General features: G+C 43.9%; 1 protein-coding gene and 1 long non-coding RNA gene across 4 annotated transcripts; both read right to left on the bottom strand.

Moving 5' to 3' along the window:
* Positions 1 to 6,771: 6,771 nt before the first annotated feature.
* Positions 6,772 to 87,000, bottom strand: EP300 (EP300 lysine acetyltransferase). Of its 2 annotated transcripts, none has more exons than XM_074227009.1 (31): positions 86,680 to 87,000; positions 54,820 to 55,481; positions 49,384 to 49,560; positions 47,437 to 47,698; positions 42,493 to 42,606; positions 41,101 to 41,337; positions 37,095 to 37,188; positions 36,497 to 36,634; positions 35,957 to 36,074; positions 35,022 to 35,190; positions 31,796 to 31,873; positions 31,410 to 31,519; positions 30,163 to 30,321; positions 29,534 to 29,971; positions 28,309 to 28,488; positions 28,045 to 28,201; positions 26,006 to 26,124; positions 25,223 to 25,462; positions 24,467 to 24,555; positions 22,583 to 22,663; positions 20,925 to 20,981; positions 20,137 to 20,214; positions 17,929 to 17,996; positions 15,895 to 16,045; positions 15,630 to 15,776; positions 14,809 to 14,922; positions 13,830 to 13,995; positions 13,272 to 13,436; positions 12,528 to 12,689; positions 10,274 to 10,555; positions 6,772 to 10,171 (listed from the first exon to the last, which is right to left on the bottom strand). In XM_074227009.1, exons 1-31 carry the CDS (start codon positions 86,771 to 86,773, stop codon positions 7,970 to 7,972), a joined length of 7,308 nt encoding a protein of 2,435 aa, XP_074083110.1. In that variant the 5' UTR covers positions 86,774 to 87,000; the 3' UTR covers positions 6,772 to 7,969. The 2 variants fall into 2 exon arrangements, with proteins under 2 accessions (XP_074083110.1, XP_074083111.1); XM_074227010.1 differs by having other exon boundaries at positions 47,437 to 47,554.
* Positions 87,001 to 88,110: 1,110 nt separating this feature from the next.
* LOC141511804 (uncharacterized) lies at positions 88,111 to 95,930 on the bottom strand. 2 transcript variants are annotated; one of them, XR_012475416.1, is made up of 3 exons: positions 95,479 to 95,930; positions 94,978 to 95,177; positions 88,111 to 88,499 (listed from the first exon to the last, which is right to left on the bottom strand). It is a non-coding gene; the product is annotated as an uncharacterized LOC141511804 (long non-coding RNA). The 2 variants fall into 2 exon arrangements; XR_012475417.1 differs by having other exon boundaries at positions 94,978 to 95,123.
* Between the last annotated feature and the right edge of the window lie 13,042 nt (positions 95,931 to 108,972).

The raw sequence follows: 108,972 nt of genomic DNA, 5'->3' as shown, positions 1-108,972 counted from the left end.
GAGCCTGGAGGGCTTTCTCGATCACCCTCATTATTGGTATTCTCCCAAGGGAGCCACTGTGCTCTGGTGACCCAAGTGGGGAGTATATTTAAACCTGGGAGAGCCTGGCCTCTAAGAAGGGGCCTTTCTTGCATTTTTGTGGTTTGTTACATCCTCCCATGCATTGGGGAAAATGATTTTAAACTTAAATATTCATGCCTAGGTTCATGCCCAGGGGAGGGGACATGAAGATCTCAAAAAAATAGAAGTAGAAAGTGATCCAGTGTGCCATATGAATCATGTATGGGACTGCTATTATTTCCTTCACAAAAAAGTACTAAAACCAAAATACTCCCAATACAGAATTGCATTGACAGTAATAAAAAGAATTTTGTCAAAAACTCTAGCTACTCTCTCTCTCTCTCTCTTTCTCTCTCCTCCCCTCCCCTCCCCTCCTCTACTCTCTTCTCTCCCTCCCAGGCTTGACAATATCATACCAAAACACGACTTCCTTCTATAACTTAGCTATGCTCCATGCCTAGAAGCAGGCTATTTGTTAGGACTAGAGTCCAGTCCCACTCCACTGGAAGGTTTGGTTGGGGCAAAATTACGGTGGAACCAGAATGACAAGCGAAGCAGATTCAGTAGGTGCGAGAGCCACTGAAGGCATCTGAGCTCTAACTGGGGCTCTCCTGTTAGCCACCTAGCAGTTACTAATCACATACTTTGCTTTAGGCATTGGATGGATTGAAGAGAGGAGTGAATAGGCCTGAGAGAACCTGGTAGCCATCCACCTCAACGGTCCAACCTTGAGCCTGGCAAGAGTGGCCATCCTGGGGGGTGGGGAGGAGCAGATTGATCCAAGTGAGATGGTAAAAACACTCACTAAGGACCAGGTGAGTGAACTGAAAGGGAAGAGGAGAGCAGGGTTCCAGTTGATGTTGAGATTTGCAATCCTGGGTAACAGGAGGAATAGTGGGGGTCCATAACAATGAGTGTGGTACATAAATAGGGCAGGTGCACGGTGAGGGAGGGTAATAGAAAAATATGGCACTCAGAAGCTTACAAAGAGATGAAGCTTGAAGACTATCTTTGCGTGTAATGGGAAAAAATAAAAGATCAGTAAAAAAAAAGAAATAGGGCAGGTAAAGGAAGTAAGGGAAAGATGACAGGTTTAAGCTTGGATTTGCAGAGTTTGCCATCCCAGTCACCAGAACTTCCCTCTAACAAGTATTTGGAAATCAGCAAATGGAGCCCTGGGGAAGAGATTGGGGCTTAAGATAGAGATTTGAGAGTCATCTGCCTAGAAGTGATAACTGAAGACATGGGAATGGATGAGATAGAAGACAGAGGCGAGGAGAGGAAGCAGCAGCCAAGGATGGAGCCTTGGGGAACAATTACCTTCAATTTAGTCCAACCAACGTTTATTCAGCTTCTCTAACAGGCAAAGCCTTAGGCAAAAATGACTTTAAGCTTTCCTCCCCCTCCCTAAACTCATTCCTGTCCTCCCTTCCATCTTCCCATAATTCAAGCTCTCTTCTGTTATCCAACAGGGTGAAGGTCAAGCAAGTTAAGGTCAGGGAATACTGAGTGCTCATTGGTCCTAGGGAAGGAAGACATCCCTCCAAGCTCCGTCCTGTCCTACCTTCCTTCTCTCCCCTCAGCCTCTCCAGGCTGAGTCCAACCTCATTGGTCCAGAAGGGAGGAGGCAGCACAGAGAGGCCTGGAGCCCATTAAGCACTGGTGTTTCTTTGAAGCTGTAGGTGCAAAAGGCCTCCTGTTTCCATAGCAACTGCTTGACCAGAGGAACCCTTCCTGTGGGCCTCACAAGAATTTTTCCAGTCCTTTATAAAACTCATCAGGATAACACAGACCCCCCCCCCCCCAGCAGCAGCAATAGCAGCAGCAGCGGCAGCAGCAGCAGAATATTCAGGGTGGCCAAATCACAGAATGTCAGAGCTGAGAGAGATGGCTTAGACTAGTCCAACCTGCCCATTTCCTTTCCTATATCTTGGATTCAAATCCAAGCTCTGTAGCTTACTCCCTGTGTGGCTCAGTTTCCTCATCTGTAAAATGAGGAGACTGGACTGGTTCAAGGTCCCTTTCTAACTCCAGATGCTATGGTCTTCTTCTTCCTTTTAATGATTAATTGGCTCAAAAAAGAGGATGGGCTGGAACCAGAAAGGTTCATCATGCCTCAGAGGAGGGGTCCTATATGTATTCTCTAATGTCCATTGATTTAACAAGCATTTTGTTAGGCAAAGAACAGAGGATACAAAGAATAGCAAGAGTCCCTGTCCTCAAGGAGCTCCCAGTGTAAAGGAGGAGACCACCAGCCACTGACAGATGGCTGACAGGCAAAGCACTAGAATTCAGGGGGATTGGGGTAAGGCTTCTTCTAGAAGGTTGATTTTTCATTGGAACTTGAAAGAAGCCTGGGAAGCCAGGAGGCCAATAGGCAACAGCCAGAGAAAAAGCATGGATATAAGGGGAGCATATCAATAGACATCTGGGAGGAGAAAGTCTGTGAGCCAGACTCATGGAAGAAAAGAAAGTGTTCTGGAAGTCAGTAGACAATAGCTACCAGAATCCTGTTTGGTGATAAATTTCGATGGTATGAATCTCAAAAAACCAACTCAGTGATGGCAGTAGAGGTGAAATCTGGGTGTGGCCATGGGGAGCTAAGAGATTCTTAATTGCCCATCTTTGGGAATGAATGAAAAAATGCAGCTGGTCCTTAAAAGGTAGCCAGAGAGGCTGGGTCATCAAGAGAAAGGGAGTACAAGAGGATGGATGGAAGGAGCTAGAAAGGAAAAGGTTCGAGATAAAAGTTAGTTTGATACCTTATGGAGGAGGCATTCCAGAGGGCACATTGGAAAGGGTGTGTAGCTCTGGAATGGGATGTGGTACAGTGATTCATAGAAATGGAAATAAGGGAAGACAGTGATAGGGTTCAGGATTTCTGGGATAGGGAGAATATGTATTCATCACTGAAGAATGAGTTTAGGAAAGAGACAGATAAAAACAGAGGTAATAGAAATAGAAGGGAGGAGAGAGAGAGAGAGAGAGAGAGAGAGAGAGAGAGAGAGAGAGAGACAGAGACAGAGAGAGAGAGAGAGAGAGAGAATGCTGGATTTGGAAATGAAGGACCAGTGTTCAAATCCTGCCTCTGAATTTTAGTAGTTGAATGACCTTGGATCAATCAATTAACTTTCTGAGTCTCATCCATAAAATGAAGGAAGGGGTTGCAGGAAAAAAGTTTCTGCTGTTGCCACGAATCTGCTGCTTGTAGGGACTGGAAGCATCACTTCACCTCTCCGAGTCTTGTTTTGTCATCTATAAAATGAGGACGTCACTACCTGCTGTAGTAGTATGGACTACTCCTTCCTTGGAGGGCTATGCGGAACGCGCCAACTACTATTACTTGTTATAGAGGGAACAGAGCACTAGGCGGGTCCATCGTATCTCTGCTCCCCCATTTACCAGCTGTTTGACAGTGAACAAGAAACTTGCTTCTGCACTCTGTGGATAAGACTAGTGATTTTCCATTCAAGTCTTTCTCCAATGAGTCCTCAGCGCACCAGTGGCCCTGGACTCTTGGAAAACTTGTCCGCGAAGCAGAAGACTCTGCCCTTCAAGCCCTATCAAGTTGGAAAGTGTTCAAGGACAGACCTGGCAACAATCCGAGAGGCTCATCTTGGGGAAGCAGACTGGGGGACGAGGCCAGGGTGGGCTGCTTGACTGAGCAGAACAAATGGTTCTACTTTAGTGAATATACTTTTTAGAACATAGCGTTATTGAGGTGGCTTGGGAAGCCGATCAGCAAGGGCTTCATCAAGAACATTTCCGGGTTATTTCAGAAAACTCATTCTCATTCATCCAGGGTTTCCTAGACTGGTAGGTACATCAGAGGAGTAGACTATAGATGTCAGCAAATCATTTAAGAACATCTAGAAGTCTCTCTAGGTTTCTGTGACACTGCTCTTTGATGGTTCTCTGGGGGCTCATCCGGTCACTCTTCAGGCTGCTTTGATGGGTCTCTAGCCAGGTCACCTCCATAAACCCTGAGCGTACCTCAAGGCAGCCCAGTACCTTCTCTTTTTGCTCTGTCTAGCTCGGTGATCTCAATTTGAGATCACGAGTTCAGTTATTGTCTATGCAGACGATTGGTTTATCGATCCAGTTTTCTTCTCTTGTACTAAATGTCAACTATCCTGGACATCTCAAATAGGTCCAAGCTCATAGCGTCCAAAAGAGAATTCTCTTTCCCTCCACACCCTCCCCTCTGCCCAGCTTTTCTGTTAGCATCACAGACACCAAACCCAATTATCCACGATCTCAATCTCAGTAGCTTCCTTGATGCCTCAACTCACATCACACAACCAATCTCTTGCCAAATCTCATTTCTACCTTCACATGTCAGACTTTTACTTCTCTCCATTCAGACTCTTCTTACTTGGTTCTACTTACTGCAATAGTCTTCTGATCTCCCCAACCCATGGGAGGCTAGGTGACACCATAGTGCATAGAACTCTTGGAATCAGGAAGACTCGCCTTCTTGAATTCAAATCTGGTCTATGACCCTGGGCAACTCAGTTAATCCCATTTGCTTCAGTTCTTCACCTGTAAAATGGGCTGGAGAAGGAAATGGTAAACTACACTATCTTTGCCAAGAAGAGCCCAGATGGGGTCACAAAGCGTGGGACATAACCAAGCAACTCCCCATTCCAATTCATTCTCCCCTCAGCTCTGTAGCTATTGTACTATCTCTCCTACTAAAATTATGAAGTTGGGGGCAGGGATCCTGATTTTTGCCTTTCTTTGAATCCCCAACATTTGGTACAATATCTGGCTTAATGTTGACAGACTTGACAAGATGGTTGGATGATGGCACCATCAAGGGATTCAAGGATAGTTGAATGACCTAAGCCATAGGATTGTCACCCTGAAAAAAGTTTTTGGTACCAACAAATCTGTGCTTTTTTAATCAGTGAAAATCCGAATTTTGGCTGAGGCGAGTTTGGTGACCATCCATGGTCCTGTTGCACCGAGTGCTTCTTCATCTGTAAATACCAAACTCTCATGTTCTTTGAGGTCTTTATTCAAACTGTAAAGGAGTGAGTTTTGGACTTGGTGCCAGAAAGACCAGGTTTAAAACTACTCCCCATTACTTTACTAGCTATGTGACCTTGGACATGACCTGATCAAGGCTGTGGATGACACAGAATTGGGCTAGCTAACCCAAGATATCCAAGTTGGGATCCAAAAAATCCGGACAGGAAAAACCATCAGACTGAATCTAACAAGATGAAATGTAAATAAACATCAATAAATGCTATAGGTGGATTCAAAAAGTCAATGACAGAAGTGGGACCTCAAAGCTCTGCAAGGCCACACAGCTAGGTCATTATTAAGTGTCTGAGGCCAGATTTGAACTCAGGTACTCCTGAGTCCAGGGCTGGTGCTCTATCCACGTGCCATCTAGCTGCCCCTTCGTATTTCTTTTGAACTACTGAAAAAATAATTGAAGACCATCACTACCAGAGATGCCAGAATGATCTCTCAAAACTCATCCTGGATTACAATCCCCAACCCCCAAAGGAACTCTAATGGTGTCTTTAGCAGTTTCTGAAATGAGGGAGGAAGCCAGGTCACCCTTGGTTCCAGAAATTTAATTCTAGGCACTGCATTTTCTGCAGGGTGCTGATGAACAAACTCACCTAGGGGGGCAATCATTTGAAGATGCCATTTTCCTATGAACATTTCATTCTGGAAAATGGGGGAAAGAGACACCAAAATTTGGACTCACATCTCATATTTCTAACTACTAGCATAGAATCATTTTTCACTCCCTTTATGGGATCCAAATTTTGGCTGAGGCGAGTTTGGTGACCATCCGTGGTCCTGTTAGAATACCAGGCTCTCATGTTCTTTGAGGTCTTTATTCAAACTGTGAAGGAGTGAGTTTTGCACTTGTTGCCGGCAAGACCAGGTTTAAAACTACTCCCCATTACTTTACTAGCTATGTGACCTTGGACAAGTCATCCTTCCCATAAGGTCTCTAACTCAAAAATCTGCAATCTCATTCAATTCTGTAGAAATAGCCTAATTTTATTAGTCTGGAGAATGTAGGGTATGTAAAGCACATGTTAACGACCACAGTAAATCCTGGTGGGAAATATGAATGCTACTATTAAACACTTAAGTACTTGCTATATACACAGATCCTGGGCTATGTTTTAGGGATAAAGGATTTCTGTGGGAATGATGGCTTTTAAAACCCAGGAAGTGTTTTATTAATTCATGTTTATGTCTGGTCTTCACAACTATGTGGGAGGACCTAGAAGAGGATCTTTGTCTCAGACAGGTGTGCCATCTAATCTAACTTTTGGACCGAAATCTTTTCTACTAGCTGTGACTCTACCTTAGCATCATCTCCTCTGGTTGACACTGAGCTCCAGAGAGTAAAGTCCAGATAACTAGAGTCTATTCCAAGCTATCAAAATCACTTGAGGAAAAAAAATGAAATCGAATCGGGCTCAGGTCTTTCTTCTTCAGTGACTCCATCATGGCCCAACCACCTAGAGCTGACTCCTAAAAAAGGGAGGCGGTCCTATGGCCCTGGCACCTGGCAGGTGAAGAAGGTGTGGGGTCAGCTTTGGACAGAACCGCTGACCACACGATCTGCATTTAGTTTTCTAGATGGTCAACATGGTGACACAGCACATTTTTCTAAAACACAACCAGCACTGACCAGTGTTCGAGGGGAAGCAAACTCTGAAAAAGCAGGCAGTCTGTCTCACACAGTTTATTTAACAATAGGTAATAAGAAATCAATTTTAACAGTCTATACAGTGATCGAAAGTTCATATTTATAAGTGTAATCAACTTTAATTGCATGATTTACAACATTTGAGGGTTTTTTTTGCTTTCTATTTTCAAGTTTTACAGAAAGTGGAAGAGGGAGGGAAAGAGAGGGGAAAAGAAAGCAAGCGTAAAGAAGAAACCCCAGGGACATCTTTGCGTGTTAAAATCATCCCCTTGGAATTCTTACCCTCTTTTTTTAATTTTTTCCTTTGTTAGATGTAAAAATAACGAAAAAAATTCTTTCAAGAAACAAAACCACAATATATATCCTACATCCATGTGGCAGCTGCCCTTGGATAGTCGTGAGTCTGAAAAAGTCCTTGTTGTTCTCTCTACATGTACAAATTATTTTAATACTTGAAGTTTTACGCTCAGCCTCTTATATAGAAAATGTCTGGTGGACAAAAGTGGACTCGAAGGGGACTGGACTATTTCATCTTTTTTCTTTTTAAACATTTTTAAAAGAATGAACATTTTTGCACCCAAAGAGGAAAAATTGGTAATTTTAATATATATTTATATATATATGTATATATATATAATATGTATTTTTTTAAAGCAACATTAACCCCTTTTGTCCTCTGGTTTAAGAAATGTTCACGTGTTAACTCTTCTGCCAGGGTGTCATGAGGAAAAAGAATCGGGAGAAATGTCAACCATCTGCACCAGTAAATAATAACTATCAATATTACATATTTTCATTAATTTAAAAAAAATAATAAACTGTATTGGAGAGGCAAGGAAGAAGCATGTGGCCTTGACCCTGCACTGCACACACAGGAGAGATGGGAAGGGAAGCGAAGCACAGAAGGAGAAGAGAAGGGGGCAAAGGCGAGAGCAGGGAAGAGGAAGAAGAGGAGGAGGAGGAGGAGGAGGAGGGTGGGAAGGAGGACTGGTGGGGACCAGCCATAACAAAAATAGATTCTTTATATTCTGTCATCCCTCAGGTTCAAAGTTGGCTTTTAGTTTTTAACCACAAGCTTTTGTAGCCCAGTTCAGATGTGTTCCGGGGGGGAATTGTCTTTTAGGCTAAGAAAGATTCAAAAAAATTTTGTCTTCAGTACAAAAAGTCTTAAGAGAAAATAAGTTTTTTTTTTTGCTCCCAAAATGCTACAAGGTATCTCTAGTGTATGTCTAGTGTACTCTGTGAAAGGTTTGAATTCAAGTCTGAGCTCTCGGCACTCAGCCCCAGGTCCGAGGCGCCTGCCCCGTGGAGGCTCGCCATGCCGGGGTTGCTCGCCAGCTGGGAAAGCATGGCACTCTGGTCCGGGCTGGCAAAGTGCCCTTGATCCATGGCGTTCGCCTGGGCAGCCACCAGTCCCAGGTGTGGGGAGCTGGTCTGTGGGGAGACGTGGTGTGGGGAGGGCTGCGGCTGCATCCGGGGGGAGGGGCTGGAGTGGGGAGGCTGGGACTGGGGTCGGGGGGAGGGGACAGGCTGCGGGGAGCGCACCTGGCTGGTGAGCGACGGAGGGATCTGCTGGCCCTGCAGGTGGGGGGACTGGGCCTGGCTCGGCAGCATGTGCTGCTGGGGGCTCATGGGGTTTGGGGGGGCCGGGGAGCCCATCTGCTGCTGGAGCAGCCGCTGCTGGTAGGCCTGCTGCAGGCTGGCGCCTGGTTCTGCCCCCAGCGCCTGTGGGAGCTGGCTCATCTGTCCCATGCCTCCTTGCTGCATCTGCTGCATGTGGTGCTGCATCCGCTGCTGCTGCTGCTGTTGCTGTTGGGGGTAGCCCAGGCCCTGGGGCTGCTGGAACTGCCCGTGGCCACCCATGGCTGGGCCCACGCCCTGCTGCTGCTGCCGTTGCTGGTCCAGCAGCTGCTGCTGCTGCTGCTGCTGGCGCCTCATGAGGAGCTCCCGAAACTGCGCAGACATGCCTCCGTGGTTCATGTTCATCTGCTGGGCCTGGGGACTCACCCCGCCCATGGCCGGGGGAGGCTGTGGCTGGGGCGGGGGCTGCGGCTGGGGCAGACTGGCCCGCTGCACGCCAGCTTGCATGGGGTTCATGGACTGCATGGCCGCGTTGGGGTGCACGCCTTGCTGGCCTGGCATGGTGGGCTGGCCCTGTGCCAGGCCCTGGGGGTTCTGGACATACTTGGCGGCCCGCTGTTTGATGAAGGCGGCCAGCAGCTGGGGGTTGGCGTGGAGGATGTTGAGCACCTGCTGCTGCTGCATGGGCGAGCTGGGGGACCGCAGAGTCCTCAGCAGGTTCTGCAGCGCCGCCTGTGGCAGGGAGCCTTGCTTGGGCTGTGCCACTGCAGACACCTGGCCCAGGCCTGGCTGGGGGGCCATGTTCATTGGCTGCCCGGGCTGGTTCCCTGGCATCATCGCGGGCCTCTGCATGCCAGGCTGGAATTGCTGTGGTTGTGGCAAGCCGCTCTGGGCCCAGGGGGACTGCTGCTGGATCCCTGCTGGCCCCAGTCCCTGGTCCATGTGGCCTCCGGGCCCCCGGGCCATCGGGGGTGGGTTCATGCCCATGGGGGCCATCTGAGTCATCTGCGGCATCTGATGCTGGATGGGCCGCTGGAAAATCTGCACGTGGGCCATCTGGCGCTGCGTCTCCGCAGCCCTCTGGATCTGCATGGCCATCTCCACAGCTGCTGGCGGGGGGCCCTGCACGGGGGGCTGAGAGGTCTGAGGTGGAGTTGGTGGGGTCACCTGGCCACCTGCCTTGCCCTGGGACACAGCCCCAGGAGGCTGTGCTCTGGGCAGGCTGTAGGGCGGCATGTTGTTGGGAGGCGCGGGTTGGGGCTGTGGGGCGGGCTGCGGTGGGGGCTGCGGTTGGGGTGTCTGGGGCGTAGGGGGCTGTGGGCCAGTGGGTGTGGTAGGTGTAGCTGGTGTGGGCGAGGGTAGACCCTGCTGCTGCCCTGCCACTCCAGTGCGCTGCATGCTGGCCATCCTGCGTCGCAGCATCTGGGCCTGCTGAAGGCGGTGCTGCAGCTGCTGCTGGCGGAGCTTGTGCTTGATGTTGAGGCAGAAGGGCACGGGGCACTTGTTCTCCTGGCAGTGCTTGGCATGATAGCAGCAGAGGGCAATGAGCTGCTTGCAGATGGGGCAACCGCCATTGGTTTTGCGCTTGCAGCCCTTGGTGTGCTGGACGACCCGCTTCATTTTCTGGCAGGAAGGCAGCGAGCAGTTGGCATTGCGGCACTGGCAGGCATGGACCAGTGACTGGATGCAGCGCTGGATGCTCAGCCGCCGTGAGTCTCCCGGGCTCTGGGTTGCCGCCGCCTGCTGGTTGTTGCTCTCATCATCCAGCCCCAGGCCCAGTTTCTCCATCTTGTGGTCGTGGTTCTTAGTGTTATAACAGGTGATGCACAAATCATAGTCCTGGAGAAAAGGAGGCAGTTGGTCAGTCTCTCCACAAAGCACAGATCCCCATCTCCCATCCCAGGGCAACCCCCCCACCCCAGTCCGGGTCCCCCAGGTCACCTCGCAGACAGTGCAGTGCCAGCGAGTCTCCACATGATGTTTGCACTCATTGCAGGTATAGACGAAACGATCTTGGCTCTGAGTATGCAGTTCCACTAACATGCACATGGTTGACCACTGGGCCCTGCGCAGCGAGGAAAACTCCAGGTGCTTGTCTCTCGCCAGGGTGAGAAAGGCATCGCGGCCATCCATCAGGTCACAGGGGATGAGTGGGTCAGGTTCCGCAATGGGGGGCAGGGAGTTGGCGGCTGGGCCAGCAATGAGGCGTATCACAAAGAAGACCTGCAACAAAGGGTATCCCACTGTAACCCAGGAAATGATGGACAGGCAGCCCTCCAGAAGGATGGAGTGGTGAGACCTCAGGGCACCCCCCAGCCCCTCAGTGTGGGGCAGCCTCCCGCTCTGACCCAACTAGAGATGGGAGATGGAGCCAAGGTTCTTCCCTCTAGCCAACAGTAGTCCGGGGACTGCCTCCATCACGTTCAAAGGGAAAACATGCTATCTGTTGCCTCTCAATGTCCGACCAAGCCCCAACCCCACCATTTGTTCCCTTGCTGTTCCACAACGTACAGGCTGTTCTCCATTCACAGATGTTCGGTGTTTCAAATGAAGGTGTGTGTGCTGTTGGAGGATGCTAACAAGCAGAGATGAGCCATCCTTCTCCAAACGAGTGGAGTGACACGCAACAACTCTATCAAGCCTCATGGCTTGTTTAGGGACAAACTTCTGGAGTTCCAGTCATTGCCTCCTTAGGTCAAATTTCCTGTAGGTAAACTCCAAAGGCCTTTCTGAATTGTACCAAAACTTTGACAAAGAAAGCAATGCTCTAAAGAAATTAATTCTAAAACAGAGCTTGAATATGGTGGGTAAATACTTTATCACAATGGTTTCAGGACTGGCTGAACTGACTCCCAGACCAATGTCTCCCTTTTATCTTAGTAAGTTTTGAAGAAGTTGCTTATATTGTCTTCAAATGGCTCCAGTTTAGAAAAAATGATGCAAGTGGTGCCAAGATATCTTGGAAGTAATCCTGAATTTACAGCCATCAGAGCTGACTTGAGCCTCTGTTCTTACTTATTCCTAGTAATTTGGGTCTGTCACTAAAACTCAGCTTCCCCTTAAATCAAACCTGGGGGACTACGACAAGGTCCTGTCCCGTCAGGTCCCAATGGCACCAAAGGAATTCGGAGCAAGAAGGAAACGTTGGGGAAAAAAACAAAACAAAACCAAAACCCGTTCCCATGCCCCTGTGAATTCTGCAACATGCACGCGTGCGCACACACACACACATATACACACACGCGCGCGCGCAACACATGCAATGAAATGCTACTCCATGAAGAAAAATAGGTTCCTGAATGATGAATGCCAAAATACTTTACAGAACAAAGCTGTTTCCTCAAGTCAGAAAATGGTCCTTAAAGATCAGGCCAAACTAATTTTGTTTGAACAAATGATTCTGAAAAACAATGCATTTTCTTTGCTACCTGTCCCTGTTCAACCGGCACTTCCTAGAGGGGGTTTTTTGATTATGGGCAGTATTCATTGTAGACAAAGATCTCAAGAATCAATTAGTCCTTGGTTTCCATCATCCCAATCATTCTGAAAACACTATACAAGTCACTGAAATTCCTCCAATACCATAGTAACATGTGCAAACATGGAGAAACTCAGAAAAGGAAATGAGGGCCTGTGGGTAGGATTCGACAACACTAGTTTTGTCCACATACTAATTCATTATGGAAAAGCTGATCCCTGATTTCTGAGGGCTGTCTCTAACAAATTCATTATCAACATTTGAAGGTAAAGAAGTAGAGAAGTGGCAGGGGCCAATAGAGTTGTCTTTCTTACACCAAACACATTTTGACTGTTCACACAAACTGGAGAGTACAAGTTGGGATGCCAGTGAAGAGCGAATCACCCATGTCCCATCCATCAAACAACCAAAATGAAAGCTAGCTCAATAGCTACAAATCACTGAAGCTAAAGGGGAAAACATTTCAACATCAAGAGTAAGAAACAGGGATGAGAGGTGTCTCTCTGTCCCCTCCCAACAAGTAATCAGGATCCATTCAAGCAAGTAAGAAGCCAGAGACTGAGCCCTGAAAACTGTACAGGTGAGTGTTTTTCAATGAAGGAGATCTGGTAGTTCTTTGAAGCCAAGGTCAACACATCTCCCCAGTGCTGACAGTGGGGGGAGGGGGGGGCAGAGGGGGACAAAGATGGAGTCATTTAGCCAGAGGGCTCCCCTCACCTCTTTGTGCTTCTCCATGGTGGCATATAGCTTCTGGGAGAGATCATTGGAGACATTGGGCATGCCCGGCTTCTTCTTGTTTCCCCGGCTCAGACTGCTTTTGTTTTTGCTTGTTTTCTTATTATTCTTCTTTTTGGCATTCTTACTATCTCCCTTCGTCACCTGCAGGAAGCGTGAGACAAATGTCAATAGCTTATGCCCAGAGACAAAGTGGAAAAGGTGCTATTCTGAAGACCTGCTTGCTCAGTGACTACAACCCTTTGAAGCACCCCAGGGTCAGGACTGACTCCTCCTGGAGAGATGCAGGGTTCTTGCCTTTGTTTACTCCCCCTCAATAGAGCCCAACAGATAAAAAACAAACCACACTTAGGGATTTCCCCAAAGCAGTCCAGGTAATCAGTGACATGGTAGAGATTAGATGTGAGTTTCCTTAGTCCTCAGAGAATCCTGGCCCCCCCCCCCATCTATTTCTCCCAGACCTCTTGGGGCTCAGGTGCCAGCCTTTGTGTCTGCTAGCACCAGGCTAGCCACAGCTCCCATGGATAATGGTGAGATCTGAGGGGAACAAAACCCATTTCCATTTCTTGACAGGGTGGGAGCTACTTTGTCTATCTCATTTCCAATGGGTATGAATCTCCTCTAATAACTGCAGACCCCAAATGAAAGCTCCCTTTGGAGAGACACCAGCTCTCCTATCACTTAATGAGAGCAATGGATGGGAGCAGAGGGGTGCAAGGGGCTTACATCTGTGCTCTCATTGCTTGTGTTCTCTTCTCTCTTTCTCTCTTCTTCTTCCTGCTCCAACTCCTTGATGCTCTCCTCTAGCACATTTGGCCAAAAATCCCCTTCAAAGTAAGGAAGCTCCTTTGCACTTGTTAAACGATCTTCTGTGGCTTGTTTAAAAATATCCTACAAAAATGCACAAGCAGTTAATTATCACACCCAATGGCCTTCCTTGGGGCAACCTGCCCAGGTGAGCACTTGGCAGAGAGGAAGGAGGAGTCCCCAGGTCTGTTGGCTACTGCTGCTCCAGTGGCTTTCTCCTCCTTTCAAAATACTTTCTGATAAGGGAAGGTTCCTTGGGAGGTGATCTATTCATTTTTTTTTTTTTTTTTTTTTTTTTGCTTCACCTAGTATCCAAGGTGTGAAACACACATCAAAATACCACAGAACCTAGACAAGATCAACAAGGGCCAGGCAGGAATGTTCAATCTACTTGAGTGTGTGAACTCATCAGGCCAGGAGCCAAGAGGATATGGAGAGTATTTTAAGCAGAGAATTAGCATACACAAGAGAACCCACCTTGTAATCATGGACAATGCGCTCGGACACAGACTTGTCCAACATTTTTTTGTACCATTCCTGAAGTCGCTTGGGTTTGGGGATCTTCTGATCGGGAGGATGGCAGTGGAAGATGTAGTCATCACCTTCACTTGGGGGGCAGGCCCAGATGTGCCCCGTGGTGTATCTGACCAAAAAAGGTTTTCATTGAGAATCAATAATCTGCTATTTTTTTCTCCATAAAAAATCAACATAATCTAACAAGTCAAGGGGGAGAAGGGAGGGAAAGAGGACCAGAGAATCCTGAGACGAACAGTGCCCCTGATCCCATGCCCAACTTCTGAGGGGCTGCTAGGTGGCAGAGTTGGCAGAAGAGGCATGCACATCCTTTGGTCACTGAGGAATGACTTCATCCTGCTGCTGAGTTCTACTGATGCTGATTGACAGCCATAAATTGGTCAGCAGAAGAGATCCCATGTGGGGAGAGCATGGGAGAGGAGACAGCACAGGAGAGGAGACAGCAGAATGGGAGCTAAGGACAGAGAGCTTATGGGTCAGAAGCAGCCCAGGACAAAGCTGGTGATTGCTGGAGTAGGGTTAGCCCACACTCAGGTGGAGAAACAGACCCAAATCAAGAGGATGGTTCTGTTCTTGGAGGGTAGGGGTGGAGTTGAAAATATTTTGTTCTACCATTGTTCTACCCTCAGAAGGAGGTCAGCTAAAGAGATGAATGCTTAAGACAGTCTAGAATACTCTCAGGTACAGGTACAAATGGAGACATCACCTAGGCTACTTCTAGCAGAAGAGATCCAAGGGGAATTAACAAACACCATGACATGTTATTTATAGGCGCACCCAAAGCACAATTCTATGATATTAGAAAATAAAGGCATCCTTCATGTATTTAAGGCTCTAAGGTATGCTAACACTTCTATCTACTCCCCATTATTATTATTATACCACACTGCCATTTAAAAAATAGGACTGTTGACATACTTACCCTAATTTCTTGACATATTCTAAATAGCCAATTAAAATTTCATGATAGACTGCAGTCCTGAAGCATTTGGGACGGAAAAAATGAACACTGTCGAGGTAAGATATATATACTCTCCTAAAAAGACAGGAAGGAAAAAGAACAAATCAAATATTGCTGAATTGGTCATTTCTACATGTTTTAGACACTTCAGCCGGCATTGTCCTGAAGAAGAGAAATTCTGAAGTAGATATTTTCAGGCTCAACCTTGACTAATATAAGGTCAGTCTCTCATGTCTATCTATGTCACAGAACTTTTCCACTTTGCCACCCTGACCAGGTATGTTCCATGGCCCAGGATGACATTCCTTTTCTTGCCAGAAAAGGATCTATTTTATTTTAATGTTGGGTTAACTGCTCCCAGGCCGATTCCTCGACAAATTCTAGACCATGTCTCCTCAAGTAACATAGAAGATGCCAAAAAAGGTTAAAAAAAAAACGGACAGTTCTGATTTCTGTATTAAAATGGATATACTTTATTGCAGAATTTTACAGCTAGAAAGAAGGGTTCTAGCCCTGCATTTTTACTGAAACATCTTCAAGGAGAAGTTCTCTACCCTCCCAAGGCAGCCTCTTTATTTCTGGAAAGTTCTCCATATCAAACTTACACTCTGGGACTAGACAGGACAAGGCTATAACTAAGCTCACTAATACAATCAGAGCTTTGTATGCACTTTAAAACAGGTGATACATGCATGACCTGTCCTCCCTTCCTCTCTAGACAGATGTAGAAAACATTTTTCATTACTAATTGTGCATCCCACCATGTGAAAGGTGCTGCTTACCTTTGATTGGGTGGAGGGCAGTCAGACCCATACTCTTGAACGTGCATGCCAAAAAAGCACAAGTCAACGCCGTCTATTTCCTCAAAGGCAAAGAGGGCCTTCGTTCGGTAAGGGAAGGATTCTGCCATCTCGCCACTATCGACAAATCTATAGGATTCAGAAAAACATATGGCTGGTCAGGTGGAGGACATGAAGATACAGAGCAAGACAGCACAATGGTCAGGACCTCCCGTCAAAGCGGACCACTGGACTAGCAGAAACTTACCTCGCTTTCATGCCTGGCTTCACTTCAACGGTTTTGTCTGAAGCATGAACAACCCGAACTGTGACCTCTCCTGATTCTGGATGATTCTGCCGTCTCAGAAAGTCATTTACTCGATTTTCTAGGAAGGTTCCAAGCCTGGTAGATGGTAATCCTAGATAAACCGAAATAATGTTCAAAAATAGAAACATTTCTTACTGTTATCCAGAGAAAGGCACCACTGGTCAATGTGTGAATTTCTTCCTTTTTGTTTGTTTTTGTAAGGCAATGGAATTAAGTGACTTGTCCAAGGTCCCAAACCTAGGTAATTATTATGATGATGATGATGATGATGATGATGTTTTTGTAAGACATTGGGGTTAAGTGGCTTGCCCAAGGTCACACAGTTAGTTATTAAGTGTCTGAGGCCGGATTTGAACTCAGGTCCTCCTGACTACAGGGCTGGTGCTCTATCCACTGCACCACCTAGCTGCCTCCTAAAGCTAGGTAATTATTAAGTGTTTGAGGCCAGATTTGAACTCATGACCTCCCAACACCAGGGCTCAATCCAGTGTACCACTTTGATGCCCCTACATGTGACATTCTTAAGACTGTCAAAAGATCTTATTAGTACTCCATTCTCCCCTGACCCCTTTTCATTCCTATAAAATATTTCAAAACTAAATTTTTGTTGTTATCTGTTGCTTGCACATCATCTTCATTTCTAAATCTATCCCTCCATCTGGGTAATGGGTCATGCCCAGTAACAAAGATTGGAAAAGAGATTCAAAGTGTTCCACAAACCAGAACATCAACTCTGTTTGACAGCCTATGGAACATGCCACAGCCACAGTCCTTCACCTCTACAAAGGGGGGAGAGAGTGAAATCTTCTCATGCTTCTCGGAATTCTCCCGAGTTATTTTTTTCTAAGGGCACTGTTAATATTCTATTACATTGGGGTGGCTAGGTGGCATAGTGGATAGAGCACCAGCCCTGGAGCCCTGAGTTCAAATCTGGCTTCAGACACTTAATAATTACCTAGCCCTGTGGCCTTGGGCAAGCCACTTAACCCCATTGCCTTGCAAAAAACTTAAAATTCTATTACATCCATGAACAAAAACTGGGGTCAACCATTCTTAAAATGTTTTTGACTGACACTAAAAGCTATTATGGAAATTTTTTTTAATTATGGAAATTTTAATCAACAGACTCTTTCTGAAGAGTCTCTTGAAGCATATGCCATTAAACAGGATCTTGGGATAAAATAGTTTAGCCATTAAAAAAAAAGGAAGCATAAATGAGAAATGGCTGGACTGATAGCTCTGAGCTTCAAGAGGGGAAAAAACTGCATCTGCTCCTGCAGTCCCACCAATATTGACCATTCAGATCTATTTTTGAGTGATCTTTGCCAACATGCTAGATGTGAAAGAAAACATCACTTCTAAAAAGTTCTGTAGATTGTTTTCAATTTCTCATTTGTAAAGCCTCATCAAATTGTTTGTGAAGAAAATTCTCTTTAATGAAATGATCATCTTTGAGGAAACACAGTTAACTAATAGAAATCTTTGACCATATGATAGAGAAAAAAATTACCAAAATGTTGACAAAATAATGCATCAATTTCCGATCACAATTTCTGAGTCAACAGCAATTTGGTGGAGGATGCAGTGTCAATGTGAGGGAAAGAGAAACTGTAGACAAGACACACTCACAGTTTACTTGTCTGCTCCTCTTTAAAATGGTTGAATTTTAGCAAAGTATTTGCAATTGCTATCTGCTATATTTTAGTTAAAACAAATTTAAAGATTTTGATCTAACAATTCCTCAATTTTCACTAGTCAAATGACACTAACTTTCTGAGGTTGTCTTTGCCTCAGGAAGTCCTGGTCTTTAGCTGTCCCTTGTAAACAAAGTGCTCAGAGTAATTCCCCATCAGTAAAACCCCAAGTCTGGACCCAGTCCATCAGGAGGGTGGAGCTATCATGGCATCCTTTGTTAGTTTTCACTGACACTTTGCCAGGACTAGATTAAATTCAGTTACCAAGAAGATGACATACTTTTAGCTGAAAACTTGTTTTCTTTCCGGGTTCGTCCAGTTTTCTTCAGACAGCCATCACAGACAAATCTACCAAAAAAAAGAACATGTGCTTTTAAACAAAAAACAAGAGTAGGCAGACGTTCCAACCACCGAAAAGAAAAGGTTGAACCTTCCTATTCTACTGGGATAAAAAATGGGACACTTTGAAATTAGTCACTGGGATGGAAGGGATCATCAAGTCCAAGCTGTCCTGAGAGGCAATGAGGGTGGACGGCCAACAATGGGGAAGCTCCCTCAACCCTGCACAAGAGTGCAGGCATACCTTTAGGATGTCAGTGGGCAAAGCACATGACAGACCCATCAGAGGCCTACTGTCATCAGAGTAATATGGGATTCAGGACAGGGAGCTCCCCTTCCAGGAGGAGACTAAAATCCTTATGACACCAAAGCTTTTAATCAATGTGACAATGAGGGCAGCTAGGTGGAGCAGTGGATTGAGCACCGGCCCTGGAGTCAGGAGTACGTGAGTTCAAATCTGGCCTCAGATTGTGTGGCCTTGGGCAAGCCACTTAACCCCATTGCCTTGCAAAAATAGAAATAAATAAAAAAATGTGACAATGAAAGCCAACCACCCAGGAAGCAAGTCTTCATTATGGAAATAAAGAACACTGATTATCTAAACAAAGAGTCCCAGGGATGAGCCTGGGTCAGCACATCATTGAGGAGGATTGCCTGCCTTCTCAGAATGTGGAGGGAGACCTGGTACAGGTGATCACCCAATCAAAGTCTGAAGAAGAAGAGGGGCCCCTATGCTGAGCGGTGTGTCCCCAAGATTTAACTGAAATCCTCCCCAGTCTTGTCTGATTGAGTTGCATGACTGCAGCTTCTGGTGCCTTCAGCCCAGGCTCACAGATCCCAGGGGCAGGGAAGCGCATCTGGGCACGTCAGGTGTCTCAACCTCACCAGACCTAATGAAAAGAATCTCTGAGTGGAGGGCGACCCAGGAGTGAAAACAATGGATGACAAGGCCTGTTGAATCATGCTGAGGGAGAGCGCTTGGACAGAGAGCGAAGGCAGAGCCAGTTAGGAGCTAAAGGAAGGTGCCATTTAGCAGGAGAGGTCAATGAGGATTCATGGAAGCGATGCTGGCCTAAACAATGGCACTGTTGTCTTCAGGCCTTTTTCTAGGTTTGTTCTCTGCAGATGAGACTTGGGCACCACATCAATCCTGGGACCACAGACCCAGAAAAGAAGGCCTTGAAACCAAAGTCCTTTGCACTATCAAAATGATTCAGTCAGAGATGAATGAGATTTTCAGAAGAAATGATAAGTTAATTCACCCACTGCGTTTTAGCGCTGTATGAAAAGGCAAACGTATCAAAATCTTGTTATGCTCATAGACAATGGGGAGAGAAAAAGATGTGGGCTAGAAGTGGGAACATGCTGAATGGCCAGGTCTACAGAGAATTCATTGGATAGTGTCCCTGGGGAAGCCTGTGCCCAGGGACTTCAGCTTTAACTCAGAGGGTCAGAGAGAATGTCCTTGTGCAAACGTCACATGGCTGGGAGAGGGTGAGCTAACATATTCTATGAGCCAGGTCCAAACAAGATGAAACCTAAGTGAGGACACATGCCAAAGCTTGGAGCTGATATTTAAAAACTGTTTTCCTTGGTGGAAGATGGGGGGAAGTGTGAAATAGAGCCAAGAGATCTGGGAGATGCCATGCACTGGGAGAAGAAAGCCCAGAAAAGACTGGGTATCTACTTGTCAAGGATTTGGGGTGAGGGGTGGCAGGCTGTGAGAAGAATCAGATGTCTGCAGAGGTCATGTTAAACTCTGGAAGTCTGTGATCAGATCCATCTTTGCCACAACTACCTAGGTAAAAATCACCCAACATCTCCAGGCCTCAGTGTCACTTGTACCAATGAAGGAGGTGAAGCTGGAGTCTCTTCCAGGTCTAAAGTTATGACCAAATTCTCCAGAAAAATTTCAGAAAATGAACAGATAGTCCTTCTCGTTCCTATCTTACAAGTCTGAAGAACGTGTGGATTCTATTTGCTACTCAGACCCCTATGTGGGCCACTTGCATGTCTATGGGACTTGGTCATGTTGGACCACTGGTTATAATGGACAGGACAATGGTTTCCCATGGGCACCTCAAGTGCCAGGAGAGGCCATGAGAGGACAGAGGTATGGACAGATAAGGAGAGTAGCATCACTGCTTACCCAGAGGGCCAGATGACCTCGTTGTGAAGAACGCAGATCTGATGCATTTTCCGGCCACATTCTATACATTCAACAAACCTGGAAAACACAAGTAGCCACCAGTCAAGACTCAGAAACCATCCAGAAAAGCAAGCCACGTCTAGGTTCATTAGTGTGCACTGCCAAGCTCCTGCCATTCACAAGTCATTTAATCTTTTACATTCTGGTTTCCTGATGAAAAACAGTACCTTGGTTATCTATATCCAAAGGCAAGTGTGCTCTGTCAAATGTCAAGCTAGAGAAAAAGAAATGACTCCTTCCCACCCAATGACCAAAGAAGGGAGGTCACATTGACCAATCCCCAAAGAGCAGAGAACACTCCTCTTCTGAAATTCTTGGGGTGGCCTAGAATATCTACTTATTTCAATACCCTTGCTTCTCACAGACACATTACAAACCAACAAGGGAATTACCTAAACTCTCACCCTAGGAGAAGGCTGGCAGAGTTGATGATAGGATCTGAAACGTGCTCCAAGGAAGTGGTCCCCTAAGCTGGTGCCATTAAGACAGGCTGGTTTCGATAAACTACCAAAATACCAAGTCGTGCAAATGGGAGAAAGCCACGCTGTCTATTCACTAGTCCACTGAGTGTCCTGGCCCCACCTAGTGACCTGCCACTCCAGGACAACCCCAGACCAGCTGATTTAAAGCAACATCAATTACTGTCTAAAGAAAAAAGAGGCAGGGGAAGATTTTAAAGGGTTTCTGGAAAGAGAATGAAAATAATGGCCCCCCCACATTCAACTTACAGTTCAGGATCCAGTGTATCGTTCTTTCTTTTGGAAAACTGTTCCTTATTTATGGTACTATGGAAAGAAAAAAGGGGCAATATTAGGAAAACACCCTTCAGAAGAAATAACATTCTAGTTCACAATCTCCCATCCAAAATAAATAGCATCAATAGTACTGGAGGTGGTCTGCTTACTTCCCATCAATTGCCTCAGTTTATAGTGTTTAGAAATGGGTTTTTCCATGGTTTTTAAAAATGCCATTGAAGGACAGCAGAAATCAAGCTAAAGATAACTCTATTTTAAGGTGAAATTCAAGTTCAACTATAAAGATCTTCCATTAAATAAACTGTACACGTACTGCCCCATCACTAATGCTCCTAATGCTACTATTAAAGGATGACTACTCTGTCACAGGAGTAGGCCAGTAATAAATGCTTATGAACACATAAGACCATACTAATAAATAACAAAATGGACCGCACATGGCAAGAAGATGCTTTGGGCCTGTAAAACCACTTCTCAATGACTTAATACTCAAGCCTCATCCTGTCAGGTACCCTCTTCCAATCTTGGGGACCAATCTCTCAAAGCAAAGTAACAGATTCCCCTCTTCCTACCATGAAGTGGTTGGGCTCAGTATGGCATTTCCAGAAGTACAGGAATTGCTTCAAATTTATAGCCCTGCATCACTCTAAAGTCCATGGTTACAGATTTTTTTTGCCTTTGACTGGTAAAATTAGTACCTTGTTCCTTTTCAGTTCCTGCTGTGGCCTAATCTGATGCCTGTATCATAGCTACTAACACCTGCTAGAAATATTAGGATATGTGATGCTGACAACCATCATGTATGAATTGATGATTTTCCTTTTTCTTTTATGTAACTTAAAGAAGCTGCTTTTTATCAGAGACTGTAGACAAGAATTACAGACTCAGATCAAACCTCTAACATGATCAGTGACACCTACCTAAAAAGTCATCCTCTTTCCCCAGAATTTTAGTCTATGTCTGAGAGAAATTACTTTTCTGATCTCTAGTTGGCGATTACAAGAGATAGGCTGGGCTACATTTGTTTCCAAGAGAAGTTTCCATCCAGACCATGTGACCTTGGGGATGGTGGGGCACAAGCGTTTCTTCTAGATGGGCCAGAGACAAGGAAAGTGAAATCCATCTAAAGAGCTTCTGACTCCCCCAAAATGAGATGTACTCTAGCACTTTCTGATAGCAAAGGTTCAACTCTTTGTCCAGATATTTCAGAATTTACAAGTGCATTGAGGCCCCTTATCTCCCCAAGCCTCCATTTCTCTACTTGTAAATGGGGAGGAGTCAAACTGTCTGAGCATGTTACTTCTATCTTGGAGCAATCAGAGATGGGGAGCTGCTGGTGGGTATTAATTAAGTTCTGTCTGGCAGGCAGAATGACTAAAGGGGGTTCTGCTGCAATACTCTGCCAACCAGAAAAACTAGAGAAGGGGAAAAACAGCAGAAGCCACATTTGTAATCTGAAGCATCTGAGAGCCATTTTAAGAGAATAACTGGATAGCCTTTTAGGAAAGTAACTCGTATAACTCACTGATTGGTCTCAACACAGACTGATGATATGGAGAAGACTCAAGGGGACTATCATTTTAGAATTACCTGGTTGAGAAGACCCCCGACCACGAGCCCCAAGTACTTACGTTTGAGGCTGGGATGGATCATCCCCAAGAGAAACGCTCTCGCCTTGGATTTCATTGAAACACTTCTCACAGAAATGATACCTGTCGGCAAGAAGGCCATACTGGGGTGAACTGTTCCGGTCACCCAACACAGCCCCAGCCACGCAACGACGCCACCAATCACAGCAGGCCAAGGAAGGGGACAGGAGCAGAGAGCAGGTCATCAACGGCGACAAGGACAGTCAATGATGGAGGTACATGGGCACCCACAGTTTGGGTTTGGGTTTGGGTTTGGGTTGGTTTTTGCAATCAGAGCCAAGTGCAGACAACGACAAGCATGAGGGAGAAAAAAAAATACACATACACGTACACACATACTCGAAACAAAAGGAAGAAATGGGGTATCGCGGGACAACAGACAACACAGCCAGACAAGACAACACAGAGCAGAAAGCCAAGGCAAAGCACAGATTAGCGTTCAGTCTCTCAAATGGGATCACAAGCAGCAAATCAAACCAAAGTATATTCCAATGAAATCACCCCACACCCCCCCTGTCTTAATAAACCAGGCCACCTTAAGCTCAGAGTTCAAAAGAGGAAAGGGAAGAGAGGCTCCCTCTAACAGTCACTTAAGAAGAACAGGCCTTTCCTCAAAAGCTCCTGTGACTGGAGCTGAGAGACAGGGTCAGCAGTCAGAAGTGAGATGAGCACACTCTGACTCTGACCGAGTTGGGGTGGGGGCTGGCTAGTGGGAACATCCTTTGAAATGGGGTGAAGGCCGAGCCAGGGTCAGTCGTGCGCCTGCATGCACAGACTCACACACACTGTTACATAGGGGGACCAACAAATATTGTGGGGTGGGAATTTAGAAGTCAAAATGGTACATCAAGACAACAACATATTGGGGGTGGGAAGAACAGAACAAGGGGGAATGCTTCATGCCAACTATGATGTGATATTCATAAGGACTTTTACTCCATCCTTAAATATCTCACTAAATGGACCCTCAATTAACACCAAAATGTTAATGAGAATGCACCTAATTTTAAAAAACACTAAAAAAATGGACAACACTAAACAAGCATTTTTCAAGTCAGGAAGGCCATGGTTCCAAGGAGGTCTCACTAAAGATATGGTCTTTCATTGGGTTTTCTAGCCTTATCATCTTAGCATGCCACCATGAGCACAGTGAGGCCACATCAGCTACTGGAAATGAAGACTCCAAGGCAGCAATGTAGACATATACCGAATGCTGATGCCTTCCCAAGGCAAGGGGCCAATCTTTCTCCACACAAACAGATTATCCTCTGAAGATAAAGATTCCATCATGGATCTCACTGCACTAAATCTCTCTGTGAACAGAGAAGGACTGGACCCTACCTGGCTTCTTGTGAGCTAGTAACAATGAAAAATATCAAAAACAGGGATGAACTCAAAAGTACAAGGGAGAAGTAACATCAGTAAGTTTCCAGTGTATTTAAAGGTGTGTGTGGGGGAATCTGGCTGGCTGGTTAAGGAGAGTTCAGGAAACAATCTGCTTTGAAGCAGGATTTTCATTGAATCTCAGAAGTTCAATGCTGAATACCAATGTAGAACTAGGGAAGCCCCAGAGTGACACAAGGAAGTGAGTAAGTACTGGACCTCCCAGAACACAGGAGGAGAACAGGGGTTCTAGCTCTAGCATCACTTGACTGCTAAATTCATCCTTTTTGGGCCTCAACCAAGAAAGAAATATTGAAGGCCAGGCCCAAAGATCTCCCTCCTCCATTCTTCCAGGCTCTGAGTTCTACAACACAGGAGGGGGCAATTCTTTCCTAACAGAAAAAGAGGACTGTGGGCTGCCTGGGGGGTGGGGGTGAGGTCTCTCTGGGGGACAGGTGTAGATTGCTTCAAGGTTAGGCTTACCTGTTTTGGTAACTGTAGTAAGTGGCATCTCGAGGGATGGTGCACAACTGTTTGCCATAGCAACAAAGTGTTTGGGGCGAGAATTCCAACTGCAAGATAATTTGTAAGTATTGCAAAGGTTTGAATGACAAGTCAAAAGAAAAGCCAATTAAATGACAAAAATTCTTTTTTTTTTTTTAGGTTTTTGCAAGGAAATGGGGTTAAGTGGCTTGCTCAAGGCCACACAGCTAGGTAATTAAGTGTCTGAGGCCAGATTTGAACCCAGGTACTCCTGACTCCAGGGCTGGTGCTTTATCCACTGCACCACCTAGCCGCCCCTGACAAAAATTCCTTTAAAGGAACATCTACTTGCCAATCTCATATATTTGCTGATATTCTACCACTCAAAATCTAAGATGAAACTAAAAAGCTTTTAGTAAGCAAAAACTGAATACACCACAGAGCAAATTTCTGATTTAGTCACGCTTTCTAATGGGCATCGTCTCTTCTAAAGTACAGGGATGGGAAGAAGTTTTTCCTTTACAAAGAAGTAATAATAACAATAACCCTGCTAGCATGATTACAGTCCTAACCTCAGCTTGACTTCCCTGTCAAGTAGGCCCCATTTTCATTTCCAGTTGAGAGAATGGAGGCGAGGCACAGAGGCCTCCAGATGATTGCTCAGGCTTCCCCAGCTCAGCTCCCCAACCTGGATGGTCCCTTTGACAGTGGCTAGAAAACAATCTCTGTGGGATTACCCCCCCCCCCAATTCCTACCTTTCTGCCACAGCAATAGCCAAGGCTCTGCATGACAGGGTCGATTTCTTGTTCGAACACCTCGGCCAGCTTGGAGCAGTATTTGTACACTCGTGATGTCTTTCGGTTATAGAGCCAGGCATTGTTGAACATGAGCCATATATCATCCACATACTGCCAGGGCTCTTGGTATTGACCAGTGTCTAATTTCCTCTTAATGGTAGAGAGATCCATAGGGCTCTTCACTATATCAAAATAATCCTAGGAAGACAGAACAGATTGTGAAGCAGCTTTACTTCAGAGTCTTCTACAACAAGTCCAAGGAACAAGCGACGGTGAGTCATTTATCTGTCCTTATTCAAGAGAATAAAATTCCAAAGAAGTAAAGGGATCAGAGAAATAATTTTACTCTATAGTTAGATGAAGCTTTCCAGGCAGGAGCCAGGTGCTCTGCCTTGTTCTAGGTGGAGCCAAGTCTGGCACAGAAACAATCCTGAGTTGGAAGGAATGGATCCCAACCTCCCAGGTAAACAAAACATGACTCAACTAGCTTATTTTTTGGGGGGGATTGTCCCTTTCAGTATCTCCTTTTACTATCTAATGCTCGCTGGCCAAATGCATGGATTTCAAAGCTACAGGAAAAAATTTAAAGCACAGAATGTAATTTTCAATACTCATTTATTGATTAATCTTTCAAATCATGATGGGTTTCTTATTAACCAATCAAAAGAAAAATATCTTATAGTAGTGCCACGATTCAGGGGTAAGAGAGTGGTGAGTAGGAGGTCACAGTCATATACATACCGGGATTCCTAGAAGCTGAGGGTCAACAGGCTGCCGGAAGGGAAGGGATTCGGGATCCTGACGGTAAAGGGCCTCCAGTGTTGGCATAAGTGCCTGACGTAATTCTTCTGGCTTGAAAACTTAAAAGAAATTTTTTAAAAATAAAATAAATTAGTGCAAATATGCACATATGGACCCCAGTGTAGGTTGGAGAACTTAAAAAATATCCATGATCCAAAAATCAACCTCCTCACGTCCCTCTTCCCCGACATCCCTCCAAACTCAACCTAAGGAAACACAGGCACTACAGAAATCTCTGCAGAGGAACAGGTCAGTTTTAGGCAACCTTAGCTAGAGAACTTCCTATCAAGGCTTGAATTAGGTCAATCCTCTCTGTCCAGTTATTAAAACATTATGAACTAATTAGAATTGATCAGAATCAAGAGATGTGTCTGCAGGGGGAGAATATATGAAAGCAACTCCCAAAGCATTCAAATAATACTTCTAATATCAGACATTACAACAAGCTAGACCAGGTCCTAGGACCTTCCTATTACAAATACAGCATCATTAAAATACCAACGGAGGGAGCAGCAGGCTACTGGTCTCCAATTTGATACTGTCAGTTGGACGCTCAAGAAATCCCACATCTGAAAACTGGGATGGACACCAATGCATTGCTGGTGGAGTTGCAATTTGGAATTACATCCAAAGGAGAATCAAACTGCTCACACATTTTGATCCAGCCACATCACTACTGGATCTGTAATCTGAAGGGATCATGAAAAAGGGGAAAAATTCCACAGGTACAAAAATATCCATTGCTTTTTGGTTGTGGCAAAGAACTAGAAACTGAGGGGATGCCCATCAATAGGGGAATGGCTGAACAAGTTGTGGTATATCTATGTGATGGCACACTTGTTCCATAAGAAATCATGAGGGATGGGACTTCAGAAAAGCCTGGAAAGACTTGCCTGAACTGATGCTGAGTGAGCTGAGCAGAACCAGAACACTGTATGCACTAAAAGTAACATTGGGTGATCAACCACGACAGACTTGTTCATTTCAGCAGTTCAGTAAGTGAACAATTTTAAAAGACTTGTGATAGAAAATAACAATTTAAATGAGACCAAAGCTTATTATCTTTGATTTTTAAAAGTTGTTTTAATGTATTATGTCATTTTTCCCTAAGGTTTTCTTTTGTCCATTTGAATTTGATTTAATATGGATCTACATGTAGCATGGTTATAAATGTAGAGCCTTTATCAGATTGTTTTTAGTCAGGGGGAGGAGGAGGAAAGAAGAAAAATGTAAAACTCAAAACCTTGCAAAAAAAAAAAAATTGGCAAAAAGTACTGTTGCATTACATTGGAAAAGCAAATAAATACAATTATTTTTAAAAATTCCAAACGGATGGAAATGGTCAGAAATATAAATTCTCAAAATTAATTTAACATTACTAGGGGGAAAAAAAAGAAAAAGAAATCCAACATCTTGGCAGTGCCTATTAGCCCATAGTCAAGAGGAGCCCTGCTGTGGCTTTTTCTTTTTTAGATTTTTCAAGGCAATGGGGTTAAGTGACTTGCCCAAGGCCACATGGCTAGGTAATTATTAAGCATCTGATGCTGGATTTGAACTCAGGTACTCCTGACTCCAAGGCCAGTGCTCTATCCACTGTGCCACCTAGCTGCCCCTCTCACTGTGTTTTAATGGCACCAGTGCCAATGGATAACATGGAGCTCATGGCCACTCTGGAGTTTTGAGACCCTTGAGCTCAAGAACTGAAAGTGAGAAGAGGAATTAGCCATATGTAAGAAGGAAACCTGAAACCTCTGGACCAACTTAGAAACCTACTTAAAATATGACAAAAGTCATCAGAATCCTCAAAGATCCCTTCAGAGGAACTGGGCCAATGAAAGGTGTTGACAGGACCAAGCCAGTGGAACAAAAGGACCTACGCACCCAAGCCCCACGGAGCCTGTAAGCAGAACAGCATACCCCTCCGGACTGGTCTGTCCTTCCCCACCATGTTCCACGAAGGGACGCTGACCTAGACTTACTTTTTTTCTTTGACTGTCCTGGGGCTGGAGAAGACTGAGTGGCTGGAGTGCTGGGCTGCTCCTCCTCCTCTTTGGGTTCTGCCTTCACTTCTCTTGGTTTCTCTTCTGTGTCCATGGGCTCCAGTTTAGCCTCTTCTGGCCCTGCCGCAGCTTTGACCTGAAAGACAAGGAGGAATGTTCAGGAGGAGATCTCCTTAAGGAATACATTTAAGAGATGCAAATGATCATCAGCATGGGACCCCAAGGCAGGATTCCTTCTCTCACCTCTGGCTTCTCCTCTGGTTGGGCATCACCTGGTTCAGATGGCTCCTCATCTGGTTTGGGGCCAATCTTCATGTCCTGTGAAGGCTGCTGCTCAGGAGCAGTTTGGGAATTTACCTCGGTGCTGCTGGTAGATGGAGGGTTTGATACTTGTCCTTCAATGCTCACAGCAGGCTGGGAAAGCTAGGGAGAAAGCAAAGGGTTCAAATGATAAAGAAAACGGACACGTGAGAACAAGTCTTTGGGGTCATTTTCCCTTGGTGGAAATTCCATTTTAATTTCAACTTCTCTCACTAAGTGACAGAATTTTCAATTATTTTTATTATTATTATTTTTAATGGAAACCTCCAAAACCTTATTAATTCTTTCTCCAACAAGTTGTGAGTATCAAGTACACTTTTACAACAATGTACAAAGGTGCCCTTGGAAGAGTCAAGAGATAAAGCACCTGAAGGAGACTCTAAATCTATTTGGGAAAAAAGGCAGCACCCAAAAAATCCAATCTGTCCCCAATGAAATGGCTGGTCCGGGGAGGTGCTGAGCTAATGGCCAGTCTTCTTCAAGCCCAGACCCAAGTATGCTGGAAAGCCCTTCCTCTCCCTTTTGGAGATGAAGGCATCTTGCACACACACTCTTAGAGCCATGCACACAAACACAGACACACACATACACAGTTTTACTAGTCATCAAAGCCTATGAACTGGTCTGTCTTCTCCCCTTTCTTTGGCTCAGGCTGCTAGTCTTCCTTAAGAACAGGAATGCTAAATTGCTCTGGGTCCATGAAACATGGGATCTTACCAACAATCCATGGAGGTGTTATTATACCCACTTTACAGATGAGGAAACCAAGGCAGATCAAGGTTACTTGTCTGACAAACCAAAGGGATATGTCCAGCATTTCACAAGTTAGTAAATTCCTGAAGCTGGATTTGAATTCAGATCTGCCTGATTCCTGGCTTCTTTGCTGCCTCCATTTGGCAGCTCTAGGCCTTCCTAGTCAAGTGTCCTTATTGCCACCCCCCCAGACTCTCCGGGGAAGCTCCTGGGGCAAGGGAGGCACAGAAGGGACTTTTCCTTCAGCATCAGGACTCCCATCCCACCCCTGACTTTCTCTCAGCTAAACACCCAATGTGCTGAATATCCACTGGGCTCCTGTCAGCCTGTGGCATCACCAACAGCACCCATGGGGTCCAGGCTGGCCGAGAGGAGAGAAAAGGCAGTGACGTACGGGAGTTGTCGGCTGCTGAGGCGGCAGGGGGCCCGTCGGGGTGGGCACCGAGGCTGTGTTGCTCTGCTGAGAGAGGGGCTGCTGCTGGGGCGGCTCTACCGAAGGGACACCAGGAACTGGAGGTGGCACTTGAGGAGGAAGCTGTGCCTGAGGAGGTGTGGGCGTCTGTCTTGGAGTTGGGTGGAGAGTGGGGGGTTGTGGTCCAGAGGTCATTGCTGGGGGTGTTGGAGCAGGGGCTGAAGCTACTGGAGCTGGAGGCTGCTGGGTCCCCATGCCTGGGGGGGTATGGTGTGGGGTGGGAGTCCGACTGGGGACTGGAGAAGGGGAATTCCGATGCAGAGAAGGTTGAGGGAGAGGGGGGCAGTGAATGTGGTTCCCCTGAGAGCCTGGAGTCATTGCAGGAGAATTCACAGGACAGGAAGAACTGGACATCTGTGCCTATTAAAAATATTTGTTTTGTAAGTTCACAAGGAATTGAACAAGTCTAAGTTCTGTTATAAATCTAAGTAAAAGTGACCAAGTGGGGAACAAACATCTCCATGACATATGTGCTTCCCATCCAATTAGCAAAAAGCAGCACAGCTAAGTCACTGACAGCTCCCCTCCAAGTAAGCGAGCCTTAGACATACTTGCGACACTGGGGCCTGGCTGCTGGGCTGAGCCAGGGGGAGATTTGCAGCATTCAGTCCTTGAGAGGAAGCAGAAAACTGATTCTGTTGAAGGAATTGGTTCTGGCTGGAAGGCTGACCAACTCCTGGTTGTTGCATCCGGGAAGCAAATGCAAGAGACTGCAAAAGAGCACATTGCCCCAGAACAACTTGAGATCTGCCATAAGGGTCAGTACTAAGGTGAGAACTAAGGAGGCTTAGCTTAGGAAAACTATGAGCATGACAGGCATGAGAGCTGGCCTGGAATTTTCCTGCTTGGGCACAAAGGGCAGAAGGGATAGAAGTTGCAAAGATTTACATTTTATGAAAGAAAAACCTCCTAGTGAATAAATACAACTCTTTAAGAATGGAGTGAGCTGCCCCATTTCCACTCACTAAAAAGGGTGATCAAGGAAAGGACAAATGTCAATCACTGTAGACACTGACCAGTTCTACTAAATGTAGAGTTAAGAGAAAGGAGGACAGTCAAGGGGAAAGCAATAGTGATAAAGAGGACCCGCCCCCAACTTTCAACCCCAAGGCCTAACAAGAGGTTCCTTACTCCCAATGGTCTAGGCCCAATAATCATTCGTCATCAATATATGATACATGTATTGGCATGCAGAAGAGTTGTCAAGGGAAGAAGGTAGGAAATACCTCCTTGAACGTCAGAACTGATTAATGGATGGGAGAGCAAATCAGCTGAAGATTCAGCAGCATTGGATGTTGGCATCACAATTTTCCCCACCTAACAACACAAATACTCACTACTACACTAGGTAGGGTCAATAGATTAAATCTCAGATGACCTTTCTGTTCAAAAGGCAGAATCAAAGACTATATTCATTTTAACTAGACTCTTATGCATGCATTATATCATGTGAATACCTCCTTTTCTTATCAATTGCCCCAGCTCAACAGATCCCCTCACTATGGCTGATGCAGTTTCCACCCCTCACCCCCACCCCACCCCCACCTCCATTTGTGAATCCACAAGGCCCCAGTATATTTCTCATCTAAATTATTATATGGCACCACCCTCCCTTTAACTTAATATAAGTCTGACCTCACTTCCACTCTAGCCTTTCTATAGAGAAAAGAAAGAACAGAAGCAGGAAGGACTCATTTCCCCTTTTGGAAACCATGTTTTATATCACCACCAATACTAAAAAAGGGAGGGGAGGGGAAGAGGACTCAAGTTGCCAATGGAAAATGGATAAAATTCTGACCTGATTCATGGGCCCAGCCTGGGTTAGCTGTCCAGGGTGCTGAAGAGGAGGGGTCTGCCTGGGTCCAATGGATGGCAGCTGCATGTTCATCTGGCCAAACTGACTCATTCCTATTTAAAATACACAGACATAGCTCTCATGTGGATGCATGAGGAACCTAACCACATACCATGGGGTTACTTTTCAAGGCACAAATATTCTTTCTTCCTTTCAAATCTCAGAATTTTTCAATAGTCATTTAAATGGCACTTTGGTTTTGCTTTCCTTAAGACTTTGAAAGCTCTTCAGCTAATCCTGAGTTTCTACAGGAAACCTCTGTACAGGTAGCTCCTGCCAGGATCAGAACTTTGATCCTTAAGGTTATGTTGCAGTTTGTTTGGACCTACCTGCCTGTGGAGGCATCCGAGTCATCATCTGGTTTGGAACATTGGTACGGATGATAGTTGGGTCTGGTAAAGGACCATCTAGGGAGAAGAAATCCAATGTTAGACAAACATCTTCCTTCAAAAAAGAAAAAAAAAATATAAACCAGTAACATCTGAACCAAGAGGAGATGGGCTCTCAGGGCACTGTGGTCTTGGGCGATGTACTGCTGAACATTTTGATTCGATGACCAGCTGTTCCCTGAAACTGGCCCGGCCACGTCCTCCAATAGATGTATATTCATTAGATTGTAAATTAGCTTTTATTTTTCAATTGGTGGGCCACTAGCTCAGTGGTTTTGGCCCATCAGACTCCATGACCCCATTTGGAGTTTTTGTGGTAGAGACACTGGAGTGGTCTGCCACGTCCTTCTCTGGCTCATTTTACAGATAAGGAAACAGAGACACACAGGGTGAAGTGACTTGCCCAGACACGTAGCCAGAAAAGTGTCTGTTTGAGTCCAGATTTGAACTCAAGAAGATGAGTCCTCCAACGCAAACCAAAAGACATAAATGAAATTAAAAAGAAGAAAAAAAAGAACTATACATCCATTTATTCAATTAACACCCCCCTCCCCAATAAAGAAAACCTTCACTAAGTGTCTGGTTTGAAGATGGAAGCAAATTTTCACTGTTCTCATTTTCCCCTTGGACACTGTTCAGACTCTCTCCTCTCTTCTGCAGGGATCAGACCCTCCAATATCAGAAAAAAGCTAGTGGTTTTGACTCTTTCCAGGTCACCAACCTCAAGATTCTGGCATGGCTTGTTTTCCCCCTCCAGTTTTCAAAATATTTTCTTTAAAATGAGATGATATGAACTAAAGAATACAATATGAGTGCGGAATACAGTGGTATCGTCACCTCTCTGGACCTGGTTGCTATATTAGGGTATTGGAAACTGACTTTATAATTTGGGGGATGGGGGAAGGAGGTGATTTCAAAAAGGATTTCCCAGATGGTTTTTTTTTCAAAGTTACTAAGTCTGATTTGAAACTGCTAGTAAGCTAGTAAGTCTTAAGCAGCATCATGTTTTAAGAAAGAGATTGGGGGTGGCTAGGTGGCACAGTGGATAAAGCACCAGCCCTGGAGTCAGGAGTACCTGGGTTCAAATCTGGTCTCAGACACTTAATAATTACCTAGCTGTGTGGCCTTGCCACTTAACCCCATTTGCCTGGCAAAAACCTAAAAAAAAAAAAAAAAAAAAGAAAAAAAGGGACAAATTTTTGCATGTGGAACTAAGAAAGGTGTTACGTGTTTTAAAATAAAGTTGTACTCCAATATGTAAAAAAATATTTATGGCTTGTGGGTCAGACAAAAACTAGGTGGCTGTTTGCCCTAGTTTGCTGATAAATGCTAAATCCACATTTTCATTCATCCATTAATTTCAACCCATCATCTCTAGCTGTTGAGAATCAAAATTTAAAAAGATTTTATCGTAGTAGCTAGCTTTCCTTTGGGGCCATATTTTCTTTGTCTTTAGTCCAAGAGACCTGGAGAAAGTCATTCCAGACTCTCTTACATGGTGACATCAATCTATTACCTGGCATTTTGATTTTTTAACATTATAGTCAAAGTTAATTTCATCCTAAATTTTCCCTCATTTTTTCCACAAAACTATCTGATCCTATTCAAATGGCAAAACCATAACTGTCAAATATAACAAGTACTAGCCTTCCATTTCTCATCCATTTCCATTCTCCACCTCTACCTTAACTTCTTACAGAGCTTCCAAGCTGACACCGGACAACATAGCCAATCTCGGTGATGAACCCAGTGATTGTCAATCCCAAGTGGATTGAAACTCACACCCCGACTGGGGCCCCCATCGCCATTTCCCTTAACCTCCTGTGTGCCTAATAGAACCCTTTACATCGTGACCCTGGCATTGCCGTCTCCCTGGCTGACAAACTTCCTTTTGTGTTTTCCATTGCCTCCATTTACCCTTCTATTTTGTCCCTTTCCTGTCCTCCAACCTTTCACCCCTGCATTTCCATCATCACTCTCCTAACCACCTTGACTGTTGGGTGATCCAATGCCATCCCAATCCTCTAAGTCAAGGTCTTTGCCTGAAGAGGTTTGGTCCCTCAAAGGATTCCATGACATCCCATCTCTTTCAGTGAAGTGAGAACTGCCCTCATGCCTATTCTCTCCTTGCTTCTCACTCACATCTGTCCAACCATGCTGCTTATCATCTGATAACACCATCCTTTCAAGGGTAAACTACCTGAATGTCAACATATATAGTGGTTGCCTCCATTTCCCTTCCTTTTACTCATTTTGCCACCTGCGATCTGGCTTTCTCTAAAGCTATTGACAATGTCCAATCTAATGATGTTTTTCTAAGGCTTCATCCTTCTTGACCTCTCTGCAGTTTCTGATGCCATGAATCACTCTCTTCTCCTTGTTCCTTTCTTGTCTCCTCCTTGCCAGACCCTTCTATCTCAGATTCCTTTGGTGGATCTTCATCTGGGCCATGTCTGCTAATGCCAGGTCCTCTTCTCATTTCCCTCTAGATTATCTCCCTTGGTGATTTCATCAGCTCTCATGGATGAAATTACTATCTCAATGCCAGTGATTCCCAGGTTGACTTATGAAGTCTCCAAATGTTGATTATAAAACTTAAATTCAGCATGTCCAAAAGTGAACTCATTCTCTTGCTCCCAACCTTCTACCTTTCCTAATTTCTCTACTGGGAGGACAAGGGGGGGATGCATGCACACCACCCAACTCCACTGCACTAGTCACCAGGCAGACCACTTAGACGTCAGCCTTGATTCCTGCTCACCCTTCTTTCAAATGCTCAATGGGTTGTCAAAGTCTGTTGATTTTACCCAAGTCATGTCTTGTCCCCATGTCCCTTTTTACACTCTGATCACTTGATCTGGCCATCACCTTTCTGCTGACCTCTGGTGGTGCAGCTTCAATTGCAAAGGGGACATTATCTTGAGCTGGATGTGGCCCAGATGTGTTACCATTCCCATCCCTTTCCTTCTCTGATCCCAGATTACTCTACTGCAGAAGTCTATCACACGTGCCCAGAAGGTGCAGCCACAGCTATGGACTACTATATCACTGAATGCTTACTTGTAGCTGTGTAGTGAAAGTAATGGGCAGCCTCCAAACTCAAGGATATACAGTCTTTAGGGCCTGACCACCACAAAACCAAACATGCCCCCAGAGCAACACTCACTGGCAGCCATCGGTGGGGGTGCCAGGCTGGGTCCCTGATTCATGGAAGGTGGTGCTAGGCCTGGACCAGTAGGCATCAGGTTCTGTTTTTGGAGCCTGGTCCGGCGTTTCTCCTCTAGTTCTTTTTGGATCTTGTAGATCTTTTCCGCAAGGAGATGGTAGTACTCGCCCTTTTCATCATTTGAGAAAGAGAAAGAGAAAAGTTATTTGTAGGAAAACTGAAAAATAGACAGAACAGAGAATTATTAGATCTGTCTAGACAGGCTAACACAGACTGAGGTGAGAGTTTTACCCACATTCCTTTAGTGCAATGGGTGAGTGAGGTCTTCCCAGCAAAATGGTGATACATTGATTTTTAATTCATAAAAACTTAGTTTAATTGGTTTTACAATGTGGATATTGGTAAATCTGGAGCCTTGGAAAGTAGAGCTATCTTCTATTTGGAATTAGAGGACCTAAAAATAAAGCAAACCACTAACAGGAGATGCAACAAGATGCAGCCCCTCTCAGCAGTTCAGTGATCAAGGACAATCCTGAGAGACCTGTGATGGATCATGCCATCCACATCCAGAGAGAAAACTATGGAGTCTGAATGCAGAGCAAAACAGACTGTGTTCACTTTCTAAAACTTCTTTTATGTTGTTTCTTTTCCTCTGATCTTTTTCTCTCCCTTAGTTCTAATTCTTTTTTCACAACACGCCTAAAATGGAAATATGTTAAACATGATTTTAGAACAGGGAACTCAAAAGCTTGCAAAAGGATCAATGTTGAAAACTGACTTTGCAAGCACTTTAAAAAAGAGGGTTTAAATAAAAGATGCATGTGTCTTGAATGATGTGTCTATTCAATACAGGGAGATAGCTGCTCCACCACAGACAGACCCTACAAGCTGCCCCCACAGATCCCAGGAGGAAGGGGAGAAGGTAGGAGACTCACTCGACTATTTGCAGACTCATACATGTCCCCCTCCACTTTCCGAGCATATGCAACCAGGTTCTCCATCCTCCTGTCTTTCAGAGCAGCAGGATCCGGTGTTGGGAATATGGCTTGGACTCTGATGGCAGAAATAACAAAGCAGTCATTTCAGTTGTGTCTGATTCTGAGTGACCTCTTTTGGTCTTTTCTAGTCAGATACTAGACTGATTTGCCTTCCAGTTCATTTTGCAGATGAAGAAACTGAGACAAAACAGGGTCAAGGGACTTGTCTGAGGTCACAAAACTAGGAGTGGGCTGGATTTTAAACTCAAAAGCTCCTGCCTCTGGGGCTGGCTAGGGTTATCAGAAATAACACCTTCCCCTTTGTTCTTCTGGTAGGAAAGGGGAAGAGATGAGGATGTACATCAAGAGAATTTTTTTGAGTCCCAAAGAGGTAGGAATATATTACAAAAGCTGGTGAGCAACATGAGACAACACAATAGAAGAAAGTAAAGACCAAGAGAGAGGCAAGGGGCAGGTAGTCCCTGTAAAGCAACTTACAATTTGTGAACAAGATGATTTCGGAGATCCTGAGTGATATCTTCATGCCATTGCTTCCGAATTCCAGCACTGGCCGGTTGGTTGGCTGCTGGCAGAGCACCCAGGTTGGCAACACCGGCATTTTCATTTATCATTGGACTTTAAAAAAAAGAATCAATAAAATAGTTTACACTAAGGAAAAGGAATAGGAGAAGACACTATTTAAGACAAAGAGCTCTGGTGATTGGCGAGATTTACAGAGAATCCATTAATTGGACCTTTTCTTCTATATAAAAAAGAAAAAATCAAAACACTTCTGAAATTTTGAGACAGAAAGCCGGGTCTTCCTCTAGTTTAACAAATAAGTGACCCCAGGCTCAGGATCTGACTGCTGATATTTTCCAGCAAAACAGAGGCACCCCCCACCAGCAGCAAGCAGCAAACTTTGGCATCCCAATTCTTTATGGCCTGGCTTGAAATGGAGATTTAAACAACTGCTAATCTAGTTCCTTGTCTCAAAAGGTACCAAGTCTCCAAATCCAAGGAATTCCTCAGGGGAATGAATAAAAGTAATCAATAAACAAATGTAAGAAACAGATCATTAACTCAAATTACTTACTTTTGAGAATTCATAGTTGAATGCATCAGAGTATCAGAGAGCAAACTAGATGGCTGAACCCCTACACCTCCATTGACTCCCATAGGACTGGCACCTGATTAAGAAGAACAGAATAATTTAAATAACACTCCAGGAATCCCCACATTTAGCTATCTTTCCTGTAGTTAAAAACATCTTATACTCAAAATATCAGAGTAGTATAACTATAAAAATATTTCACTCCAATTCAATCTGTCCAATTTTCATTGGGTTTCTGGTGAGGCAACTACATTGCTCCTTACCTTTTCTCTATTTGGTCTTCTAGTCCTTTTCTAAATGCTCAGGCAAAGCTTTTGTACAGGCAATTTCTCTGCACCCCGTCAAAGGACATGCTTGCCCCCAACCCAATAGGACTCACTGGAAATAGCTACCAAGGCAAAGGTCTTCCTATCCCTGCCGGCCTTGGTGGAAGCTCAGAGTTGACTTTCCAAAGCTAGAAAACCACTCAAATGAACAAGGCAAGTGACCGATTATTGGTTCTACTTGTATACAATTGACATGCAAACCAAAAAACCCAGCAGCCAAAAAGGAATCACTAGCTCCAAGGAAGACTCTAGAAGGACAGAGTTTAGAATACACTCTTTCTGAGAGAACTGGAGAAAAAGGACCAAGGAGTAAAAGCCTTGTGGTGACAGTGATTCCAAGTCTTACTTGGGAAGGAACCTCTGAAAGTTAAGCCTTTGCTTAACTACAATCACTTTGTGGCCATGCACAGGTATTACAGACAAGGAAATCAAGGCCTTAATTCAGAATTGAGAGTTAAGGTAGGTGTGCCCCTGGTGACCCAGTCAGACATGTTCTTGATCTAGACATAGTCTCACAGTCTAAAGTAGAAAGCTTTAGCTTTCTGGTTTCTTTCCTGTGTGAGGTGGGTCCCTTGATGGGTCCAGATGTTCTACCAAGCTGTTAGAAGTAGCTTAGGAAAGGTCTCTGTAATTACTACTCGCAAAGAGCTTACTTTATAGTAGAGGAAGTATGAGTCCACATGGAAACATTTATCTGAAGTACAACATATGGAGGAAAAGGTATTTGATGGCAGTTGGGGAAGGGCACCAGGAAGGGCTCCACACAGAAGGCAATGTCACAGGGGAAAAGAAGCAGAGCACTCCAGGAAAGGGGGAGGGAGGGAGGGAGGGAGAGAGAGAGAGAGAGAGAGACAGAGTCATGGTGAGGGGGGGCAAAGTATAGCCAAGACTCTTATCTACAGAACTAGGGCCAGTCTGGCTAAGGAAGCTGTAAAGGCTAAACACAGACTAGCTCATCTTTGTCCTAGAGGTAACCAGAAGTCACTACAGTTGGCCGAGCAAGTTATAGAGACGTCAAGAGCTGGTCTCCTGCCACAACTCTCATTAGCAATCAGCAGTGTCAGAAGAGAAGGTGGTATGTAGAGAGGAAACCTCCAGAGAGATGGGAAGCAGACCTGCATCAGGTGGTAGATATGAATGGAGATGAAAAGGGGGCAGAGGAAAGAGCAATGGCCCTGGAGTCAGGAGGACTTGAGTTAAAGTCCAAACTCAGATACTTGACACTGTGTGACCCTGGGCAAGTCACTCAACCTCAATTACCTAGCAAAAAAACCCAGGCAAAATAAAATATCCCTCCCCCAGCAACCCCAAAAAGATATGGCTCAACTGGATGCTTGGAGTGAGGCAGAGTGAGTAGGATGAGGCTACCAATTAATTACCAAATAATGAAGCTGAGACTCTGGAAGGATGAAAGAGCAGAATTTGGGCAAAGAGAATGAATTCAGTTTTAGATGTTAAGAGGTCAATTAAAATGTCTAACTGGCCACTGATAACATGGGATTGAAGCTAGGATTACATAGAAAAACTACCTATGGGAGCTGATAAACATAGAAGAAATGAACAACTACAATTCAAGAGGCAATTCAAGCAGCAAAGGAGAGTGGGAAGAGAAGTAAGATCAGTAAGAGGAGAAACAGAAGAGTAGGGTCACAAAAAACTAACAAGGAGGAAAGGATGGTCAATGTCAAATGTAGGACAAGGTTGGATGGATGGTGATACCGTGTGAAGTACAAGTATGTCGGTATGGAGGTAGAGAAATCAAGGGAATCAATATTTCAACACGATTAATAAACATGCCATTAACATGGCAAGGGATGGGGTGGCCAAGAACTGACTTAGGGGCTTATGTCATCATGGATCCAGTAAGAGGAGAAGATAGCAATGAGGATGGGGAAGGTAATGTAATAACTGGACACAATGGGCAAAGTAGAAATGGGTATTAAGGACCATAGGTGTAAGAATGGTCTGGAAAAGACAGTGAGGTAAGTATTAGGTATTCCTTGGTCATTATGAATTAGAGGAATGGGAAAGAATAGTTTCCAATGTAGAAGTCCCATGGGACGATGATCTCATTTAAGACCATTTTAAAGTAAAGAGGCAGACAGAATGATGGTTTTAACATTCAAGGGTGTTAAGAGAATAGAGCAGGAATGCCCAAAGGCAAAGTGGGGTCAATCATGAGAATGCTGAACTAAGATGGAACAGCTTAGGGAAGAAGGGTGAAAGAGGACTTTTTAAAAAAGAACAGGTCTGGAGAAGGAGGATGAGTGTTTGGATCTACGTTCTATTGCTTACAATCTCCATGACTTAAGCCAAGTCCAGTAAAGGGATTTGTCTTTAGTTTTCTCATTCATCAAATGGGAAAGACAACTTCTGAGGTTCCTCCTAGATTAAAATCAACAGAGCTGTAAAGAGATGAAAATGCAGAAATCAAGTGACTTCTCCATCAAGCAGCAAGCACAGAGGGGCACAAAGGTCAGAGCAGGCTGTCTAGAAAGAAGGTCTTGGAACTAGCCATGCTGCACCCTTAGGGGCCATTCAAATATGAGAATGGACAACACGAGTAAGTGAAGGGTTTCTTTGCCTCTTCTGTGTCCTGGAATCCTTGGGCCATCTGTAGAATCCTTTTTATCTCTGAGTCAGGTTTTCAAATGCAAAAACCCAACTACCAAGGGCTGTTCAGAGAGAAAATCAAGGGCCCAAGGCTCCAGGTTAAATTCTCCAGAATTACAGAGGGTTTCAGAGCTGGTCTCTAGGCTGAGCTGGGACAATTGGAGAGTCAGGGCCTCCAAGGGGCAGAATGTTTTTGCCCTTTCCAGTAGGGAGGGACATACAGTAAAAATGAAAAGAGGACCTAAGGGCCCATCAGAGAAACTTCAGAAAATTACTATTTCCATAGTTAAACTAAACCCAACTCATCTTATTAGAATAAAGAGAATGAGAACAAGTTTGTCCAGCAGCATAGCTAAGCATGTTCAGCCGTTTGTTCACAAAGGGCAAGACAATGTAAGAGGGGAGAGGCGGCCATGGAGCCGAGCTAATTGTCTGGTTAACTGCTCCCTGGGGATGGCCCGCTGAACATTTGTTAAGCTGCCTGGAGGCAGCAAGATCTTTAAACCAATCATAAAGGAACACGAGGAAGACATTTTTCAGTGTCTATTAAAAAAAAAAAATCAACCCTAGTCCGATCACAAAGAACAAGCCTGGCTCCAAAGAAGAGATGTGAGAAGAGAAGCCCACTCTCCTTCTTGGAGCGGTGGAAAGACCAAGACCAAGACAAAACACTTACTTTTACAAGAATTTTTTGACATAATTTTTTGCTGTTCTTTTTCTCTTTTCCTTTTTATTCCCTTTTAACTCTCTAGTTAGAGAATGGAAGAAGGGTAATAAAAAGGTAGAGTTGGAGGTTACAAAAATATCAATAAAAACTAATTTAAAATTATTCCATCAATCATCTTAATCCCCCAAGCCCCCAGCCTGCCCAAATGTTCAAATGAGATATGAGATCACCTAGTGTTTCATTCTCTGACACAACAGGATATATAGATACAAGCATTCCAACAATTATCTGAATTGACTTAGCTATAACAAACTTGACCATGACTGAAGGGCTTCCAAGCATCTGAAAAGCCCAGTAGCTGCAGTAAGGGGCAACAACTTACTCAAGGCGTTCATGGGACGCATGGCCTGGGCTGGCTGCCCCGGTTGCTGAGTCTTCACGGGAGCTTGGGGCTGGGTCTGCATCTGGTTTCCTTGATAGGTCAGGCCAAGTGCTGCATATGCCCGCTCTATGGAGCTGGGATCAATCTGACTGGGAGGGTTCAGGCTGGGAGCACTCTGCTGACCCACCCCTACAGAACCTGCATTTCCAAGACCCACTGAAGCGCCAGTCAGTATTGCTAAGGAAGAAGCAGAACATGTTAAAATAGCAAAGGGAAGCAATACCTAGGACCATTTTCAACTCTCAAAAATACAACAAAACAAACTCCCAATCTTCTACCTCTAGACTACACCTTCCCTCCCAAAATAGGATTAAGAGAGACTGGGGTCTAAGGTACTGATAAAGGATACAAAAGAAAATCAGCCTCTGGTTTATTGGCATATCAAATGAGTTTTAGCAGCAGAAGACATTTAACAAGTAAGCGGTTGGGACTTTGATGTTTTATGGTTTCCAAATGAGGGAGGGATTGAGTGTGTGTGTGTGTGTGTGTGTGTGTGTGTGTGTGTGTGTGTGTGTGTCTGTGTGTGTTTAGGTGAGCGTGTATCTTCATCAATTCTCAGAGGGACTTAAGCACCATCAAGTATTAGTGGTCAAAGAGAACACTGAAGCTCCCTAGGGCTTCTGTGACCTGGGGTTGAGTGTTAAAGGAAGGATTTGAACTCAGGATTTTCTGGCTCTAAGGCCAGTTTTCTATCTTCTCTGGCATGGTGCCTCACAGGTTAAAAAGTGACAACAAAAATAAGCCTCTTCCATTTGATCATAATTTTAAAATGGTAGAAGGTCTTCAAAAACCTATCCTCTTATGAATGAATGATATATTTAAGTGGATATAACAAACAATATTAGGAGCTCCCATGTGGGGATTTGTAAATCTACTCAGTAATTGTCAAAGTTTTCTCTTTAGAACCTTAATTGAACCAAAAATGTATGTAACCCTAACATAGATTTACAGTGATCTTGACACACTGCAGCAGCAGAGCAGGAAGCAAACACCCCCTTGGTGAACATACAATTAAATGTTCAAAAAGAAAGGCATCCCATTGTTCTATCAATATCTTTCAACACCCTCTCCTACATTTTCCAATTTTGCAAAACAATATTAGATTTGAGAACTAAACACATTATATTTAACCCTGAATTGTGTTTATCCTCGTGCCAATCAGAATGATCTGCTTCACAGAGCTCAAAAATATGAAAAGGACAGCGGAAATTCCTTTCTTTAACTGTGCCCAAGATTTCACCGTTTACACGCCTGTCCTTCGGAATCCCACAGTGAGATCTCATGAACAATTGTAGACAATAATAAACAAAAGTAGTGAGAAGGATGGCTTACATTGTTGATTTCTTTTATCCCCAGCATTTTTGAGGGGCAAACAGACAGGACAGTCGTGCCTTGTGCAATTCTTCCAGTGTGAGATGATTTGTCTTGAAGAAGCACAATGTGCCACTAAAGGGAAGAAGTGGGAAGAAAGAAAGGAAGAGTTCTTTAGATAACAAATGCCTGCTGATTCTTTTGGGTAGTAAGCAATGATCAAGTGATATAGAAACTCTTCAGGGTATCTGTGATCTACTCTACAAACATCCAAAACATGTTACTGATCTAGGCAATCATAGAGATTTCAAACAACCCTGACTCAACCATTTCCCAAGGGACTTGGTCTCACTTGAGGGACCCTGATCATTTGTTTCAAAAAAATATGATGTAGGACCAGAAAAAGGAGGGACACTGTCTACACACATACAGGCCCAGACTACCCACAAGGACAGTTACAAGAGACACCCAATAGCTACTAAATAGTTACTAAAGATAACAAACTTTCTTTTTGATAAACGAAGGTCTAATGGTCAATGCCAATGGAAGTCAAATTTTCATTTCATCAGGATAGGCAATGAGAATTACCATACTCTGGCTACCTGTCTCTTGATAAGCTATTAATATGTATGTATAAAAAACTTTACTCTGAGAACATGAAATTTTTCCAGAGGTGGTCATAGACATCATTGAAACATCTGTACCAAATAAGTATCCAGATTGCTGTTGCTTCCCCAATTTATTCTCCAAAGGGCAGAAGAAGAGATGAAAAGAACTGTTATTCTGAACTTGATTTGATCAGCAAGAAAGAATGATTACTGACAAATCTTAAAAAACCAAGTTATCATGACACACTGAGTCATGATGCTTAAGAGAAGGGGCACAACCGATGAAACCTGATGCAGCCTTGGATTTTCTAAGAGTTCAGAAAAAGGATAGAGAAGACTCCTATGCCTTAAATATGACTGCAATGATGAGGGAAAAAGGAGCTCTGGTTAACAATAAAGATGCAGCTGTCTTGGAAACTCAAAGGCCCAAAACTGTGCATGAAGCAGAATCACAATCCCAGAATGAGGAGGGTGACAAGAGGCTGAGCAGTTCCCAACTGATCAAAAAACCAAAACCAAACCTGCAAACACAACCCCCTGTGGAGCACAATCTACACCTCCACTAATGGTAGAAGGACTATCAGTCTATTATCTCAAGGGAGAAATGGAATCTTGTGGAGCTTTCAAAAACAAAGTGAATTTGAAACATCCAAGGAAACCCATACAAGTTTAAGTGACCAGAGAGGGTGTGAAAGCTCAAGGAAGTCCACACTGACCACACCCTCAGGAGGGGCTGAGGGAAAAGGAAGAAAGAGGTGAGAACCTGAGGCACAAACAGTGAAGGTCAAAGCTCATCTGGGGAGATGTCAGCCTCAGCTGGGCAAAGCCCCACTGGCTCTCTCTGTTTGTACATGAGGAGTGGTCAGTGAGTTTTTACAAGCTTTAAAGTATGGAGCCTGAGCCCCATGAAGATGCACCAGTAATGCTCAAGGACAATCTAGAAAGCCCATGGCTGCTCTCAAGATTCTTGCTGATGGTTCTTGTCCCTAGTGTGACCCTCAGCAGGCATGAGGCAAACTGGGGCACAAAAACAGCAGTTGTCCCCATGCTGCAGCTGGACTAGGGAACAGACAACTCAGAATTTCACAATCCCAAGGAAAACTCAAACTCAGAAATACTTCATTGCTCTGCCCCCAAGCCCAATTACTTGCACTGTGGGGCCCTTTCTCCAGAGACACAGGTCTGGGGGCCCTCACTTCTCATCTCCTCTGGAGTTCTGTCAAATTCTTCTGTCAGACCTTCAGAGTCTGCTTCTACAAAAAGCCTTGTCATCCCACCCAATGAACAATCCTGTTTTCCCCTCACTTTGCTTTCAACTCTTAACCTCTGATAACCTCTACTTTCTCTCTTTGTAATAATGTCATTTCTATTCCATTGTCATGAAAGCACTGAAATCCAAGTAAATGCATATGAACTTTTTTCTTCAGAAAGCTCAAGGAAAACTGGAAGATTTTATTGAGCAGGAATCATAGGCCAAGAACTATGTAGAAGGAAGGCAGTGCAAAGGACATATTAGAAGGACTAGTAGGCAGGTGTCAGAGGCCTTGGCAATGGCTGAGCCAGACAAAAATGAGGGCTTTTACAAGGGAGTTGGTCACAGGAACAGAGAAGGACAAGAAAGGAGAGGTGGGTGATGATCTGAAGTCAGCAAGAGCCAAATGACGTGGATAGCCTTCTTCTCTCTCTCTCTCTCTCTCTCTCTCTCTCTCTCTCTCTCTCTCCCCAAGGCAATGGGGTTAAGTGGCTTGCCCAAGGCCACATAGCTAGGTAATTATTAAGTGTCTGAGACCAGATTTGAACCCAGGTACTCCTGACTCCAGGGCCGGTGCTTTAACCATTGCACCACCTAGCTGTCCCCTCCCCTTGCTTTCAACCTGGGTCTGACCACCTGCTCTGTGCTCTTTCCTCTATATGGGGGGAGGGGGGAGGTGTTGGGGTCTCATTGCCATGAATGGATGGATAGCCAGGGTCCCAAGTTCTCATTAAGTTAAGTCCATATGGCTCACTAGCTACAGGTTGGTCATGAATATGTGGATAGCCCACACAATTGGATCTTTGCAGACCCAAAAGGAGGCTTAGTGTCTCCTTCTCCTAACTAAAGTTGACCATCTAACTCTGCCCTCTTGGCCTCGGCCCACATCACACCTCCTCCTAGGCTCCTAAACTTGCCCCTGGGCTTCAGGGCTCAAGGGACATTTCCAGAAAGATAGCCTATAGGCATCTCAGATTCTTCACTTCCTCCCAGCCATCCTCAACTCCTCACTCGAACTCAGCCCCCTCCCCTCTGACTTCTACATGTCCATCCCAACACCTCTACTCACCCATCCGCAGGGGCTCCCTTAGCTTCTCTGTCTGGCATTCAAGGACCAGTTCCTTATGCCCTACTCCAGTCTGTGCTGCCGATCAAAGTCAACGCTCTGCCTATGCCAACCACGGCGCCCCTCTCATGACCACCACCCTCCGGCCCTGGACAGCACTTGGGTTACAGTCCTGCAGACCATCTCCGACGTCACATGGCTTATCTGAGTTGTCTTGAGTCTTTTTCTCCTTTTGTATCTTCCTCCATCTGCCACAGACAGTACCCATGGGGCACACAGGAACTGAATAAATGCTGAGTGAATTAAAGGGATACTTTGGGTGCCCTCAGAAAGTACAGTTAGTCAAGAAGAACCAAGCACAAGTCATGCCTGCCGGACTAACCTCATCTCTTCCCCGCCCCGGGTATGAGCCCAGAAGAGCAGAAGGTCCTATTTCCAAAATCTCTCAATATCTTTGTGGACAAGAGAAGTGGGTTAGAAGAATTCAGGAGAAGCGGAACAATCCAACTCAAGAGTGGTAGTTGACGGACCAGTGACCACTGGTGTAAGGTCTCTGATGGAGGACCATGACGGTCATTTCAACATGTTTATCAATGATGTGGCTGAAAGAATGGATCAAATACATTATAGATTTTCAGGTGAAACAGATGAGCAATTCACTGAATGACAGAACTGGGACCCAAAAAAAGAAGAGATGGCGATTAACAGCCAAACCTGCAGGAAATAGTCATTATCTATGAAGCAACAAACTTAAGAATATGCCATAATCTAGTCCCCATGGAGACTCCGGAAACAAATGACCAATGCAGGAGGATTGATGGCTAGGCATACAACAGATGAACAAAAGAAAGCTTATGACTTTTTTCCCAGCAATTGAAATGAAAATTCATAAAGAACAGCAACATGCAAACAGACTTAAAGATTAAGAACTAGATTTGGAGACGGTAGGTAGGTTACTCATGTGAAAAATAATTAAGGGGGTTTCTTGCAAATGGAAAGCTAATACTAACATAGGCAATTGTAAAAATGGAAGGATCTTCCTTAGGGAACCACAGACAGAATAGGGAGAGAAAGCTATTCAGGCCAAACCTCACATACTACAGAAGAAGGGACATGACCTGGAGTTATGGGGTCCACATCAGCCTGGTCTCTGATTCTGGGAACTAGATGGAAGGACATGAATGAGATGCAGAGAATCTAGGACTGCAACCAGGTTGGTGATGTGAGCTACAATTAAGCCTTAGAATAAGTTCTCAGACACAAAGTCCCCCCCACTTCAAGGGTTTCAGCCAACAATTCTTACCTTGAGAGTGCGCCCAAAAAGACAAGTTTGCATTTTGAAAATTCTCACTTCCACTCGGGAGAGAGGCTCTCAATGAGAACTAGAATCAGCTGGATGCAAACCAAAGCCCAGCCCGGAGCCTCCCAACATCTTAGAGCAAGTGAGGGTATATAGGAGAATCCCCCTCAGCCAGATGCCCATCAGGAGTCCAAGCACGGACTCTGCCCCAATGCAGGACCCAGACCATCTTCTACTGATTTTTGGTGTGCCCGCTAACAAACAATTATAGCAACACACACTCTTGCTCCCTGGAGAAGAGGGGCACTGGTCCCTTGCCAAAGTAGGAGTCAACATGAAGTAATGTATGCTATATTTAGATATCAGAGATTACGGAAAGGATAGCCAACCTCTGCACCAGAGTGAAGCAGAAGCCTACTCTGCTTTCTCCCAGGTCACCACTGACCCTTCACTCCCCCCACCTCAAATGCTGCCATTTCTCACCCTATCCCTACTCCCTTCTCTCCCTGGCACACACAGGAAAGTGATGTCCCCAACATCCCCTCCCCACCATGATTATCTTTGGATCTAGGCTCCCCTTCTCCAAGGAGCTCCAAGAGACCACCAAGACAGCAGGAGCAGCAAGTTTGGGGACATGGCTAGCTATAGTGGGGCCTTCAAAGGGCCCTTGACCCACATCTTTGCCCCGCTCTAATGGATTGATTCCTTTGGCTAGTGCCTGAGTGCCCAGTCTACTTACCCTGGCAGGACTTGCCAGCCTGGCAATGTGTCATGTGGTTGAGGACATTCTTCATTGTGCGACAGTGGGGAAGGTTGCATTGGCGCACTTCCCCGTTGGCTTGCTCGCGCCGTTGACACTTGTGGGCATGCAAGAGAAGAACAAGTTGCTGTTGAATGAGCTTCCTCTTCTCAGGATCAGCTGTGGGGGGTCCAGACCCCATCCCCTGGGGTGCAGAGGGCACCATGCCAGGTGGCTGAACTTGAGGGGCCTGCTGCTGGCCCTTAGAGAGACAAGAGCAGGAGCCGAGTTAGTGTCCATCACTTGTATCATCCCCCTCACTTCTCTAACACTACTGGGGCACTGCAGAGGTGGGGGATGGTTTCTGTAAAACCCCTTCTTGGCCCTTCTTCAATCCAACAAGTGAAGCAAGTCCTATATCCCAACAATCCCAAGCTATATCCCAACAATGGGGGCTTAACCCTTTATTTTAAAATGGAAGAGGATTTCTAAGGTGTTAGAGATGAAAAAATATGATAAAGCTCCTCAAAAACGCTGTTTCCCCCTAAGACTTTCCAGAACAAGTTCAATAAAATGGGATTCTCAGAAGCTAGGGTCAATTATAGGAATAAGAGAGTGAAAGTGAGCAGAAGGGTTTCTTTTTTTTAAATCCTGCAAAATTAATTCAAGGTGTGGTTTCCAAAAACATCTTTGCTCTCCTATGGAGAGCAAACTCCCCTACATTTCTTTGGACATGGTGAGTTTTGTGAAGTAGGTACATGTGAAAAGGTTAACGGGGGGAAAGACCAAGAAAGGTGCGCAAGGGTTGTTGGAGAAGTGGAAAAATCAGAGTTCTCCTTAATTTACACAAGGATGGACTTGGCTAGATCCTAGATCAGCCCACCCTCATTCATTTCTTTAGCACCCAATGAGAGCAGGCTGTCTCTGCTCTCAAGAAGCTCACAAGCTAACGAGGAGACAGACATAACCAGACAAAGCTGGCAGGGTGAAGAAAAGCTTCCTGAAGAAGGTCAGCCCTAAGGCCAAACATTGAGTTAGCTAGCAAAGCCAGAACCGACCCCTCAGGCTCCCGATGGCAGTCCAGTCCCACTTCTTTCCATAAGTGTCTCTTGGTCCTAACAGACAGACTTCTAAGTGACATGCTTGGAGAAAATGGAGGTAGAAGGAAGGAAGAATACTCTCCCATCTGAGCCCTAACACACTTACACAGGCACAAAGAGCAACAAGAGAGTCAAAACAAAACAAAAAACCATGGGCAGACATTCAAAGTGGGGAGCTCTTACTTAGACCAGCTTCTCCCATAAGAAAAGGGGGACAGACACGTCCCTGGAAGAGAGGGAAGGGCATGGCAGCCGCACAGCCCATCACTGGACCCATGGTCTGGCAGGCCCAAGTTATTAGCAAAGTCTTCAATACTGTCAAGTCTGGAGAGCCAGTGGGGGTGGGGGTGGGGGTGGCAAAGAGATGTGGGGCCAAAGCCTATACTCCCCAGTAGGTGTCAACAGGGGGAGTTTGTGGGAAAGGGGAGAGGAGGCATCATGGAAGGAGATCTTTTATGAGCCTTAAAGTACTATATAAAATGGCCATTTCTCACCCCATCCCTAACTTTTTCTTATTTGGGTACATTTTAAAGTCTATATACCAAGGCAAGACCTTAAGGAGACCTTCCTAATCCCATCCACCACCCCCAGCCCTAGTTTGGGACACAGCACCATGCTCGACTTTAAAGAAAGGATGAAAAGGCAGAGAAAGGCAAGTGATGCCTGTGTATGCACAATTCAATTTCTTCATATATTGTAGACTAAGAATGATGGGGCTGGGATGGAGGACAACAGGGCCCCTTGGGGACAAGAAGAGTGTCAGTTCCCTCCCTCAACCACAAAGTTGCAATTTATGGAGAGATAAGGCAAAAACCTTAATCCCAACTTATCAGAGAACATTACCTACCATGTTAGGTATGCCTGCTCCAGGAACAGGTTTTTTGTCCATTGAAAACTGGGGTAAGCTGTTGGGTATTCCAGCTTTGTTTTGCATCTGAGGTCCCAGTCCACCGGCTCCAATCTGTTGAGCAGAGTTTTGACTATATGGCGGACCATAAGGATTGGGATTGTTCATTATTCCCATCTAGTAATGACAAAGAGAGGCAGAATTTAAATTATTATGTCAATTAAATAACCATTCATCTTTTATAGATAATCTGAGTAATGAAGGCATTTTTTTAAAGGAAACGCACTTCTGAACCACCTAAGTGGCCGTGATAGACATCAACAGAATCCTATGCTCTTAAAAGAGAAAAGGTTCGAAGTACTTCTGAATTACATACTAAGGATTTGAAAACTAAATACTATTAGGCAGAAAATGTTTGGGGGAAGAAATTTATTAAGTCATGTGTGTTTACATTCTATATAAAGCTAATGGTTAATCATCTATAAGCCCACAAATAATTTTCAAAGCACCTCCTTTTAACAATACATTAATTAGATTTAACAAATTTTCCCCAAATGTATTTTGGTAGACATGTAGGCTTCATAAATAACAATGGATTTTTCCAGGGGCTTCTTCCTCTTCCTCTGGTTTCCCACTTTATGCTTGGCATTCTGACAGGGCATCCCCATTTGACTCGGGCCTCAAACCCAGACAATCCTAAAGTCTCAGTTGGAGTCTCACCAAGGTTCGGCTAAAATCTGAGATCTACTTAAAGGGCAATAGGCCACAGGTCTGTGTGCTCTCCTAGTCTACTACCTCCCCCAAGGAAGGCAAAGCCACCTAAAATAGAAAGGACCACTCCCATGAGTGGGTCTCCCTAAATAAGAACCAAGGCCTTCGCCAAGCAATGGACTGCTCGGGCAGGGCTGAGGATCCCTTCTGATCAAGTGTAAGTGTAAGGAGGCAAGTATATTTCAACTATATCAAGAAAGGTCAGGGAGTCAGGGGAGAAATGGCCTAAGCAATGAAAAACAAACCATATCAACAAGTATCTATTTAAAGAATAAAGCTTAACTCCCATGCCAGGACCACTGAGAACCCAAACCAGTCAAAAACAACTTGGGAAAGAGAACAAAGTAGTAAGGGAGAAGATTGGCTCTCCAGCACATGAAACATTTTTAAGGTTAATCTGAATTATTAGCATTTCTTTCGATAGTATTCTTAAGTCTACAATGAAAAACCATTTGTAAATATTCACACTCAGAAATGAACAATTACCCTGAGCCGTTTTGAGTGGGCACCCAACACACCTCTTGAAATTGGCCCGATTTAAGCTGGATTAAGCTTCCCCTTCCATTTCTGCTGCTACCTACTGGTGTCATACAAATGATTGTTGGAAAATCCCCTAACAAATAATGAAGAAATTCCACCTCAATCACAGGAAGCCGGGAGTGGAGCTTCTAGGGAAATAATTACTCCAAATAGAATTTTATTGTGCAATAGATGCAAGGAATTAAGAAGCCCAAACTGATGCAGAGTAAAATCAGCAGAACCCCAACCAAGTGACAATGATTTCAATGAAAAATGACCAAACTTTCAAAATCTGAAAAACTAAAAGTTGGACCGGAGATTAGTCAATCAAAGGTGAGGGTTACTCCAGACTCATCATCCACACTAGCAGAGGGAAGCTTTTCCAGGGGGAGGTGCCAGCCAACATGCAGAATCTAAGAGCCCGTTTCAGCCCTTCTCCCAAGGGGACCAAGGGTGCTGCAGAACTAAGTATGGGAAGTTGGACGCAGAGCACAGCCCCGGTGTGCGCTCACTTGGTTCCTTACTATGAAACTAGCTGGCATCATAGACTGACAAGGGAGCTTTCACAGCTGTATTACAGATTAAAACTATATATCCCAGGAATGGCATGCTCTTTTTCACTTAGTACAGAAGGAATGAAAGACAGAGATTTTCAATGCAAAAACAGTTTTCTCTAAAGGATTTCTGGTTCTGGAGACCTGCACAACTGAAAAATTACTTCCCAAAAGAGAGTACAGTATTTACAGCACAAGGAGGCAACTGGAAGATTTAACTACCTTCAAGCTCAAGGTGAACAGAGTCCTGGAAACTGGACAATTGATTAGTTCTTCTTTAGGATCTCTTGCTATTAAAGGGAAATTCTTCGACTATTTGTGTTAGAATTATGGGCTCCCCAGGCTTTCAGCAAACTGCTTTTCCTTATCAGAGGTGGGTTGGGACCCACTGCTTCTGACCAGGAATGGTAATAATTGATAGCCTTTACGGAAACTAGAGTTGTTTCTGAGGGCTTCTGAAAGGCTAAAGAGACCTGATCGTGAACAAAAACACCCCAGAAGTCCTTCACAGTTGCTATTTTTTATTTTAAAAACCCTTCATTTCAAAATTTAGAACTGGTACTCAGCAAACTATCTTGGTATCCCAGGGAAAAGAACGTCCACTCCACAGTGAGTGTGAGTCTGTTAGAATATTCTATGTAGGGACAAGGATGCATGTTTTCCTCTCTTTGAGGCTAAGACTGATCACTGAAATTACAGAGCATTTCAGGTTTGGTTTAGTTTCTTCCCATGTCTGTGGTCACTGAAGACATATTTCCTGTGTCTGTCATCAGTGCTTTGTACTAAAATTCAATTACATCCACGTCCTCCAATTTGCTTAGCCATCTTAACACTCAGGGTCATAGCCTATCTGGCCTGGATCATTCAGAATGGATGGCTTCCAGCCCTACCAACAGCACCTCTCCAACATCACCTACTCCTCATTTTTAATCATCTTGGACAATTTGGGGATTGTGTAGAGCTGAAATTTTCTCATGATTGGTGATATGGAACAATCTTCCAAATGGTTGCTCACAGTTCTTTGATCACTTATGCATGGATGAAAAGATCTGCTGTAGAGATTTCATGTCTTTTTCAAATTGCTTCAAATACTGGATTTTAAAGATCTCGCCCAATTCCCACCCTGTCTCCTTAGCCTTGTTGTAAGACTTAAAATTTCAAGTAAAGCAATCTATTTATTGTTTTCTCTTGTAACTGAGCAGCTGGTTGGGACAACATCCAGTCCCCTCCCTGCTCTATCTTCTTTCTTTCCCAATTTTGTAAAGCCCAACTGGGGGCAGCTCTTGCCCAGGGCTCATAATCAGTGGTGGATTCTTTCTTATCTAATCTGTACAGCCACCAATGAGAGTGAAAAACCCAATCACTGGCACAAAATACTTCTACTGACTATACTTTGGGACCACAAATGAAAGACACCTTAGGAATCCAGAATTAAATGCTCCCAACAAGTTTCAGTGAAGGTTCATTTTAATACCTATGTATGTGTTTCCTTTTTTAACCTATTTTGAGTTTAATAAGCATTTAATGCAAAATTGCATTGTGTTATTGTTACTGGAAAAAGCTAAGAAGAGAGGAGGTCTTCAAAATCACCTTGCAGTGATGTATCATCCCCAGTTCCTTAATTCAGAATTAACTTTCTATCTTCACAGAATTCGACAGATTCTGCAGAGTACTTTTGTGACAATAGTATTGAGAGGCAAACAATTAATGAATGTAGGAAGGTACTTTAAAAATGAAGAAAAGGGGTTTGGGGAGGTTGTGCCATAAAGTCAAACTAGAATTGCCAAACCATTTCTAAGCTCAGAGCCTGTCCTATTAAGTTTATCAGTGTTAAGATATCACCTCTCCAGCCCAATGTTAACTGAACCAGCTCTGGAGTCACAAGGATCTGAGTTCAAATTTGATCTTAGAGATGCTTGCTATGTGACCCTGGGCAAGTCGCTTAACTCTTATTTGCCTTTGTTTCCTCAATAGTAAAATGAATTGGAGAAGGAAATGGCTAACCCCACTCCAATATCTGTCAAGAAAACCCTAATTGGGTCAACAAAGAATTGAGACATGATTGAAAAAACCCACTGAACATCAACAAGAAAGTTTGTGAGACTTAGGTGAACAGAACCAGTCAAGAGGGTGATCACAACAATGTAAATGGGACAATGCACCACAGAACAATTCCATGGGAATGTGACAGAATAAGCAAAGACAGGTTTGGTCTATTTAAAAAAGTTGTGAGAAAGATACCTCTTGGCCACCTCTTTGCAGAGGGGGAAGAGGTCCACGAGTGTAGGATATTCAAACAATCAATAAGCATTCTTAGAATGCACATTAAAAAAAATTTTTTGGATGTATTGTCCAGTTCTGCTTTTTCCACAAAAATATTCTTTATTAAAAATAACTGGTATAAGGGGGTGGCTAGGTGGCCCAGTGGATAGAGCACCAGCCTTGGAGTCAGGAATTCAAATCTGGCCTCAGACACTTGATAATTACCTAGCCATTGTGGCCTTGGACAAGTCACTCAAACCCATTGCCTTGGAAAACCTAAATAAATAAATAAATAAATAAACAAACAAACAAACAAACAAACAAATAAATAAATGGCTGGTATATCAAATGGCTCTCCGAGAGGAGGTATAACAGGCCCTGATCCAATAAATCTTTGTTGTTCATGGGTTTTTCCCCTGAAAATCTGTAAAGGCCATCGATTATTGCCATTGCTGGTCAGAAGCAGTGGGTTCCAACCCACCTCTGATAAAGAAAAGCAGTTTGTTGAAACTCCCATCAGCTCATTTTAAAGATGAGGTAATTGGGGCAGAGTTAAATGACTTGCCCAGGGTCATACAGATAGCAAGTGGACTCTTAGTCATTTTGGCCTACTGTGTTCTTATCTTCAAGAACCTTCCATTATATTGGGAAAAACCACAATTACCCTTCCATATTAGTAACAGATGTGTTACCCAGAGTAGGGTGATTCATGGAGACTGTGAGCAAATTAAACTAGGAAGGGAAGGGAAGTTAAAGATTCCAGCTACAGTGGTGAGATGGGGTGCATTCCAGATGTGAGGAATGTTCTATGTATAAGAATGGAGATGGGAAACAGGGGTCAAGGGGGTCAATTTTGTCAGACATAAATTACATGAGAGCACACAACGGACAAGGCTCTAAGTCTGCCAAGGCTGAGGGTGTGAATATCAAGAGGAGCCATGGAGTTTGTAGGGCAGCAGAGTGACTAGTTAAGACCCAGGGGTTATCATTTTGGCATCTGAAAGAAGGATTAGAGAGATGAGAGACCAATGAGTAGATATGACCTGGACTTGACTTCAATCAAGTAGTGCTAACTATTGACCTTTACTTGTCCAAACTTAAGGGTCTCTGAAAAGGCTCTTTCCCCTATCACCAAATAATGAAATTATCAACATAATTTTAAAAAACCATCCATGCAAGGAAAAGTCATCTACATCTTATTGCTAGTCTCAAAATGCACAACATGGAGTTACTTTTCAAGGCGTCTGGGGTCTTGGTGAACAAAACGAGAAGAAATGCTAACAAGAAATGTGCAAGGAGGAATCAGAAATCCTGTTACCCACATTCTTACCTTGCTCAAAGCTCCTCCAGGCTGTGGACCCCTGAGTCCAGCTTGTCCTCCCATCTGGGGAGACCCTTGTGGCAGCGGCTCGGGCAGTAAATTGCCTGCATTTCCCATGCCTTGGTTTGGATAGGGCATGTTGGGCCGCCCCCTGCCTGCTCCAATGGAACCGTTCATGACTTGACTTGGCATCATCCCCTGTCCATTGCCTGTGGCTAACATGCCAGGATTCAGGCTGGCACCCATGCCTGTGTTCATTCCTAGTCCAGGCTGATTCACTGGACTGTTCACTCCTGGGATCATACCAGCAGCAGACTGTGCAGAAGGACCTTGATTTGGTCCACTGGCACCCACTCCCATGTTAGGAGAAGTCAAGCCAGCCTGGCCCATGGGGCTTTTGACCATGCTATTCAATATTCCCATTCCAGGACTGTTCTGCTGGGCTTGAGTAGCCATGCCCTGGCCAGGACCACCAACTCCCATATTGAGATTCGGAGAACTGCCAGCCCGTAACAATTCAGAAAGCTGTTTATGTTTCGAGGCAGCGTCTTGTGCTATGCTAAGACTTGTCTGGAGCTGACTAATGTCACCACCATTGGTAAGTCCCAAATCTGATGAGTTGATTAATTCATCTGGTAAATCGTGTTCTAAGTCAAACAAGGATCCAAAATCTAGAAAAGAAAAAGAAAAAGGAAAAAGAAAAAATTAAGGCTTAGCAAACAAGGAGGCCCAGAGCTCAAGCAGCAACTTTCAGAGTCTGAAACCATGGAAAACGTTTTCACACTTCATCTCATGGAACCCCAAGTCAAGTAAGTCTTAAGGGGCCAAATGGCAGGAACGACTCTACTCTGTGGGGGAGCCACCTAACAATGTACAACAAGTGGCACCAGACTCACTTCCTGATCAGTGAACCTACAAGGAATATATATAATACAGAGACTTGAAGTACACAACTACTTGTAGTTAGTTATGCTATTTATAACACACAGAAAAGGGGAATTTACATCTTTTAATGGTGAAATAGCCAAAGAAATAGCAACGTAATGGAATATTGGACCACAGAAGATGACAATAAAATATAAAGAAATAGACAAAAAATGCCAATAATATATACCCCATAAACTGACAGTTCTCCATGAGTGGCCAAGGAGTAAGCCAAAATCAGAATAAGACTTCTAGGTCTTCTGGGGGTGTATATGGGTGTCTGTTTGGCTGGATTGTGCATATATGTTGAAGGAAAAGTGTGGGAGACAATAAAGCTCAAAAAATTAATCTTAAAAATTATGATAAACAAAAATCAAGTAGAGAGAAAGATTATAGGCAAATGTATTGTTTTTGAAAGTCTACAGTATTTTCCCCATTAAATGAAAAAGCTAGATTTTATGTTTTTATTGGAGGGGGAAGGTCATAACTCATCTTACAGCATTTGGTAAGGAAAAATGAAAATGCCAATATGAGTTTAGTTTGTTCTATAACCTGCTGCTCAATAAACATCTTATGGACTCACAGGAACAGATACCAACATTTGTATTAAAGATGGTCTTGGTACTATCTCATTATAAGAACTAGACACTGCTCTAATTCACAGTACTAAAGCACTGTCATATATACCCTTCACATAAGACACAAGCTGGCTCCAGTGGCCCACCCCCACATTGGCTTTAAATCTGTATACAGGGCTTGCCCCACTTCCTCTTAAGATGACTGGATGAGACAGTGTGAAGAGAACAAGAACTGGTCTCTTAAAGTTGGCCAATCATTTTGACTTCCTCCATTTTACTTTCTCACAAACTATACCTACTAGGGTCATACATTCACTATGTCATGACCTGAGAAATACAATTCTAACCTGAAAAGAAATTGTTTCTAAATAGAAGCAATTAAAACCCATTACAACAAATTCTACCTGGGAACATTAATTTTTTCATTATGAGGAGATTTCACTGTAATTATAAATAAGGGAAGGTCATAGAATCATGAGCGTCTGCCATCACCGCCCAAGGCAATAAGTGTAAGGAGGCTCTGTAGCTCCCTATCTGTGTGTCCCACTGCCACTTCTCAATCTGGGATGTGAACTACAAGATGAAATGATACCCACTGACCATCAGATCTAGAGGCAATGAATAACCAAGATGCTTAGGAGTTGATTAAATGAAGACCTCAAAACTCAAGGCTTCAGGAGCTGTTAAGAGGGTGAGGAAAAACCACAGGGAAGGCTACAGTAGAAGACAGGAAAATGGATAAGGGTGCCTGTGATGGACAGCTGTCCATGCTCAGTAGTGGCATAATGGTATCATGACAGTGCTGGGCAGAGCTGCACTCTACTACTACTACTACTACTACTACTACTACTGGGGGACTTGCAGCTATTCATTTTCTCTTGGGCCCTCAATTTTTAAAAATCTGCAAGAGAAGGGACTGGAATAGATCATTTTCATATCCCCCCATCTCCAGATCTTATGAAATTTATTATAGTACTGTATTCTAAGAGGAGTCTCCAACTGGAAATATGTAAACTTTCGTTTAATTTCCTACATTGTCTCATACCAAATATCAGTTCTTCATGGCCCTGCATTCTCATGCTAAAGAAGCCACCCTGAAAAGATCTGGAAGAGGGCATCTGTAGCTTCCTGCATGCCAGGTGCCACCAAAAATCAAGCCAGTAAATTCGGGGGGGTGGGGATGATCTAGCACACACTCCAGCAAAGTGGGCCATTGCCTGCTACCACATATGAAGGCAGGTGGCTGAGGTGGGTGTTTGTGGGAGAAGGACCGTAAAGACAAAGATGCGGGCTTCATGAAGCTGTTGGATTGCGTGAGCATAAGAATAAGGATATTGTCCACCGCCACAGGGCCACACAAATGGTTCAGGTCCTGGTATTCCTTACTTCAAAGCATGAAAAAGAAGAGCTTTGGAGAAGTTGGAGGAGGCAGAAAAGCTCAGTCTGTGTCAGAGCATCTCCAGGTGGGCCCAGTCACTACATTGGGAAACCCAAGAAGGCTGGAAGAGAATCACCAAGTGCCCACCCTCCATGCCAGTCCAGGCAAGGAGCCGACTTGCTGATTTAAAGCAGACCAGACTTCCCACCCAATTAATTGGCACCTATTATCTTCTCTCTAATCAAACTCTATAGAGATTACTGAGTTGGGGGAAGAGGGGAGGAGGAACCTAGGTATATAGGGGTGGGGTGGGGTGTGAGGTGATGTCCTAATGTACATGAGAAATATTGGACTGTGGTCTTCTCACCCACCAGGGGCTGTGCCTAGGCACTTGAGACATGAGAAAGTTAAATTTCTAAGTTCTGATATTCAAGTCACTCTAATTGAAGGGGGCAGACACATTTTAGAAAGCTGTGATTTGTAATAAAAGGCCAAGTTTAGTTGTCAGAAAAGTCCACTTTAGCATTGATGATTTTCTCCTCCAGTCCTTGACCACCAAGCTCTCAATGGAGCAGGGTAGGCAGGCCAAACAAGCCAGAGGAGCATTAGATCCAAGGCAGCCAGTGCCACAGGAGAGAACGAGCCTCATGTGTAATTAAGCTACTACACACTAAATGGACAAGGAGCTTTAGAAGGTTAGGAGAACAGCAGAGAACACAAACCTAGGAGACTGAGTTCTTCTTGTACTAGAACTAGTTCTCTACTATGAGTGGAAACTATTCCTCCTAGCAGATCTGACATCAGTCCCAAAATCGAAATTATGAAGGCTAAGTGGCACAGAGGATCAAGCACCAGGCCTGGAGTCAAAGACTCATCTTTCTGAATTCAAATCTGGCCTCAGACACTTCCAAGCTGTGAGACCCTGGGCAAGGCATTTCACTCTGCTTGCCTCAGTTTCCTCTTCTGTAAAATGAGCCAGAGAGGGAAATGGCAAACCGCTTCAGTATCTTTGCCAAGAACAAAAGGGGTCACAGTTAAAACAATTGAATAGCAATTATTAAAGAAGAGTTTCAGATGGTAGTTAGCTAAGGAAGGCAAAATGCCAATGCCTAGCTGAAGGCAGGGAGACCCTGGGCAAGTTACTTATCTCACTCAGATTAAGTTTCCTTGTCTATAAAATGGAGATAACAACAGGATCTAACCTAACTCTCAGAATCATTCCAAGAATCAGATGAGAGGTTGGAAAGGCACTGTTAGCATAGTACCTGTCACTCTGTATAAATGGTAGATAAAGATAAGGAAAAAAAAAAGAAATTAATTCTTAACTTCTTGTCTTTCTTATCCAGAACTCTATCTGTACATTTACAGATTTTCTAACTGGTTTAAAAAAATCTCCCTATGACTTAAGTATCAGGGGCATTTCAACCCACTTTTTTAAAAAGCTACAAAGTCATACAAATTAGGAGATCAAGTTCCACGTCCTGTTTTAGGTGGGGATCTAGACCAAATGAAATAATCCTGCCATTATGAAGGAGCTGACAGCACGTCCACAGTCAAGTCAAAGTTGTAGGGGAAGGTTCTAGCAGAGAGGGTGCCTAGAGAGTCTACATGAACAAAGAAGAGCTTCCAGGAAGCAAGTAACCTGGCAAAGGAACAATTTCGATAGAAAAATCAGTATCGCTAGCAATGAAAAATGCATGGAGGAAAACCATTAAGAAGGTTGGAAATAATGAAAGGATTAGGAAAATCACTCTGGCAGTCATTTGGAAGGTATACTGGAGTGAGGAGAGATAGGAGGCTACTGAAATAGTCCAGGCAAGAGATGATGAAGGTCTGATCTAGGTGGTAGTGATAAGTAGAAGGGACTACCTAGAGATGTGATAGAAATAGCAATCGTTTACAATTTACGAAAATGAGAAGGCTACTCATTAGACTTGCTGAATTTGAGATGAGTTCAGAGGAGCAAAACAAGAATGGACATTGAAATAACCGAAACCATAGGTGTTGACGGATAAGGTAATCTAGGGAGAAAATTGAGAGAGGACCCCGGACAGAGGTTTGTGGCGAGTCCTGGTTAGAGGAATGTGACATGGATGATGATCTGGCAAAGAAATGGTCAATAATAAAGACAGGCAATATGTATTTATCTCTTTAGGTTTTAAAAAAAATTATTCGAGCTATGGACCTCACTTGAGACAAAGGAGATAAGAGAGAAAGCGGTGTCTTTAGCACCGATGCTACCCTCTTCCTGCCAGGTGTGACAGGTCCAAACTGCAGGATGAAACATACAATTTGGGAATATGACAAAGTGTTGCTTATTATCTGTTAAAGGGGCACTAGATCTGGAGCTGCAAAAGCCGAGTTCAAATCTGGTCTCAGATATTTATTAGTTGTATAGCTCTGGGAAAGTCATTTAACCTGTTTGCCTGTTTCCTCCTGTTGTAAAATAGGCAGAGTAACAATATTTGTGAGGTGCTTAGCATATATGCCAAAAATATGTATGTACTTTGGCTAGAGGCAGACTATACAAAATAAAAGTGTGACATGAAAGTGTGACACAGAAAGAGCTTGGTTCCATTAATTCCAGTTCAATTAATGTGCAATTCAATTTAGTGCCTATTATAAAGTGATAAAGGTTGAATGTAATGAGTCAAAACTTGATTAATGGGAGGGCTGGCTGGAAGTCTATGTCACACCTGTGGATGAGGCAAACGTTGGGTAAGAAAATGAACAAAAAGACCAATAGTGCAGATGGACGCACCGCCGGCACCAAAAAGAAAAAAAAAACTTGTCCTTATTACATTAGAATAAAAATGTGACATAATAAAATGATATTAACATGCTATTAGTCATTTTTGAAGAGGACAGAGTGAAAGGAGAGAGAAAATATAATAGATGGTAGTGGGGAGGAATGGATGGAGGGAATTACAATCAGCAACAGCAACTGTGGAACAATATGGAAGCAACTTCTATGATGGATTTATGATAAAGAATGTGACTCACCTGAGATAGAGCTGATGGTATCAGAACACAGACTGAAACACATTTTTTTCCTCTTTCTTTTACTTTATTTCTCATGAGGTTTTATATTTTTTGTGGGGGAGGGGTATTATATTTACTTTTAAAAAAGAATATTTTAGTATTGTGTAAATGAAATCTTTAAAAAACAAAAAAAAATCCATGCTATTTATTAGTAACTAAAAGAGAAAGAGATGTTGGCATGCCTGAATCAAAGTTATTTAAAGTATTCCTGATCTTAGACAGCGCCATGGGTCATCCAATTGCATTGGTTCATTGTGATGGTAACACAGGCAAATTCAGAAAAGGAAAAGGCCTACTCAAGGAAGCAGATTCTGAGAAAGGAGACTGGCCAATGGACCCAACTAGAATACCATGTAGGTCATATAATAACTTGATTTTCAGGGCAGTTCGGTGATGCAGTGGATAAAGCCTTGGAGTCAGGAGGACCCTGAGTTCAAATCTGGCCTCAAGCATTTAATTAATTGCACAGACCTAACTGTGTGACCATGGGCAGGTCACTGAACCCCACTGCCTTGCAAAAAAAAAAAAAGTAACTAGATTTTCATCTTATCATTAGTGTTGATATTCAAGTTTTTTTTTTAAAATTTAGCTTTCTTATACTATTACTTTGTGATAAGCTTGAATATAAAGCTTTTCTTATCCTTTGTTGTTATATTAATAAACAGATGAACTTTTCTTAAGATGTATTTCCATTGAGCTGGAATTATGTTTTGCAACTTGGAATTGTGTCATAACAAAATCATTGTGCTCAGTTGAAATTCTCTTTTCCCGTTCTACTTTGTCCATGGAAGTGTTCTTTAAATTTGGAATTAAGAGATCACTGGTAAGTTGAACATTTCTCCAAAGAACTGCTATCAACTTTTGCTATTAAACTATCAATAACCAGGGGCAGCTAGGTGGTGCAGTGAATAGAGCACTAGCCATGGAGTCAGGAGTTCCAAAGTTCAAATCTGGCCTCAGATATTTACTAATTATCTAGCTGTGTGACCTTGAGCAAGTCACTTTACCCCAGTGCCTTGCCAAAAAAACCCCCCAAAAACCCCAACAACACCTCAACGATTCATAACCATTTGAAAAAAAAAAGTCCTCAAATCAAATCAAAACAACTCTGAGCCTAACTCTTTCAGTAAACTGAAGGGTCAATGTTTGAAGGGTTGTACAAAGAGGCATTATTCTAGAGCTCTGAAATAATATACTTATTCTGGAAAGTAATCTGAAATTATGTCGAGTGACTCAAGTGTCCAGATCCTTAGCACCTAGAAATTTCAATGGAAGACATCTTCTTCTCTTTCAGGGGTCAACGATAAAAACAAATATATTCCAAAACATTTATAGCAACCCTTTTTTTGATAGTAGTAAAGAAATGGAAACAAAGTAAACACCAACCAACTGGGAAATGTTTAGACAAACTGTGGTAAATGTAAATGAATACTGCTACACTGTAAATAAAGATGAATAGGATGGCCATGAGAAGATGCAATGTAAATTGAACAGAGTCAGGAGAAAAGGAGAGATTTGCAGAGAAGGAACTTAAGAAATGGGAGGCGTGAGTGTAAGTAGCAGGAAAAGAAGTCAGTAAAGAGGGAGAAATTAATGAAAGGGGCAGAGGAGAGTGGAGAAGATAGGTTTATAGAGGGGCTGGCCTTGGCAAGGACCCCGAGGATGACAGTCACTCAGCGGAAACTGAATGGCACAAGGGAAGGGTAATTTCTACTTGGGTAGCTATGTAACAGTAATACATGTATTTAGAACTTAGAAATAAACATATCGGGGTACATGCTCACCAATGTTCACTGCTGGGGTGCCCAGGGCAAAAAAAGTTTGGCAACCCCAGTCTAGATAATTGAAAGGACCATGTAAACAACTGTGCAGGCTAACCAATTTAATGTATTAAAAAAGGCATCTTCTCTGCTCATTTTTAGGACTATCCACGAATAAATGTAATCAATTCATTCAATGCCACATTCACAAAGGGTCTCAAATCTCAAGTTAAATAGCAGTTAACCTTCAGATGAAAAAAATCATTTTGCCCAAATAGTTGCCCATTTCAGCAGAAGACGGCACTGAAGAGATTGGTGCTCTCATAGATCAACTTATGACTCTAGGACTTGCTCACAAATGTGGAGTAGGAAGAGAGTGATCTAGTCAAGCCCCCCATTTAAAGAATGGGTTCTCGAGTTTAATAAACAAGAACCCCCCCATCCTAGACCATCTCATCCTACTTTAACACAAGAAAAAAAAAATCTTCTCCAGTAGAAGGAACTGTATGGCTTCTTTGTCCTGCCAGCTGGGGTAACTGTAAGTGCTGGCTGCTTCAATACTTCATTTTCTTCACTGGCCTGGTTTCTATAGATAATTATTGATCAAACCAGGACAATTTAAGCAATGTTAAAAACTCTTATTTAGTCTGGACTGGGAAGCAGGGTTTTCACCACTGATGGGTGAAATCTTTTGTCAAGGAAATGGACCCAATTTTAAGAGAATTTCTAGTAAATCCCACCCAGAAATCATACTAAATAGTAAACATAATTCTTATACAGGCTCAGGTTTGTTTTGAGCAGTTTCACTTCTAGGAACAATATTTTCATCTGTTCCAGGCTGTCATCTATGGTTCTTTTCTCTTAAATTTAGTAGGAAATCACTGCTACAACAAGGTATCCCAGTTCAGTCGATGATTCAATAAGCATTGATTACTAAGAGCCGTTGCTGTGCTAACACAAAGAGACAATCTGAGAGATAGGAGACAACATGCAAGCAAACTAGGCCCAGACATGCTCCAGAAAGGACAAAGGGAAGGCAATAGAATGAATCAAAACTGGGAAAGGCTTCCTGGAAGATGTGGGAGCAACAGCCCAGGGGCCAGTGTCACCCCCCCCCCCCCCCCCCCCCGCAATGGGGAAGAGGAAGAAGAGGGTGTAATTAGACTAGAAACAAGAGTTGGGAGGAGAAAGACTGTTAAAGACTTTTAACATCAGTAGACTATATTGCTGGAGGTGATGGGGAAAACTGAAGTTTAGCTGGGGGGGTAGTAGCAAATGAAGGATGAACTGGAACAGGGCAAGACTAGCTTTTTTTTTGTTTTGTTTTTTAAATTTTTTTTAGGTTTTTGCAAGGCAAATGGGGTTAAGTGGCTTGCCCAAGGCCACACAGCTGGGTAATTATTAAGTGTCTGAGACTGGATTTGAACCCAGGTACTCCTGACTCCAAGGCTGGTGCTTTATCCACTATGCCACCTAGCCGCCCCAAGAGACTAGTTTTTGAGGAAATAAGGCTTGCACCAGGGTGGTTGTAGTCATAGGAGAAAAGGGGCATATTTATATGATACTGCAAAGGTCTTGGCAACAAATATTCTATGACAAGTCAGAAAAAGTGAGATGTCAAAGGGGACCAGATTATAAGCTGAGGGGGAAATGTGGAAGGGGGAAGAGTTTGGGGAAAAATAACGAGTTTGAGTTTTGACATGTTGGATTTGAGATAGATGGCCTATGGGACAGTGATGATGGGGGTTGGAGGGGACCTAGAAATGTAATGAATGAAAATGGGAATGGGTCAAAGTACAGCCAGAGGTCCATGGGACATCAAATCTACTCAGCTGGAGGCCAACAGAGAAATAGATCTGAGAATCTTCAGCATCTGAGGAAAGAGATGTCATCACCAAGTGAAGTAGTACAAAAGGAAAGGCAGGTTCAGGATAGAGTCCTACGGGATACCCCCAGTTAGATGAGATTGACCCTGGGTTGGAATTGGGTTGGGGCCTGTGGCTATCTCTGCCCCAACAGTTGGGCCAAACCCAAGCAGACCCCCCTCACTCAGGACCAGCCAGTCTCCTCATTGTTCAAGTTCTAACAGACTAATCAGGACTTCTCAAGGAATTTGGCCCCAAAAGGTAGGAGATGGGATGACAATCAACAGGAATGGAAGGATCAAATGAAAGTGTCTTGAGGAAAGGGAAGGCCTGGGCCATTTGTAGGGAAGCAACCAGCAGACAACATCAGGTGGGAGGAGACTGGATGGAATCAGACCCCTCCTTGCTGTAGAGGGGCTGGCCTTAGTAAGGAGACTCATGAGGCCTGGGCAAACACCAAGCTAATAGCATCTGGATGATGTGACAAAAGGAGAAGAGGCTGAATGTAAAAGCAGCAGAGGTTCTCAGTTGAGAGGGTGGGGGCAGGGGGAGCTGTGAGAGATCTGAAGGGGGAAGGTTGGGAAGAATGGCTGGGGACAGAGCTCATTAAGGAAGTTGAGCAGTGAGGACCCAGCTGGGGTTGGATAACAAACTTGTGGTGGATCTCGTCCAGATGTTGATGTTTCTCCAGCTTCATTTAGCAGCACGTGTGCAGGAGAGGTTTGAGCAGTGTGAAAGGGGGAGGGGACCCCATGATAGGGCAAGTGAGCCAAACGGGGCAAGAGTGCTAATATAAGAAGCCAAGGGGAAGAGAAGACAATGTAAAATGGAACTGATTTGCTAGGGGATCAAGATAGGGAAAAGAGGCATATAGGAGAAAGGGAGGGGGGGGAGAGAGGGGGGGAGGGGGGAGAGGGGGGGGGGGAGAGAGAGAGAGAGAGAGAGAGAGAGAGAGAGCGAGAGCGCGAGCGCACACACAGAGATCTGTGATCAGACAAGGGAATGTCAGATTTCATGAACGTGAAAGAGTCTCTCTGTAGGGGGTGTCATGACAAAGGATAGGAATGACCATACCTACCTGTGAAGGTCCCTGAAGTAGGGTGGAAGAGCAGGAAAATCAGGGAACTGGGAAACCAGGAGGTGTTTGAGGGATCATCAGGATGTATGCTGAGGGGTGGGGGGGCGCGAGTCAGGTATTGAGGAAGTAGCAACTCAGGGAGGAAGGAAGTGTCTTGAGGTTTGCAGCAACAGCTACCAGGATTTTGATTAGGTGGGTGGGTGTGGGTTGAATGGTCTTCAAAGAAGAGTTTACTAAGCAATGATGGGAGAGGCCATGAGTCAAAGTGGGAATGTGCAACCAGTGCTGGAAAGGGGAGCCAAGGAGACAGTCATCAGTAATCTCAGTGAGAACCAAAGGTTGGAAGAAGCAGGAAAGAAAGATTGACAAGCAAGTTTTGTGATCTAAGGTGAGTGGCATTTGTTTAGGAGTTTGGAGAATGGGGAAAAGGACTGGGGTTTGGATGATCATTGTGACCAGGTGAAAGTCCATTAATTATTTAGTGAAAATTGCAGAGATACTTTTCAAATCATAATATTAAGACCATGGATGAAGGTTCTTTCAGAGCCTTGGATTCCAAGTTCAAGCAAGTTTGAGCAGAAGGCTTGCTGATATTCTCCATCCCCAAGATAGGAAACCTGATGGAACGGCACAGGGAAGAAGCCCTGGATAGTCAGACAGGACACTGAACAGAACTGGAAGGTCTGTCCACCTTTGCTCTTCTCATTGTTATCTGTGGCTGAAGATCAGGCAGGAGGGGCCACCTTACTTTGACTGAATCCTTGACCTATATAGCATGATCAGGTCTCTACAGTCCTAAAAACTGCTTTTACTAAACCCTCTATCATCTTTCCTTTCTCAATATCGAAGCTTATTGTCCATACCACCCCAGTTATACCACCTTTTACAATGTGGATTCAATCTAGTCCCAAATCTTATAACTCTACTGGAATTATTCTCTCAGTGATTACTGTTAATCATTGAGATGCCAAATCATAGAATCTGTCGGCTAATCTAGTCCAACAGATAGCTGAACAAGGATCTCTTTTATCCTGACAATTTGGATATTACACGACTGTTGCTTCTTAGACCCCCCCCACCCACCCCACCCCCCCCGGATCACAAAACCTCTACTTCTGGAGAGAGAGTGTCAAATCTACCTCTGGATAGTTCTAACTTTCCCTACTAGAGTCAAACTTACTCATTCCTCCTAGGGCTGAGGTCTTTAACCTGGAGCTGGTGAACCTGTTTACTATTTTGATGACTTTTCAATATAATAGGTTTCCACAGTAATCCCAAGAAAAACTTCACCAGACTGTCAGAGAGGTCCTAACACAAAAAAAGATTAAGAAAGTCCTTCAAATATTTGAAGGCAAATAAACTTACTAGAGGTTACACATTCTTATCATAGGTACTAACATCTGTATCCTACTCCACCCTACTTCACCCCCCTTCATTTCCACGCATACTTTTTAGTTACAATCTCTTTAGACTTGTAAGGGAGTTGTGTTCCAAGGTCCCTACCCGAATCAAAAAGTGAACTCTATGAGACTTTCAGGCCATTGATCAAATATGCTGACTACATCCTAGGACCAGCAGAGAGTCAATGTACGCTTAACCACTTGCTCACCTGGATATTCCTAATGACTCTTTAGGTCTGATTCTTCAACCAGTTCCAAATCCATTTGATCTAGTCCATATTTCTCATCTTTTACATCAGGATAGCATGGAGACTGTTAAATAATTTACTGGAATCCATATGCTTCCTTTATTACACTTTGAACTATTTTAGAAATTTTGTCCTAAAAAATAATGAAGTTAATCTGGCATATCACCATTGTCAAACCCATGTTGTATTTTAGTGGCTCCTATTTTTCTTTCTAAATACACACACTACATCTCTTTTAAAACATTTTAGAATCAAATCAAGTTCACTAACAGAAGATTGAAGATTCCTCTTCTGTCTCCCTTTGTGACCTTATGTATCAACATCTGAATGGTATCGTTTGGGAGGAATGGAAAAAAAGAAAATGCTCACTTTAAGTTCCTTAATCGATGCAAGGGGTCTGGCACTTTTTGCTTCAAAACAGACAAGTCTGCCCTTGAAATGAGGGGAGGAGGAAAAAGAGCTGAGCAAGGTTCGGCATGGTCAAGCAAACTCTAGAAAGAAAAGATCACCCACAACATAGAGTCCCAGGAGAGGCAGGGAGTGTCTACCCTTAAGTGACTTAATTTGTATAAGGCAAAAAAAATGGGTACAGAGAAAGAAAGATAAAAAAGAAAAGATAATTTTGGGGGGGAGAGACAGTAAATGGTGCTAGAACTGAGCTCCTGAGGGAAATTAAGAGTTTCAATAATATATTTTTATATTCTTTCCCTCCCACTGTCCTCCCCCCTGCCCCCAAAAAAGGAAGAGAGGGAGAAAAAAGAAGGTCCTCAACACTGATACACATAACCTAGCAAAATAACTTTCACACTGGCCATGGCTTAGAAGGCATAACTGCACTATCACTCTGCCACCGCTGGCTAGAGGTAGGTGATGTGACTCACCTTCAAGCTTCTGGACTTGTGGTTTATCAATGCAGCAATTAAAGTTCTGATCATCTTTCAAAGTCATTTTTCTCTATAATGTTTAATTGTATAAATTGCTCTTCTGGTTATACTCACTTTACTCTTCATCAATTCCTAAGTCTTTCCCAGAAAGTCCAAATTCTAAAAGGTACAATGAGAAGGGAATGCATCCTTTAGGGGAGGGCTGTCCAGTCTTACTTTTAAAAGTCTTTATTGAGACGATATTTTGATTTGCCATTTTATCGAGAGCTCTTGTGGCAGCCTGGTCCAGTTTGGTTTGGATTGTGGATATTGAGTAAGTGAAGGGAGAAGCAAAATATAAATATATAAAGCTAGAGAAAGAGGCTGGAGTCAGATTTGAAAAGGAGGTAAGAGGAAGCTGCTAGAGTGACTGAATAGAGGTCAGGTCTGTAGTTTAGGAATGGATGGATTGGAGAGTAGACCAATCAGTAGGCTTGTTCAGAGAAGGTAAGAAATGACAAGGTTCTAACTAGAGTGGGAAAAGGGACTTTTTGAAGGTGTGTGTCCTGGGTTACCTAGGTTCTATCTTTGTTCATTGGATTTTGTTCATAAATTAAGTTTGGTGAAGCAGACCCCTCTTTTCTTCATTAGAGAAGAGAAAAGGTACTTTTTTTCCCCCTTAAAGAATTCCATTTAAGGGGCAGCTAGGTGGTGCAGTGGATAGAGCACCAGCCCTGGAGTCTGGTGTACCTGGGTTCAAATCCAGTCTCAGGCACTTCATTAATAACCTAGCTGTGTGGCCTTGGGCAAGCCACTTAACCCCGTTCGCCTTGCAATTCCATTCAAGAGCTATTCCCTAGCCTAGTTTTGGATCAACAAGTCCTACACCTTAGGCCTTCTCTTCTCTCAGAATATGCTCTTCTACAATTGAGGAAGTATGTGTGTGCCCATTTGCCTTGTGGGTACCTCTCTAGCACAGGCTCGCATCATACTAGGTCTAGTTTAATACAAACTGTTCTTTCTGCCTTGTCATCCCTTCCTCCATCTTTGATGCCCATTCACTCAGAGGTCTTTGTAGTTCTGGTCCTCCGGTGTTAATCTCCCTCCCTCCTACCATGTTTTGGAGCCTATTGGCTTCTGGTTCTCAACCACCTCATGATGGATCACCTAGGTCCACCAGTGTAAAAATATGTCTTAAGAACAAGTCCCTCCTCTCTCCACAATCTCTCCCTTAATAATAATAAATACCCTTTGTTCTCACAGCTTCAGCATTTTGTTAGAAGACCAACACAAACGAATGATCAGTCTTCCTGGCTGCAAGGCCACCAACCTGCTCCCATCACTTTCCTATTTGTCCTTCTTCTCAATCATCAGAGACTTGCAAGAACAACCATCCACATAGCATGAGCTACTTTAATGGGGCCTCTGCCTCCACCCTCCCTTTCTTTCTTATCACTGCCAGATTGACTTATTTATTCAGATCTATAAACCTGGTTCTTCTCCTATTTCATCCTGCTTACAAATATTTCATTTGTTCCCTGGTGCTCGAACTCAGAACCTCCACAAAGAGATACCCCACTTGTTTCTTTCTGGCCTGATTTCCCACTCTGCATGATCTAGGCCCCAAAGGGGCTGTTCCTTATGCTCAAATTAATATTTTTTCCTTTGCCCCCACTAGTGTGCATGCTACTGAACTTTCTAAGACTTTAGAGGCTAAAACCAAAGCCCCCTCTCCCAGGAAACTGCCCAGGCCATGCCTCTTCCAGACACACCCAAGGTAGTTTGTTTACACTTGTACATATACCATCCAAACTATTATCACTGCAAGAGGAAGAACTTGTCTTGCCTAAACCTTTTATCTAGCTTGGTTTTTCAATGTCCTACATGTAATAATGCTACACAGAATGGCAAGAGAAAGTGAATGTTTTCCTTGAAATGCTGTTCTATGAAGACTCAGAATTCAGTATTGGGTCTACTGGGGACAGCAAAGTGTGCCATATGAAACTTCCTGAGAAACTGAGCCTCACAGCCCACCTCTTCTAGCATCGGGGGATGTCAGCCCAGTAACAGCCTGGTGACCAGATAGAAGTAAGGAGCTTCTGGAGCCCCCATCCTCAGTGTGGATGGCAGGTTCAGAAGGGCCTTCAAGGTCTTCTAGTCGATCCTTACTTGATAGGGAAAGAAAGACAAAGCCAACGTACTCTGTACTGAGCCACAAGAGAAACAGATGTCAACGTCAATTATTGATGCATCATCAATCACTGTTTTAAGGGCTCCAATGCAAAAAAAAAATTCTGCAGGATACTTTGCAAATCCTTTGTAATATAACTGGGGGAAAGGAAGACAGGAAGTGGAGTCTATTGGTTGACATACCCCTGGCTCCCTTTGCTAAGCACCTCAGGTCATGGAACCATCTTAGCTCCTGTATCCCCTGGCTAGTAGGGAACACCAATCTATTTCTTCTTATACATATGCTGAAGACAAAGTTGTAGAATACTATTAATCCCGTTTTCTTCAAACCTGAGCATTTAGAAAGCAGAGAATACCTCCGTGCCTAAGGAGCAAAACAGATTTCCTTTTTGGCAGTTGTAGAGAGCTCATGGGAGTCATGAGAATTGTTTCATTTTTGCATCCATTTTTAAGCTTTTTGCACTGTCTGATGGGATCTGCTGAGACAGAGGAAGAATTCGAGTACTAGAAAGCCAGCTCTTAACTAGTCCAATAATGAAGACAAGGAGATCTCAGAAAACAGAAACAGACAATTCATTGGGAAATGTCCATCTGTTCCCACTAAATATTTTGCCAACATGCTGGGAAAATGAAGGAGAGGCTGAGATCCTCTCAGACCCCCCACAGTGCTGCCCAAGTGCCCACCTCCAGGTCCAACCCAACCCAAGTGGGAGCTAAAGAATAAATACAAAGGTGAGCTTTTGCTTTTCATTTTTCCCACCTGGAGGGAAGGGAAGGCTTCCAAAAAGAAAAGGACCACGGAAAAGTATATTCAAAGTGCACAGAAGAAAATAGAAGGCCAGAAAGAAGGAAGCAGAGACAAAGGGCAGCTTTGAAATTCCTCCTGAATATATTCTAAACCTAACAGAAGCAAGTTGGTCATAACAATATTTGCAGTTTCATATGCAATCCTCTGAGCTCTACTGTGCATAAGGAAGGGGTAGCTTTGGTTGATGAAAGAATGAAATACAAACCCAAAAATGTGGATGTCTGAAAAGATCAAGCATTAACATCTCTCCCCTTCCCTTTCTCAACAGATGAGCTTTGGACGCAAAATCTTTCATACCTGGGTGGGGGGGGAGACACACCCAGACCTGGGGCATAGGGTATAGGTAGGGACAGTTCTCACCCAATGAGTGGTAAGCACAAAGGATAAATTACATGAGATTGAAAAGTCCTTCTCCAGACACTGCCCAGCCTAGTGTGCAGGTCATACCTGGATGAGCTAGGCTATACCTCCATTCAGTGTGATACTGCTAAAGATCAGCTTTAACGGTGTCATCCTTCTGAGTCAGCCAATTCCAGTCACCAGGATCAAATCCTACAATCTTCCAGAGTCTGGCTCCTCCCTCCCTCCCCTGCCACCCTGACAATGGCCTCCTGACTATCTCTGATGTCTACCTCATTCTCCCTCCTCTTAGCTAAAATCCCCACCTAGCTTCTACAAGAAGTCTTTACCCAACCTCCTGAACACTGATGTCTTCTCTGGTGAGTTAGTTTGTACCTGATTGCTTGCCTGTTGCCCTGAATTTCCCAGTAGGTTCTAAGCTTCCATAGAAGCTTAGATCGTTTTTGACCTTTCTTTGTATCCCACAGTGCCTAGTCATATGGCAAGTGACATAGGCTCATTGTTGAATAAAAATAATCAACACAACAAAAATAAGGAGAGATACAGTACTAATTTTCTTTTTTGGTTTACAATGTTATCTGCACAAAGGGTTGGGGGTACAAGACTCCAGCAGGGAATGCCAAAAGAATACCAATCAACAAGAATAAGAATCATTCCCCAATGGATAGGCAGAGAAGGGACATGACCAGAAAGTTCTCTAAGAGGGACTGCAACCACATGAAAGATCACTCCAAATTGCTGAGAAGTGCAAACCAACCCAAGGGAGGGGGTCACAGATGACAAAAGATGCATCCGTGTGGGGGAAGCCAGGACATAAGAACTTCCTAGTGCAGCTGTGAAATGATAGGCAGGCAGGCCTCTACTCCAAGGAGGTCAAAGCTGAAAGACCTAGCCATAAAAACGCAAGAATTGTAATCAGAGTAGATGTCCATAGACTGAGGAATGTGCCTGTAATTGTGACTATCACCACACAGTGTGACAAGGTGAATGGGAAGAATTCAGAAAAGCACAGGAAGAGCATAAGCTGACACTGGAAGAAGAATCAGGAAAACACAACAGTAAGTGACAAGAACAATAGTAACTGAGAGTTGTGCAATTTATATATAATAACCAAGGCTGACCCCAGAAAAGATACAAAAAGTGGAGGCCCATAAATGAGCTATCCTTCAAGCTGTACCAGACATCATCCTAGTCATGCTCTAGCTAGTTTTGCTGACTTATTCTTCCTTTTCCATCTTTTGGTGCATAGCTTAGACTTTTCAGAAGAAGGATAGCAGACTATGAGCAGTATCACTTCACTGAAAAATGAGAAGCCGCAGAGGAAAAAACAAGCTTTAAGAGAGCGTCACGAGAAGCCCAACTGAACTCAGATCATCCCAAAAGCCATTGAAGAATAAAAGCAGAAGACAAAAGCCAGACTTATCAAAACTTCTGAAATACATTATTTTTTTCTTCTATCACAAGACATCTATCAGATTTGGACAAAAAACTACAAGCAGAAATAATACAGGAACAATTCTGATGAATCAATTCAAAAGGGGGTAGTAACACAACCACAGTTGTTCTAACTCCCAAGAAAGAGATCAAGAAAATACCTACAACTACAAATGTGCTTAGGCTTAAAATTTGTATTAATATGAAGGAATTGAGGACAAGCAGGCTTTCAAAAAATAACATTTTACATAGAGTATACTACAGTTTACAGTTACACCATTAACTAAAGAAAAACATTAACTATAAAACCTCTGTGTTGCTCTTGTGACTGGCAACAAAAGGCTGCTTTAAAAACTTTAAAGTGTCTCCTGGGCATTAGCAAAAACCCTTAAGGATTCCTTCACAGAAGAGATATGGTAACATCCATTCACTGACCCTCTGATTATTACTATCCAGTGAGATACAAAACAGAGGTTAGCCCCCCCCCCCCCGGACTGCTCGACACCCATAGATGATGTTCCCATGTTCCAGTGGAAAAAAGGCCTCCCTCCCCCACCAGCCCTCCCTGTTTAACAGAGGACATTCCCCCTCCCCTTCCTCATACTGAATGCACTAGTTCCACTGTTGCGCATCTCCTAGAAGAGATCCATAATCAAGCAAGTAGACTCCAACTTCACCAGCAAACACACAGGAGAAACGAATGGACGAAGGTCTCCTTTGCAGACCAAGCTATCCAGTTGAGGGGACATCCCAGAGTTAGTCAACCAAGCACTCAAGAAAGTGATCTGAGCCCGGAATTAAATAAGCAGGTAAAAGAATGGACTGTCCAGTATTCTGCTGTAGCACCATCTGAAAAGCTTGAGATCCCACTAGCTTCCAAAGAACAAAGTCACCAAAAAGCAAGGGAGACTTCTGGGTAGACAGAAGCTACTACTTATTTCCAAGAAACAAATAAGCACCTATAAATGGTATAAAAGGTTTGCTAATTATGTCTGACCTGGAAAAATGAGCTACAGCCAAGCCTAGAAGAAAATCCCACCAGGACTGTCTTGAAGAAAGGTCCCCACACACTTTGAGGAAGAGGCCCGAGAGGCCTAAGTGGACAGGCTATGATCACTGTGGCTGGTCCTCTATCAAGGAGCTCTTGGATCAAAACTATCAACCTTGGCTTAAGAAATCAGCATTGACTGCAATTCTGCAGGCCTCCATCAGGACACCAGGACCTAAACTCCAGGGAGTACTTAAACATTTACAATTAGAATAAATCAGGGTTATGGGATATTAGAAATTCAAGAAACAAGTTGTTTTTAACTTAAAGGGAGGAACTAAAGGAGAATCTTTTAAATTTGACTAGTTTGATTTAAATTGCTTAAAGTTATTGTGAACATTTCCCTCAATGTATACGAAGCAGGAGACAAGAAACTTGTCCAAATCGTTAATCCAATACAATCTTCCTGCAAGTGCCTTGGTTTGACAGATGTAAACGTGGATTCTCAAAGACCAGACCCAAGCTCAGCCTGCTCCTATTAAGTTTAACAAGTTTCAGATATAGATAAGAAGCCAGTTCTCTCCAGACCAACCTAAGGAGTGAGCTGAAGCAAAAAAGCCATAGCTTTTAGCTTCAATGTTCTGCTGCTGTTGATAGATGGCTCTGATATTGGAATTCTGAACCAATCAAAATGGCAGCTGCCCTAAGGAGGAATGCAGAGAAGTCATGGTGACCAACCTAAACACAAGAAGCAACATTAAGCGTGATGATCCAGGATATGTCTAAAGAAGATGGGTCAGACAAGCAGTGAGAGATCCAAGGTGAGCCCCCTCCAAACATTGCACAGATGGACTGAAACTGCAATAAACCAAGACTTGAGATCTCTGGAAGACTCGTGGTAGAACACACACAAAACACGGGGAGAGGAGGGATATAATGATCTTCTTACCAAACAGTAATAATATCCACAATTAATGAGCTCAATCAATCCAGGAGTATGCAAGTTTCCTCTAAGTAGAAGAGTCACGGTGAAGACAATGACCCAAGCCTTAAAGATTCTTATCTTGTTAGTTTTAAGATCTGATTACCAATTAAAGTATTAGCAACACATATGCAAACACAGGGATTTTATATTAATATACTTACTGAGCATCATGGATAGAGAAATACTTAACTCCCTCTATTTTTACAAAATTGTTTTTAAGCAATAAGAATTTTTCTATACATACTAAATATTCTAAATACAGTCAACTAAATTATTTGGAAATTGGCCAGTTGTCTTCCATGCTTTCATTACAATGTTAAAGAAGAAAAGAAACATTAATCTACTTTACAAGAAATCTGATGCCTTGGGAACAAAGATTGAAAGGGGGTACACCAAAATAATGGTTCAGTATTGGCTATTTTCACTTTTCCCCTAGATGACCATATTTCAAATAAAAATACATATGAAATTAACTGTCCAAAACTTTAAAACATCTTTCTTAAAACCTTGGCAGAAGAGGGGCAGTGTTGTGGTCAAGCAGACTGGATGAGTGCAATCCATGAAGATCCCCCCGCCCCATTCTCTCATCCATGTAAGGAGCTTGAAGAGGGGATTTTCTCCCCTCAACAACTTAGTAGGCTGATGAAATCACGCTCATCTACCTTTTCCTCCCTCAACCAAACATGTACAGAATCTTCATATTATCCCTATGAAGGAATGACATTTTATATGTGTGAGGGGTGAGATGGAAAGGAAATCAGGAAGAAATGACATTTTATATGTGTGAGGGGTGAGATGGAAAGGAAATCAGGAAACGGATATCTAGAGAAGGCAAGTGACCAAAATTAAATCCAGCTCTCTACACTTCTAGTCTAATAGCCACTAAATCATTTTGGCTTGAAAGAAAAAAAACTGCAAAGATAACCCACATATTTGGTCAGGTAAACCAAAAACACTAATTTGGAAACCATAAACATTAAATTGTAGAAAACAGGAAAGAAAACATATAGAAATTACTGTGAGGGGGTTTCAAAGCAGTGAGGTGGCACAGTGGATAATGCTGGGCACAGGAAGTCAGGAAGACAGGAATTCAAATCCTGCCTCAGACACTAAGATGTAGCTGAACTCAATAAACTTTCAGCCTCAGTGTTCTCTGTAAAATAGGGAATACTCCAATCTCACAGAATTGTTGTAAGGAGTAAATAAGTTAATATTTAAAAAGAATGTTGCTATTATTAAATGCTAGCTATTATTAAGGTAGCTAGCAGCGAAGTAGAATTCATGCTATGGAAGATATAAGATGTGAAGGCAATAGTTGAAATACATCAAATATTTACACACTGTGGCAGCTAAAGTTATAAGTGAAGCATTATGTACTTACAAAGAAAAAAAATCACAGACTAATGGATTCCAATTTTTTAATATGAGAAAGAGCCCATACGTTTTACCCAATGAGCATGAAATGCAAGCTTGACTGTGAAGATTCCAGTTAGCCAGAGCAAGGTGCTGGATGGTCCTGGATGCTGGGGGCTGTCAGCTGATCCCACACATCTCTTGTGACAAGGGTCTGGCTCCTGGGGGAGCATGAAACTGGCTGTGGGAGTCTTTTTTATTGCATAGTCTCCAAACCCAGGAAAAATTCAAGACTTCAGAGTAAGCCCCAACTAGGAGCTGAGATGATAGTCTTGCCATGGCAGTTTCAAAAAGCACCCATTTAACACTCCACCAAAGCTCTTTCGTCTTCATCTATGCCCTACAGGTCATAGGGTTCAATGTATCTATTCCCATTACTGGCTAAAACTTGAACAGCATCTCCCAAAACTTGTTTATTCATGAATACTAACTTCCTTACACTGGGTGGAAAGGGAAAATAATTTCTTACCAGTTTTCATTTTGGGGGAAGACTGGGCATTTGAAAAAATGAGTGACTCCATACAATGCTGAAGACCAATGAAAAGGGAGGAGATAAGACTGTATTGTTTCTGTGGGTCAGCAGAGGGCAAAGTCATAAGGCTTAAGAATCCTACTGGCAAAACTAGGATAGCTATGGTCATTAGCAAGACTGTTTACATTTCCTAGAAATAACTAGCTTCATAGGAAAAAATTCAGACAGGCAAAAATCACGTAATTTGGCTTTACTGATCTAACAATACTTTCCAAACTTTCAAACAAAATTACTTAAAACTATTTCAGAAGATGCTAAAAATATAAACATACAAACTACTTCCAGCACCCAAAATATTTATCAGATAACTAAACAAATCAATATGGCAAGTATTTTGTAGGATGCCATGAGCTCCAGTGGGCTCGAACCCAATTCCACTGCTCTAGGTCAAACTCCCATTTTCCCAACTCTCTTCTTAACACAAGATCACAAAAACTTTAAAACCCAACCAAGGACATAACCCAAGTTAAGAAAAAACAATTCAACCTTTAAACCCCAGGAACTGCTAGGCTGAGACACACTCTTGATCTCGCTTATGGAAATCATAATACCACCCAAGTTTTTAGTAACATTTCCTTCTTTTGAATAGAAGAAAATGAATTTGAGACTTATTTCTACTTCCATTCCCTATTTTATTCTCGCCATGTTTATCTACTGCTCTTTTCTCTCCCACCTCCTGTTTCCATGAGGGGAATCAGTACCATGTCTTCTATGACCTAACCTTAGCTATAAGGATGTTGTATTCTCTCCCTCCTCAAATTCCTCTCATTTTACTTATTCACTTTGCCTGCATACTTAGCTGTTCAGATTACCAGGTGAGTCAAAGCTCAGTTAGCACAATTATTGTGCTTAACTTTTTATTGTTAAATTTTGATTTTACATCATCTCCATTTTCCACAATGTCCTTCCACATCCCTAAGAGCCAAAGAATGAAAAAGTGCTTGAGGGGCAACTAGGTGGCATAGTGGATAGAGCACCAGCCTCTGGAGTCAGGAGGACCCGAGTTCAAGAAAGCTTCACTTAATAATTACTTAGGCGTATGAGCTTGGGCAAGTCACAACCCCATTGCCTTGCAAAACTTGAAAGAAAAAAAGCAGTTGAGCAAAACCAACTTAATCTAACATTCCTGGCAATATTTCATACCCTAGGTTCGCCAGAGCTCCTGAGCTGGAAAGGACCCTTGAGGAAATGGAAGGGACTGACCTGCCCAAGGCAGCCAATACTCAGCCTGTATGCTAGTCGGTCCTGCCACTTCCTAGCTCTTCTTTGAAGCTGACCCGGGCCTCCATGTTTTCAGGATATTGTTTTCCTTTCTGATGTCCTAGTTCTTGTATCGCTGCTTGTATTAGTTGTTGTATCTGACTGTACTTAAGTGGGCAGGGGTGGGCCTTGATGTAGCAGGTGTTTGGGAGTGCCTAGCCTAGAGCCAGGTCTGGGCTTTGATGAGTGTATTGGGTTTTTGATTTATTTTAAAAGAAGGAACTGTAAACTGTAGAAAGGGAGAATTTCCACAAATGACTGATACATGAAGGACTCACTGAACTTTAAAGCTAGAAAGGGCTTTATAAGGGTCAGCTAGGTGGTACGGTAGATAGAGCACCAGTTCTGGAATCAGGAAGGAAGACAGGAGTTCAAATCTCATCTCAAGACGCTTCATACTAGCTGTGATGCTGAGCAAGTCACCTAATCCCAATCGTTTAATCAAAAAATAAAAAAGTTTAAATTAAAAAAAAAAGTGCCCAGGAAAGAGACTAATAATTCGATTCACAGCTGGGTGACTGAACAAATCATCTGCCTTCTCAGGATCTCTTTGTTTCCTCAAGAGAAAAACAAGTGATGATCTGATCCTTTCTCAAGTCAGACCAGTGGTGACTTTCTAAACCACAGCCAGGGGCCATGTAATGATCTGTCCCTGCCCCCTCTTGAGTTTTCAGCTGCTGCCCACTCCTCTTCCTTTGCTTCCCACAGCTAACATTGCTGCCAAGGGGCCAGATTAGGTCCCCTCCTCTCCTTTGGACACTGCCAGCCCCCTGATCTGGGGGCTTACTCTCTTTAATGCAGTGTCCCTGGCCTTCAGGGCTCCTTTAAGTATTAGTCTCTGTCTCTAGGCTCTCAATTAAAATCCCACCTTCGAGAGGAACTCTTCCCCAGTCCCTGTGAATTCCAGAGCTCTCCCTCTATTTAATATTTCTTACTTCTGCATATTGCGGGCTTGGCATGTTTGCTTGCATGGTGGTGGTGGTGGTGGGAACCAACCCACATTAATCTATAAACTCCTGAAGGGCAGAGGTATATAGTAAGGCCCTTAATAAATGCTGACTGATTGGCTGATGGAGGTGGAACTTTTCTGAAGACAGCTCCTGTCTTCGGGATCACCTTCAATTCCTCTTTTCCTTTTAGTCAGAACTAAGAAGGGGCAGCACCTACCTCCTCCTGGAAAGGATCGAATTCAAGCACTGTAGAAAGCAATCTACAAACCTTCAAGTGTTGGGGGATGTCAAACATTTTGAGTGTGCTCAGAATGAAGGGAGTGGATAGAGACCAGGTCTCAAAATCAGGAAGCCCTAGGTTCAAGTGCTGCCACTGCTATGTGATTCAGGCTGGGCAATCTTCTCAGTGCTCTGGAAAAACTACAAGTATAGAAAAGTACACCTTGCACAGGAACAGGCTCCTCTGCCAAGGAAGTCACAGCCCCAGATGATGCCCTCGCCCACTCCACCTGGTGTCTCAACAGCAGGCCCACAACCCTGCAGATGCTTTTCGAGATGCAGTCATGGCTTCCTTACCAGCTTCAATCAGATCTCAGTCTTGGATACCTCTTGTCTGGATTTCCAGCCTAACTCCTATTTCCCTGTGCCAACCTACTTTACACCAAACTGTCAGACTACTAACCTTCTCTAAATATACATCACCACCACCTCATTGTTTTCCAGTTCAGAATTTGACAATGCTTTTCCCACTACCTATCCTATTATCACAAAATCATCAAAATGGACAAAACCACCACTTCCTACGGAGCCTTCTTGCTAGACAACCTCTGAGATCTCCCAGGTAAGGCCAATGGCCTTACAGACAGTTCAGTTTTGAGCTGGGCTGGGCACTCTTAGCATTCCTTAAAACTCATTCTGCTATTTCTTCCACCCAGCCCTTAATCCCCCAATCTACATCTATTACATTCTTTAAAACTTAATCAAAATGGCACCTCCTTTTTATGAGAATTTTTCAAAATTAGACAGTAAGAATCAGAAAAAGTCAGTGTGGGGGCGGCTAGGTGGAGTACTGGATAAAGCACCGGCCCTGGAGTCAGGAGTACCTGGGTTCAAATCCGGCCTCAGACACTTAATAATGACCTAGCTGTGTGGCCTTGGGCAAGCCACTTAACCCCATTTGCCTTGCAAAAAAAAAAAAAAAACACCTAAAAAAAAGTCAATGTGGGAAGACAGAATTCACTGCTGTTGGTAAAGCTGTGAACTGTCGTACAATGACAAACAAGTTGAAAAATCATTTCAAATTATTAGAGAAAAGGCCCTCTGTGGTCCACCCTTTGAACCAGCGATTCTGTTATTGTCCAGACCTCTCTAGGACCTGGCACCCTGCAGTCCTAAAAGCCCCTCATCACCAGATTCCCCATTTCTCAATGAGAAAGGTGCCATAAACCAAAAACGATCATAGCAAGGCTTTTTTGTGACTGCCAAAAAATTGGAGCCGGGGCAGCTAGGTGGCACAGTGGATAGAGTACCAGCCCTGGAGTCAGGAGGACCTGAGTTCAAATTTGATCTCAGACACTTAATAATTACCTAGCTGTGTGGCCTTGGGCAAGCCAACAACCCCATTTGCCTTGCAAAAAAAAAAAAAAAAAACCACCCATAAAAAAACCCCAAAACTGGAGCCAAAGAGAACTAGAAAACAAAATGCAATTTCTATATTAGAACAAAATACAATTTAAAGCTATAAAAGAATATTAACACATCATAAGAAAAGTGGTTGAAGAATTAAAAAATATGGAAAGCCTTGAACTGAATAAATAGATCAGACTAATATTCACAATGTAAATGAAAGGCCGGGGAGCTCAGATGAAAGTCAATGGTCAATACTGTCCAAGAAGACAGTTAATGGTTTCCCTCTTCTAGAGTGGGGGAGGAGGTCCAGAAGGGACTCTTGAGGTAGCCAAGACTTTTCCGTTTTTACAAAGGATCAGACTAAGAGGGTTAGGGGAAGATATCAATAAAACTTACCTTCTACAATTCAAGTCTTTCCTGATGAATATTCCCAATCCATCAGCTGCTTTTCTTCCTACCCCCCCTTCATTTTTGCCACGTCAGCAATAATTCACTCTTCCCCCCACCCCAATCTGCCACATAGAGTCAAAGTATTGGCTCCATTTACAGATGAAACAACTGAGTCTTGAGAAGTTGATCACACAACTTCAATGAGCTCCAGACTCAATCCAGGTCCTTCCAGTCCCCAAGCCTGCGTCTGTCTGTCTGTGGGTCTCTCTCTCTCTCTCCCTCCCTTCCTCCGCCCCTCCCTCCCTCCCTCCCACCGTCCCTCCCTTCCTCTCTCCCTCCTCTCACTGTACTAGTACATTCCTGGATACTTTATTGGCACTCAGAGACCAGCCTGATTTGATTGGAATTTCTCATTCCAGGGACATATTTGTTTCAATCCCCACCGTTATCTGCAAGGACAAGGACACTCACTACCTGTCCCAGAGCCATCTGGTATACAAAGTATCGGGCTTGTTGCTTTCAAGGCTGGGAGGCAGCCTTCATCACTTGCTTCCTCCCCCTACAACAGCAGCGACGTGCACGAGTGAAGCTGCCCAGTCCACCCTGCATGCATCTCCTCTTCATTTCCAACCTTTCTGTTTGGCTCCATCTGCCTCCCTCCCTCCCTTTCTCCCTCTCCCCCACCCCACTGCTATACTCCCATGACTGCCATTTGTAACCTTGCTGGCCCCAGTGGCAGTCCAGTGGTCAGAGGTGGGGGGAAAAAAGGCAAATGAAAGGCAAAATTACTTCCCAGATCAAATCTTCATTTTTTTTTGGCCAAATTTCAAATTTTCGAAGTCTTCTTAAGTATGAAACCCCAAAATCTCGATGCCACTTGAATAAAATAAGTATCATTGAATTTTCGGTCCCTGTTGGGTATAAAACTGTCAGAACCACTCCAAACTGTTTTTATAGACATACTGCAAATGGGCATTTTACCCACCCATTAGGAGCACTGGCGTGTCTCTGCCTTCCCACAGAGCGCTCCTGTCTCCCTTGGGTGAGCCACTCACAAGTTCCCTTCCAAAGGCCCTCAGTCTCCTGGCTGACAGAGTCAGGCAGCCAAGGCACTGGGACCTCCAACTTCACCTAACAGGGAGCAGCACGCACCACTCACGGGATGAGAACTGTCCCTCCACATAATTCCTGAGGTGCCTACTAGAGCCAGGAGCCGGTCATCTTCCAGTGATGCCACTTCTAGACTTCCGCCTAACTAGAGATGCTTTCTGAATATTGGCCTAGATGCAGAATTACAGTGACCTTAATGGCATCTATGACAACCTCACAGTCAATCATTTTAAAGCCCAGTGAATTATTTGTACTTTGCAGAATATTTCAAGGAAAAGAGGAGGCTACAGAGCCCCAGGAAATGGGCGAAACACCTCGAAATGTAACATTTGTGGTCAGGTGAGTCTGAATGGATTAGACTGGGTGTTCAAAACACTTCCAGAGCTCTCCAGAATCCCTTTCATTATAAAAAACACACACACACACACACACACACACACACACACACAATTCCACCTAAATTAAATTTCTGAATATAAAAGTTGAGGATACTAGATATTCCACACCAGCAAAGAACAAAAGACACCCTTGGATAATTTGTTAATATACTAAAGATCTTAAGGCATCAGGAAGAGGTTTTATCCTGAGGAAGCCTGGTGGAGCAGTGGATAGAGACCTAGACTTGAAAGTCAAGAAGCCCTCAAAGCACTCCCTAACTATGTGACCCTGGGCAAATCCCTTAACCTCTCAGTCTCATTTTCCTCATCTGTAAAATGGGGATAGAAATAGCGCCTACCTCCCGGGGTTGTTGTGAGGATCAAATGAGATCACATTTGTAAAATGCTTCCAAAACCTTAAAGAGTTCTTCCAATACTACCTATTATTAGTTGCCCAAGTCACCAAGAAATGTTTCCTCTGCTTCTCTGGTCCTTCTGTTATCCCTTGCATCCCACTGAGCTCCAGTTTCTCCCTAAGTGCTGATTGCCCCGATACTGCCTAGAAGCCCATAAAAGATCTCCCATCTGAAGCTCTGTCCTCACTTGGAACCATCCATTCCATAGTTCAAGAGACTTAACTGTGAACCTCTGGACAAGGCCACGTTCCCTGATCCCTGACTCTACTTTGCTCAAATGAAACTGTTCTATGCAAAATCTCAGCCTTGGATATCATGGATACCCCTGGAGACTCTCTTCTTCCCTAGTCAGACCCCACCTTTCTCATCTCCATCTAGCTCCTGCTAAGTATGGGTGTGCCTGCCCCCCCAACTCCTCCAATCTTCTCTTTTCCTCCCCTTCTACACTATTTCTCTTGGTGACCTTTGCCAGATCCCATGTTTGCAATTCTAACCTCTGCAGCTATGATGCCCAGATTATCCAGTCCTAAAACCTCTCTCCAACTTCCAGTTTTGCACCTCAACTACCTAATTACATCTTAAATCGGATGGACTACAAAGTCCAAATCTGACATTAATGAACTCTATTCCCCCCCCCCCAATCCTTTGCATTTCCAACTTCCCTACTATGGGTGAGGGTACCTCCCTTCTTCTCCCAGGCTTCTCTGTAACCTCACCATTTAGTCCTCTTCTCTCATGATCCAGGTTTCATCCCTTCCACCTGCCTCCAGTCTCTCCTCTCCCCTCTTAGCTGCCAGATTGATCCTCCTTAAGTGCAGATCTGGTCAGATCAACCCCTGCTCAACCAACTCCAGTAGTTCCATTACCACCTCCAGAATCAAAGCATCAAGTCCGCTTTGGCCCCCTGCTACCTGCTCAGTCTTCTCACACCTTACTCTCACAGTCATCTAATCTAGTGAGGCTGGAATGCCCTGGTGATTTTTACAAGATGCTGTACCACCCGACTTTAAACATTTTCACAATGAGAGGTAGTTAGGTGGTAAGGAGAACAAGGTCTGGAGTCAAATTTCTTAGCTGTGTGACCCTGGGTAAATTACTTCATCCTGTCTTGCCTCAGTTTTCTCAACTGTAAAATGGGATTAACAGCAGCACAAAAGGAGATTATAAACCCTTCACAGAGAACAGGTGCCTAATGAATGCTCGCTGCCTGACCAACTCTTCTAAACCTAGTGCCTTCATCCCTGATGCATTATGTAGGTGAATCCAAGCCCATGGTGCACGGAGTCCTTCTTCCCTACCAACATATGCAGATGAAACACAAACGTGACGGCAGCACAAAGTCAAGGATCTGATCAGAACTTGATATTCTTTAAAAAGGACCAGAGTGAGCTCCACAGCTCTCTATTTTCTCTTCACCCAGAGCTCCCCTTCTGATTGTCGTCAGCTTTTCCCAACCTGAGACTTCTTTGGGGTTAGGCCAATCAGACCCCCCCTCCCAATCCATCAAGTATGTTAAAGAGTGGGATTTCCTAGATAAGAGTAGAAAATTCCAGCTTGAAGGTTCTATGATTGAACTGTATATTCTCTAGATAGATCTCAGGAGTCATGAACACCATTTAGAAAATAAATTTAAACTTCAGTAAAAGCCTTTGTTGTAATGATTCTAAGAGACACACAAGAAGGCCTGAACTCGATAATCATTCCTTAGTTCAGAGATTGCTAGAGATTTTAGTTATTTTTTTAGTACTGATGTCACTCATTTCAAGGGCAAAGAAAGCCCTTCCATCCAAAACCATTACTAGCTCCTAGATCTATTTTATCACCTGTTTAACCTACATGTCTGCTGCTTCAAGCAAGCAATTTCTCATGGGCTCCAAGTCGAAATCAAACATTGCCCCAGTTCTAAAAAGTAACTGATAGAAGTCACTCAAATCTAGTCGGTCCAAACAAAACAAAACCAAGCTCATGACAAGACTTTAGCTAAAAAGAAACTCCTGGAACCAATTTAAGACCCTACTATGCCTCTGGAACTGGCTATGCTGGTAGACATCTGGGATGGCACCATTCAAAGGCTGAGCCATTTAACCTGGGCTGGGCCATTCCATTTGTTTTGACCTTTGGCAAGTCAAGAACCAATCTGGGCTTTCAGTTTCTCAATCTATTATCATTTTCACTTGCTTGTCAAAATACCCCGACACTGGGTTACCACAAAGGCACACTTATTAATGAGGCATCTGAATGATCAAAAAAAGCTAAAATTCCCAAAACCATTGCAAATACATCTCAAAGGCAATCCTTAGCATAGCAACAGCACTAGTTTGTTAATAATCATAAAAAGGAAAGTCACTTCTGAAGTTGGAAATATAGAATCTGAAGTTAAAGGGCAAAAGCTAAACATTAAAAGAAGACCACAAAAGTATCCCGAAACTACCTAGAAATCAGAAGGCACTGAATAGTAAAGTGTAAAATGATTTATTTGTGTAAATGATGCTAAGACACTTCTTTCCTTAAAGCGAGGGAAAATTTTAGGTGAAGTTAAATAATTAGCAAAAAAGACCTTTTAACTCTTGGGGGGTGGGGTTGGAGGGAAGGTGGAAAACATTCCCTAAAGTCAAAAATGGAGAAAGATCAAATAGCGGAGGGGGAAAATGAAAAGTCAAGATATGAATTCAAAAATTGAGCCAACAAAACTTATATAAATAACCCGGGAACACATTTAGATTTTCTCAATCATCCAAATGGATCTGAAGTGGTGAAAACGATTTGTGAGTAGACAACAGAAGGGGGAGAATTATCTAGTCTATAGACTAAAATATTGCAAAAAAGAAGGCAGGCCCTTGACTTCACTCCCCAATTCCAAGAGGGAGAACTCCAGGTCCGTGCAGACCAGTTAAGATTAGCCAACAGAAAAAAACCAGGAGACCATTTGTTGGACCTTGCTTTCCTAACCCAAGGATCACTATTGCCAAGTCAGTAAATCTTCAGAGAGCTTTCTTATCTTTTACACCCTAACTAAAATTGAAGAAGGAATAACTTTAGAAGTTTATCTAGTGAGGTGAATTTGGGGGGCGACCACCATCTAACGGGGGCACTGTTTTCCCAACTACAGAATGCCAGCTGAAACATTTAGTCATCCACTATGCCACTATGACAGATGCCAATTACTGTGAAAACCAGGGAACTCTTAAGAGCTAAGAAGTAAATCAAAGCTAATGGACCTCCAGTGATAGGTGGCTTGGCACAGAATAGGCCCTGAATCAATCATTTCCATTCATTCGTTTATTTATTCATCAGTAGAATTAATTTGTTAGAAATGGGCATCCTAAGCTGCAAAAATTACGAATTTGGATTCTCGTCAGGCCCAGAGAGAAATTAAGAAGGGATCAAAAAGCCCAGCGGAGCGAGGCTTCCGGGAGGGAGCCACGGAGACCTGCGCTCCCCGGCCCTCCCCGGCCCTCCCCGGCCCTCCCCGACCCACAAAGGCCAGGCAGCAGCCGCAGCCCCCCGGCCCCCAAGGGGAGTCAGACCGGGAACGCGGGTCTCCCCACGGGCTCCTCGCCTCGCCGCTCAGCCCACCTCGGGGGGCCCCCGGGGCCCGAGCGTCGCCCCGCTCCTCCCGTCCTGCCAACTAAGTTGCAGCGCAGGCGGCCCCCGCGGCCCGGGCCCGGGCCGGCCCGGCTCCATCTTGGCTCCGGAGGCCCCCCGAGGCCCCGGGAGCGGCGGCGTTGCAAAGCGGGGCAGGCGCGGGGCGGCCCGCGGCCGGGGACCCCCCGCGGCCGGGGACCCCCCGCCCGGCCCGGCCGCGGCGGCGAAGGGGAAGGAGGGGGAAGTAGGAAGTGGGGCCGGCGCGGGGCCGCCCCCGGCCGGGCGCCCGAGGCCGGCGGGACTGACCTGTGCCGTCGCTGGCGGCCACCGAGAGGGCCGGGGAGGCGAGCTTGGGCCGCTTGGGCGCGGGCGGCCCGGGCTCCACCACGTTCTCGGCCATGGCCGGGCCGGGCCGCTCCGCCGCCGCTCCGCTCCGCGCCGCCTCGGGCTCCGCCGCGCTCCGCGGGCACACTCACGCACACTCGCACGGGCTCCCACGCACGCTCACGCTCACGCACGCTCCCCCCCTAGTGGCGGGGCCGGCGCGGCTCCCGGCCGCTCGTCGGGGCGCTGGCGGGGCTGGGGCCTGCGGGGCGCCATGGGCCGCGGCCTCGTCCTCATCGCCGGCCCGCGGGGGGGGGGGCGGCGCCGGGCGGCCGGGGCTGGGGTCGGGCCGCGCCGCCGCCTCACATGGTGCCGCCGCGGCCGCTCCGGCGGCGGCTCGGGCCGGGGCCGGGCCGCGCCGCGCCGCGGGGCCCGCTGCGCCCGCCTCCGCCTGCCGGTCGGCCTGGGCCTGGCCTCCGCCTCCTCCGGGGCCGGGCCGCGCACCCAAACAAAATGGCGGCTGTTGTTCGTCCGCGGCGCGGCGCTGCGCGGCGCCCGCTCGCCTCGGCCCGGGCCCCGCCTCGCCTCGGCCGCGCTCGGCCCGGCTCGGCCCGGCCCGGCCGCCTCGGCTCGGCTCGGCTCGGCTCGGCTCGGCTCGGCGCGGCGGCGGCGGCGGCGCTCCGCTCTGCTCCGGCCGCCCGTCCGTCCGTCCGTCCGTCCGCTCGGCCCGGGGCCCCTCCGCCTCCTGCTCTTCCTCCTCCCCCTGCCCTCCCCCGCCTCCGCCTCCTCCTGCTCCTCCTGCTCCCAGGCGGGCGCCGGCGGCGGCGGCGGCGGCGGCGGCGGCACCAGTGGCAGCGGCAGCGGCGGCGGCGGCAGCGGCGGCGGCGGCGGCAGGAGCAGCAGCAGCAGCGACGGCGGGGGCCGGAAATGAGCCAAGGGGGAGGGGGGCGGGGGCGGGGCCGCGGGCGGCGGGCCTCGGAGGGGAAGGGGCGGGGCCTGGGCCTCCTCCGCCGGCCTCGCACAATGGGCGCCCAGAAGCCCGCGGGGGGCGGGGCCTCGGCCGCCTCGGGCCCCGCCCCCTCGGCGCCGCGCCCCCCGCCCCCCGCCCGACGCCGCGCCGGAGGCTTCCGCAAACTCCCCGGGCTGGCGTCATCCTTAAAGGGGAGGAGCGGGCGCCCGGGCCCAGGAATTTGGAGTCGGAGGGCAATGACGGCGCGGGCGCCGCCGGCCCCGGCCTCCGCAGGACGACAGGGGAGGAAGGTGCTCCGCCCTGAAAGGAGCCGAGTCACTGCGCGGGGGGCCGCCCCCCCGTGCCCACCCCAAGGCCCCAGTAATAAAGCCCTCGGCCCGCCCCAGGCCCGCCGCCCCCACCCCCCCGGCTGGCAGGTGTGCCCCCCCGGGCCCGGGCCCGGGCCCCCAGGCCCCGCTCCTTACAGAGGAGGACACTGAGGCAGGGAGGGGCGCGGCCCCCGGGGTCCCCCCTGACGGCGCGCTGGGAGCCCTCAGCCAGGCCGGGGCTCCCCTAGGCTGCACTTGGTGCCTCGACTCCCACAAGGGCCCCCGATCCCCACCGCTTGGGGTGCCTGGGAGGGGGGGGGCAGGCTGCTGATGGCCCCCCAATGGGGGCCTTGTAACTAGGGCTTGGGATCCGGCCGGGGGCCTCGGGTCAGAGCCGAGCTGGGGCTCCCCGGGACAGCTTCGGCTCCTGGGGACGACCGAGGCAGAGGAGCTCCCCTGGTGCCCACTCCTCGGCTCACCCTTGGGCATGGCCCCTCCTCTCTCTTGGGCTTTAGTTTCCTCATCTGAAAGAAAAAGAAAAAAAAAACCCGGAGGCTTTGGACAAGGTGGGCTTTGAAGATCCTTCCGGCTCTTCCACCATCCTTCACGTCCCGGAGGTCGGAGGGGAGGACGGTGGCCTTCCCCTCCTCTCTGTCTCCTAGGTCTCCGTCAAAGGCAGAACTTGCCAGGTGCGTGACGGAGGCTGACGATTTCGTTGCCAGAACAGGCCAAAAGAGCCACTCGGGTCCCTTCTGCCTCAGATTCTTTGCTCTTATTAGATAGAAGGGCCCTTCCAGTTCCAAAGCATAGAATCCACAGGCCATGGAAAGAGCCAGGAACTTGGATTCCACATAAACCAAGGTTCACATTACATCCCTGACATCCCTCACTTAGTTGGGTAGTATCCATGAGCAAATTGCCCTTAGCCTCAGTCTCCTCGGCTGTAAAATTTTTGTATTTGCATTTGTAACCTTCACCGATTAGAACACAGTGGACACAGGATCCATTCCATCATTCACATCTGCCTTACAAAGTGATCAGGAGGTTCAGACCATAGAAAGTTGATACCAAAAACATGAATTTGACACACAAAGAATAGAAATGTCAAAAAAACCTCAGGGTTTTACTGTTATGGCTTGGAGCCTTCTCTAAGAAGAACTTCACTGGCCTCCTACCTTTTTCTTAGGCCCATCTCAAATCCTATCTTCTACAGGAAACCTGCACCCAAGCCCTCTCCATCCTAGTGCCTCCCCCCACTCTTAATTATTCCCTATTTATCTTGTACATGTAGCTTGTTTGTCCATATTTGCTCCCAAGAACTTTGTAGGGCACCTGGCATAGGCTGGTGCTGGGTGGTTTCATTCATGTCTGATTGCTCCCAGCCCCTCATTTGGACTTTCCTTAGCAGAGACACGGGTGATTTGCCCTTTGCTAATCCAGCTCATTTTACAGGTGAGGAAACTGAGGCAAAGGCAGTGAAATGACACAGCTCATAAGTATCTAAAGCCAAATTTGGAGGATTTGACCTGCCTGACTTCAGGCCACTGCACCACTTAGCTTTCCAACTGACCATCTCTTAAGGATCACTTAGTAAATTCTTATGGCCTAATAGCCTGAGGAAACTGAAGCCTAGACATAGGAAGGGATTTGGCCAGGATCACAGAGCTATTGAGAAAGTGTTGAGATTAGAACTCAGGTCTTCTGAATCCTGATCCAAGGCTCTTTTTTTTTAGGTTTTTGCAAGGCAAATGGGGTTAAGTGACTTGCCCAAGGCCACACAGCTAGGTAATTATTAAGTGTCTGAGACCAGATTTGAACCCAGGTACTCCTGACTCCAGGGCCGGTGCTTTATCTACTGCGCCACCTAGCCACCCCATCCTTATCACTTTATAAGGTTGTCTTGTTATCCCCAGTCTGTACCTGAGGAAACTGAGGCAGGCAAGTGATTTGTCCAGGGTCACTGGGCAAGTATATGCCAACCTACATTTTAACCCTGGTCTCCCAGACTCCAGACCCCACTTCACTACAACCCATCTCCTCTAGGGAAGGAGCAGACAGAAAGTGGAGAGAGGGGACGGCTAGGTGGCATAGTGGATAAAGCACCGGCCATGGAGTCAGGAGTACCTGGGTTCAAATCTGGTCTCAGACACTTAATAATTACCTAGCTGTGTAGCCTTGGGCAAGCCACTTAACCCCATTTGCCTTGCAAAAATCTAAAAAAAAGAGAGAGGGAAAGCAAAGAATTTGTTTCTCTGTTATGATATCAGAATAGTAGTTTTAAAAAAGGGGGGGAAGACCTCATTTCTTTCCTGGGTGTTACCCTTGGATTTGCCCCTTAGCTCCCCTGAGAGAATTCTGACTTTTTTAAACTTCAAGTCATAGGATCAAAGAATTTAGGAGAAGACCATCTGATCTAAACCCCTCATTTAACAGACACTCAGAAAGGGACAGTAATTTGCCCTAGATCACCCCACTGGTAAGTTTTAAAACAGTGATTCAGGGGCAGCTAGGAGGCATGGTGGTTAGAGCACTGACCTGGAATCAGGAGGGCCTGACCTCAGACACTGTGTGACCCTAGGCAAGTCACTTACCTGTCATTGCCTCATTAAATACAGACACACACACACACACACTCTCTCTCTCTCTCTCTCTCTCTCTCTCTCTCTCTCTCTCTCTCTCTCTCTCTCTGATTCAGTTCACTCACCAAATGGCTTTTCTGGCTCTGTTCTTGCTCTATACACATAGTAGGTGCTTTTCTCCAATCAAACTGTATCTTTCACTGGGGTTCTCTTTCTCAGCTCTCCTGTTTCCTCCCTCTCCCTCACTCCATGTCTTTGCTTGCATAAACCCTCCAAACTGAAAAGTCACTCTTAGTGAGATTTGCAAGTATTTTTTCATTATGGATTCAACCCATTTTGGTCATTTTGGGTTTCTTGACCAGCTGAATCACACATGGAGATCTGATGCTGGCTATGCTTCTGTAACAGAGGAGTCCAAGGATCAGAAATATCTTTGGGGTGAATTGATTTGAGGGGTTCTATGATCCAGAGACAGAGGAGAGGCCCAGATGAAAAGGAAACCTGTTGAGAGGGTGAACCATACTTGTGAAGGTCTGGTTCCAACATTTATTGGCACCCTGAAAAGATGCACTGATTAGAGAGAAGGGGGTATTCAAGGATTGAGGTTCAAATCTTGGTTCTGACATTTATTCCTGTTGTGATCTTGGGCAAGTCACTTAATCTTCATTTCCTCATTTTAAGGAACTGGATAATTTTCCAGATGAGGAGTTAGGATCCTATTATGCTATCAGTGTCACCTTGTGTGAGTCCCATGATCACCCTAAGCTTCATGTTCCTCGTTTCAAAGTTCATTCCAATTCTGAATCTATGAGCCTGAAATCCTTTCCATATCCACGACTAGGTCCTAATTAGTGTAAATAAAAAATCCCCTGGGGATTTTCACATGTATTTGAATTCTACTGTTGGAAATTTTAGTTATATAACATATGGTCATTGGCTGCAGCCTAATAAAAATATGGATTCAGATAATATGCCCACCTCTCTGGAATTTCTCATTGGCCCTAATCTGGACCTATGTAGTCTTATAGTTCTATTAAGAGACAAATAGGTAAAAAGCATATACTTAATAACTAACAAATAATTGCAGGGATTAGGGAGATCAGACAGATCTGACTAGGTTGGGGCTCTTGAGTTGAACCTTAAAGGAGCTAAGGACTCTAAGAAGGTGAGATAAGGAGGGAGTGCAATCCAGGCTGGAAGGACAGCTTGGGAAAGTGAAGGAATTGGAAGCTGAAATGATTAGAAGTTAGCTATACTGAATTCCTTATTCTGGTCATCAACCAATAAGTATTAAGTATAACCAATAAGTATTGAGTGCCTTCTGTATACCAGGCATCTGCTAAGCACTGGGGACACTAAGACAAAAATATGGAACAAAAATAAGGAGCTTCAATTCCAAGGTGAGAGAGAACATCTACATAACTAGGTCATCTTATATACAGAGTAGGTGAAGAGGAATGAGAAAGGATTTGCCTAACAGTCTCCTGCTGAGAGTGCAATTTGAACTTTGAAGAATATCAAGAAACCCAAAGGTGGAGGTGAGAGGGCAGAGCATACTAGACCTAGGGGATGGCCAGCACAAAAGTGCAGAAGTGGGAGAAAGGCACAACTAGTCAAAATTTTTAAAGGAGTTTCATGGAGTGGATCACACACACACACACACACACACACACACACACACACACACACACTGTAAAACACAGTAAAACAGCTGTGGTAAAGGAAGAAAGGGGTCAGGTTATGAAGAGATTTAAAGCTGAAGACGATTTGATCCTGGGGGTCATAGAGTCACTGGAATGTATTAAGTGGGAGAGGAGGGACAGAGAGAAGTAGATGTGGGACAAAGGAACATAGTTAGACCTACACTTGAGAAAATTCTTCTTGGCAGTGAGGAGAGGATTTATATGAATATTTTTTTTAGGTTTTTTTTTTTGCAAGGCAATGGGGTTAACTGGTTTGCCCAAGGCCACCCAGCTAGGTAATTATTAAGTGTCTGAGGCTGGATTTGAACTGACTTCAGGGCTGGTGCTCTATCCACTACACCACCTAGCCGCCCCTGATATGAGTATTATTGATAGAACTGGGAGACCAGTTAGAAGACAATTGCGGGATTTCAGGTACCAGGTGCTGAGGAACTGCATTGGAATGGCCTGGCTGGAGTGTAAGGGATAGCTATGAGACGTGTTGTAGAGGAAGGGCACACAGGTGATGAAAAGGGCTTGTGGATAAATGAGAATGAAGTATCAAAAATGACTTCTAGATTATGGGCCTGGGTCATAGGAGAATGCAGTCACAGGAAAGTTGGGAATGGAATTGATGTTTGAGAGGGAAAGAAAAAGAGTTTATTTTTGGACATGTGGAGTTTGAAATGTCTATGAGATGTTAAAACTGTCCAAGAAGCCGTTGGGTATGCTGAGCCCATGGAACTTGAGAAATGGATGACAGAGTTTTGATAGAGGATAGATTTCGAGAGAGAAAAAGAGGGATGGATGGAGAGACATGGATGGATATACGGATGGAAGGAGGGAGAGATAGAGATGATAGCTAAACAGATAAAGGGATAGTGTGGTGTTAATCGTTTGCTATGCATTAGGTACAGAGCAAAGACATAGGAATACAAGACCCAGAGCAGAAAGTCTAGGACTTCATATTACAATAAAGGAAGACAAATCATAAAGGAGATCTGGAAAGGTGAGAGGGAGGAAAGGAGAGTGTCTATGTGAGACTCATGCTGTCCAAGGGGCAGGATGGGATAGGCTGCAGGGAAGCTGGAAGCAGGCATGGAGCTGCATGCTTGGCTGAGCTCCCCCAAAACATGATGGTTCCAGGCTGGGATTTGCCCATTACTGAGTCTAGCCTTAAAGATGTTGTATCCTACAAGGTGTGATCATCCCAACTGCTGCTACATCTGAGACTTTATTCTGGACTTGGTGTCTCCTATAGACTGTGATCTCTCCTTGTTTTGCTTACTTTTGTCCATCGATATCAGATGAGGAATGACATAAGCCAGATACTCAATGGAAGAATGGGCAAAAGATAGAAATAAACACTTCTAGGAAGAATTGAAAACTATATGAAAGCTTGCTCCAAATCATAGATAACAAGATGAATCTACATGAGAGGAACTATGAGGTAGCATTTCACACCCACCAAATTGGCAAAGCCAAAAGTTGGAAATCACTTATATTGGATGGGCTGTGGAAAGATCAGCACACTAATACTCTGTGGGTAAAGCTGGGAATTGGTCTGACCATTCTAGAAAGAAATTTGTTATTATGATAAAAAGTAGTAAAATATACCTTCTGGCTCAGAGATCCCATTGTTAGGTAGATACATTAACAAGTTAAAGGAAATTTTAAAAATTTATCTTACACAAAATTCATAGCAGTGCCTTTTTTTTTGGTAGCAAAGAATTGGAGGCAAGTAGATGTTCATTGATTGGGGAAATGGCTAAAATAAATTGGACATAGGAGTACATAGGGCTCAGGTTAGGTGTCCTCAGGTGAAAAGCATAGACCTGCTCATGGTCTATGAAAGCCTATATGCACATAAATATAATCAAATTTTATATCATAAAAAAAATAAAGAATTAAAAGTCTAATATGAACCAACATAGAATGGAGTTAGCAGAATCAGGAACATAATGTGCGCAATAACTGTAACACTGCAAAAGAAAAGAACAAAAAATGAAACAACGAGCAATTATAGTATACAAACTTAACTTCAGATAAGAGTTGACAAAATTCAGAGACAGAAGAGCATAAATGTGAAATATGAAATATACTTCCAGGCAAGGTTGATATGTTGGTTGGTTTTGCTAAATTGGTTTTTTTTTCACTTTTTTCCCCCTTGTTAAAAGGGCTTTCATAGTAGGAAGAGCTATATTGGGCAGCTGGGTAGTGCAGTGGATAAAGTACCAGCCCTGGAGTCAGGAGGACCTGAATTCAAATTCAGCCTCAGACACTTAATGATTGCCTAGCTGTGTGGCCTTGGGCAAGCCACTTAACCCCATTGCCTTGCAAAACAAAACAAAACAAACAGAAAAGGCTATATTAAGAATTAAAGGTGATGTAAAACCAAAGGTTATAAACAAAAAGTATAAAACACATTTTTTTACTTTCTCCATTTGTTTTAGGTTTTTGCAAGGCAACAAGGTTAAGTGGCTTGCCCAAGGCCACACAGCTAGGTAATTATTAAGTGTCTGAGGTCACATTTGAACTCAGGTCCTCCTGACTCCAGGGCTGGTGCTCTATCCACTGCAAAAAACACATTTTTAACAAAGGAATCAACAAGAGAGATCAGAGAAGTACTGTTTGAGAGTCACAGAAGCCAATTTAGTAAGTACCTGTTGTTTGTCAGGAATGTGCTAGATGATAGGAAAAAAGAGGGAAGGAATGCCTGCCCTCAAGGACCTTACACTCACCTGAGCTAGAGAGGAGAGGACTTACATAGGAAAGCCAGACTTAAATCCCTGGCATGATGAATAATGAAACTCTTTGCTCAACTTCTGCTCACTGGTGGAGGAGTACTCCATGTTCCAACCTTGTGTGAGATATGGAGTTGACAAAACTAAAGAAAAAACATAGTTTCAAGTTCTCTTCAGGTCCCTGAAGGGAGAAGACTCTGAGAAGAAACCAAAATGTAAGATGTCAGCAATCTGTATCACGTCCTCATTCCCAAATTGTTACACAAGAGATTTTATGGAATTCTCTGTCTCTCTCTGTTGGTCTCTTTCTCTGTTTCTGTCTCTATCTCTGTCTTTGTCTCTCTATCTCTGTCTATGTATGTGTCTCTCTCTCCCTTTCTCATCTCACTCCCAATGGGAGAGTTCATCCACTCTGCGTTTAGCTGCTATGCATTCGCCTATGTATATGTTTTCCTGGTTTCTGTTTTGTTTTTGACTTGGATAAATAGGTTTACTCACTATTGGCTATGTGTGTTCATTGTACACTGGCATCTGCTGGGAAGGGAGTCAAGCCTCAGATATATAGCTTGGAGCATTCTGTCCCCGTCAAGGGATAGCGATCAGGAACTCAGCTTGAACCTAAAAAATATTTCATGTAGACTAATATTTAAAGGAACAAATAGATATAATTCTAGTCCAGGCCTGTGAAGAGAGCAGAGCGTCCAGCCTCTGGCCCCAAGCTCCTGCTGTTCCTCCTGGCAGGAATCAGTGTCCCTTGGAGAAGGATGAGCCATATCTACATGGCTCCCCCTCCCCCACCCACTGCTGATAGTTACAGACTTGGATCCAGGCAGCATCCGTATAGACTTCTCTGTAGATCGTGGACCCAGAGTTCAGACAAGTATCTCTTGTATGCCTGATCGTTGTCTAAGGTTCTGACCAATTGGTCCAGTTCTGACGCAGGTTACTTTTATGAGTCTGGAGAAAAGATCAAGAGACAGGCATCGCCATAGTTACATTGTAGCCTTTGTCCAATAGGGGCTCAGGTACTTCAACACTCTATGTGTAGATATACTGGTATCATTGGTTCTAGAATCATCTTTTAAAAATAAATAAATAACTAAATAAAAAGTCTATCATCTTTTCCCAATTATTACACTGGTAAAAGTGTTTGTTTTGCATTTCTATGGCCAACCAAAGTTTCAGATCAAATTTAGCTGCCACATTTGACATGTTAAAAAAATTCATTACAATTTCCCACAATTTTCAATAAAAGGCTTCCACGGTGAGCATGCTAGATAAAACTAGTCCTGAAAAGGACTTAGTTTTCAGTTTTCAGATGAAAAGCAAAAGTATTTCATTATCTATAGGAATTGCGTGACACAGTTTGGTTGAATAAATGATATTCTCAACATCTATTCTAAATACTTTTTATATGTATAGATTTCTTCTCCCAATAAGCCACGAGCCATAGGAAGACCCATGAACTTTGCTAATTCATCTCATATAATGGATCAGTTAGCACTGTCTGCTATTTGTCAGCCCCTAACATTTGAACATTCTTGAATATGCCATGGGTCATCTTTCTAAGCCATGGGTCATCAAATAAATTCAGAAAGAAGAAATGGGACTTTTCTCAACACTATGGGTGGCAGAATATGCCCAAGGTTAGTTTGAAGTATAATCATACTCAGCCGTTGCAAGCATCCTCACCCAATTTGAGATGCAGAGGCCATTGCCAAGAGGCTGAAAGGATTCCTCTTTATTCTTCAGACATTGAGGTTCTCTCTCTCTCTCTCTCTCTCTCTCTTTGTTTTTTGCAAGGCAATGGGGTTCAGTGACTTGCCCAAGGTCACACAGCTAGGTAATTATTAAGTGTCTGAAGCTGAATTTGAACTCAGATCCTCCTGACTCCAGGGCTGGTGCTCTATCCACTGTGCCACCTACCCACCCCTGTTTATTTCTTTTGTCATGAACCTAGGTCCAGCAAGAACCATGTTGCTCCCTACTTTATTGTTGGCTATAGAAGAAACCTTACTGATGAGTTCATTGTCATTGGAGTCAGATGAGGAATAGTTTTCTCTGACTCGTACATTGTAATTTAGCATTTACATGACCAATATCACTATATGAAGGTTCAACATTTGATTAATCGAGTGGGATTTTTCTTATTTGTTTTAAAACCTGTTCTTCAGAGAGTCAGACATTTTATCAGGAAGAAAAGAAATAAAGATATTATCATCACAAACTTTAAACTAAAAATCTGATAAAACCAGATAAATAAAAATATAGTAAAGCAGTAGAGACTACATTTTAGTTTATAAATACATTACTCACAAAGTTTTATAAACGTTTGTCAAATTCTACTGATGCTTTAAGGGAAAAAAAGACTGACATTGGCAAAGATATGAATCAATAGAAATAAATGAAGTATTTCCTCTTATTTACAATAAAAGCACAACATGTTTTAGTACATATATATATATATATATATATATATATATATATATATATATATATAACTCCAACACATCTGGTCCTTATACATAGAAATACATGTTTTGATTCTTTTGTTAATTGAAGTATGTAGAGGGCTAAGAGATACTGATTAGAAAAATTCATCAAGTGGAGTTTGAACAAAGACCAAGGACTATTACCTTTAATTTAGGGGAAAAAAACCCATTATCTTAGTATGTAATTTTACAATCTTTTATACTTTATGTTTCTTCCTTAAGGATATGATTTCTCTCTCATCACACTCAATTTGGATCAATGTATACCATGGAGACATTGTAAAGACTAACAGACTGCCTTCTGTGGGGGGCGGGGGAAGGGAAGAGAGATCAAAATAAATAAAATCTTTAAAATAAAAAAAGAATAATTCATCAAGTATGAAGTAGAAATACCCAAGCTTTTTCAAGTCTGAAGTGCCTTTAAAAATTTCTGTATCAATTGACTCTCCTGGTCCTTCCAGTGGTACAATGATGTACCAGTCACTGAGTTAAGTAAGGACTTCAGACATAAATACATTGCATATATAATATATATATATATATATATATATATGTAGAGAGAGAGACACACACACACATATACATACATCTAGTTCACAAACATCAAAGTATTGGTTTTAATTTTTAAAATTGCACTAAGACTTTTGGTACATCATATTTGTATTTTTGTGTGTATCTGCATGTGTGTGTGTATATGTGAATAAACTCAGTAGTCATATGGTGTGGGTGTGGCTGTGTATTTTCTATCCACCTACAGGCATACACATCCACGATGTCTTTGTAAAAAGGGGATAATAATTCTCATACTGACAACCTCATGGAGATGAGCTGTGAAGAAAGTGCAATAGGAATGAGTTATGATTATCATTAGATTACATTGGCAGAGGGTCAATTACTAAAGAAACTTGAAACCATTAATGAATTCTAAGCCATCTTCATTTATCAGGTGCTCTTAATTTCAAAGTTCTGAATATAAAAAAGAATATTTTGAGAACCACATTCCCATGCATTTAATTTCTTTTGTAGTCCTTTGTATTTTATTTTTGGGGGTGGTCCATGGACTTTCCACCCCAAATAAGAACCCTTCCCCTAGAATAGATGAACTAGCTCTGGAGAGCAAGCAGGGAGATAACTCTAACAGCAATCTTACAAATAAAACAATAAATGCCCATAATTAAAAATATTGTCTTTTGTGGAAATAAAGGCTTTGAACCTACCAAAATATTCATAATACCTTTTTAGTGGTAGCTGGAAACTGGAAATAAGGTTCATTGGTATCCATGACTGAACTAACTGTGGTATAGAAATGTAATAATTATTTTTTCCCTGCAAGATCAGGAAGGAGCAGAGAAAGTATAAATATTTAAATTAGGGTGACTCTTTGAAGTTTGAGCATATGTCTGGGTTTAAGTTAAGAACCCAAAAATTAGAATTCTTGGGGGCGAGTAGGTGGCACAGTGAGTAGAGCACCGGTCCTGGAGTCAGGACCTGAGTTCAAATTTGACCTCAGACTCTTGATTACTTACTAGTTTATATGACCTTGGGCAAGTCCTTTAACCTGATTGTTAAATGCTGTTGTTAAAATGCAGTAAACATTCTTTCTACTTCTATTTAAGGAAGGGTTCCCTAGCCTGCTATGTTCACTCCTTCACCTCCCTCTCTGAGGTGAATCTCTGGACTTCTTTTGCCATTACATGTGTATACACCTCCCCCCCTTCATCTTCCTTTGAATGTAAGCTCCTTGAGGGCAGGACCCAACTTTCTTTTTGCTTGTAATTGCAATCCCTAGACCAGGGATGTCCAGTCCTCACCTCATATGGTCCTCAAAACCCATTCATGTGGCCTAAGTCAAACCACCTTAAAATAAGTGAACAGGTGGGTACATGTTCAGTGTTCACATTAAAAATAGCATGTTCCAACTTTTTGTTTAAAAAGTAAATGTTTTATTATTATGTTCATTTTATTATTATATAAATATTCACAAGTCATAAATAAATATTCAATTCTAAGTGCATTCCTTGATCATTTTTTTTACAAGGCAAATGGGGTTCAGTGGCTTGCCCAAGGCCACACAGCTAGGTCATTATTAAGTGTCTGAGACTGGATTTGAACCCAGGTACTCCTGACCTTGATCATTTTTTTATTGGGTGATGTGGCCCAGAAGAGCTCAAAATTAGGCACCCGTGCCCTGATCCGTAGTAGGTACTTCGCCGTCCTGGTTGACTTGGCCTAGAGTTGAAATCTAGTTCTTCTTTTATTTCGTAAGATTTGATTTGCCTCCAAATCTTTTTCTTCTTTCTACACTTACCCCCATTCTGCGATGGGAAAGTTTCACCCTATTTACTCTTAAACCCCTTTCCTCTACTTCCTGCCTGCCCCACCTTTGTGTGCTTCTGGTCCTCTGGACAGTCGTTTGATTGGTCAGTTTTGTCTGACTCTTCATGACTCCATGCGCCATAGCAATACTCAACCCTCCGAGCCTCCACTCTCTCTCAAAATCCATCCAAGCTCTCCTGCTGTTGAGAGTAGGGTGACCAACTAAAAACCAAAGTCAGCTGGTCCTAGACCCCCAACCTTTCCCCAAGTCAGATATGAAGTGCTAAGTTCCTTGGCAATCTGAACTCCAAGAGGAAGGAAAGGTAATGGAAAATATTTTTATAAAGGTTAAAGAAGGGAGAGACAAATGATTTTTGCCTAGGGGTGCACAACGGAGCACCTGGACGGAAAGCTGGGTGGTGGCAGTAGATAGTGAATTCACCAGACTATAGTCCTCAAGTCTTGAATTCGAATTCTGACAGACACTTCCTAACGCTGTGATCTTGGGCATGTCACATAACTTCTGTCTGCTTGGCTTTCCTCATCCATAAGATGGAATCCCCATTTTATAGATTGTGGTGAGGATCAAGTGAGGTAATACTTGCAAAGCTTAATGCTCCAGATCAATACTAGCTGTTATTAATAAGGAAATAGAAGAGAAAGAGATCACAGAGCCTGCAGAGAAGCAGAATATAGTCATGATAGTGGATTTCAGTTATCCAGATATCTCTGGGAATTTCTCTGCCAAACACAGAGCAGCAAATAACTTGGTGACTTGACCTAGTGATAATTTCATCCTTCAAAGGGTGGAGGAAACCACAAGGGGAAATTCTATTTGGGTTTGATTCTCACTAGGAAGGAGGAACTGGTTTCTGGAGTGGTGTTATGGGGAAATAATCTCTCTTTCCTAGAGCTTGTGATAAAGGAGAGGAAATCTGGGCAGTCTGAAAAGAATCCTACGGAGTGGAACAGCAGATTGCAAAGAGTTCAGAGGAGAGAAGATAGAATCCCATACACTAAGATGTTTCAGGAGAAGTCAGCCCAAGAGGGAGCTGATGGACTCAAGAATGAAATTTTGAATATACCGAAGGAAATAATTTCCACAAAGGGGAACAATGAGGATTTGTCTGAAGTGACTTGGGGTGGGGGGGGAGTAGATACAAGATGGAAATAAGGCAAATAAAAGAAAATGGGATAGCTAAGTGACTCAGTGGCCTGGAATCAGGAAGACTCTTCTTCCTGAGTTCAAAGCTGGTCTCAGACACTTCATAGAAGGGCAATCTTAGCCCTGTTTGCCTCAGTTTCCTGTAAAATGAGCTGGAGAAGGAAACTGCAAACCAATCCAGTAGCTTTACCAAGAAAACCTCAAATGGGCTCACAAAGAGTGTAACTTCACTGAAATGACTGAACAACAAGAGAAAATGAATATAAGCCTGGGCCTGCCTTGAAGAAGGTATTAGGAATGCTTTAAACTCAGTATGATCAGAGGCTGGCTAGGAAAGCAAATAGTTATATTGGAAAAGGAAAAAAAATCCAGGAATATAAGAAAAGGTAAACTGAACCTTTACTTGGGATGGATGCAATGATGATAACCAGCAAAAGAGAGAAGAAAAAAATGATTTAATTCTCATTTTGTATCTGTTTTTCTGGCAGAGAAGACTGACCTTTGCCCTGGAAATGACAGAACAAAAATGACTCATAGGAAGTTTATTTCCAAGATATGTAAGGAGATGATAAGAGAGAACCCAGCTGCCCTTGAAGAATTCTAGGCACTTGGCCTGTGGATGGCCTGGGTCCTGAAGGAGCTAGCAGGTGGGACTGTGGAGCCACTATCAGCAATACTAGAAAAATCCTGGAAAGTGAGAGAGGAACCATAAAATCAGAGAAGACATATATTCTCCCAGTGCTGCGGAAAGAGAAGAGAACAGAATTCTCTTTAGAGTTTGTAGACTCTAGACCAATGAGCCTGACTTCATCTGCTGGGGAAATTCTGGGACAGATCATAAAAAGGATGGTTGGAAAATGTCTAGAAAGGGAAGCAGTGATGGTTAAGAGCCAGGCAAGCATCCTCAAGACCACGTCCTGCCAAACTAACCTCATTTCTTTCAGTCATCACTTCAACATTAGTGGGTTCCAAACATTTGCATCTCTCCCTCGGAATCTAATAAACAATAGAGCACTTATAACATCCAGGGGTCAGTCAGTCAGTCAGTAATCATTTATCTGAGTTCTACTATGTGCTAAGCAAAGAAAAGCAAACAACGGTGAGCTCACAGTCTAAGGAGGGCAACAACACAAAAAGAAGTATATACAAACAAGCTACATACTGGAGGTAATAGAAGGAAGGCACTAGCTTTATGGGAGACTGGGAAAGGTATCCTGCTAGAAGGTGGAATAGCTGGGATGTGAAGGAAGCCAGAGATTCAGGAAATGGATATGAAGAGGGAAGGGATTATAAGGAAAAGCCAGTGAAAATGCCAGGAAGTAAAACATCTTCCTGGAGGAAGAACCCTAAGATCAATGGTCTGTATTCAGAGAATGCAGAGAACTAGAGGTGAACAGGTATAAGAAGACCAGAAAGGTGGAGGGTGACAGGTTATGAAGGGCTTCAAAGTCAAACAGAGTTTTATATTTGATCCTGGAGGTGAAAGGGAGCCACTGGAGTTCATGAGGAGAAGAGTGTCCCTGGTCAGACCTGTGGTTTGGGAACACTTTGATACCTTAGAGAAGAATAGACTGGACACCAAACAAAAGGCTATTGTGCAAATTGTTAACAAATTTTTAGTAGCTTTGGATACAGTAGTTTTGGTTGCTGAGATTAGAAGCCAGTGAAATAATGAGGGTCTGGACAGGGTGATAGCAAGGTCAGAGGTAGAGAAGGGAGTGCATTTGAGTGCATTTGCAGCTGAGAGGAGGGGGGCTGGGAAGGGAAGGTGGAAGCAAATTATGTAGTTTAATAATATACATATGTATATGGATGAATGTTGAAAAACTTCCATAACATGTATCTAGAAAAATAAAATATCAATTTAAAAAAAGAAAAGAAAAAAGAGATGCTATAAAAGAAAATTGACAGGATTTAGCAACAGATTGCACACTGATTGGTGGGTGAGGAGTCATGGATCATTCCTAGGTTATGACTGGGTGACTGAGAGGAAGATGGTACTCTCTCCAGGAATAGGGAAGTTAGGAGGTGGGAAGATTTTTAGGGGAACAGATTATGAGTCCAATTTTGGGCATATTGAATTTAACATGTCTGTGGAACATCCTAGTAAAGTTAAGATTCATCAGGAAAGATGATAATTGAATCCATGTGAATTGATACAAGTGAAATAGTATAAAAGAAGAGAAGGGGTGGCTAGGTGGCACAGAGGATAGAACACTGGCTCTGGAGTCAAGAGGACCTGAATTCAAATCCAACCTCAGACACTTAAAAATTAACTAGCTGTGTGATCTTGGGCAAGTCACTTTACCCCACTGACTTGCAAAAAACCCCCAACCAAGCAACAAATAAATAAACAAATAAATAAATCAAAGGAGAAGAGAGGAAGGACCATGGCAGAATCCTGGGGAATACCTACAGTTAGCTGGCATGACCTAAACAAAAATTCAGCAAGAGACTGAGAAGGGGGCAGTTAGTGGTGCAGTGGATAGAGTACAGACCCTGGAATCAGGAGGACCTGAGTTCAGATATGACCTCAGACATTTAATTGCCTAGTTCTGTGACCTTGGGCAAATCACTTAACCCCATTGTCTTGCAAAAATCAAAAAATTAAAAAAAAACTAAAAAAAAAAAAGAGACTGAGAAGGAGCTGTTAGATAGGTAGGGGGAGAACCAGGATACATAAGTATTGTAAAAACCTAGAATGAAGAGACTGGAAAAAAGGGTGATTAAAAGATAGAAGAGAGATCAAAAAGAATGAAGACTGAGAAAAGGCCACTGGATTTAGTAATTAGAAAATTGTTAATAACTTTGATACAGTATTTTTAGTTGGATGGTGAGATTGAAGTCAGATTGTAGAGAGTTAAGAAGGAAGTAAAAGCATCAACTGGAGACTGGCACAAAATGGAAGAGAGATAGGGGTGGTAAGTTAGGGGGAAGGGAATCAGCATTTATTAAGTGCCTACTACCTGGCAGACACTGGGCTAAGTAAGTACTTTTTACAACTATCTCATTTGATCCGCACAACAAATTTGGGGGGAAGGTGCTGGTACTTTACAAATGAGGAAACTGAGGTAGCTGTAAATGACTTGCCCAGGATCTGAGGCTGGATTTGAACTCTTGAAGATGGGTCTCCTGGACTTCAGATCTGGCACTCTATCCACTATGGCGCCCCCTAATGACTATGGCCTTGCTCATAGGAAGCCCTTAATAATTCCCCTTGGCTGACTGACAAATTTCTATCATTAGCACCTTGCAGAATACTTGGAATATAGTAGGTGTTTAATAAATGCTTGGTGATTTATTTATTCCAATTTTTCAGCTATCTGTAAAAGGCTTAGTGCACTACCTAGTACACAGGAGCTCCTATTTACAGCTTATTCTCTTCCCTTCCCTTGAAGTTACCTGTATCGGGTTTTTTTTTTTTTTCAATTAAGGCAAGAACTCAAAGTTCATCATCCTTGGTTGCCCTTCCCTGGATAATATCCTGATTATCAGTGCCCTTACCAAGATATGGAGCTCAGATCTGAACACAATGCTCCAGATGCAGTCAGACTGGGCAGCCCAGAGGGAGACGATTTCCTCCTTATTCTGAACTCTGCCGTTCTTAAGGGAATCACTGTTTGACTTTTCTTGGTTACCATAGGAGCAGAACTTCATGTTGATTGAAAGGTTCTCGCATAAGAACAGTTGTGATCATTTTTGTTGATTTTTGTTTTGGTTTTTTGGTGGGATTTTAATAAAACCCTTTCACTATTTCATACCTTGCTATCCCAAGTGCTTGAAGAGAAGTTATGAGATGCTAAAATCCAAAAGGAAGGGCACGAGTAAAAAGATTTTTTCTTTTTTTGAGGCAATGTGGTTAAGTGACTTGCCCAAGGTCACACAGCTAATTCGTGTCTGAGGTCACATTCGAACTCAGGTCCTTCTAACTCTAGGATTGCTCTATCCATTCACTGTTCTACCTAACTGCCCCTAATTTTTTTCTTTATGTGGGAAATAGGAGCTGACTAATTTTTGTGAAAGACATGAATTCAGTTACTGATGCTCTCTAGGTGGGAATGCAAGAAGGAATTTTGTGGGAAACCTTATTCCCCCCACTCCCATTCTCTCCAAAATGATGTTTGGATTTGTCTCATCAAGGACGAAGGTCCATCTAAGATACAGGTTACAAATATAAGCACTTTATAAGTCATAAAATACTATGCAAACGGGGTGGGATGGGGAGTAATGTATTCATTCAGTAAATACTAAGGCTTTCAGTTCCCCACTCCTAGTATATCTTCATCTGATCCACATCTGCCAGCTCAGTAACTTACTTCGGGGCCTTGAAATCATTTGTTAAAGTAAAGACTGACAGATTGCTTTCCGTGAGGGGGTGGGGGGGAGGGAAGTAAGATTGGAGGGAAAATTGTAAAACTCAAATAATATCTTTAATAAAAAAACAACAAAAAATCCTTTGTTAGATTGTTCTGTCTGTACAACTTAAGTGAGCTTTTGATCTGCAACTATTTTTAAATTATTACTATTATTATTGTCGTTATTATTATTATTATCATTATTATTATTATTATTATTTGAGGTTAAATGACTTTCCCAGGATCAAGTGTTTGAGACTAGATTGGAACCCGGGTCCTTCTGACTCCAGAGTCAGTACTCTATCCACTGTACCACCTAGCTGCCCCATCAGCGTAAACATTGTCCAACAATAGGAATGATTGAGAGTGATGACCGTTCTCTTTTTTGGGGGGGGTGGACACAGCTATGTAAGTATTAAGTGACTGAGGTCAGATGTGAACTCAGGTCCTCCTGACTCCAGGGCCAGTACTCTATCCACTGCACCACCTAGCTGCCCATGATCATTCTCTTCCTGGTGACTGGTGCTATTTCCCAAGCATCATTTACTCTTATGTGAAGTCAGCCTAATATGAAAGTAAGGGTGTGTCTATCTAGTTCAATTCAACTGAATCTTCTATGTTCAAGGAAATAACCAAGAGATTGACAGAAGCCTGCTCTCAGGGAGAGCTTATCATCTAATTGGGAGTGGAGGGTGGGGTGCTAGGCATTGGGAAGTAGGCGATCTCTGTCTCCATGGAAATTCTGTTCTACAGGGGGAATATCACAAGCAAAAATATTAGTCTACCTGTGATAATTTGAGGAAGAGGGAGAAAACACTGATAACTGGGGGGATCAGAAAAGGTTTTCCATAGGAAGGGCTACCTGAACTGAACCATGATCAAAGTTATGAGGTCTAAGAGGCAAAGGGGAGGATAGGATCCATTCCATGAATGGAGAACAAACTCGATAGAGTGGACACATAAACACAGAGTGTGGGCAAAATCTCTGGAAAGGGAGACTTTCAGATTCTGAAGGGTTTTCAAAGTCATGCTAGACGTGGAAACAGTGGAAAGATTAACAGACTGCCTTCTGTGGGGGTGAGGGGAGGGAAACGAGATTAGAGGGAAAAATGTAAAATTCTAAATAAATAAATTAATTAAATTAAAAAAAAAATCATGCCACAGAGTTTGTATTTTAACCCCAAGACCATAAGAAGCAGGGAAATGAAGACGTCGGACATGCGCAAGGTAGATGATTTGGACAGTTCAGTGGAGGGAGGCTTGGAAATATGGGAGAAGCAGGGAGACTCTGTCAGTCTCTGTTATTTCCTTGTACATAGAAGGTTCAGTTGAATTTCCTTCTATTTCCTTCTATGCAGAAGGTTCAGGTGGGTAATATCCCACCAGGAGATTGCTGCAATAGTCCTGGCAAGAGGGGATGAAGAGCCAGAGTGATGGCCCAGGTAGCTGAGATGATCTATCTCAGTGCAGGGGTTGCTATCTTTATTAGGGGAGAGAATTTCCTCTTCAGGAGTGAATTCTTGACATTAATGGAAGCACAGTCTGGTTTGAAAAAAACTGGGGGTGGGGGAAGAAGAGATGGGGGGAAGAAGGGATTGGTTGTGGAGGGGAGGAAGAGAAAAACCTTATCCATAGGGCTGGAAAGTGTTGGTGATGGACTTCAAACTCAAGTATCCTGAGTCCAAGCGAGCTGCCTCTACTTACCAATTACATATCCCCTATAGCCAATGCAATGTCAGAGAAGAGGCTGGTTGTTTGAATTTTTGGATCAGCAGGACCTAATCATGCAAACAGGGTCTGGCAGCTAATAGGCCTCAACAAATGTTTGAGAAAACTCTTCTAAACAGTGTAATGGAGAGTAAGCTCAATACATAGAAGAATTCCAGGCAAAGTCAGGGAGAAATCTGAACAGGGAGAGGGCCATAAGGCATCTGGAGAACAATGCAGCTGTGGTGTCCAATGGGAATATGGAAAATGGGGGAATGAGGGAGCCCACCTTGGAATGCAGCAATTAGAGACAGGATGACTCCAGCTGAGGGGACCCCATGGCCTCCTGTTTTCCTGGAGCATTTTGGCTTTCTCTCCTCCCTCACCCAATCATATTCTACCTAATGCCATCCCTCTTTCTCCTCTTCTTTCCCTTCTCTCCTCACTCTCTATTTCTAGCTAATTAAAAAATAATAGATAAAATGCCCCCCTCGGGGCAATGTAAGCTCCTTGAGGGAAATCTTCCATTTTCTTTTTTTCATCTTTGCACTCTTTGCTCCCCTCCCAGAACCAGCACTGAGCTATTTTAATCACATGCATGTTTAATCAATATCACGTATGTTCAATCACATGTATATTTAATTATATGTGTTTGATCGCATGTAATTACATGAAGTAGCCAAAGAAAGATCAATAAAGTGGCTTGGGCAGATTGAACTGGTGGAGAAAGGAGGCTGGAGAAGGTGTTCCAAAGGAACTTGGAACCAGAAAGGAACTTGGGTTTAATTCAACTCCCTCACTTATTATGGATGGAAAAACTGAAGCTGGGGTGGGAAGAGTGACTTGCCCAAGTTCACACAGAGAGTAAGGAGGATTCAAGGCAGACTCCTCAGCCTCCAATTATAGTGTTCCTACGTGGCTCTACAGACATACCAGTCTCCTGAGGCTGATTGTTGCTATCAGTTAGACCGACCCTTCCCCAAACCTCTCTTCTTCTGACATCGTGAATCAAACAAAATCAAAGAAACTCCCCCATTATTCCTGAACAGGATGTGTCCAGCTACTCCCAGTGGTCTCAGCTCACTCCTTTAACTTTCTGGATGAGGCGTGCCCCCTTGGCATCTTATCTCAGACTATATTGTTTCTCCAACAACATGGAGTTCAAGAACTATCTTTGTTTTGGTATGTGTATTCCTCTTTTTCATTCAGTAAGCACTTAATAAATGCGGTTTCATTCATTCATTAAATAAATAATGAAAAGTTGAACTTGGGAAGTGACAAGTGTGAATGGAGAGAAGAGAAAGGATATGGGGAACCTGGGGGAGACTGATCATCATTGTGCAAAGCAGTTTGTTCCTCCTCCAAAGATATCTGTCTGACTGAAGTTCTAGTCATGGTTGGTTCCAGATGGCTGAGGTTAAAACTTACTTCCTTCTTTTCTGTTAAAAAATGGTCAACCAGTAGAATGGAAAGTTACAAGTGCTGTCATTTGCAATCAATATATTGGAAAAGCCCAGGTTTCCAGAGATGGGAGTAACAGGGTCCCCAGCACCCACATAAACCCCAATTGGAGGTTTGGAGAGAGGGAAAAAACCCTGTATTCAGAGGTAAACGCTAGGGTGGAGGGAGAGAACATAACAATCCAACAAAATCTTTTCACAAAGGTCCTCAAGATTAAACCTGGTTTAAGTGGGCCAAAGCTTGGGAGATCCTGGGTCATAGGTATCTGCTCTTTAATGGGGGGGGGGGGACTTCCTTTGAGGGGATAAGAGGAGGGATATTGTTTATTAGGAAGTGATTGATATGAAGCCAACACAAAATATATCAGTTAAAAAAAACTTTTGAACGGTTGAGACTAGAGTTTTTAAAATCATTTTTTTACAGATAGTTTTTGCTTTCACATCACAATGATTTGGGATATGTCCTAACCCCCAAATTCTTTTGTAGCAAAGTTAAA

This window comes from Macrotis lagotis, chromosome 2 (assembly GCF_037893015.1).
Source record: "Macrotis lagotis isolate mMagLag1 chromosome 2, bilby.v1.9.chrom.fasta, whole genome shotgun sequence".
Taxonomy (NCBI): domain Eukaryota; kingdom Metazoa; phylum Chordata; class Mammalia; order Peramelemorphia; family Peramelidae; genus Macrotis; species Macrotis lagotis.
The sequence above is the reverse complement of the archived record's forward strand: the minus strand, read 5'-3'. Positions and strand labels throughout refer to the sequence as shown.

Bases quoted from the DNA above. Each gene is read 5' to 3' on its own strand.
- EP300 (XM_074227009.1), bottom strand. From the start codon at position 86,773: ATGGCCGAGAACGTGGTGGAGCCCGGGCCGCCCGCGCCCAAGCGGCCC. The intron at 13,996-14,808 runs GTAAGTATGTCA...TTTTTTGGTCAG, and splicing joins GAATATGTCAAGAAATTAGG to ATACACCACGGGGCACATCT. The intron at 13,437-13,829 runs GTGGGTTCTCTT...GCATTTTTGTAG, and splicing joins GCATTGTCCATGATTACAAG to GATATTTTTAAACAAGCCAC.